Raw genomic sequence first — 144,179 nt, 5'->3', positions numbered from 1 at the left:
TGGACTTTAGATCAAATGGACCTAATAGACATTTATAGAACATTCTATTCAACAACTACAGAATATACCTTCTTCTCATTAGCACATGGAACATTCTCCAAGATAGATCATCTATGAGGCTGCAAAACATGTCTCAATGCATTTTTAAAAATCAAAAGCATACCAAGTATATTCTCAGACAATAGTGGAATAAAACTAGAAATCAATACCAAGAAGAACTCTTGAAAACTATAAAAATACATGAAATTAAGTGACATGCTCCTGAACAATCTTTAGGTCAATGATGAAAATTTTAAAAATTTTTGAAATGAATGAAAATGAAAACACAACATACCAAAAACTCTAGAATACAACAAAAGTAGTGCTAAGAGAGAAGTTTATAGCATTAAATGCCTATATCTGGGAAAAAAAAATGATCACAAATTAACAACCAAACATCACACCTCAAGGAACTAAAAAAAGAAGAATAAACCAAATCCCAAGTTAGCAGAAGAGAAATAAAGATCAGAGCAGAACTAAATGAAACTAAAACCAAAGCTGCTTCTTTGAAAAAATAAAATTAATAAATTTCTAGCTTGACTTACCAAGAGAGATGATTTTCTTAATATTTTCTTTTCTCTAGCTTACTTTTTTTTTTAAGAATACAGCATGTAACACATGTAACATACAAAATATGTGTTAATCCACTATTTATGTTATGCTAAAGCTTTGGTCAACGGTAGGCTATTAGTAGTTAAGTTTTGGGAGAGTCAAGTGTTACATGTAGATTGTCAACTGCATGGAGGCAGAGGGGTTAACACCTCTAATGCCCTGTTGTACAAGGTTAGCTGTCAACTGTATTTGATTACTATCCTTTGATGTCTGCAGGGTCTGTAGTGATAGCCCCTTGTTTCTTTCCTGACACTGCTAATTTGTGTCTTTCTTTTTTTTTTGGTGGGTCTTTCTAAAGGTTTATCACTTTCACTGATCTTTTCAAAGAACAATTTTTTTGTTTAATTTCTTTTTTATGTTTTCAGTTTTTTTCCCCACTTACTTTGGGTTTATTTTTTTCCCTTTTTCTACTTACTTTGGGTTTATTTATCTACTTTTTTTGGGTTTATTTTCTACTTACTTTGGGTTTATTTTGCTCTTCTTTTTGTAGATTCCTAAGAGCTTAGACTATGTGAGACATATTTTTTTTTCTAATGTAAGCATTTAGTGCTATAAACTTTCCTCTCAGCACTCTTTAGCTGTGTCTCATAAAGTTTGATATTTTGTATTTTCATGTCTATTTCATTCCGTGTATATTTTTATTTCCCTTGAGGTTTCTTTGACCTTTGGATTATTTAAACATATGACATTTATTTTCCAACAACTCCCTTGGTACAGATTTTCAGTACAGTACATTGGTTTACTATTTTTATTATATTCTTCTTTTCAGCCATTGATTTCGTGCTAGAAGATGTTATACTGGACCGAGCATAGAAAGTCAACACCAAGACAAAAGTATGCCAAATTGCAGGGTTTATTGCCCGTGACCACGGAGGACTCACGTCTCTCCAACCCATGGCAGAGAAACAAGGGTGACAAGACCTTTTTATACCCGTAAAACCACCTTGGGAGTGGGGGTAAGGAGCGGGGATGGGGATGAAAGGCTTCAGACATTTCGAGGGCTTAGTGAATTCTGTAAATCACCTTCTGGGCGGAGATGAGGGTGAGGGGATTCCGGACATTCCGAGGGCCAGGGAACTATTTGACATTCTGATTGTTACTTAAGTGGTTCACAAAAGCCAAGATTAGCATTCGTTTACACATTCTCTGGGTAGGGTGGCAATCACAGTCCTTAATTACTTATTCACATTTGGGTTATAGAGAGCAGTTTCAACAGAAAGCTGAGGTATGGTTGAGGTATGCAGTTTGATGGGCTTTTTACCATGTCACAAAGGAAAATCAAAACTTTGTTACTGAAAGAGCCTAGAATTTTGTCAGCCAAATTGTGTTGACATGAAAACATATAAGAAACCATACATACATACACACACACACACACCCCCATGATACGTTTACATCCACAACTAAGAGCAGAGCACAAATTCTCATTTTGAAAAAACAAGGCTGATGACAGACAGCATGGTAAACAGGAAACAGGAAAAGGAAGCTGTTTAGGAAGAAAAAATATCAGGTCAGCTGGCATCTTTAAAAGAATTAGGCCAAACCAGAAACCTGCAGCGGAAATATGAGAGACAGTATTTCAAGGTTTGGGTTGACTGTAGACAAACTGCGTTTATCATAAGTTGATGACACTTCCCCAGCTTGCCACCATCACTGCTCCATCATAACAACAAGGTCAATCAAACTAATTATCCTTTGAAACACTGAAAGTGAAAAAAAGACACTGCATTTAACATAACAATGGAATGGAAAGCCCAGAACTAAAGGTGTATCAAGAGTCAGAGAGAGAGAAGAAAGGGAAAAAGGAAAGAAAGAAATCCTCTACTTACTAGATGTCAGCAGCTGTCCCAAGTTGTGATAACCCAAAATGCTTTCAGACATCACAAAATTGCACCCAATAAGAGCCACTTGTATAGATGTGTGTGTCCTTATTTCCTGTTTTGCATGCTGTAACAAAGCCGTGATGCTTGGAGCCATAGCAGCTACCTTGTAATCATAGGGAATGATGCCACAGAGGTGCTGAGTCTGGTAGAATTTGCTGCATCAGCCCTAGAATTACCTTCCTAACAGAAGTTAGCAGCCTCCATTATGTAAGCCATTTTAGTCGTGTGCTCTGCTACTTACAGCCAAAAGCAGCCTAGTGAACTCACCAATGACCTTATTCCTCTGCTTAAAGTCTTTCACTATTTCTGCATTCAGCATTAATCTCAAACTCTATACCCTAACGAACAAGGACCTTTGTCTCCCTCCTCTGCCTCTCCCACCAACCATCTTAGCACACATTTTCCCCTCTTGAGCCAGAGTCCTTTGAACAAGACCTGAGATTTTCTGCCTCCTGAATTTCTCATTGGCCAGCCCCTCCACAGCATGTCCTCTTTCCTCTTCTCTCCCTGTTTTAACCGCTATGTACTTTTCAAAACTTAGCCATGCCACTTCTTCTAGGAAGTTTTCTCTAAATCTCCATGTGACCTTTTTGAAATGTAGTCCCCAACTTAGTTAACTGTCCTCCAGCTCAAAGTGATCACGTGTTTCCTGGGGCAGGAATTTGGGTCTCTGTGACCTTTCATAGCTCTGGTCACCAAAGCAGTGTATAACTGACTAATTCTGACTTATTCAAGAATACACAGGTGACCTTTGTGGTAAGAACGTGCTATGTATGGGTGACATGAGCTGGCCAGAACTGAAGGCACAGAGCCCAATTCAGCCCAACTCACCTCAACCCAACCAGTGAATGCTGCTCATCTTTCCAGCTTCAGACCTTGACGTTCCTGCCTCTTATACCATGCACTTCACCCACAACGAAGTTCTTGATGGCCCAGAATGTCCAATAGTGCATGAGTGTTCCCCTACATCTGGCATTCAGCTCCCTCTCCCTGGATAACTCCTTCTTGTTCTTCTGATCCCCCTTTGACATCACCACCTCCAGGAAGCATACCATGCCTCTTCAAAGATGGTGTAGTCAGCCTTCCCCTCACATAGAACTTACCATACTGCCTCCTAAACACCATTTCCATATCTATAACCTTACGAGTATCTTAAAGGCGGGGACCAAAAATGATGTATTCCTTTTTTTTTTTTCTTTATATAGCCCACAAGCCACAAAGTTCAGGGACAGTGGAATGCTGATGTATTCCTTTTGAACCCCCAGCACCTACAGGTATGCTAGGCCTATCTGTGAGAATCAATGTTCACAGCATGACTGTGCTAATGACCTGGCTGAATATGACATGCTCCTGTCCTCACTTCAGCAAACATGTATTGGGGTCTGACTCTGTACCACAGGTCCATAGTTTCCTCATTACACTACTGTCATCATTCAGGTTGCTGGGAAAATCAGCTATTGAGCACCCAACATCTGCATACTAAGTATCTAACTCATGTTAGTTTATTTAATCCTCACATCAACTCAGTATAGTGGCGCTATAATTATCTGCAATTCAGATAAGGAAACCGAGGTGCCAAAATTGCACAGGCACTGAATGCTAGAGTCTGGATTTAAACCCCTGAGGCCTAACTCCAGACACCACGGAGTTAACCTCTATACTGCCTGGCCTCCTTTTTCATAACTGCCTAGACACTTGTCACAAATGCAAAGGCATGGGCCCCATCCAAAGAGCTTCTGTTTCTATAGGTGCATGGGGGACCTGGGAACCTATATACACCATGAGCCTTATCTAGTGTGGTCTACACCAACTTCCCTCTAAGAAATGAGGGCTGTGCCCCAGAGCACCAAGGAGTGTATCTGAGGATCTACCTGGTCTGGCCCTGGTGAGCCTGCCTTGCTGCATCACAAGACACCTGTGCTTACTACCCTAGCTCCCTCTACCAGGAATGCTGTTGCTGGCCTCCCTCCCTCCACCCACCCATGTGTGCTTGGGCAGCAAAGGAGCGAGAAGAGGGAGTGAATATTTTCCTCAGATCTTCTGAGAATGAGTTAGCAAATGCCCCAGGGATATCCCCACATCACCTCTTTCAGAGGCCCTGGAACAGGCAAAGATGCCTCAGGCTTCTCAAATGCCTGTTTAGTCTTTGGTGCTACCAGAAATATCCAAAAGGCTCCGTCTATCACCCTACACACATTCAGAGCACACCCCGCATGGTTCAGTCCTCTAACTACTAACCTGGGTCACCCTCTGAACCTCCTCACAGCCCTGGTGATTCCAGCAGTAGTTTGCTCTGCTTGAAACAGATCTGACCCGGAGAACCAGGCAGCAGTGGACCTTGGGGGAGCCCGGGGCCAACACCTGCATTTCCCCAAGTCTAACTGGCAATGGGGTCTACTGAGCTGTGTGTTGGGTGAGAAAAGCAGACTTCAAAAACAGGGCCTCCCTACGCCCAGGAGTCAGTGAATTTTACTGTCACCTGACGTCATAGGGGTATCATCTGAGATTTGGCAGGTGGCCCAGAACAGCTCAGCTGTCGGAGCTTGTAAAGTGGGCAGGCTAGCATTTGGGGGATTCCCCAGCAGTGTGGCAAATGGAAGCTCAGCTAAGAGAAGGCACCCCTCTTAAAGCCACATCAAAGATTAAGTTGCTGGAAAGTTAGCAAGACTCCCACTGGTAACAGTCCCTAAGAGCAGCCTGAGAGTGTGGGATGGGTGAAGGAGGGGAGGAAAAGCAGGATGGGGATTTTCCCCTAATTAATATTACTTGTTTTGACTACTGCTACATAACAAAGTGCTTCAAAATGCAGAGGCTTAAAAGAAGCATCATTTGATTAGATCTCACAATTTTGTGACTCAGAAAGTTGAGTAGGGCTTGGCTGGGTAACTCTTTCATGCAGCATCAGTGGGGGTCCCTTGGTGCTGTTGAACTGGTGGATACCTGGGGCTGAACAGAGAAGGCTGGAGAGCTAGGCTCGGCTGGAACCATCTACCATTCCTGCATGTGGCCTCACCAGCATGGTGGCTTCATATGTCGTTCTTCAAAAGTGGTGGTTCAGAGCACCAAGCGAGAATGTTCCAAGAGACCCAGGTGAAAGCTGCAAGGCTTCTTACGAGTTAGAAGTCCCAGAATGTCACTCCAACCACATTCTATCAGTCAAGCACATCACCGAGGCCAGCTGAGATTTCAAGAGTGGAACTGAACTTCATCAATCAGTGGGAGGAGCAGTAAAGGATTTGCAGCCATATTTAATCTCCCACGATACAAGAGAGCTAGGAAAAACTTGCAAGGCTCATTTTGGGATTTTTTCCACTCCATACATGTTTGTTGAGTTCCTGGTATGTGCCAGCTACTGTCCTAGGCACTAGAGAGATAGAACAATGAACAACAGAGACATGATCCCTGCCCTTATGGAAACTGTCTAAAAGAGTCTAACGAATAATTCCTCAGTGCTTGGCACATGGTATGTGTTCAATCAATGTTGAATACTGGTATTATTATTGTTAAATAATCATTAGGGGCCAGACACATTGGCTCACACCTATAATCCCAGCACTTTAGGAGGCCAAGGTGGGAGGATCACTTGATGCCAGAAGTTTGAGACCGGGATGGGCAACATAGCAAGACTCTGTCTCTACTAAAATTAAAAGAAATTATCCTGGCATGGTAGCATCCACCTTTAGTCCCAGCTACTAGGGAGGTTGAGGTGGGATGATTGCTTGAGCCCAGGAAGAGGTCAAGGCTACAGTAAGTCATAATTGTATCACTGTACTCCAGCCTAGGTGGTAGAGTGAGGCCCTGTCTCAAATAATAACAAGCCATTGGGGAAAAGATTTGCCATGAACAGATAAACAACAGGGTGCAAAATAATACAATTAACAAAGAGGCTTACATGTTTAGGAGGTTAACATTTAAGCCAAGGATGAGAAGTAATGAACTAGGGGAAGGGGGACAGCGAGAGATTTTTTCAGGCAGAGGAAACAGTGTGTGCCCCACAGTGCAGTGGGCAAGGGCAGTGGGCATCGAGTTAGGCTGGGCAGGTGGCACAAGGACAGATTACCCAAGGCTCCGCCCATGGGTGTTCATATAGATCCACCTTCCACCATCTCCACTTGCCTTGTGCTTCTGATGGCTGATGTGTGTGAGCTGCGCCCACAGTCCCCTTTCTCCTGGTTGGCGACAGTGGAGACACAGCAGGAGTTTGGACAGGGGAACCTGGGGGCAGGGGGAGAAAGAGAGTGGAGTATTTGGAGTATTTATTTTTCTGGCTTCCTCCCTGCTGGACTGGGGTGAAAGTAATCATGTTCCTCTGCCCAAGGCTGTGTGCCCCGCCAAGCAGCCCTCTCCTAAGGCTGTAGGTCTCACTAGGCTCTCCAATGGCTCATTCTCCTGTGTGCTCAGGCTTAGGATTAGTAGCAGCTTCCCACTATTGTTAGGTCAGGGATACTTTACCATCCCTTCCTGCATTCCCTATACCCTGCCCACACCTTTGTAAAGGGTCTCTCTTCCTTGAATTGTCCTCAATTACCTTTTTGAGAGAGCCACTTGATTCCTACTGGGGCCCTGAATGACAGAGCTGTAGCAGCTAGGATAATAATCTGGAACTCTATCCCAGGAGCAATTCTAAGAAAATGATAACCTTCCATTCAGTGGTGTGAAGATTAACAACCAGAATGGCCTCCATCTCTTGACCTCGTGATCCACCTGCCTCGGCCTCCCAAAGTGCTGGGATTACAGGCTTGAGCCACCGCGCCCGGCCTGTCTAGCTAATTTTTCCCCGTCTCTACTAAAAATACAAAAAATTAGCTGGGCATGGTGGCGCGTGCCTGTAATCCCAGCTACTCAGGAGGCTGAGGCAGGAGAATTGCCTGAACCCAGGAGGCGGAGGTTGCGGTGAGCCGAGATCGCGCCATTGCACTCCAGCCTGGGTAACAAGAGCGGAACTCCGTCTCAAAAAAAAAAAAAAGATTAACAACCAGGTCTCCAAAGGGAAAAGCTCTGATTTTCAGTATTTGTCTTGAGGTGCAAATACTTGTACCGTGACTGATTTCAAGCTATCAGTATGACATCAACAAGCTAGCAGCATTCCTAAAAATAGAATACAAGCTGGTATGAACTGGCCCCTGCATACTTCCGCCCAGATCCAAAACCAGCTCAACTGTCCTGCACCACTAGAGCCACCCCAGCCCAGAGATGGCCAGGAGTTCCATCGGAGAGGACGGGCCCTCTGGATGCTGCCAACCTCCTTTCTGCTCCTTTCCACAAGGCCCTGTTGTCTCCTGGGGAAAAGAAGGGTCATGTTAGGCTTGAGAAGTCAGAATGGCCTAAGCTCCTGTTTTCTTGGAATTTCAAAAATGAACCTCAAGAGAGAATTAGATGTACAAGAGCTCTATTGGGGAAAACTCCCAAAAGAGTAACGGGAAAAGGAGCAGAAGTAGGCAGGGAGAACCTTTAGTCAGAGATGCAGATCCAACACCTATAAAAGAAGGAAAAAGGATCCAGGAGGTTGAATCTCAGACCACAGCATAGAAAGTTCTGAAAAAGTCTTGGCTAGGCCAATAGGGAGACCCAGGGCAAAAGTTGTCCTTAGAGGAGTTTTGCTTCAGGCAAGAATGGGAGGGCTCCAAGTTCGGTCAGCCAGAAGTAGTGGGGGGTGTTGGGGAGTGGCATGTGGCCTCAGTGTTCATGGTGGAAGTAGCTGAGGCCATCATTCCACCATGCATCCTGCAGCAGAGTCTCCTGAAGGAGAGCTAAGTGGGTGTGTCTATGACTGCTGCAGGAACTCACAGTCACTGTCCGTCTTGCTTCCAGGAGGCCTGCTTCTCCCTGAGGAGTTCAGAAACCATCTATTTCCTCCTGAACCCTAACCACTCACTGAAAAAGCCCAAAAGTCCCATAAGTGCCCTGGGCCCAATCCTACTGACTCAACAGCTTCTGTATGTAATGTGCATTTCCCAAATTAGCCTCTGGCTGAGACCTCCAAAAGCTTATGCCACTCCCTTCATGCTGCTTTGCCCCACAAAACCCTTCCCTTAGGGACTTCAGGGATTGACTCTATCCCAGAGAGGATACTTTCTATGCCAGACTCTCCAAATCCAGCTTTTTCCCTAGTGCTGAACCCAGCTGGGCCCCTGAATTCAAGCCCCCATTCCAATGGGTTACATTCACCTGGGTTTTCTCACTCACCATGCCCAGAAGCCCAGGAGGCCAGGGAAAGAAGCCCGGGCCCAGCACCCTCATGACTCATTCTGGCATCAGCTGCCTAACCCCCATTTTCTGTAGCTCTAAGTCCCATATTCCTTTCCCCTGGCAGGACCGCAGGCTCTGGCTTCACCGAGATATGGCTGTATCTTCTGATTTCAAGAGGACCACCCAAAGGAGTCCTTGGAAGCCACCATGCTCCACAGAGCTTCTCAACAAGGGAGCTGAGCAACGTCCCATAAGAGAGAAGGGAATGCAGGGGAATGTTCCACATGAATGTTCACCAAAGGGTGACTGCAGTAGAGAAGGCTTTTAATAATCAAGTGGTTTGGAAGATTCATTCTGTCAGTCAGTCAGCTTCCTTCTCCAGACAGTCCTGTCATCTCCCAACAGATTCATGGACAAAGTGGTCGTGGTGGCAGGAACTGAAGTTATGCGTGGGCTCAGCAACATGGACTACACTCACCGAGAGTGACCTGGCTGCAACCTCTGCTGAGCACCCAATCAGCCAGCAGCAGAGATCAGCACAGAGTCTCTGACAGGGACAATTCCTCGGAGTGATTGGCCAGCTTATTTAGTGTCAACTTGACTACACTGGACTGTTTCCATCATGGAAGACGCGGTGTTTTGTTCTTACTGGAATAGACAGTTAGTGTGAACACAGATGTGCAATGCTTCTGCAAAAAGCAAAATAAAAATAATAATAATAATACCATCTGTGGACTTGAAGACCACCTTTTCCACCATAATGGTATTCCCACATAACATTACTTCTGAGGAAGGAACTCACTTCACAGCAAACCAAGTGTCGCAGTGGGCTCATGCCTGTGCAGTTTACTGGACTCACCATATTCCCTACCATCCTGAAGCAGCAGGCTTGATAGGACAGCGGAATGGCCTTGTGAACACTCAATCATGGCGGCAGCCAGGTGGCAATACCTTGCAGGACTGGGGAGGCATCCTCCAGGAGGACGTATGCTGTAAATCAGCATCCAATATACACACTGTTTCTCCATAGCCAGGAGTCACGGATCCAGAAATCAGGGGATAGAAATGGGGGTGACACGAATCACTCACAGGTGATCCACTAGCAAAATGTTTGCTTCTGTTCCTGTGATCTTATCCTCTGCTGCTCTAGAAGTCTTAGTTACAAAGGAAGGACTGCTTCCATCAGGAGATTCAACAATGATTCCATTGAATTACAAGTTAAAACTGCCACCTGCCACTTTGGTCTCCTCTTACCTCTGAATTAACAGGCAAATAAGAGAGTGCTGTACTGGTTGGGATGACTGATCCTGATTGCCAAAGGGAAATTGGGCTGCTACTACACAACAGAAGACCACGTATATTTGGAATACAAGAGATTCCTTCGGGCACATGTTAGTACTACCATGTCCTCTGATTAAAGTCAATGGAGAACTACAGCCCAATTCAGGAAGAACTGCTAATGGCCCAGGTTTCAGAAATGAAGACTGGGGTCACCCACCAAGCAAAGAGCCATGGCCAGCCTAGGTGCTTGCTGAGGGTAAAAGGAATATGTCATAGGTGGTAGAAGAAAGTAGCTATAAACCAGCTATGACCATGTGACCAGATGCAGAAATGAGGACTATATATATATATATGAGTATTTTTTTCTGTTTTAAATGTTTGTACTGATAGACATGCATTAAGCAAATATTTTTGAGTTTTCCCCTCTTTATATTCTTATCATCTAACATAAGATGTATTCACAGTGATTGACTTTACATCCTAGTATTTAACTTACAAGGTATGTAGGTAAAGAGTGACTATCACTCAAGGACATTGCAGCCTGTTCCAGGGAAAGCATTAGCACATTTTCAGTTGTATCATGTTAGCAGAAAGGATGACTTTCTTGTTGTAAAGACATAGCTATACATGATAGCTATAGATATCCATCCTTCTGGTTCTGTTTCTCTGGTGGAACCTGTACTTACACACGCCTCAATAAAGGTGTATATACCAACATGAAAACCTCAGCAGAGACACTGGTTGAGTGTTCAGTCCTCAGCCAAGTGGAAGTGAAAAGTAGCCAGGCCCCCTTTCCTCTTTTTTGCTAAAAGGGAAAGTAGAATGTGTATGCTTCATGTTATATAGAAGCAAGAGTGAAAGTTTTTTTTTTTAACATTATTGTCACTGAAGCTAGAAATTGGGAACTAAGATTTTCTTTCTGAAGTCAACTAGCAAATTCAAATGTGCACAGGATGCAGTTTGTGGGACTGAACTCTGAGACCGTCTGTAAATAATGTGACTGACAGTGTAGGTACCTATTTTTCTTTCCAAGCAAAATGAACAACCAAGTGCAATACTCAACGTTCTGCCTACTGGGAGCATTTCTCCTCATCATCGTCCTTCAGGAATGGCCCAGAGAGCAGCTGTGCTGCGGCGACTGAACGTCTTGGTAACGCCTGCATGTTACGCACAACCATCTATAAGCAGACGTGAGTTTTTCTCTTCCTCATTCAACTAATCACAGAGAATTCGCCATGAGATCATAGGTGCAGGTTGGGACACAGAAGGCAGGGTCCCAGTGCCTTCAAGCTCTGCTCAGGCCTGTCTCATATTGACCATTTCCATTTGATGATGGAGTGCTGTTGTGCACACCCCACCTTAGGATTTGGTGGGTCAGACAGCAGTAGAAGGGCTGCTGGTGCTAGCAAAGACTCAGCAAAATTTAGGATATAATGTCCCCAGCTTCCTTGGGATCTTTTCATATGTCCCCATCCTGATTTTGAAGAGCCCTAATCAATGCCTTCGCTCTAACAGAAGACACCCTATGGCTGGGCATTGTGGCTCATACTTATAATCCCAGCACTTTGGGAGGCCGAGGCGGGTGGATCACTTGACCTCAGCAGTTCAAGACCAGCCAAGGCAATGTGGCGAAACCATGTTTCTACAAAAATACAAGAAAACTAGCTGGGCGTGGTGGCACACATCTGCCGTCCCAGCTCCTAGGGAGTATAGGAACTCAGGAAGCTGAGGTGGGAAAATCGTTTGAACCCAGGAGGTAGAAGCTGCAGTGAGCTGTGATCTCACCACTGCACTCCAGCCCAGGTGACAAAGTAAGACCTTGTCTAAAATAAAACAAAATCAGAAGACACCCTGCAAGGTTGTGAATTCTATTTGCATTGTAATCCAGCCACTTGCAGGATAAGACTCAGGATTTCATTTTCAGAAATTCCAGCCCTGCATCGACAGAGACAGGGTTTCTTTAAGGAAAGACACAGAAGCTTTTGGATCATGTATGTGGAGCTGAGCTGGCAATCTGAAGCCCTGAGCTCATCCTTTTCTTTCCCCACTTTCTCTAACATAGTGAGGAACAACCACACAATCTCACTATACACCCTATTTTGACTAAAATGCCCCAAAGGTATCAAATACATGATCACCAGAACCTTACCTTTAATAAGTATTTGATCAGGAACATCCAGTGGCAATATTTTGCCACCTCGTTCTATGCCCTCTTTACCAATGGAAATAGAGCCCTTACTGGCCTTCAATTGAATCATATGAGAGAATCAATCTAACTTTTGTTCTTTTAGAATCACTTCTATTACCTAATCCATACGAGTCAGGCTTTCACCGGAGAAACAGAACCAGTCAGATATCCAGTAGGATACAGGAGATAGGTAGAAGATAGATGATTAATAGATGATAGATACATAGATGATAGACAGGTGGATGGATAGACAGAGAGAGAGAGATGATAGATAGATAGATGATAGATAGATAGATAGATAGATGATAGATAGATAGATAGATAGATAGATAGATAGATAGATAGAGGATAATAGATACTAGATAGAGATGTATTGCAAGAAATTGCCTTATGCAGTTCTAAGGACTGATTAGGCAAATCCAAACTCTGCAGGGCAGGCGTCGGGAAGAGCAGTCTAGAATTCTCAGGTGAGAGCTCACTGCAATCCACAGGCAGAATTTCTTCTTCAGGAAAACCAGTTCTGCATTCCTACCTTTCAACTGTTTGTGTCAGGCCACCCAGAGTATTAGGAATAATCTCCTTTACATAAAGTAAACTAACTGAAGATGCCAATCACACCTACAACACCTAGAGTCATGTTTGATTGAGTAACTGTGGAATATAGCCCAGCCTAGGTGGCACATAAAACTGGCCATCACGAGGTATAATTAAAGTACAATAAGCTGCACATATTTATAGCGTACCTTCTGATTCATTTTAACACATGTGGAAACCCACGAAATTATCACCAAAATCAAAATACCACATTTTTCAGCACTCCCAACAGTTTCTTTGCTCCCCTTTGTAATCCATCTTTCCCTCATCTCAACCCCTAGGCAACCAGTGATCTGTTTCAGTCACTATAAATTAGCTGGCATTTTCTAGAACTTTACATAAATGGAATCAAGTCAGATGCAACAGCATATGCCTATGGTCCCAGCTACTTGGGTAACTAAAGCAGGAGGCTCTCTTGGGCTCAAGAATTTGAATCTAGCCTGGAAAACTTAGTGGGACTCACCTCTAAAAATTAACAACGGAAAACAATGGAATCAAACATTATGGACCCTTTCTTGCATCATTATTTGGAGGTCCATCCACATTGAAGGGGATGACTAATCTGTTTCTTTTTCATGCTGAGAGTATCTCACTGTATGGATATGTCACAGTTGATTTATCCCTTCACCTACTGATGGATACTTGCACTGCTTTAAGTTTTTCTTTATTACAAGTAAAGCTGCTATGGTCTTTTGTGAATAAATTTTTGTACGGACATTGTTTTTGGTGTTCTCTAGTAAATACCTAGAAGCGATGACTCATAGGTAAACAAACATGTGGGTGTTTGTTTAACGTTTAAAGAAACTGCCAGCCATGTGCAGGGACTCCATGCCTGTAACCCCATCACTTTGGGAAGCCAAGGTGGGCAGATAGCTTGAGCTCAGGAGTCAGAGACCAGCGTGGGCAAGATGGTGAAACCCCATCTCTACAAGAAAAAAATATATAATCACAAGATTTAAGCTATTCTACCTGTGGCTTTAAGTACATAATTAAAGTATATTCTTAGGGTCTCTGTTTCCAGAACTATTTTCAAATTTCCTCCTAAAACTTCATGTTACCAATTTCAACTTGCCATCTTAACAATGAATGCAATCAATTGCTAAGTTACGGTCTTAATATCATCAAAAATCCTTAAAGGAAAGAGCAATTTGAAGCAGTATTGCACTTCTCCATACCTAATGCTTTAGCACTGTTTACTAACAGGTCAGGTAAACAAAAAAAAAAAGCTGCAGTCTGGTAAAGACCACATAGTTCAATCACCCAATCTAAGTACTATCAGCCAAAGAGCTGAGATGAGAGCCCTGATTCTAGCATTTAAAACTTTTCCTGCTCAGCCTATAAATACAGTAAGTGACTCGGCATATTCAGTTTATTTGTTACAAAATCTTAAAACAGCTCTAATTAAGTTTAATCTCGAGCCTGCAGCTCACTGCCTGGCCTGTTGGCTTATGGCAATGAGCAAGCCAACTTACAAGTGATACCATTACTGCTTGACCAAGACAGACAGAAACAGAAAAAATTAAAAAGAGATAGTATAATAAGAAAAACAGAAAAGCAGAGAAAAAGAGGTAAGGAAGGTTGTAAAACTAAGTCAGAAAAGAGTTAAGGCAAGTTAAAGTTGTGAAAAATGTTATAGAAGGGAATTTATGCAAGTAAGTTGTATAAATTTTGTTTTGAATGTCTAAGCAAGTTTTAAAATGTTAATTGTAAAAGAAATTCCGTGTGTAAACATATTGGTTAAAAGTTAAAAAGTAGGGCTGGGCGCGGTGGCTCAAGCCTGTAATCCCAGCACTTTGGGAGGCCGAGGCAGGTGGATCACGAGGTCAACAGATCAAGACCATCCTGGTCAGCATGATGAAACCCCGTCTCTACTAAAAATACAAAAAATTAGCTGGGCATGGTGGCACGTGCCTGTAATCCCAGCTACTCAGGAGGCTGAGGCAGGAGAATTGCCTGAACCCAGGAGGCGGAGGAACAGTGAGCCGAGATCATGCCATTGTACTCCAGCCTGGGTAACGAGCGAAACTCCATCTCAAAAAAAAAAAAAACGTTAAAAAGTATCATCTAGTTTTTCTGTGAACACAGAAAGGTTTTTCTTAAAGCACTAACCTGCTCTTTATTACAAAGATTATTATAAGTCTCTTAGCACAGGCATAACCACTACAATTTCCAGTGCACTACCACCAGCAAAGAGACTGCATCCTCATCAAAGGATGGAAAGAAGAAAAAAACTCAAGCCAGCCTAAGAAAGACCCTGCAGGATGATGCAGCTTCCTCAGACCACATACGCCATGGACATCACCTGGAGAATGCTGAAGAAGACACCACAGAAGGCTAAGCAAATCCTGCTTAGGAATTGTTTCTTTTTTATTCTTTCACTTTACCTGCAACCTGTACCTGCTATACTCTATCAAGGCCATCTTCTAAGCTACTTTTTTCTGCCCTGTAAATTAAACTAACACCTGTTTCACAGCTTCTAACTGCCCAACTGCTTAATTAAAGAGAAATTAACATACCCCCAGTGAAGTTCCTCATTAATGGCATACAGTAAACCAAGAGGCCAAGTAACACTAAAAGTCAAACAAAAATTCATAATTACATTTACAGCCTATATAGTCTCAGCCATAGTCATCCTGGCAACTGACAGCGCTGCAGTGCCATCTCTCACTAAGTCAATACAAACAGCTGCTTTTGTAAATAATCTGGCCAAAAATGATGGAAAGGTGTACAAAATCATCTCTCCTGGCTAAACTCCCATTCCTCAGAGTTGCTCTTTGATTGGGAAAAAACTGTTGCTAACTGTACTCATAATCATCTTACATTATTTGTTAATCCTAGGATGCAAAGCTGGAATAAAAGCAAGGACCACCTCGCCTAGCAGAGCCATGGCTGAACCCATCAGTGGCCGACAGACAAAAAAGCCTAATTTTAATAACAAAAGAAGGTGGAGATGTTGGAATTAACTTGGAGTGGCTGGCAAAATATAAGAGAAATATTAGGAAAACCTTTTGGAAGGCCAAAAGGTTTTATTGGGGCAGGCTGAGGGCAACTGGCTCATTTACATTAGCATAGGAAAGAGATAGAGACAATAAGAGGCTTTCCCCGTTGAAGCCTGTTTATCCCACATCCCTTTATCTCGACTCATGTAATTTTTGTGCTGGATGGTCCTGGGGGGTGGAGGGGGAGATCAAAGGGTAATTACCTGTTAATAGTGTTTACTCTGAGCCCAGAACCTAAAGCTTTTATCATTGGTAAAACCACTCTTTTAACAATGTTAATTATCCACAAGTATGTTAACTTAGAACCCCTGTTGTAAAATCCTTGCCGAATAAATGTGTGGATGGAGAGTGGATGTCAATTGGCTGCAGTCACCTTCTAAAAGTAGCCAACAACCATCCCTAGCCCACTTGAATCACCATAATGGTGTGAGAGTGCATTCATTCAACCATTACTGAGTCAGGGTCTGTAGGCCAGGCCTCCACAGGTGGTGTAAATGCCTCAGTGAGGAATATGGTCATTGATCTTTCTGGCTACTTCATACTGAGGCGGGGCTTCATGGGTAGCGCCATACCATGAGTGACCTTGTGGCCATCCAGGAATCAAAGGTTAATATAATACAGAGTTTCCTTCTGAAACACAATCTTTCTCCAGACCCTCAGTTCCACAAAATACAAATCATAGCAGGACCAATTTACCAGCAAAATAAGCCTCAGTCCCTTCTAATTGGCCTGATTACCCACACAAAGTGCAACAAGAGTCATGGTCCACATAGGCTCTCCTAAACTGGCTTTGCTGGAACCTCTCACAAGGCCATTTCCATCAAAGCTGTGAGAAAATAACCAATTCCTCTAACTGTGTCCCATTATAAGAGAAAACAGCTTCTTATTGAACTTATACAAATAAATACATTGTCATGAATCAGGAATATTCACAAATAGTTTACAAATTCTGGAGAAATTAGGCAGAGAGAGAAAAATATGCTTCAAATTCTGTTTACAAAACTATACTCTGCTCAGTATACTTAAAGCATATTTAAAGGCTATAAATGACTCAAAAGAAAAAAAAAATTCTCCAGACTGAAAACAAACAAAAAAGAATCAGCAATATTTCGAGCAGAAAAAGCCATAAAAATTATTTTAGTCCTCCATTAGTTTGATCCATGCAGTCAACTCCTGCTCTGATTCACAATGGGCTAGTAAACTTTATGAACACATCAGCCTTTCAATTAGTGTCCTACAAATTTTCTCTCTAATCCAATGGCACAATCTCAAGTTATAAGAAATTGCATTCAAGAGTTCTTTTCATGAACTCTTCCAAAGAATCAAGCCCTAGACTATAGCTGATTATAAGTCACTTTTTGAGAAGCATCAAAACAAAATAACAATTATGGATGAAAAAGTCTTAGGACAGCCATAGTCAAAGACACAGTTGACAAGGCAATTTGGTTATTTCTGTAGCATACAGCAATTTAACATAATAATCATAATTATTACTGATAACATATGTTAAGACATATCGGAATTTCAGGAATATTATATAATCCTGGAACACACATTAACAACATATCTAACTATAACCCAGAGAAAGTTAAATACCACTTCACATTTGACAATGCTTGCTGTATAATTCTAGCATAAAAAATTAGCCTAATAAGCCTAACAGATCTCTCTGGAACTTCTGGGAATTTAATATCAAAAAAGTTAGCTTGAGATCAAAAAGACTGATTTTAGAACTTGACATTTTGCTATTGGAAAGTCCTGTCAAATATCAAAGGCTTATGACACTTAATATCACAAAATAGGATTACAAATTACTATAGTCATTTATTTAGCCAAAATTATAATACAAAGTGTTTACTCTTTGATAAAGAGGAGTCAGTTTCCTAAACAATAAGACCTAATAAAGACAGCATAAGGCCAAATAAACCTGTTTCCCTTCTTCTTTTTTTTCTTCAGTGGTTTTACTCAAAAGGTAAACAGAAATCTCTTATTATCTCTTACATGAAAATTTTGTTCAAAAGAGAAAACCATATTTTACCTTTGTATGGCATATTATTGTTAAAGCAGATTTTAATAAAACCTTAGAAACAAATCCAATTTTAATCAGTTTGACCATAAGCTAAGATTTTCACAAACTTTTTATAATCTTTTATAATTTTCTATTAAAAAGCAGATTAATGGTCCTAGAAAACCCTGTTATTTTGACACACTGGCCCAGACACTGCCCTTAAATAAGTGTGTTTTTGATATTGTTTAATTTATAGAAAACTCTATACTAATCTTATCCCAATATCATGCACCCACCTATTCTACAATAGTCCCTGGGCCTAGAGGGTTAGAATAGTTTTAATTTCTGGCTCTCTGTCTCACAAAAACTGTTCATTTTGATTGTCATCTTCTCCCAGGTCTGAAAACAAGGCTTCAAGTGGTGTTCATGCTCAAGATTTAGCAGGGTCGGTCCATTTTTAGACTCAGGCGTCAAAGGCCTATAACTTAACAGCACAAGGATTAATTAATAGAATATTTATACTACAGAAAGTCCTATCATTCTAACATGTCATAAATTAAAACACTGTGACTTGGTATTTAGGAGTTACCACCTGCAGTACTTCAAACCACTGGTTTAAAGTAGTTAGGTTTACACCTTGCATATGTCTAATTGCTAGCATTCTAGTGACAGAACTATGACTAAAAGCATTTTTAAAATGTGATAGGTCCTATGCCAAACTTATTAAAGCAAGATAATTAACTTTACTCTCCATCATTAAAGAAATGGTAAATGCAAATACCAGTTTTGGAAATTGAGTATGAGAATAAATATCTCCTTTCACTTAATACAATACAACAAAACAAGGACAAAGTAAAAAGAAGCACACAATAATTTCTATTCAGCTATTTAAAAGAGCATCACCACACGTTTCCAAAATTGGTTTCTAGATACAGTACTGACAGCTCATTAGGTAACTTCCCCCACCAAAATCTTCAAACCAGTGAAACACTTGCACATATTTTGTTTTCAAGTACACACAGGAAAATCCATGACTGGCTTTGGATCAAAGATCACTAGAAAGTCTCACTTTTTTTATACTACTTAATCCAAGTGAATATCACTTAATTTTAATTTAAGAAAAATTCCAATCCTTAAGGACAAGGCCACTCTTACCTTAGTATTAGAAGTTTATAGCCATATCATAGATTTCCCTCGTTACAGGAAAAGATTAAAACCAACTCAAATTGTTGCTTGAATTGAATTACCTTGGAAAATATTCTCACCTACTTTTTCCAGTAAAATAAATAGTATACTATTTCTACTTAGAACTTGTAAAAATAAAAGCCAGGCATTGTGGCTCACACCTATAATCCTAGCGCTTTGGAGGCCAAGGCAGGTAAATCACGAGGTCAAGAGATTAAGACCATCCTGGCAAACATGGTGAAACCCCATCTCTACTAAAAATACAAAAATAAGCTGGGCATGGTGGCACATGCCTGTAGTCTCACCTCATCAGGAGGCTGAGGCAGGAGAATTGCTTGAACCAGGGAGTTGGAGGTTGCAGTGAGCCAAGATCATGTCACTATACTCCAGCCTGGTGAAAGAGCAAGACTCCATCTCAAAAAAAATAAAATAAAGAAAAGAATAAGTCTTTTTTTTTTTTTTTTTTTTTTTTTTTGCCAGGATCCTTAAAGCTCTCATAGCTCTCAAGATCATCAGAGGTAAGCAAAACCAATCAAATTTTAAATGGCTGGTGTTTATCAATTTTTGGAGGCTTGACAAAGGAAGCCTAGGAATTCTAGATAAATAGAACAAATAATGACTCATTAGAAATGCATAGGAAACAAAATGACTATTCATAGAACCAAATTAAAGCCTTCACTTACAAACTAAAAAACATCAGAGTTTTATAGAGATGTACACATAAGTAAAACCCAAACAGCAAATAAATGAAAATTAAAAGCAAAAATAAACAGGAAACCAACCCCAAATTTTTCGCCTACTCAGTTTACTTTGGAGGCTAAATTGTTACCTAGAGGTCAAAAAAACAGACACACAACAAATATTTTGTTCCTGGTGCACACATTAATGTCTTTATGTCCACCAATGCCACTATACATTTTGTGAAATTAAGAAATCCACTGAGGTACACGACCTGTAAGTACTTAGCACAGTATTATCTATGCAAAACAGCAAATATACTGTGAAGCAATGCAAGCATGTCTGTGAAATTTGGCTCCATGCTAAATCTGGCTTCCTGGTTAACTGTATTAAAAAAGAATTGCCGGGGGAACGATCCAAGATGGCCGATCGCTAACATCCCGGGATTGCAGCTCTCAGGGAAGGCGCGGAGAACTAGAGGACGCCACACTTTCAGACAAAGTCTGGTCACTCACGGAGCAGAAGATCCCCCAGTGGAGGAAACACACGGGTCGCCAGCGCGACTCTCGTGGTCGGCGCAGCGGTTCCACCGGCACCTCGGCGCGGCAGCTCTCGGAGCAGAGTAAACGGGACCGCTTCCCCTTCTGACCAAGGTTTGGAGCCCCGGGAAGGCAGAGTCGCCTACTACGGACACAGAAGGAAGCCCGACAGGAGAATCCTGGGCGGAAAAGCACCAGCAGTTTTAACGCCGCTGCTCTGGCCCTGGGAACTAACAACCTGGACGCCCACTCAAGAGACCTAATCTGAAAGTTGGTAATTTCAAAGAGACAGGAGGATAAATTTACAATGACGGGAAGAAACCAGCGTAAAAAAGCTGAGAATACTCAAAGTCAGAACGCCTCTCCCTCTAAAGATGATCACAGTTCCACATCAACAAAGGAACAAGGCTTGATGGAGAACGAGCGCCTCCTGATGACAGAATCACTCTTCAAGGAATGGATAATAACAAACTTCGGTGAGTTAAAAGACCATGTTGTAGCCCAACGTAAAGAAACTAGGAACTTTGACAAAAGGCTTCATGAAATCCTATTGAGAATAGACAACTTAGAGAGGAGTATGAGTGAATTAATGGAACTGAAGAATACAATACAGGAACTCCGAGAAGTATGCACAGGTTTAAACACTCGAATTGTTCAAGCAGAAGAAGGGATATCAGAGGTCAAAGTCCAACTTAATGAAATAAAACGTGAAGAAAAGATTAGAGAAAAAAGGATAAAAAGGAATGAGCAAAGTCTCCAAGAAATGTGGGACTATGTGAAAAGACCAAATTTACGTTTGATAGGTGTACCTGAATGCAACGGAGAGAATGAATCCAAGCTGGAAAATACCCTTCAGGATATTATTCAGGAAAATTTTCCTAAACTAGCAAAGCAGGTCAACATTCAACCCCAGGTAATACAGAGAACACCACAAAGATATTCCTCAAGAAGACCAACCCCAAGGCACATAATCGTTAGATTCACCAGGGTTGAAACGAAGGAGAGGATACTAAGGGCAGCCAGAGAGAAAGGTCGGATAACCCACAAAGGCAAGCCTATCAGACTTACAGCAGATCTCTCGGCAGAAACTCTACAGGCCAGAAGAGAGTGGGAGCCAATATTCAACATCCTCAAAGAACAGAACCTTCAGCCCAGAATTTCATATCCAGCCAAACTAAGCTTCACAACTGAAGGAAAAATAAAATCTTTTATGAACAAGCAAAAACTCAGAGATTTTATTACCACCAGGCCTGCTTTACAAGAGCTTCTGAAAGAAGCATTACACACAGAAAGAAACAACCAGTATTAGCCTTTCTAAAAATACACCAAAAAGTAAAGAGCACCAACATAAAGAAGAATTTACACCAACAAATGGATAAAACAGCCAGTCAACATCAAATGGCAGTAACCCTAAATTTAAATTGACTGAATTCCCAATCAAAAGACACAGCCAAAACCCAACGGCATGTTACATCCAGACCTGTTTCACATGCAAGGATACACAAAGACTCAAAACAAAGGGATGGAGAAAGATTTACCAACCAAATGGAGAGCAAAAATAAATAATAAATAAATAAAAAGCAGGAGTTGCAATTCTCGTATCGGATAAAATAGATTTTAAAGCAACAAAGATATAGTGGTAAAAGGATCAATGCAACAACAAGAGCTAACGATCCGAACACCCAGATAGGAGACCTAGATTCAATGAGACAGAAAATTAATAAGGATATCAAGGACTCGAACTCAGATCCAGAACAAGTAAACTTAATAAATATTTATAGAGCTCTCCACTTCAAATACACAAAATATACATTCTTGTCAATACCACATCACACCTACCCATTAGTTTAAATGAAACATTGATTGACCATTATTAATACCCAATTTTTTTCAAAATAAAGCAATATTTCTATTTACTCTCCCTCTTTCTCTTCCTCTTTCTTCCTCTCCTTTACTTATTTTTTTTCTTTCCTTCTCTCAAAAAAAAAAAAAAAAGAATTGCCAAACTGCCAATATATTTCTTTATAATATTTATTTTATTTTTATCAAAACCAAGAGCTTTAACTATTAGCAATGTTAGTCAAATTTTTCCAATTTTCTATCAGTTTTTAAGGAATATTTTACTATCTAAACTTTTTCAACTTTCTATTTTCTCTGTATGTGCATAAAGATAGAAACACAGAGAACCAGTAAAAAGCCACATATGACCTACACAGACCAGCCATGACATGCTTGGATTTTCGATTTTGTCCTGAATTTTCTTTTCTTTTTTAAATAACCAGTCATTTTATTTTAGTACAGAAATTCGCCATACAAGATTCTTTCTAATACAATACTTTTCTCTTTTCTTTATAACCTTCCTTACCAAAAATACAATGACACATTCATAACTTTCCTCACGTCTCTCTCCCCTACTTACTGGTTCCTTTCTACCTTGTTTCATAAATAACATTTTCAAGTCCATAGTTTTAATTAACTTTTAAATAACTTCTGAATTAGACAAAATTATTCTTTTTCTTACTAAGGACACATCTTTTTAAGTACATTTTATATACAGAATTAATATAATTCTTATACTTAGTAACTCTAACTTTTAGTGAAATACTAGGAAGCAAGAAACCCTGAACTGCCTACCAGATATTAGTATTTTATAGGCAAGAACAATTCTATAATTTTTAGAAATATATTTCCCCATATTGTAACCCTTCCTTAATTGGAAATGACTCAAGCATCCAATAAACATCGAAAATAACTTCCAGGATTTTAAGTTACACAAAAAGTTCACCTATAGCATTTACTCATTCACATTTTTTATTTATTTTTAGCAGTTTATCTAGATTATTTATGCATTACTTATTTCCTTGTTAACCATTTTATAACCTGTGAATAGCAGGTTCACCTAAATAGGAATCTTAAAGTTAACTACAAGGGCATTTTCACCAATAACTCAGAAGATTCAGCTGTTTTCATTAAACCAAAAATATTAAATTAGTCTTATTTATTAAAAACATCCCCACAAAGACCATTTTGTTTTGCCTTGGTTTATAGCTTTATAACCTGTGCCAAACCCTGATTCCTCAAAATATCTAGCAGAGACAAATATAAAGCCCAACCAAAAATATATGCTGACAATCCTAAAGACATTTCTACTTCTATTTTATGAATAATTTTAAAGACAGCTTGTTTATTAAATGTTTACTTAAGTCATGTGAGCTTGAAAAATAGTTTAGACTTAATTCATGATCTTTGTTTACAAGCCAATTTGGTAGACAAAAAGGCATAACATAATAAATGTATATACATAAACACATCTAGACATGTACATGCACCCATACAAAGTCACTGGTTTACGTGGTCACACTTTATTTGCCACTATAGGTAATCCAACATAAGAGTGTGAACCAAAATTTTGGGTAAAGCAGTTTCCATGACAGTTTGCTTTTTAAAAGCCAAACCTCCCCAAACTCCAAGGAACACTGGGGCCGAATGGCATCACAGAAAACCACCTGGAACCTATTAACCAGGCCCAACCAGCTTAGAACAGCAATACAAAAGCCTGGATACAGGAAACTCCATCTCACTTTCTCATTCAACAGCAAACTCGAGATTCCAAACAATACTGGGGCCAAGCAGTATTACAAAAGAATATCAGTTTATGGAATTCCAATTTCCCATGATACACACACAATCGCCAAAACACAATCCAACTGCTGCAGCAATTAACAAGCCCGAGAGTGTTCAAACTGAAAGAGCCAGGGTGCTTCCTCTCTTCACGGATTGGGCTTAATCAACCTGCAAACAAACATTCCTTAGGAATTTCCCAAATTGACAGGGGCACAGCCTGCTGTCTGGCACCCACAAAAGACACTCACTTGCCCGCACACACACACACAGTTTCAAGCAAGCCCCCAACAGTATCCATAGTGAAACAGTCAGGGTGCTTCCCTCTCTCAGTTGGGTTTGTTCAACCTGCAAATGGAAATTCTTTTTAAAATATCCCAAATTGAGAGAGGCATCTCCTGCTGTCTGGGCCCACAAAGGACACTCAACTATCCGGATGCAGATGTTGTAAGGCCGGTTGCCTCGCCAAGAGGCTAGACACACCCACCTCTGCACTCAGCACCTGAGTCCGCACTCGGCACCTAGCTATGCCACATGCTCCCCTGGAAGGCTTCGGGCGGATGCAATCCTGGCCGGCTCTCGCACCGGAAAAACCGCCCAACAACCCGCCAACCAATGATGGCCCACCCCATCCGAATCCCACTCCCCTGGAGCCAATCAGAGCACCCAGCTGTTGCTGGTTCCTCATAGCCATAAAAACCCCACGCCCCAGGAAGTCGGTGCGACTTCTCTGGCCCCCTTTCCCAGGAGTAGAGAACCTCGCCAGAGAGCTGAATAAATTGGCATTTAATTTTCTTATACTGGCCTCAGTTTCCTCATTTTAAACTAGGCAATAACCCTTACAGATGTCAAATTTCAAAAACTGTTCTTCATAGGCAATCAGGAATACAGTTAAGGCCAGCTGCGGTGGGGCCAGAGACAGACTGAAACTTACCTCCAGCCAAAACTGAGCCGATCAGCTGCTTAGAAGGGCTTTTGAGACTCCTGGCCCACACCAGCTGAGCCATGAGCAATTGTGGCAACATTTTCCTGGTTAAGGAAACAAAATCTGTTACTGAAACACTAGGTCCTGTTGCTCGTGGCACAGAAAACCAATGACTGAGACAATTATTGCCAAGGAAGAAGGCTTTAATCACGTGCTACAGCTGAGGAGACCGGAGCTTAGCCTCAAATCCATCGCCCTGGCTGACTAAAAGGAGGTGTCTACACAGCAAGGAAGAAATTTAACAATGTGTAAGAAAACAGGAACTAGGGAGAGGCAAGGAAGCAATCATGATGAATGAGGAGTCTGGCAGCTCATCATACAGATGTGGTGATATGGTGAGTTTCTGGGGGTTCTTACTTTGTTTGAGAGGCCTCAAGATCTTTCCTGAAGAAGAAACTTAGGTAAAACAAATATAAGTTTCAATTAAAACCAGAAGCTTTTTTTTTTTTTTTGAGATAGAGCATCAGTCTGTCACCCAGGCTGGAGTGCATTGGTGCAATCTCCACTCACTGCAACCTCCACCTTCTGGGTTCAAGCAATTCTCCTGCCTCAGCCTCCTGAGTAGCTGGGACTACAGGTGTGCACCACCACACCCAGCGCCTGGCTAATTTTTGCATTTTTAGTAGAGACAGCGTTTCACCATGTTGCCCAGACTGGTCTTGAACTCCTGACCTCAGGTGATCTGCCCGCATTAGCCTCCCAAAGTGCTGGGACTGCAGGCATAAGCCACCATGCCCGGCCTAAAACCAGAAAAAAGAGAAGCTCTCTATGGGGCGATTGAGTCAGTTTCATTATGAGAAATTAGTCAGTGGTCTCATTAATGTGCTGAGTCTGTCCCACAGACTCTGGCTGAGCAACAGATGAAAGGACTACGCACATACAGGTATTTTGCCTGTGAGTGCAGATAGGGGACCACATGGCTTAGTACCACTGACCAGAAAGTGTGCCCCGATAAGCTGGAGAACCTTGGATTTATTTTAGTACAGATTTAATGACAAAGGCCTAGAGCAAACACCCTTTGTGGGTAATTAACATTGGCAACCCCCTGAGTAGGGGGTAGTCCTGAGCAGGGATGAACAAAGGTTGGTTTCTGGAAAAATAGGTAAATAAATTTATCTAGGTAAATTATTTTTGCACTCCCTTTTTATCTGCCATTTGCCATTTGCCTCACGGTAAGAACAGCCTCCTTCAGCTCATTCTTCCCCACCGCTTTGCAAAACCTCCCAGCCTTCCAAGAAGGTTTGCCTCTTTCCTGTAATTTTCCCCACAACCCTGACCAATATCCTACAACCATGTACATTATCATTATTCAGGTGGTATATATCATAACAGCCCTGACTTCACCATTACCCAATACATGCATGCAGCAACATTGTATTTGACCTCTACATTTATATGATTTTTTAAAGAAAACCTAAAACTAACATTCTTAAGGGTAAGAAACTGGATGCTTTTCCCCTAAAAATAGAAGCACATCAAGAATATCCCCTGTCACCATTCCTATTCAACATTGTACCAAACATCCAATTATTGCAATAAGACAAAAAAAAAGGAAATAAAAGATATAAAGATTGGGAAGGAAGACATAAAAATATCTTTGTTTACAGATGACATGATTCTCACAGTATAAAATCTCAAAGAGTGCATAAAAAGCTCCTGAAACTTTATAGCAAGACTGCAGAAGGCAACGCTAATATACAAAAGACCTTTGCTCTTCTAAATACCAGCAATGGCTAGGCATGGTGGCTCATGCCTGTAATCCCAGCACTTTGGAAAGCCGAGGTCGGCGGATCACCTGAGGTCAGGAGTTCGAGACCATCCTGACCAACATAGTAAAACCCTGTCTCTAGCCACACATGATGGCAGGCACCTGTAATCCCAGCTACTCGGGAGGCTGAGGCAGGAGAATCACTTGAACCCAGGAGGCAGAGGTTGCAGTGAGCCAAGATCATGCCACTGCACTCCAGCCTGAGTGACAGAGTGAGACTCCATCCCCCCCCAAAAAAATACCAGCAATGAACAATAGAAACTTGAAATTGAAAACAAGACTGTTTACGTCAGCACTAAATTTTAAATGCCTAGGCATTAGTTTAATAAAATATATGCAGAATTTATATAAGGAAAATTATAAAACTTTGTAAAAGAAATCAAAGAAGACCTAATTAAATGGGGTAATATTCCATGTTTAAAGATAAGAAGACTCAATATTGTCAAGATGCCAATTCTTAACTTGATCTATAGATAATGCAATCCCAATCAAAATCAGCAATTTATTTTGTGAATACCAACAAACTGATTCTAAAGCTAATTTGGAAAGACAAAAGACCTAGACCAACCAACAAAAAACTGAACAAGAAGAACAAAGTCAGGGGCCTACCACCACCAAACTTTAAGGCTTTTTTTTTTTAAAACAGAGTCTCTCTGTCGTCCAGGCTGGAGTGCAGTGGTGTGATCTCGACTCATTGCAACCTCTGTCTCCCAGGTTCAAGCAATTCTCCTGCCTCAGCCTCCTGAGTAGCAGGGATTACAGGCATGCACCACAATGCCCAGCTAATTTTTGTATTTTTAGTAGAGACGGGGTTTCACCATGTTGGTCAGGTTGGTCTCGAACTCCTGATCGAATGATCTACACGCCTCAGCTTCCCAAAGTACTGGGATTACAGGTGTGGGCCGCCACGCCCGGCTTCTTTAAGGCTTTATATAAAGTTACAGTAATTAAGATAGTGTGACACTGGTGAAAGAATACGCTAATTAACTAGCAGAACACAACAGAGAGCCCAGAAATAGACTTGCACTAATACAGTCAACTGATTTTTGTCGAAGGGATATAGGTAATTAAATCGATAAAGGATGTTTTCAACAATGGTGCTAGACCCATTATACATCTCCATGTAAAATAGGAATCTACACACAGATCTTACACCTTTGAAAAAACTCAAAATGCATCTTTAATCTAGATGCAAAATGCAAATGTACAAAATTTCTAGCAAGTAACATAGGAGAAAATCTAGATGACCTTGGATTTTTTTTATGTGTTTTTATTATTTTTGTTTTTCTTTAATTTTTGTCTTCTTTTTCTGATACCTAGGTAGGATCCAAAATCAGTAAGTTTTTAGATACAATACTATGAAAGAAAAAATTAATAAATTTGACTTTATTACAATTTAAAACTTTTGCACTGCAAAAAAAAAAAAAAAACCCTTGTTAAAAGAATGAACAGACAAGCCACATACTGGGAGAAAATATTTGAAAAAAAAATTGGATATAGGACTTACATCCAAAATAGGCAAAGAACTCTTAGAACTCAATGGTAAGGAAACAACCCAATTTAGAAAACGGACAAAAGATCTGCTGAGACCAGCTCAGTTGTGGAGACCCCAAGCCAGGCGGTGGTGAGGGAATTAGGAAACAGACACAAAGATAGAGTGCAAAAGTGGGATCAGAGTGGGATGTCAGGGGGCTGACAGTGTTTCCCAGCCCAGAGCAGACTCTGACCCACGTATTTATTCTTCGTGAACAAGTGATTATTTTTAATAAGCAGGTGCTCAGTGTTTCTTCATAGAGTAAAGATAGACTAAACATGCAGATAGTGCCTGTTCACTGCTAAAATAGAAATAAGCTAGAAAACACTGTGAGTCAGCAATGGGGACAAGGTCAAATATCCTCTGTTTGGAAGCTGATTTAACTAGTGCATGACCGGTACATACTGCTTACTATTCCAGCAGTTTTCTGCCTGGGGATGGCTCGGTGTTCCTTGCCGTCACCTCTCAGCAAACAACATATACTCCATCACACATGTCAAGACCTCCTCCAACAACAAACACTTCACCGCAGATGATAGACAGATGAAAAATAAGCATATGAAAAGATGCTCAACATCATATGTCATTATAGAATTACAAATCAAAATGGCAATGAAATATTCCTACACACATATTAAAAGGGGTGTTTTTTTTTTCTTTTTTGCATTTTAGGTTTTGGGGTACATGTGAAGAACATGCAAGATTGTTGCATAGGTACACACATGGCAGTGTGATTTGCTGCCTTCCTCCCCTTCACCTATATCTGGCATTTCTCCCCATGGTTTCTCTCCCCAACTCCCTACCCCCCGCTGTCCCTCCCCTATTTCCCTCCAACAGACCCCAGTGTGTGATGCTCCCCTCCCTGTGTCCATGTGTTCTCATTGTTCAACACCCGCCTATGAGTAAGAACATGCGGTGTTTGATTTTCTGTTCTTGTGTCAGTTTGATGAGAACGATAGTTTCCAGGTTCATCCATGTCCCTACAAAGAACCCGAATTCATCATTTTTCATAGCTACATAATATTCCATGCTGTATATGTGTCACATTTTCCCAGTCCAGTCTATCAGCGATGGGCATTTGGGTTGGTTCCAGGTCTTTGCTATTGTAAACTGTGCAGCAATGAACATTCAAGTGCATGTGTCCTTATAGTAGAATGATTTATAATCCTTTGGATATATAACCAGTAGTAGGATTGCTGGGTCAAATGGAATTTCTGTTTCTAGGTCCTTGAGGAATTGCCACACTGTCTTCCACAATGATTGAACTAATTTACACTCCCATCAGCAGTGTAAAAGTGTTCCTATTTCTCCACATCCTCTCCAGCATCTGTTGTCTCCAGATTTTTTAATGATTGCCATTCTGACTGGCATGAGATGGTATCTCAATGTAGTTTTGATTTGCATTTCTCTAAGATCAAGTAGGCTTCATCCCAGGTACGCAAGGCTCATTCAACATACGCAAGTCTATAAACATAATTCACCACATAAACAGAACCAAAGACAAAAACCACATGATTATCTCAATTGATGCAGAGAAGGCTTTGACAAAATTCAACAGCCCTTTATGCTAAAAACCCTCAATAAACTAGATATTGACAGAATGTATCTCAAAATAATAAAAGCTTTTTATGACAAACCAACAACCAATATCATACTGAATGGACAAAAAACTGGAAGCATTCCCTTTGAAATCTGGCACTAGACAAGGATGCCCTCTCTCACCACTCCTATTCAATATAGTACTGGAAATTCTAGCCAGAGCAATCAGGCAAGAAAAAGAAATAAAGGGTATTCAAATAGGAAAGGAGGAAGTGAAATTGTCTCTATTTGCAGACGACATGATTGTATATCTAGAAGACCCCATCATCTCAGCCCAAAAACTCCTGAACCTGATAAGCAACTTTAGCAAAGTCTCAGGATACAAAATCAATGTGCAAAAATCACAAGCATTCCTATACACCAATAACAGACTTAAAAAGAGTCAAATCAAGAACAAACTGCCATTCACAATTGCTACAAAGAGAATAAAATACCTAGGAATACAACTAACAAGGAACGTAAGGGACCTCTTCAAGGAGAACTACAAACCACTGCTCAAAAAAATAGGAGAGGACACAAACAGATGTAGAAACATTCCATGTTCATGGTTAGGAAGAATCAATATCATGAAAATGGCCATATTACCCAAAGTAATTTATAGATTCAGCACTATCCCCATCAAGCTACCAATGACCTTCTTCACAGAACTGGAAAAAAACACCTTAAACTTCATATGGAACCAAAAGGGCCCACATAGCCAAGTCAATTCTAAGCAAAAAGAACAAAGCGAGGGTTTCACACTACCGGACTTCAAACTGTACTACAAGGCTACAGTAATCAAAACAGCATGGTACCAAAACAGACATATAGACCAATGGAACAGAACAGTGGCCTCAGAGGCAACCCAACATATCTACAAGCATCTGATCTTTGACAAACCTGACAAAAACAAGCAATGGGGAAAGGAGTCCCTGTTTAATAAATGGTGTTGGGAAAACTGGCTAGCTATGTTCAGAAAGCAGAAACTGGACCCCTTCCTGACACTTTACACCAAAATTAACTCCAGGTGGATTAAAGACTTAAACATAAAACCTAACACCGTAAAAACCCTAGAAGAAAATCTAGGCAAAACCATTCAGGACACAGGCGTAGGCCAGGACTTCATGACCAAAACACCAAAAGCATTGGCAGCAAAAGCCGAAATAGACAAATGGGACCTAATCAAACTCCACAGCTTCTGTATGGCAAAAGAAAGTCATTAGAGTGAATCGGCAACCAACAGAATGGGAAAAAATTTTTGCAGTCTACCCATCTCCTTCTGGATATCCAGAATTTACAAAGAACTAAAAGAGATTTACAAGAAAACAACAAGCCCATTCAAAAGTGGGCGAAGGATATGAACAGACACTTTACAAAAGACCTACATGAGGCCAACAAACATATGATAGAATGGGTAAATTTTTTAGAAGCTGACATCAAGTGCTAATGAGGATGTGGGTATGTAGCAATGACAACATTCATTCATTGATGATGGAAATGCAAAATGATCCGGCCACTGTGGAAGACAGTTTTAAAGTTAATTACAAAGCTAAACATAGTCTTACTGTTACAAGATCTTTGGGGTATCTCTTTTCTGGCTGGAAACCCGTGACCAGTGGTGCCTTTGCCCAAGTTTTCCTCAGGCCCACTAGGCTCACTCTGCCCACTCAGCCTGGCAGGCTGCACTTGGTTCACACTATCAGCCTGTAACCCATGCCTCCAAGGGAGACTGTAAGTCAGGCATGAAGCAGCAAGGGATGTGTGAGCAAGTGTGGGGCCCAGCACTGCACAGTAAGACATGCCGGCTGCAGCTGTGGGGTGAGCAGCTCCAGGTGCTGGCCTGGGTGCTGGCTCTCTGTGAGACTGTAACTGAACCAGATGTACCACAAGAAGCTTCCCCAGCTTGCACAAGGGAATGCCGTGGTACACGGAAGCTTGGAGACCCAGGAATCACAAGGCCCCGAAGAAGTCACAGTCCTGGCTTGGGGAGCACCCTGGTCTGGGATCCCCAAAGGACCACAGCTTTTCTCTCCTTCTCTTTGCCCATGTAGCAAGCAAGGGGCATGTTTCAGCCCTGTTTGTGTTACAGTTCTTTTTAGCCTCACCATTTGGTGGGTCTCAAGTTCTTGTCTTGTGACTAGGAAGAATGAAGTATGCAGACAAGTAGAGATGACGAGGAGCTTTACTGAGCAATATGGAACAGCTCAGAGGAGAACGGCAGTGCCTAGCTCCTTTCTGCAGCCAGGGTGTCCCCTTGAGTGTTCAGCTCCTAGAAAAGAGAAGACCCTGGAGTGGGAAGCTCCTCTCTGCAGGCAGGTCATCCCATTGCCTCTGCAGCTCTCAGCAGAGAGGAGGCCCTAGAGAGGGTAGCCTCTCTTAGGCAGGTCACCCCCTCATCTCTTCATCATTTCTCCATCCTCTTCCCAAGTCTGGCCAAGTCCAGGATTTTTATGGGCAGCAGAGGGGAGAAAGTATGTGCTGATTGGTCTATGGGCAGTCATAGGCCCGCACAGGGAAAGGCACTAAAAGTCCCCCTCTGGTTCGTGGAACTGTCAGCCCAGCCACGCAGCTTCAGGCCTTCCCCAGCTTGAAGGTGGGGCTTCACCAGGGATCTGGCCCTTTCCACCCAGGAGCTTGTCTGCCTCCCACCACTATTTATGGCACCCAGGCTGTTCTTGCCAAGGGGTACCTGCAGGCCAGCCCTGAGCTGCCCTCAGTGCCCCCTCCTCAGCTTCCCTCCCATTCTCATCAGTGCCCAAAGTCCAGAGGGGGCCAAGGTGACAGGGCCTGGCATTTCAGCACTGCCCCAAGCATGCACACACCCAGCTGGGTTGCAACAGCGCCTGAGCTCGGCCCCAACCTTACTCTGAGACCAGAACATGAACTGACAGCAGGGAGAAGCCAACCAGCAGAAGCAGGCACTTCCAGGCCTGCGTTGGCAGGGGGTTCCTTCCCAGGCTCCTGAGAGTGCAGAGATGCCTGGATCTGCAGCCACAGTAGACTGCCTTTCAGGCTGTTCTTGATTCGAAGGAGTTCCACCAAGGATCCACCCTGCCTGTCTGCCTGTTTGGCTTCCTCTTTTCTCCTTTCTCATTACCTGTCTCCCTCTGGCTCCCTGGCTCCCTCTAAGACTCCTCCCATCTCCTTCTGGGTAAGGCAGTTGTTTCAATTTTAATAAGTGAAATATGAAACAGAGAAGCACCATTTCTGCCTCAAGACGCATGTAAAGAGGTGTAGATTCAGGTGAGTTCCTTTACAAACATTTAAAACTTATGTTTTCCTCTAATTTTAGTAGCCTATATCAGGAGTTCTTAAGCTTTGCTGCACATCAGAACCACCTACAGGGTCAGTAAATATGCATATTCCTGAGCTACCTCTGGAAGCTCTGATTCCTTTGCTGTGGGGATTTCCCAAGAAACTGCATTCCCTTCAGAAAAGCTGATCTGGGCTGGGCACAGTGGCTTATGCCTGTAATTCCAACACTTTGGGAGGCCAAGGCGGGCAGATTACTTGAATCTAGGAGCTCCAGACTAGTCTGGCAGATTTCTTGAGTCCAGGAGTTCCTCACCTAACATGGTGAGACCCCATGTCTACAAAAAATACCCAAGAAATTAGCTAGGTGTGGTAGCACATGTCTGTAGTACCAGCTACTCAGGAGGCTAAGATGAGAGGATCACTTGAGCTGAGGAGGTTGAGATGTTATCACGCCACTGCATTCCAGCATGGGTGACAGGGCAAGACCCTGTCTCAAAAAACAAAGAAAAATTCATCTGGGGACCATACTTTGAGTAGACCTGACATATAAATAATATTTTTCTTATGCTAAAGGAAGTAGAGAGGTTTATTCGGCTACACATCTTTATGTAATGCCTTGCTATTACTGGTGGCTGTGTAATTTAGAGCTGTCTTTCTCCATCTAAATTATGTTACAGTACATAAAGCTAAATTCACTCCCTTAGAGTTGAGGTGGGCCACGACGATGGGGGAGGGAGGAGACAACCAGCAAAAGGGAGCCAGGCCACCGAATGTAACTTGGAGAGGTTTGAGACGTGCCATCATTTTCCTTTTTATCCCCAAAGCCTTCCAGGTGCAGAACATGACTGCCTCTGAAATTTTTGAGTGAGTTAATAACCAGCAAAAAAATGATTTTTATAGATGCCCAATATCCCTTTTATTTCTAATTGCTGAAAATTTGTATGTTGAGCTTTGTCAAATGTTTTTCTACATTTATCAGAAAAGATTAGTTTTTGTTTGTATTCTATGAATATGATGACTTAAATTGATTGATATTCATGTATTAAAACAATCTCATATTTCTAGGATAAACTCAACTTTGTTATGTTATACTATTCTTTTAAAATGTATTGCTGGGTTTGATCTGCCAATATTTTGTTAAGAATTTTTCTGTCGGCTGGGCGTGGTGGCTCAAGCCTGTAATCCCAGTACTTTGGGAGGCCGAGACAGGCGGATCACAAGGTCAAGAGATCGAGACCATCCTGGCCAACATAGTGAAACCCCATCTCTACTAAAAATACAAAAAAATTAGCTGGGCATGGTGGTGCACGCCTGTAGTCCCAGCTACTCGGGAGGCTGAGGCAGGTGAATTGCTTGAACATGGGAGGCAGAGGTTGCAGTGAGCCGAGACTGCGCCACTGCACTCCAGCCTGGCACCTGTTGACAGAGCGAGACTCTGTCTCAAAAAGTATATATTAAAAAAAAAAAAAAAAAAAGAATTTTTCTGTCTTGGCCAGGCGTGGTGGCTCATGCCTGTAATCCCAGCACTTTGGGAGGCCGAGGTGGGTGGATGACAAGGTCAGGGGTTCGAGACCAGCCTGACCAACATGGTGAAACCCCGTCTCTACTACAAATACAAAAAAATTAGCTGGGCATTGTGGTGCACGCCTGTAATCCCAGCTACTCAAGAGAATCACTTGAACCTGGGAGGCAGAAGTTGCAGTGAGCCAAGATTTTGAGACTCTGTCTGAAAAAAAAAAAAAAAGAATTTTTCTGTCTTTTTTTAGGAGGAATATTATTCTGTAGTTTTCTCTTATTGTAATTTGTTGGTCTAATTTTGGTATGAGGGTTATTCTGGCCTCATAAAAAGAGTTAGAAAATATTCCATCCTTTATTTCTGTTAGTTTCTGTAAAACTGGTGTTATTTCTTCCCTAAATGTTTAAAAATGTTGCTAGAAAAGTCCTCTAGTTCTAAAGTTTTCTTTGTGGTAAGGATTTATATAGTTCATTCTATTTCTAGAACAAACGTAGGGCTATTCACATTTGCCATATCATCCTATATCAGTTTTGATATGTTGGATTTTAAAAGAAATTCATCCATTTAATTTAAGTCGTTGGATTTGTTAACATAAAATTGATCATAATATTGATTGGGTATTCCTGTAAAGTGTATAAGATCTGTAGCATATTCCCTCTCTTTGTTCTCAATCAATCTAGATAAGGTTTCAGCAGTTTTTTGGTGTTTGTGTCTTTGTTTCTTTGGTTGGTTTTTTCTTCTTTTTTTTCTTTTTTTTTTTTTTGAGACAGAGTCTCGCTCTTGTTGCCCAGGCTGGAGTGCAGTGGCATGATCTCAGCTCACTGCAACCTCCACCTCCCGAGTTCAAGCAATTCTCCTGCCTCAGCCTACTGAGTAGCTGGGATTACAGGCGCCTGCCATGAAACCTGGCTAATTTTTGTATTTTTAGTAGAGACAGGGTTTAGACATGTTGGCTGGGCTGGTCTTGAACTCCTGACCTCAGGCGATCCACCTGCCTTGGCCTCCCAAAGTGCTGGAATTACAGGCATGAGTCACTGCACCTGGCCTGTTTTTTTTCTTTTTTGAGACAGGGTTCTGCTCTAACACCCAGACTGGAACGCAGTGGTGCTATTATAGCTCACTGCAGCCCAAAACTTCTGGCCTCAAAAGATTCTCCTGCCTCAACCTTTCAAAGCACTGGAATTATAAGCAGGAGCCACATCTGTGGGCTGATTGTATCAATGTATTAAAATGTTGTCAAACAACCAATTTTGATCTTGTTTATTTTCTTTTTAAATTTTCTATGTTATTTCTTTTATTTTTATTAATGCTTTCTATTTACTTTGAGTTTAATTAGCTCTTCTATTTATAGCTTCTTAAGTCACTGATTTAAGTCTTAGATTTTAGATATTTATTCTTTCATATACAAACATTTAAAGCTAAGAATTTCTCTCCAAGAACTGCTTTAGTTGCATTCCATGAATTTTGGTATTTTCATTATTACCAGTTCAAAATATTTTCTACTTTGCCTTTTGAGTTCTTCTTTGACTCAGAGATTCTTTAGAAGTATGTCAGTTGGGTTTTTTTTAATAAAACACAATCACTTTATTGATTTCTTATAACCAAACACTGCCAACTAGCATTCTTTCCACTCACACATCATTAAAAACAAAGGACATTTCCTCCTTAGTATTTCAAATGATGCATTACACAATAAACAACGTTAGAACTTAAAATGCACCCTGATTATGTAAACCGGTAATCTGTTTAAAAAAGCATAACCAATAATTTGGCCCCTTTCTTCATAAGATGGAAATTTAAATATTTCTCCTGATAGTCCTGAGGTTATCATTATGGTAGTGCAAAGTGTGGCACATATAGTTTCATCTAGAAAGGTCTGTATTTTGCACACCTTATTTAAACGAACAAAATGTGCATTAACAAAATGCATACAGTCAACACACGAGAGAAAACATGTTTCAAATACAAGGCACACCCTTGGGCCACCACATTATTTAGGTTTTGCATTATCATTTATGGCATTATAGATTAATTACACATAACATACTTTTATGCATTTAACCCTAAAGATAAGAAAAATAATTGTTGCTTGAAAAAAATTATTCCAGGTAGCCATTCGGTTAGTATCAGAACAAACTAAACCTCCCTGAGTTTAGTGTCTGCCAAGTTGGAATCATTAGTTCAAGTCAGTGAATCAGATATTCCACACATTTCACAGTGACTGTTTCCCAAGTCCTGGTAATGCCTCTTCTCCCATTCTGCCAGATGATGAAGCATTTCCGGGATGCCCTTTCTATGTGATTTTCCTTTTTTTTTTTTTTGCTAGATTAACCATTACTGTATTATTTCCTCTTCTCCCCTCTTTTGTGGCCTTCCATTTTAATTGCTGATAAATCCTTTCAGAATTTCCTCAGGGAGCTCCATAAGGGGAAGTTCTGGAGATGTAAAATCCAAGGAAGAAAGACTGGGGATTGAAATGTCCTTGCCTTTCCCGGTATTTGCTGCAAACTTCTGCCAGGTTGAGGAGACTGTAGCCGTTTCTGAATGTGGCAGCAAGCTCCATGACTCCGACGTTTCAACAAACTCAGCATCTACATCCAGCTCCTTTTCTACTGGGCCTTTTAGAAGTCTGGCCTTTTCAGCCTCTACTCGTTTATTTTCGTTCCTTAATCTTGCCTTCTCAGCCACAACGAATTCCACATGCCTCTTCAAATCTGCAGTTTTGGTTGCCTACTCCTCTATAATTGTTTTATCATCTTTTGGGGCTTTGCTTCCAATACATGGCTCTGCTGACTCACTCTTTTGCTGAAGTAAATATAATAGTGTGTCTTGGATCCCTGTCAAAGATCCCCTGAATCTCAGGCATGTGTTTCTCTGTACTTCTGAGAAAGCGGGCTTTCTCAGAAAAGGGCTGTCCTTCTGAGAAAGGGGGCTCTGGCTCTCTGGATCCTCAGCAGAGGATTTGTGAGATGCCTGAAGATGGACAGCTACATCCCTGTCTGTGTTCTGCTAGGCTTTCAATCTTTCTTTACACTGGCCCCTTTTCCATCTCTCTTGGATGAGGAGGAGCTGTTTCATGTGGCTATCCCTTTGCAATTCCAGTGAAAGATGAGCCTGCTCAGATTGTGTTAGCTTCATGGCTTCAGAAAGATATGCCGCAGCCTTTTCGTGACAAGAAATAGCGTCTTCATATTTGCCTGCAGCTAATAAACGATCTGCTCGTCTGCTCTGTTGATGAGCCAGGTTGAGGGGTCCTTCCATTACTTCCATAGACCCCAGGGTAAGCAGCGGCCTCAGAAGGGGAGCTGTGGTGCTGGCGAACATGGACGGCACTGCAGGGGAACACAACGCAGCCACAGAGACTTCGGCCCCTCGCTGCACCCCAAGAACCAGCGGTGGGCGCAGAGAGAGCAGCAATCTCACCACTTCCTCCTCCGGCGCCTCGCGCGAACCCACCCCCTGCGCCGCAGCCGTGGCTACGTATGGCGCCATGACGTCACAAGCGCCCAGAGTTTTTTTATTATTTCCAAATTGTTGAAGTTTTTCTTGATATCTTGTTATTGATTTCTAATTCCTTTTGAGTCTTTTATGTAATTTTTTTCTCTGCTGAGATTTTCTATCTCTCCATTCATTATGAATATAGTTTCCTTGAGAACAGATACAATAGTTAGACTTCCATACGTATTTACAAATTCCCACATGTGGCTCCTCTCACAGACAGTTGCTTGTCTTTTCTCTTGAGTATGGGTCATGTTTTCCTGTTTCTTTACATGCTGAGTAATTTTGGATTGTGCCCAGAAGAACATTGTTATGTTGTGTAGACTCTAGATTTTGTTTCATTTTTCTGAAAAGTGTTGATTGGTTATTTGGTGTTTGTCTTAACAGGCATTTAAGTTGTATAAACAAAAAACATAATCCTAAGCCCCCCAGCTAACTGAATGGACTCCTCTTCTCAGCCAAGGCCATTCTAAAGTAAAACGAAAACACTAGTTCAGGCCGTGATGCGAATGGGCAGTCAGACATGCCTCATTATCCTCTCCTCCTTTTGTAATCTGGTACAGCTGACCAGCATTAACATTAAAGCAGCCCTTAAGCCTGATAAAATAGACTCTTTGTAGCAATAAGATACCAACCTGACAGATAGCAGGCCCTGAAAGAAGTATTTTACCCCAAAATAAATTTCCTTGATAGATTTTGAAATGGCCCTGCAATGCTATCTCTTGTGGGGAAAATACATTCTGTAGAGAATACCCTTTCCATTATAATTCTTTTCTCTGATCCAGAAGATAATTAAGAGTCCAGCTTTTTTTTTTCTTTTTGAAACAGGGTTTTTCTCTGTCACCTAGGTTGGAGTGCAGTGGCGTGATCATGGCTCTCTGCAGTCTTACCCTCCTGGAAGCAATCTTTCCCCACCTGCCACCACCCCACAGTTTCCTGAGCAGCTAGACTATAGGCATGTGCCACCACACCTGGGTAATTTTTTAATTTTTTGTAGAGACAGCGGTGTCACTATATTGCCCAGGTTGGTCTCAAACTCCTGGGCTCAAACAATCGTCTCCCTTTGGCTTTTCCAAAGTGCTGAGATTACAGGTGTTAGCCACTGTGCCCAGCCACCACACGACTTTAAACTCCATGTTTCTATCATTTCAGTTGCTCTAAACGTCCCTGCCATCTGGTCCAGATGGAGTCCTCAGGCAACCCAGAGAGCACCACCTTTTTTTACTATGACCTTCAGAGCCAGCTGTGTGAGAACCAGACCTGGGTCTTTGCTACATTCGCCACCACCATCCTATACTGCCTGGTGTTCCTCCTCAGCCTAGTGGGCAACAGCTTGGTGCTGTGGGTCCTGGTGAAGTATGAGAGCCTGGAGTCCCTCACCAACATCTTCATCCTCAACCTATGTCTCTCAGACCTGGTGTTCGCCTGCTTGTTGCCTGTGTGGATCTCCCCGTACTACTGGGGCTGGGTGCTGGGAGATTTCCTCTGCAAGCTCCTCAATATGATCTTCTCCATCAGCCTCTACAGCAGCATCTTCTTCCTGACCATCATGACCATCCACCGTTACCTGTCCGTGGTGAGCCCCCTCTCCACCCTGCGTGTCCCCTCCCTCCACTGCCGGGTGCTGGTGACCACAGCTGTGTGGGTAGCCAGTATCCTGTCCTCCATCCTGGACACCATCTTCCACAAGGTGCTTCCTTGGGGCTGTGATTATGCCGAACTCACGTGGTACCTCACCTCGGTCTACCAGCACAACCTCTTCTTCCTGCTGTCCCTGGGGATTATCCTGTTCTGCTACGTGGAGATCCTCAGGACCCTGTTCCGCTCGCGCTCCAAGCGGCGCCACCGCACGGTCAAGCTCATCTTCACCATCGTGGTGGCCTACTTCCTCAGCTGGGGTCCTTACAACCTCACCCTGTTTCTACAGACACTGCTTAAGACCAATGTCATCCGGAGCTGTGAGGCCATCCAGCAGCTGGAATACGCCCTGCTCATCTGCCGCAATCTCGCCTTCTCCCACTGCTGCTTCAACCCGGTGCTCTACGTCTTCGTGGGGGTCAAGTTCCGCACGCACCTGAAACATGTCCTCCGGCAGTTCGGGTTCTGCCGGCTGCAGGCACCCAGCCAACCCCCGGTGCCCGAGTCCCCTGGCGGGTCCTACAATGAGGGCGCCTCCTTCTACTGAGGGTCCTGTGGCGGTGCAGGCGCAGGTGGACAGGGGACTGGAATGGGGGTCACAGAGAAACGCGCCTGAAAGGAGCATTGCAGAGCACACAACAAACAGTGGGGACGCCACCTGCCGCTGCTGACTTGCGGTGAAGGTGATTCATAACGCCAGTGGGTCCCGCCAGCCTCTCGTCGGCAGGAAAGTGGCTTCCTACCTGGGAATTTTATACTGCCACCCGACAAACATTTCTTGAACTCTTGAGTTCATCATGCGAGCTCCTTCATTTGGACATGTGTTTCTAATCAGTGCTTGGTTCAGAAGGTTCTACAACATGAAAGGATTCTAGGAAAGGCGTTTCCTTGGAGAGTTTACAGGGCCTAAAGCTCAGTGTGTGTGATAACTGCGCAATGCTGACCGGAACAGGGTCTCCCTTTCCTGACTGTAGGGTTGTCCCAACTGGTTTATTCACTTTGGAGGCACTGGCTCCATATTCCTCAGATACTGCTGGATGAGGCTGCCGCAAGACAAGAGTCACCATACCCTGAGATAAGCACAGTCATGTTGAAATGTGGGTTCTAAAAATCCACAACTAGACTGGAGAAATGTTCTGCATCCTAGATCCAAGTCCCAGCCCATGAACTGGCCCTTAGAAATTCAGCTTATAAATATTTGATTGAAGGAATGAATGTAATAAACTTCCTTCTGCACTGTATTCAGAGAATACAGAGATGAATGACATACAGTTGCTACCCTCCAGGGGCCAACAGCTCAGCCCCAAAGTCTGACCCAGCTTGGTGAACACCCACTTTGGTGAAGGCATCTAGGGTGGACTCCTCCGACAGCTCACCTTTCCCAGGTGGGTAGTGAGCTGACTTCAGATTCGTCCCTTCGCACCTAAAGTGTCCTCCTCCTATTTGGTTGATAGTGCCAGCTTCCCCACACCCGCCCACACTCCAAACCTCAAGTTCTGTTGGAGGCCTGTATTTTCTTTCCCTAAATATTCACAGATAGGTCCAAATGACTATGCCTGTCTAGTGGCTTTCAGAGTTGATTCATTCTTGCCATTGCACGCACATGGTTTCATCTCTGAAACAGGGCCTCACTTTGTTCATGTCTCCCGGCTGCTCCTCCCTTTCCCCACCAGGCCTTGGTGTCTCCCCTCCACTCCTCCCTTTCCCCACCAGGCCTTGGTGTCTCCCCTCCACTCCTCCCTTTCCCCACCAGGCCTTGGTGTCTCCCCTACGCTCCTCCCTTTCCCCACCAGGCCTTGGTGTCTCCCCTACGCTCCTCCCTTTCCCCACCAGGCCTTGGTGTCTCCCCTACGCTCCTCCCTTTCCCCACCAGGCCTTGGTGTCTCCCATACACTCCTCCCTTTCCCCACCAGGCCATCCTCTGCCCTGACACCAGGTGCTTTGAAATCCTTAGTGGCTCCTCATTACTTACAAATAAAGTCCAAACACCTTAGCAAGGCTTTCAAGGCCTCCACAATCTGATGCTAGCCAACTTTTCCATTCTTATTCCACTCTAAGCCTCCTCCCTGCAAGAGCTTGGTGTCCAACCCCAAAACACCACTGGCCTTATCCTAGACACTCATCTCTCCAACATCCTACCTCTAGGCATCTGTCATGCTGTCACCTGGGCCTGTAACAGACAGGACAGCTTCTCCAGGAAGCCCTTCCCAATCTGCAAATTAAGAGAACACTCTCTGGATTGTTGTGGAATTCTGCTTGCCCCCTCTAAAATGGTACTTGTCATTCTCCACCTTGTGTTGTAGTTACACAGATGCAATGTCTTCCCTCCCTGCCCATCGGGCTGCAAGCTGCTTAAAGGCAGGGACCTGGTCTTGAACCACATGTTCTATCACTGTGTGCTCAGTGGGAGCAAAAAATCCACAGCTGTTATTATCCTTCAGATTTATGCCCTGCGGCACACTTTACCTTCTTTGTCCCAGGCTGCTTCTCTATAAATATTAACCTTTCTTTCCTAGTATACACTCTCGGAGAGTAGTAGAAAGGGTAGAGTAGTAGTAGAGAGATTGCTTATTTCTCTTTCTCTCTGTGGCAATGGCTATGCTTGATCTTGCCTTCTAGTTCATGGTACACATGCCTGCCTCTCACACTGGCCCATTGCTTCACACAAGGGCATAAATAAAAGCCACTCTAAACTTTGCCATCCACAAAGACCTAGGCCCAATCTGTGAACCTGATTTGGCTCTGGAGTGGGGATTTGGAAAAGCTTCCCATGTGATTCTGACATGCACCTCCATTAGGTACATTTGGCTGCAATTTTTTTTAAAAAATGAGGAGTCCAGAGTCTTCTACAGTCCCTTGAGCAGGGATTTGCACACAGAATACACTCAATATATTGTTATTGAATAAAGTGGATACCAGAATAGCCCTTAATAGCCCTATGGCCAACCTGGAGAGAACTTGTAAGGCACTACCCCTTCAGTTCCAGATGCAGCTTCAGTGATCTATTTGATCTGGAGGAGTTTGATCAGACTAGGGAAGAGCCAGGGTCTAACTTTCATGAGGCCAGTGGCACCTGCTGGAGAAGGCTGGGCGACACACCAATGAAGGAAAGGGGCTCCCATAGGCCTGCCAGCCTAGAGCTGGGGTCACTACTTACCACTGATGGAAGAAATGGCATAAGGAAGAGATAATGAGGTAGTTTGTGGAATCAGAGCTAAGCTTATGGGCTTCTCATCGGCCTAATCTTTCGAACACACTTCACACTGATTCTTAATGTATTGTTCAGCTTTTATTCACAGGCCAGGCTGAGCCAGGAAGCAGAAAGGCAAAGGACTCCTACTCACATACCCACTCGTCAAAACCAAAGCACCTTGGGCTTTGAACCCACCCTTCTTAGAAGGCAGGTTTGGGGACTGATGCCCCTTAAGAGGCTCACTCCACCCTCTCCCCGTGCCATCCCATTTCTACCCATCCCAAGATGCTTATCTGAGTATTTCTTTCAGTACATCCAGCCATCTTCCTGGGCGCATTTTATATCTGAGTCTTTACACTTCTGGTGATATTTTGGCATCCCTAATAGACGGACTCCCAGGGCAGTCTTTAATCAGGAGTCTTCCCCTAATCTAGCTCCTCAAGAATCCAAGGGAAGAGGCACAAAGAGAAGTATGAATGGGAAGACAGAAGGGCAACCCAGTCAGAAAGTGGTGGCTGATACTGTTGAGAAGGAGCTGGCAGAGAGCTGCACACCGGGAGCTATACTGTCTTTCCCTGACCACAACCTCCATTGGCCACCTCCTGCGCTTCTCCTCCCTCCACCCATGGAAACCACTGCTCAATCTCAGCTGGCCTCTTGCAGGCCTATCTCTCCCTCCAAACAAAGGTGTCCTGGACACAGGGCTGCAGACCTCTAGCCACTCCTGGAACACACACACACAAACCCACAGTGGTTCTATAGCATTTACACCTCCACATTCTTTTAGACAGAATCCAGAAGAGAGGAACCTTGCTATCTCTGAAGCAGAGCATGTCTCCAAGCTCAGGGCAGCCCCAGACCTCCAACGGCCTCAGGTGGAGTGGAAATCCCTCAAGGGCACAAAGCCAGTCCCTGCCACCTCACTCGGTATCTGGCAATGTTTGTGGTTGGATGAGTGGGTGAACAGGAGATCATCTTTTGGCTTTTTTCTACTTCCGTTTCCTGTTACCACACTTGCCCACATTGCATCTTCTTGTCAACACCAGGTACTCGGCCCATGAGCTTCTTGTGACCTTGGTCAACCCCAGGTACTCTCCCCATGAGCTTCTTGTGAACCTGTCTAGGGTCCACCAGCCCAAACATCATTTGTTTTGTTTGGAATTAAGCTTTGTTAAACCGTTCACAGCTTTCATTTCATTCTTGAACTTTCCCAGTGCAACTGCCTGTGATGGGACAAAGAAGTCCACAAACACGGAAACCTGGTCTAAAGAAGTCCAAAGTAAACCGTCTGTGGAGTCAAATTGCATTTGAGCCCTAGACCTCAACTCCAAATCCAAGCTCTTTCCCACCGTGACCTTAGGCCTCTCAAGGCTCAGTTTCCTCATCTATAAAGTGTAGGGAAGCCAGTAACAGACTCACCCACACTATGAGGGTGTGCATGAGGTCATGTAGTAAAAGAATTTACTTTGTAGATCATTCTGTCCCAGATGAGTGTGAATTACTATGCATCATTTCATTCAAAAAGAAAGCTTCATTGTATTATATGCACAAATAAAAGATTAACATATGTTGTCTTACCTTTGGCTGTCTACAGTCAGGCTGCTGTAACAAATACCATAAACTGGGTGGCAAACTCTCAGCCCATAGCACTGGTTATGTCCCCTCATTTCTACCAAGAGCATATAGGTTCATAAAAGTCTTCTATTGGCTGGGTGTCTGTAATCACAGTACTTTGGAAGGCGGAGGTGGGTGGATCATGAGGTCAGGAGTTCAAGACCAGCCTGGCCAAGATGATGAAACCCCATCTCTACTAAAAATACAAAAAAATTAGCCGGGCATGGTGGCATGTGCCTGTAATTCCAGTTACTCAGGAGGCTGAGGTGGAGAATAGCTTGAACCCGAGAGGCAGAGGTTGCAGTGAGCCGAGATCACACCACTGCACTCCAGCCTGGGTGACAGAGCAAGACTCTGTCTCAAAAAAAAAAAAAAAAAATCTTCTATTTATGGAGGCTCTGGGTTAGGGATTAGGGATTGGCAAACAAAGTGTGAAACAAGGACTGTGTGAGTCAGGGTAGTGGGAAACTGGGTCAATTTAGACCTTAGGTGAAATTGTCCAGGACACCAAATCTGTCTTGAATGTTCTGTGACTCAGTCTCCTGTCCCCATCTCTCTCCTGGCTTGATACCCAGGTCTTCTGTCTCCAAGTCCAGGGCTTTTTTTTCCCCTGTATTATAAAATATCTGGGCCTGAACAAGGACCTTTCAGAAATACAGTCCTACAGTCAGAAGAAATGATACTATTACTGGCTGGGAATTTCAGGCATGCTGAGAACTTGGTGTGAGATACTTGGGGTTTCAGGGAAGTTTGGGAAGGGTAAGAGGAATTATCCTGACTCTTCACAACTTATTCTGAGCATAGAGCTTTGCTCTCCACCTTGGGCCCAGCCCAGATCGTAGATGTGGGGTTGCTGCAACCCCTCCCACACCCCCCCCACCCGGCCCCTCCACAAAAGGAAGTGAGACCAGAGGGACCAAAGAGATACAAAGGAAGCTTGGCTCTTTCACTTTGACTGTGTCAGAAAATCAGCGTTGAGCATCATTTATGGTTAGAAAGAAGACATGGACAACAGTTGGATGGTTGCAGGATTGAGAGGGGAGGGAGAGGTATGAGAGAGTGGCATGCAAACCTCCAGGCAATCCCTGGCTGATTTTGTAGAGTACTTTCCCAATGCAAGGGCAGAGTAAAGCCCATGTTGTGGAGAGTGAGACCACAAAAATGAATTGGCCTCCCTCTCGAGTTCGCCACCCTCTAGTCATTTCCAGTTGAAGAAAAGTTTCCACAGGATTACTCCAGGCCCAAGAAATTACTGTCCCTTTTCCCAGCCCATCTTGCTGACCTCTCTTGACTGAAAGAAAATGACCTGGCTCGATTGTCCACACAACTGAGGATGCACACTTTAAATGTATTATAAAAGCTCTTCCAAGACACTTTGCAATGAACTGTGGGAGTGTGGGGTAGGAGGCACCCACCTTGACCTGCCCCCACCCTCAACTTTGGTTACAATTGGTTCAACAATATGCCAATATAAAGTTTCCCAATAGTAAGGATAAATTGGGGTCAGGGGGAGTGGAAAGAACCACTGAGCCCTACTATTTTATCAAAGAATCTTCTGTTTACTTCAAAATTAGAGAAAAAAAATTAGACCCACTTTTCGGGCTGAGTCTTCAGCGAGTCACTTCCCCTCCTTCGAAGCTTATTTCTTCATCTTAACTAGAGAGGTTTGCACGCAGAGCCCTTCTTATGCTTAAAAACAAAGTCCATGGGTCTAAAAAATGTCATGACTTACTTTTTCATGAAATTCTTCAGGGGATACAAATCTATAGCTTAGGGCAGGTTACAGGTTGAATTGTGTCATCCTCTGCCCCCAGATTCATATATTCAGCTCCTAGCCCACAGTCTCTCTGAATATGACCTTATTGGGCAATAGGATTATGGCAGATCATATAAAATGAGATTATGCTGAGGTAAGGTGACTTTATAATCCAATATGGCTGGTGTCCTTACAAAAAGGGTAAATTTGGACGCAGGCACAGACACAGGGAGAATGTCATGTGAAGACTAGAGTTATGCTGCCACAAGCCAAGAAACACCAAAGATTGCCAGCAAACAACCAGAAGCAAGGAGAAAGGGATGGAGCAGATTCTCCTTTACAGCCCCAGAAGGAAGCAATCATGCTGACACAGAGATCTCAGACTTCCCAGTCTCCAGAACTGTGAGACAGTACATTTCTCTCGTTTGAGCCACCCAGTCATGGACCTTGGTTAATGGCAGCCGGAGCAAACTAATACAGGACACAAATACAGGGTGGGAGGGGAATCCCAGTGCACCTCCAAACCTTCCATGATGTTCCAGTGTCTCCTGCATCACAAAAAAGGCTACACCTAACTGAAGACATGCACAGAAGATTGGAACTAGTGTTTACCTGTACCTACTGTGTTCTAGGTCCACACGTTTTCATAACTCACAGCTACCTTGCGGGGTTTCTGTTTTCTCTGGTTTGACTAAGGAGGACACTGGGGATCAGAATAGGATCCCACTCTAACATCCAGGGCTAAATGTCAGATCACACGGGGAGCTTAAAAAATGTCTGAGTTTCTCCCCCAAAGGTTCCGATGCAATTGTTCTAGGGTACAGCCTGGTCTGAAGATGGTTTTAAAGTCTCCCGGTGGCTCTTACATACAGCCAAGTTTGACAATCACTGATCCAGTATCTTTATGCATTCATTCACTCAATGAATATTTATGAGCACCTACTATGTGCTAGAAACTGTGCTATATGCCTTGCACACATTATGCCACATTCTCACAATTTTACAAGGTAGGCATTGTCTCTACCCAGGTGAGAAAAGCGGGGCTTGGAGAGATAAATGACTTTCTTAAGTTAAAGCCAAACTAGGGATTTTCAGCTCAGGTCTGTGTTGTACCCAAACACCTACTCTTCCCCTCACATCTTGCCAATTTCCCTAAAGATATTTTCATCAGGACTCTTAACCATAAGCAACAGAAATTGCCTCTAGTTGCCATGGCAGAAGAAAATGTATAGAAAAGATACTGGACACGATTTCATTGTAATTGCATCAGTGATGCATCAGGGTACAGTGTCATGATGTCTGCAACTATATCACAAATGATTTAGAAAAAAAGAAAAAAGAAAAATGTTTATAATTGTACATTAAAATTGGGGAGAAATGACATACAGAAGAGGTTATATGCAAAGAAAGAGAAAAGCTATTGTTGAGTAGCTTACAAAACTGGTGGGGAGGCAGGAGAAACAGGTAGGACAAAGGGAGGTGGTCTCTGGCACAACAACCCCAGAAGCCAAAGGATACAGTGATTCTAGAAAGACTTCTCCTGCCCCCATTACAAAAAACAGGCACACGAGGTTCGCAGAGTGAGTCAAGGCCACACGCCGACACTCTGGCCTCAAGGGAGCTGGGAAAGAGTGCCCAGGCTTCCTTAGCTCCTGTAGAAGTGGGCTCTGCCTCCCACCAAAATTCATGTGATGAGGAATCCCCACAAGCAGGGAGAAATCAACCACAGGATTAGCTAATGGCCACCACAAGTGTGAAAGAGGTTACTGAGGTTTTCTACTGCTCAGCCTTGCAGAGTCTAAGCCACTAAGATAGGAGGTCAGAGGTGTGACACCATTGGGGACACCCAAAAACACTTTAGGATAAGCCTTTGACAAGTGATATGATCAAACCCACCCCAAATTGCTCCCATCAGCAATACATCAGCAGAACTACTCAAGGGACAGTGATGCACTTGGAAAATGGTGTGCTCAATTTTCTACGATAGTGCTATTGAGAATTTCCTTCCTACCAGCCATTTACTTAAAGGTTATCTCTCGGTAGCAAAGCTGAGTTTTTCTAAAGAGGGTTTTTCAATTTCTTCTCATATCTTGGATGGAGTTAATTTCCTTTATTCTGAGTGTCGAGAGCCAGTTTGAAAATAAGAGAACTTGAGCTGGGCACGGTGGCTCACGCCTATAATCCCAGCCCTTTGGTAGGCTGAGGCAGGCAAATAACGAGGTCAAGAGTTCGAGACCAACCTGTTTAAAATAGTGAAGCCCCATCTCTATTAAGAATACAAAAATTAACCAGGCATGGCGGCTCATGCCTGTAATCCCAGCTACTCAGGAGAATCTCTTGAACCAAGGAGGTGGAGGTTGCAGTGAGCCTAGATCATGCCACTGCACTCCAGCCTGGGAAACAGAGCAAGACTTCACCTTGGGGGAAAAAAAGAAAGAAAAGAAAAGAAGGGAACTTTATTTTTCCACTCAGAAAAAAGAGAGAGACTTTGTTACACAGTCTTGGGCAAGGAAATATTTAAGTTTGTGTTGAGATGTGGAGGCTTCAGTAGTGGAAATGTCACTGAATTTGGAGTCTGAAGACCAAGATTGTAATCCCAGCTCTGCCAGTAGCTGGCTAGGGGCACTTTTGGAAACAGTAATGATGATGACAATCATTAACAGATCAGGAGACAGGCCAGGCGTGGTGGCTCAAGCCTGTAATCCCAGCACTTTGGGAGGCCGAGGCCGGTGGATCACAAGGTCAAGAGATCGAGACCATCCTGGTCAATGTGGTGAAACGCCACCTCTACTAAAAATACAAAAAATTAGCTGGGCGTGGTGGCATGTGCCTGTAATCCCAGCTACTCAGAAGGCTGAGTCAGGAGAATTGCCTGAACCCAGGAGGCGGAGGTTGTGGTGAGCCGAGATCATGCCATTGCACTCCAGCCTGGGTAACAAGAGCAAAACTCCATCTCAAAAAAAAAAAAAACAAAAAAAAACAGGAGACAATAGATGCTAGAGAGGATGTGGAGAAATAGGAACACTTTTACACTGTTGGTGGGAGTGTAAATTAGTTCAACCATTGTGGAAGATAGTGTGGCAATTCCTCAAGGATCTAGAAATAAAAATACCATTCGACCCAGCAATCCCATTACTAGGTATATACCCAAAGGATTATAAATCGGCCTATTATAAAGACATATGCACATGTATGTTCATTGCAGCACTGTTTACAGTAGCAAAGACCTGGAACCAATCTAAATGCCCATCGATGATAGACTGGATAAAGAAAATGTGGCACATATACACCATGGAACACTACGCAGCCATAAAAAAGGATGAGTTCATGTCCTTTGTAGGGACATGGATGAATCTGGAAACCATCATTCTCAGCAAACTGACACAAGAATGGAAAACCAAACACCACATGTTCTCACTCATAGGTGGGTGTTGAACAATGAGAACACATGGAGACAGGGAAGGAGCATCACACACTGGGGCCTACTGGGGGTTAGGGGAGGGACAGTGGAGGGTGGGGAGATTAGGGAGGGATAACATGGGGAGAAATGCCAGGTATAGGTGATGGGGGATGGAGGCAGCAAATCACACTGCCACGTATGTACCTATGCAACAATCCTGCGTGATCTGCACATGTACCTCAGAACCTAAAGTACAATAAAAAAAAAAGAAAATGGGATGATAGTGGTGGTGGTGATGGTGACAATAATGATGATGGTGATCATGACAGTGACAATCATGATGGTGGTGGCAATAATGCTGCTGCTGCTGCTACTGATGATGGTGAGACAATGTAGCCAGCAACTATTCAGCACTAACTTTACATCAGGCACCGTGGTAGAGAGCTTGGTTTGCCTTAGCTCATTTAACGCTCACAAAACCATTTGCAATTGCTGTTATTGCCCCTTCTCTAGATGAGGATGGTGACACATGGGGAGGCATTAAACAAATTATCCAAAGTCACATAGTCAGGACTCAAACCTAAACTTTCAGCTAGCACTGTGCCTCCTTTCATAAGCCTACTGACGTTTCTAGACCTTAGTTTCTTCATCTGTAATACAAGGATTTCGATCAGAGGGTTTTTACCAGGCATGCATGACAGAATCACCTGGAAAGGTACTTAAAACTGCAGATGTCCTGGCCCTGTCCTAGACCCACTGAATCAGAACCCTGAGGAGGGTAAGGCTCCAGGACATGTATTTTTTGTTAAGTCTGGATGGACCTGGACAGCTACATTTTTAAATACCCTCCCAAGCGATTCCAGTACCCCCAGTGAGAACCAGTGAACAAACATAGAGACACTGGTCCCTTATATCTCCTCTGGTTTTCATCTGCATGTGCTAGTGTGTTTCCTGGAACACTAATCCTTAACACGGCTCATGACCAGAGGTTCCTGGGGTGATTCAAGTGCAGATGGCGTTTCTATCAGCAGCAGCATTCAGTGGGTCTAGACAGGACCAGGGCATCTGCAGTTTTAAGTACCTTTCTAGGTGATTCTGTCATGCACTCCTGGTAAAAACCCTCTAATCTAATAGTTGCTGGCTACACTGTCATATCATCAGCAGCAGTAGCAACAGTACCATGAGAACAGTACTCTTTTCTCCATGAGAACGTGGATAAAAATGTTCTTTTCTCCATTGTGGAGACTTCCAGTGCTGTCCCGGCCACCCTGGCCTGAGGCTACTTCATGAGGAGGGGTGACCAAAGAATGGTGATGCCAAGTCCCACCTGCTGCTCCGTTTGACTCAGTCTCTCACAGAGATGCTGTCATTGTGAGCTGAGGACCACGGCTACTGAGCTCTTCCACCCAATCTTCTCATGAAGTCACCTCTCTGCTGTCCCTCTGCCAGGCCACTGCAATGAGTTTTCTCCAGTTTGTTCTTGCAACTCCAGCTTATGCTGCCTCCCTCAGGCCATTGCCTCCTTTCATCAGTCTGGCTTGGAGGGACCAGGACAAGAATGGAGGAGGAGGGACTCGTCCTTCTCATTGCCACTCTCTCCCAAGCCTGTCCTCTTAATTCTCACATTTTACTGAAGCATTTGGGAATAACCAAAGTAAAGAATCACTTAGAGAAGGCATCTGGTAGTGTCTAAGTCTAGACCCCAGACTGACTTTCAGGAACCTTTTTTTTTAAAACTGGAGACAGGGTCTCTAGCTAATTGTTTGTGGGTTTTGGTTGTTATTGTTGTTTTGGTAGAGATAGGGTTTCATCATGTTGTCCAGGCTGGTCTTGAACTACTAGGCTCAAGCAATTCACTGGCCTTAGGCTCCAAAAGAATTAGAATTACAGGATTATATGGCCCCTATGCTTGGTGGGGCTTAAAATTTTGTTTCTGGTTTACACATATGATCCAGCAATCCCACTCCTGAATATGTAACCAAAAAGATTCAAAGCAGATGATTCAAAAATGTCTCAAAAAGATATTTATACCTGTTTATCTTAGCATTATTCTCAATAGCCCAGAGGTGCAAGCAACCCAGATTTCTATCAATGGATGGAAGAAGAAAATGTGGCATATGCACATGAAGGAATATTATGCAGCCTTGAAAAAGAAGAAACTCTTGCCACACACTACATCTGAATGCACCTCAAGGACATTATGCTAAGAAAAATAAGCCATAGTCATAAAAGTTCAAATACTATGTGAATCTACTCATATCACAACAAAGCAGCTTAGCAGCTTAGCCTTAAACTGTTTTAAACCTTGTTTCTCCTTTCCTCTTTCCTTCTCCCCGACCAGTCTCAAGATGTAATTTTGAGACAAACTGAATATGTGTCTCCTTTCTTCTTGAAATACAGCCTTGGAATGTGCTGTGAATATCCATTACTTTTCTTTTCCCATGCTGTGCTCCCATGCCTTGTGCACATCTATTTGCCTAGATGCTTATTGCTTAACACCATACTCACACTGTACTCACTTATCTGTTCATACATTTCCTTAGAAAATTCAGAGGTCGGATCCTGATAGGGATTAGACATCTCCTGAATTCTCTTTCCAACAAAAGATTGCTTTAAGGCACCCACTCGCAGCTAAAAACGACTAAAAGATTGACAGCAGTTAATTTATAACCTGGTAAGATCCACGATGGCACCAGCTCTTTCGCCAAATGGAACAATAATTCAAGATGAGCCACTGGAGTAAGCTGCACCACCTGACACCTCCTAGCGCCTCTCCCACTTGCCTCTTCTGCATTCTAAACCCTTTCTTTAAAAACCCCTGCATTCCCTCAACGAACTGAAGAGTGAAATCACTTTCTGCTCTTCCCCTTGCTAGCACCAGTAATAAAAATCCTGCTCTCGCTCTATTTTTTTAATCACAACTTGTTATTATTTCAACTTCTTTCTGCAAGCGGTGAGCAGCTGAATTCTTTTACTGGTTACAATATGAGGTATACTGTGGGGACAATAGACTTTTGGCCCCTTAGGTGTTCACTAAAAATTACTGACATGAAGCACATTGATTAATAGGAGAAAAGCCATACAGATTTATTTAACATACATACACAGGAGCTTTAAGAATGAAGATTCAACTTCCTAATGAGTTACAGAAACTTATATACTATTTTTAAGGTTACAGAAAGAATGAGAGCGTAGGTTCTGGTAAAACAGGATATTGGAGGGAAAGAAGAGGCTTGGCTAGCAAAGGTGGCCTTGTTATGAAAGAACAGGAAGAATAGATGATGTATTAGTCTGTTCTCACTCTGCTATGAAAAACTACTGTAATTTCTAAAGTATAAATTATAATTTATGTAATTTATAAAGTAAAGAGGCTTAATTGACTCACAGTTCAGCATGATGGGGGAGGTCTCAGGAAATTTACAACATGGTGGAAGGCACCTCTTCACAGGGCAGCAGGATAGAGAATGAGTGCTAGCAGGAGAAATCAGATGCTTGTAAAACCATCAGCTCTCATGATAACTCACTCACTATCACAAGAACAGCATGAGGAAACTGCCCCCATGATTCAATTACCTCCAACCACGTCCCTCCCGTGACACATGGGGATTATGGGAACTACAATTCAAGATGAGATTTGGGTGGGGACACAGCCAAACCACTTCATTCCACCCTGGCCCCTCCAAAATCTCATGTTCTCATGTTTCAAAACACAATCATGCCTTTTCAACAGTCTGCCAAAGTCTTAGGTCATTCCAGTATTAACCCAAAAGTTCAACTCCAAAGTCTCATCTGAGACAAGATAAGTGCCTTCTGCCCATGGGCCTGTACAATTGAAAGCAAGTTCGCTGCTTCTTAGATACAATGGGGATACAGGTGTTGGGTAAATACACTCATTTGAAATGGAAAAAATTGGCAAAAACAAAGGGGCTACAGGCCCCATGCATGTCCAACATCCAATAGGGCAGCCATTAAACCTTAAAGTTCCAAAAGAATCTCCTTTGACTGCATGTCTCACATCCAGGTCATGCTGATGCAAGAGGTAGGCTCTGACGGCCTTGGGCAGTTCCACCCCTGTGGCTTGGCAGGGTACAGCCCCCCTCCCAGATGCTTTCACTGGCTGGTGTTGAGTGCCTGCAGCTTTTCTAGGTGCATGGTGCAAACTGTCAGTGGATCTACCATTCTGGGGTCTCGAGCTCTTCTCACAGCTCCACTAGGCAGTGCCCTAGTAGGGACTCTGTGTGGGGGCTCTAACCGCACGTTTCCTTTCCACACTGCCCTAGCAGAGATTCTCCATTAGGACTCTGCCTGTGCAGCAAACTTCTGCCTGGGCATACACATTTTTCCATACAGCCTCTGAAATCTAGGCAGAGGTTCCCAAACCTCAATTCTTGTCTTTTGTGCACCTTCAGGCCCAACACCACATGTAAACTGCCAAGGTTTGGGGCTTGCACCCTCTGAAGCAATGGCCTGAGCTGTATATTGATCTGTTTTAGCCATGGCTAGGATGCAGGGCACCTAGTTCCAAGACTGCACAAAGCAGCAAGGCCCTGGGGCTGGCCCATAGAATTATTTTTTCCTCCTAGGCCTTTAGGCATTTGATGGGAGGGGCTACCATGAAGACCTCTGACATACCCTAGAGACATTGTCTTGGCAAGTAACATTTGGCTACTCTTTACTTATGCAAATTTATGCAGCAGGCTTGAACTTCTCCACAGAAAATAGGTTTTTCTTTTTCATCACATCATCAGGCTGCAAATTTTCCAAACTTCCATGCTCTGCTTCCCTTTTAAATGTAAGTTCCAATTCTAAACCATGTATTTGTGAATACATAAAACTGAATGCTTTTAAAAGCACCCAAGTCACCTCTTGAATGCTTTGCTGCTTAGAAATTTCTTTTGCCAAATACCCTAAATCATCTCTCTCAAGTTTAAATTTTCACAGATCTCTAGGGCAGGGGCAAAATGTCACCAATCTCTTTGCTAAAGCATAGCCAGAGTCACCTTTATTCCAGTTTCCAACAAGTTCCTCATCTCCATCTGAGACCATTTTGACCTGGGCCTCATTGTTTGTATCACAATCAGCATTTTGGTCAAAGCCATTTAACAAGTCTCTAGGAAGTTCCAAACTTTCCCACATCTTCCTGTCTCCTGCGTCTTCCAAGTTTCTAGGAAGTTCCAAACTTTTCCACATTTTCCTGTCTTCTGAGCCCTCCAAACTGTTCCAACCTTTGCCTGTTACCTAGTTTCCAAAGTCACTTCCACATTTTCAGGTAACCTTATAGCAGTGCCCACTGCCTTGGTACCAATTTACTGTATGAGTCCATTCTCACACTCTATGAGGTAATACCCAAGACAGAGTAATTTATAAAGAAAAGAGGTTTAATTGACTCAGAGTTCAGCATGGCTGGGGAGGCCTCAGGAAACTTACAATCATGGCAGAAGGCACCTCTTCACAGGTGACAGGGGAGAGAATGAGTGCCAGTAGGGGAAATGCCAGACACTTATAAAACCATCAGATTTCATGAGAACTCACTCTCTATCATGAGAATAGCATGGGGGTAACTGCCCCTGTGATTCAGTTGCCTCCCAGTGAGTCCTTCCCATGACACATGGGAATTGTGGGAACTTCAATTCAAGATGAGATTTTGGTGTGGCACAGCCAAACCATATCAGATAATAAATGTTGTTTTCAGATTTTTAAAGGAATCAGATCTTTCCTGGATCTTGGGAAAGCCATAGAAAGGGGAAAAAGGGCATGGTTGGATTAAAGAAGATTCTCTACAGAGGCAAATTTTCCCCACTTAAGACAGCTTTACAAAGCCACTTCTGTCAAAATAGCCAAGTTACCACTTGAAACTTGAAATATATCTTTGGAGTAAAATTGTAACTGTCCAATGTGTTCTTCTTGCCTACTTCCCAGATAGAGCAAATTTATCAAGGTAAAAGAGTTGTAATAGAGAAAGAGCCAGCTAAGCAGGAGACCGGAGTTTTATTATTACTCAAATCAGCCTCTCTGCAAATTGAGAGGCGAGGGTTTTTAAAAGATAGTTTGGCAGGCAGGAGGATTATGAAGGGGGAATACTGATTGGTTGGGTCAGGGATAAAATCACAGGGAGTCAAAGCTTTCCTCTTGCACCAAGTCAGTTTCTGGATAAAGAACAGAAGACCAAGTGGGCCAGTTTACTGGTCTGGGTGGCCAGCTGATCCACTTGAATGTAGGGTCTGAAAGATACCTCAAACATCAATCTTAGGTTTTACAATAGTAATGTTATCCACATGAGCAATTGGGGATATTAGTGATCTTGTGGCCTCTGGCCATGTGATCCCTGAGCCATAGTTTCTAATCTTGTGGCTAATTTGTTAGTTTTTTTACAAAGGCAGTCTGATGCCCAGGCAAGGAGAAGGTTTGTTCCAGGGAGGAGCGGTTAACACCTTTGTTTCAAAGTGAAACTATAAACTAAATTCCTTCCAGATTTGGCTTGGCCTACGCCCAGGAATGAACGAGGGCAGCTCGGAGGTTAGAAGCAAGGCGGAGCCAGTTACGTCAGATCTCTCTCACCGTCAGGATTCTCTCAGTTATAATTTTTGCAAAGATGATTTCAAAATATTTTAATTTCCTTCATGATAAAGTAGTCAAAATCATAGAAACAGAAAGGAGGAAGGTGGTTACCAAGGGCTTGGGGGAGGGGGAGGTAGTGTCTGAGTACTGAGTTTCAGTACTGTGAGATGAAAAAATTCTAGAGATCTGTTGAACAATAATGTGAATATACTCGACATTATTGAACTGAACACTTAAAAGTGATGAAGACGATAAATTTATTTTGTTAGATAATAAATTTAATGTTGTATGTTTTTACTGTAATAAAAACAATTTCTAAAGGGATCTGAGATCAAACTGAAAGTCATTGCTTTAAACCAATTGTATGTTGATGACTCCCACCTTTATGTCTGCAGCAGCTCAAACCTCTCACCTGTGCGTGGCCTCATGCAGCTTGGTCAGAGGCATCCTAACCAGAGTGATTTCATCTTTCATAAAGCCCGAATAAAGCCAAACCAGCTAAGTAACATTCCCAGGGAGTTGGGCACTCTTGGTCACAGATGTGTATGGTTGAAGGAATGAGTTAATAGTGCTAACCAACTAAATAAAGACCCAGAACGTATGGAAATGTTCCAGTACTTTAAGAACGAAATGCATTTTTAGTTTAAGAACAGGTTCGCTTTAAAGATAATAGGAGCATAGAAAAGTGACAATACTAATAGACTGTCACAAGCTGATCACAGCCCTTCGTGATAGAGTACACTATTCTTAATAACTTATACAAGCCAGCCCTACGTCTAAGGCAGTGCATTCCTCCTCTTGCTTTCTGAGGACACCCTACTCTGTAATTGAGTAGCCTCTAATAAACTTAACTTCACTCTTCTCTGTGACTCGCCCTGAATTCTTTCCTGTGGAAGCTCCAAGAACCAATTCAAGGTCTGGGACAAGACCCCTTTTCCAGTGATAGCTTCTGCCTGCTAGACACCTCCACTTGGATGTCTAATCAGCTTCTGAAATCTATGTCTAAAACGCAGCCACTTGGACATCTAATCAGCATCTGAAATCTATGTCTAAAACCCAGCTCTTGACCTGCTCCCTACATACAACCCACATCTGCTTCTCCTACGGTCTTCACCATTTCTGCTTTTGCTAACTCAATTCTTCCATTGGCCAACAATCTAGGAATCATCTTTGGTTCCTTTCTTTCTCTCAGTGTTTGTGAGCAGTTCATGACCAAAGCGTCTCAGCTCTGCCTTTTAATCCAACCACTTCTCACCCCATCTCTTCTGTGACCAACCACATTGACTCCCCTGCACTCTCATAACTGGCTCCATGCTTCTTCCCTTGTCCTACAGTCTATTCTTGTCAGGCCACTCTGGCTTCTTTGTGGCTCCTCAAACTCACTAGGCACAGGTCTTGGCTCAGAGCCTTCGTGCTGGTTGTTCTTTTTGCCTAAAATTGTTTCTCCAGTTATCCCCAGGGCTCACTCCATGTCCACCTCACCATGTGGCCTTCATCATGGCATGAGTGCCTCAGGGTAGTCAGACTTCTTACATGAAAGCTCGAAGCTCCAACCACATCATCTGTCATGATTCAGCCTTGGAAGACACACAGTGTCACTTCTGCCACCCTGTATTGGCGGAAGCAGTCGCCAGCTACTCGGAATCAAGTTGAGGGGAATTAGACTCCACCTCTTGATGAGGGAATGGCAAGGTCACATTGTGGAAGAACACATGGGATGGGAAATAGTATTGTGACCATCTTTAGAAAATACAGTCTGACACAGTTCACTCCTCCCAGTCCGCTTTGGTAGCAGATTTCTGTTTTAGATACCATTTCAGCCTAACAAATCATCCTGAAATTTAGCAGCTTAAAGCCATCATTTTATTTCTTTATTACTCATGGATTTTGTGGGTCAGGACTATAGGAGGGGCTTAGCAGGGCACTTCTGATTTAGGAGCACTCACATGGTTGCAGTCAGATGTCAGCTGAAGCTGCCATCAGTTCATGGCTTGACTGGGCAGGACGTTCAAGATGGCACAATCACATGGCTAGCAGATGACACTGGTGTCAGCTGGGAGCTCCACTGGGCTATAGATGTGGACTCTTTAGCAGGGAGTTCAGTGAATCAGATTTCTTACATGGCATCTGGTTCCCACAGAGAACAATCCTAAGGGAACCAGGTGGAGTCTGGACTGTCTATTCCAACCTAGCCTCAGAAGTCCCGTAATGTCACTTTTGCTGCATTCTTTAGGTTACAAGCAATTCACAAAGGTCTGCTAAGATTCAAGGGGAGAAGACATGGAATCCCCCCACCCACCACCATCACCTTTGGGTAAGAGTAATGTCAAATACATGTTTGTGGACATGTTTTAAAACTGCCATATTCACCTCCTTCAAGTTGGCTAAAATGTCACCTTCTTTTTTTTTTAAATTTTTTAACAATTAAAAAAAAAGAGAGACAGGGTCTTGCTATGTTTCCAGACTGGTCTTGAACCCCTGAACTCAAATGATCCTCCTGCCTTGCACTCCCAAACTGCTGGGATTACAGGTGTGAGTCACCATGCCCAGCATGGTGAGAAAAAGAGACTTTTTCTTCCCACCCAACCCCCAATCCCAGTCTTGCAATTCCTTTCCTATGCTTTCTTTTTCCCCCATAGTATCTGTCACCTTCTAACTTAACATTTAAATTATCTCTCTAGCATGCTTATTGTCTGTCTCCCTCCTCTAAAATGTAAGCTCCATGAGAACAGAGATTTTTGTCTATTCAGTCCATTGCTGAAGCCCAGGCATGTAAGGCAGGAGTCAGCAAACTGCCATAAATTCGGTTTTGCCCACCCAACATGGGTATAAAGAAGAAATCAGTGGATGATACAAGGTGGGAGAGCTTCTGTAAGTCTGGTCAGTGCAATGAGTTTGCCGGCCGTAGTGGTTCACACCCGTAATCCCAGCACTTTGGGAGGCCTGGGTAGGCGGATCGCGAGGTCAGGAGCTCAAGATCAGCCTGGCCAACATGGTGAAACCCCGTCTCTACTAAAAATACAAATTAGATGTTGCTTTCAGGTGGCTGGGATAGGTATTTTAAGGATGGCCTGTATCCATTCTGGGGAGAGTGTATGTTCTCCAGGGGTCAGGATAATCCCCAGGTATTGGACCATTTGTCTTAGCAGATGTGCCTTAGCCTTGGACAACTTGCACCCTGTGTCTGCCAGTAAATTTAGTGTCTGGACTAGATGTTGGATTCCCAGCTGTCTTGCAGGGGTCATCCATGTGCCGTAGAAGCCATCTGCTCCCCTCAAGAGTCAGTTCCTGCAAATCTCTAGCCAAGGCTTGCCCAACAAACAGGGACTATCTGTAAAACCTTGTGGAAGCACTGTCCAGGTGAGCTGTTGACTCCTTGCTTTCTTATTCTTCTACTCAAATGCAAATAAAAATTGGGAGGCTGAATCTAGAGAGATACAAAAGAAAGTGTCCTTGAGGTCTAAGACTGAAAACCACTGAGCATCTGGAGGTACTTCTAGAATTATTAAGACATATGGGTTGGGGACCACTGGGATGGCTGCCTCATTTATGATTTGAAGGTCCTGGACTAGCCTGTATTTGTCATTGCTCTTTTTTTTTTTTTTGAGACAGAGTTTTGCTCTTGTTCCTCAGCCTGGAGTCCAATGGCGCAATCTCGGCTCACTGCAACCTCCACCTCCCAGGGTCAAGTGATTCTCCTGCCTCAGCCTCCTGAGTAGCTGGGATTATAGGCATGCACCACCCACACCCAGCTATATAGATATATATATTTTTTAATAGAGACATGGTTTCACCATGTTGGCCAAGCTGGTCTCAAACTCCTGACTTCAAGTGATCTGCCCACCTCAGCCTCCCAAAGGGTTAGGATTATAGGCGTGAGCCACCACACCTGGCCTCATTGCTCTTTTCAACAGGTAAGGTGCAGTGTTACAAGGCAAGTTACTGGGTATTCAAAATTCATGTTATAAAAATGTGTCAATCAGGGGCCAAAGTCCCTCTTTGGCCAGATGCCTTCTACAAGGATAGCAAGAAGGACACTTGAGGTGAATTACTACAGGCATTGCCTTTATGGCCTTTCCAGGTATTCCTGTGGCCCAGACCTCTGGATTAATGAAAAGGTCATTCAGCAGTTTGTATTTTTAGTAGAGATGGGGTTTCACCATGTTGTCCAGGATGGTTTTGATCTCTTGACCTCGTGATCCGCCTGCCTCGGCCTCCCAAAGTGCTGGGATTACAGACTTGAGCCACCGTGCCCGGCCATCAATCATTCTTATATCATGAAGCCTTCATAAAAACCCAAGCGGCCTGGGTTCAGAGTTTCCATACCACGCAGAAGTTCCTGGAGGGTGGCATGCCCGGGGAGAACATGGAAGCTCTGGAACCCCTCTCCCCGTACCTCGCTCTATGTATCATCTTTTCATCTGTATCCTTTGTAATATCCTTTTCATAAACCAGTAAATGTTGTTCCCTGAGTTCTGTGAGGCACTTCAGTAAACCAATCAAACCCAAAGAGGAGGTTGTGGGAACCCCAACTCAAAGCTAGTGAGTCAGAAGTTCTGGAGGCCCAGACTTGTGACTGGTGTTTAAGGAGAGAAGCATGAGTCTTGGGTTCTGGGCCCCAAAATGGCAGGATCTGTACACCATCTTCAGGCAGACAGTGTCGGAACTGAATTGGAGGACACCCAGTTGGTATCTGCTGCAGAAGTGATTGCTTGCTTCCTGGTGGAAAGAAATCCTCGGGAAATACAGAAATCTTTTGTGTTGACTGTTGTGGTGTGCGAACAGAGGAAAATCGGTTTGAGAGTTTTTCCCAAACAGTTACTAAATGTATTGAGAAAATGGGACACCACTGGGAATGAAGAGTGGAGACGTGAATATTCATGCTGGGATAACAGGACTCTTGGGTGAACCAGGAAGAACAGTTCCTTATTCTGTGGGAAATGCTATTTTCTCTTATTATTATCACTCAAAATGGAAGAAATCTGAATCTGTATTATCAAGGGCTTATTTTAAAATTTCAAAAGTTTTCAGTTGATGAAGGGTCGAGGAGAAAAGTCAACAGCAGAGTGATGAAGAACAAATTCTGGAAAATATACATGTCAGAATTCAAACCAAATTCCGGAACCCTGTGATCCACAACCTTCTGCACTGTCTGTGAGTCATTACTGAAAAGCTGAGTTCTGTAGGGGAAGATTAGCTCAACTGGCTTAGAGATGTTGATTCTGTAATCAACTTCTGATTCCTTCTGCGGGTCTTACACTCAAATTTTCCAGTGGAGAGACTGATTAACCAGTGACTATCAACAGGAGGATGACTCTTTTGAGCTGAGCTACCACCCCAGGCCACTGGCATGGCTGACGTCCACTTCTGGCCTGACCAGCATGGGCCACAATGGTAGGGTCCTTGGCAGAGCACATGGCTGCCGCACATAAGGAGTTGCCATCACAGTGGTTACAGTCCTAAACTTCAATCAGACGGACTTGGGCTCAAAATTTGTCTCTACCATTATAAGATTTTGACTTTAGGCAAATTAGCTAACTTCTTCTCTAAGGCTGTTTGCTTATCTGCTTAATCGGGATAATTATGTATCATGAGACTGATATAAGAATAAAACTAAACCATGTGTGGAATACACATATACAGGTATTTGTATGTACCTGGCACATACAAAGCCCTTAACAGTTACTCCAAGAGCCTCTTCCCTCATCAGGGCTGTGGATATGGTCCTTCCAGTGAGGAATAGTCTCTTCTTCTGCTACTTGTTAAGGCTGTAAGGAGAAAGGCGTGAGGTTTTGGTGATTTTGAATCTCATCTCAATGTGTATTCACATCAGAACACAAGAATATGCTGCAATTGTTTGCATGTTTGTTTGAAAGATTATAGTTTGAAATTCTCAGCTCTATAAAGGAAATCCAAGTTAAACTACCTGAGCAATAGTGATTTTGTTACCCTTCCCTGTATCTCTGACTGTGCTGGGTGACAGAAGACCCCTCAGGAACCCCCAGCTCTGCCCCAGCCTCCACCACTCTCCACCACTTATTAGGTGGGTGGACCAGGACAGTCATTTAATTTCTCTGAGCCTCATCTCCTGTCTTCAAAGTAGGACAATAAATACCAATTATGTCACAGAGTGGCTGTAAGTTTTAAATATAATGCTGTGTGGGTTTTTGTTATTGTTGTTTTCATTTCTTTCCTTTTTTTTTTTTTGGCTAGGGACTGGCATGTAGCTCCTCAATAAATATTAGGTTTACCTTCTTCTTCTTTTCAAATTCCTTTTGGGTCTAAGTTTCTGTGGTATTATGATGTCTTTTTTTTTGTAGCTTTGTTCTAAAAATGGGTATTAATAATGGCCGATCAATATTTTGTGTATTTAAAATGGAGAGCTCTATAAATATTTATTGAGTTTACTTGTTCTGGATCTGAGTTCAAGTCCTGGATATCCTTATTAATTTTCTGTCTTGTTGAGTCTAAATCTCTTTATGAGTCTTATGTATCTGGGTGTTAGGATCGTTAGCTCTTAATGTTGCATTGATCCTTTTACCACTATATCTTTGTTGCTTTGAAATCTATTTTATCAGATTTTATTTATTTATTTTTGCTCTCCATTTGGTTGGTAAATCTTTCTCCATCCCTTTGTTTTAAGTCTTTGTGTATCTTTGGATGTGAAATAGGTCTGGATGTAGCATATCGTTAGGTTTAGGCTGTATCTTTCGATTAGGGGATTTAGTCGTCTTAAATTTAGGGTTACTGTTATTTGATGTTGACTGGCTGTTTTATCCATTCGTTGATGTAAATTCTTCTTTATGTTAATACTCTTTACTTTTTGGTATATTTTCAGAAAGGCTAATACTGGTTGTTCCTTTCTATGTATAATGCTTCTTTCAGAAGCTCTTGTAAAGCCGGCCTGGTGGTAGTAAAATCTCTGAGTACTTGCTTGTTCATAAAAGATTTTATTTTTCCTTCAATTGTGAAGCTTAGTTTGGCTGGATATGAAATTCTGGGCTGAAAGTTCTGTTCTTTAAGGATGTTGAATATTGGCCCCCACTCTCTTCTGGCTTGTAGGGTTTCTGCTGAGAGATCTGCTGTAAGTCTAATAGGCTTCCCTTTGTGGGTCTATGATAGATAGACATTATGATGTCTATCTATCTATCTATCTATCTATCCATCCATCTATCTATGTATCTATCTATCTATCTTGATTTTCATCCATGGTTCCTGGCTCTTAACTCCCATAGCCCTTGTTACAGTCTTTTGTTATGTTGGGTGTGTTAGGCTTCAGGAAACCAAATCTCTCTGGCCTTCTGCCCTCCTTTCACCTGCTCTAAGGCAGGACTCTAATCTTCCCCCACCTTTCTGATTGTAGGACTTAAGACCCTCCCAAGAGAGGGTCCTGCCCTATGCCCTGGGGGAAGCAATGCTGACATCACAAAGCTTCCGTAAAAGTCCAAGAGGACTGGATTCAGGGGGCTTCGGGATAGTTGAACACGTGGAGGCTACTGAATAGTGGTGTACCCAGGGAGGGCATGGGAGGCCCATGCCCCTTCCCCCACACCTCATCCTATGTGTCTCTCTATCTCCATCCACTGCAGTATCCTTTATAATAGACCGGTAAATGTGTTTCTCTGAGTTCTATGAACCACTTTAGCAAATTAGCTGAACCCAAAGAGGGCATTGTGGGAACCCAACCTGAAGGCAGTCATTGAGAAGTTCTGGAGGCCCAGGCTTACAATGGTGTTTAAAGGTGAGGAGGCAGTCTTGGGGACTGAGCCCTCAATCTGTGGGATCTGATACTTCAGGTAGATAATGTTGGAATTGAATTGGAGGGCACCCAGGTACAGTCTGCTGCTCAGTGGGTGGGGAAAACCCCACACACATCTGGTCACCAAAGTATTCCCCTGTGTTGGTGATTGTTGTTGTGTGAGAGTAGAGGAAAAACAGGTTTGAGGGAGTTTTTTCCTATACAGTTTCAAACAAGGATATTGGACCACACGACCAACATTAAAATCTCTCCCATCCTTAATATTGCATGAAGCTGTTCAGACAGTGGTTGTAGCAATTACATCTCTTAGACTTCTCTGACTTTTCTCTGTCATCTTCTCACTCTCCCCTTTTTCTTTGTTTTCCTTTCTGTTAACAAGAGTGGAAATCACTTCTATTCATGTACCTCCTCCCAACCCCACCCCCAAACTATTCCATCCATCTGACTGACTTTTAGCTACATCTACTTTATAAAATTAGATGTCTAATGAGATGTCATAGCCTAAAATTACCTAATAAATCGATTTCCTTTCTGCATTATTCTACCCAGACAACACCCTGCTTTCTCAATTTGGAATGTTGGGCCACCACGGTTCCTAACTGGATACCACAAGCTAGGTCCTATGAGGGAGACAGGTGTTTCTGGCTTAAATCATGAGAATTAGGGTAGAGAGTAAAGGATAGCCAGCCACAGCTAAGGAATGCAGTCAGTCACAGGCCAAAGTCCCCATGTACCATTTATTTTTTCTACTGGCCCCATAGCAGACATTAATTGAATGTGTTTTGTTCTATCGTATTCCGTTTCAGTGCTTTGCAACACCCAACTTATAAACAGAAGTTGGGCTGGGGATGGGGCCAAAGTTAGGAGTGGTAGTTCATAAACACACAGTTTTTGAGTACTAATTTTAAGTAAGCCCCTGATATTAAGAAGGGGGATTAAAATATGGGAAATAAGGCCCGCCAATATGTTTTTCTATTTTCCAGTACATCAAAATATTATCATTTTAACATGCAATCACCAAAAATTAATGAGCTAGTTTACATTCTTTCTTTGGATTATTTAGCACGCAGGTGTATTTCACACTTAGAGCATGTGCACAGTCCAATTCGAACTAGCCACCTTTGGAATGCTCCTTAGCCACCCAAGAACAGCGTTGCTGTCAGGCGTCTGCCAGACATTTGATTTGTGGCCCTCCGGAATTGCAAGGGTTAACCTGGGGCCGGCTAGGGTCCGGGTGAGACAGGCAGTCTAGGGACTGGGCTGTAGGAATCGTTCTCCCCTGCCCTGCAGAGTCACATGGGAGTTGTAGGCCTCAGCCCCGGGGAGCACGCCGGGAGTTGTAGTCCGCACCCGCCAACCGCCGGGTGTGCGCGTCATGGCCGTCGGCACCGCGGTCCCGTCCGCTTCCGCTTGGCCCCAGAAAGTTTCGATTCTGCCCGGCGGTGGACCCAAGAGCGCGTAAGTGCCGCAGGAGACCAGCTGGACTCTGGGGGAACCTGGGTCGCTAACGACCCCGGAGCCGAGAGCTTCGCTTGGGGCGCGACTTGTCACCTGCTGTCCTTACCGTCCCCGCCCATCCCAGGTCTCCCTCAGACCCTGCCCGAGCCCCCGCGTCCTTGCCCAGCGGGCCGGGAAGCACCTCTGGCCGGTGGAAGCTGGTCCTGGCACTTAGCCTGCCTCTGTTGGTCGGTTAAAAAGGAAGACCCCAAACACCAGTTCCAAGACCCCGGACGGCCGAGGGGCCGCAAAGGAAAGGAGCCCACCTTGCGGCGTCTTAGAACAAGCCTGGGTCCCTTAGCACAGGATGGGGCAGGCCCCCGAGTTCCTGCCTGCGTGGTCTTTAGGAAGCTTAGTTTCTGGCCCAACTGGGCCGGGACAGCCCAGACCTTCACTTTGTAAGACTCCGCTGGTGCTCGGAACTCTCCTCTCTTCCCTTCCCAGGAGGTGACTCTTCGTTCTTCCCGGCCCATCCTTTGGCCAAAGTCCATTCACTATCCACCGCCCCTTGTGCCCATGTGCGAGGTCTCGAGATAGCCCCCGGTCCCTTTTTCTGAAACACCTGTTGTCTCTGATGTGGCGGCACTGCATTGGACTGGAGTCCGTGCTGTTGAAACCTGAGAAACCTGCGGTGGAGGCGGGGGCGGGACGGCGGAGAGGATGGTGGAATTTTATGTGTCGTAAGAAAAGCACCTGTGGTTGACACCTTAACCGCGTGGCTCTCTGTTAATGCACATGTATCCCCTGATGTCCCTGTCGGTTAAAAAGGAAGACCCCAAACACCAGTTCCAAGACCCCGGACGGCCGAGGGGCCGCAAAGGAAAGGAGCCCACCTTGCGGCGTCTTAGAACAAGCCTGGGTCCCTTAGCACAGGATGGGGCAGGCCATCTCTTCACTGTTCCCATTGGGTGTCCCTCTAGAAAAAAAAACAAAAATAAAAAATAGAGCACAGGTTGAAACTGCCTGTGTTGGCCACAGCCTCGCAGCCCCTATGCTTGTCTTACCACAGCAGTTTCCTTTCCCGACAGAGAAATGGGTCAGGGGCTTTTAGGGGGCAGAGGATCCAGGGCTTAATCTGCTCACTGCTTCTCCTGCCCCTGCAGGCCTTGTGGTCTCTGGCAGCAAGCTTAATTCTCCTGCCATCTGCCTAATGCAGCTAGAGGGTGTTGGGGGCTGGTGTGGGGGAGGGGTGGAGAGCTGGCGCTATCACGCCAAGGTTTTCTGTTTTCAGTACTTCCCACCTCCTGAAGCAGACCCCTGTTGAGTGGGCTCCACTTGACCCTCCCTTCTGTGACAACCACTGTTCTGAAAGCATTGAATGCCCCATACTAGTTGTGCACCATGGTTGTTATAACCCTGGCAATAGCTAATTGTCATAGTGATGGATCTCAGCCTTCTTTGATTAGTAGGATCTTTCCTAAAGGCTCTTGCTTAAGAAATAGAGTTTATCTGTTTATGTTTGAAGTGTCTATGTGTAGCACTTCATTTATTTTTAAAATTGTTTTTAACATTTTATTAGAAAAATAAACATATAGAATCACTGAAAGAATTGTACAGTGAATATCCATATAATCAATTATTAATATTTACTTTGTGGGTTTTTTTTTTTTTTTGTCATTGCTTTAGAGACTAGTAACAGTCTCCAGTAGTGTTTGGGTGACTTCTGCCCCTTGAGGCTGGGTTTGGAGCACCAGTATGATTTCAGGAGCCAAGTTGTTAACCTGATCCTTTTTGAGGGGATGGCTCCCACAGATGTTTGTGATAAGAGGAACCACCCGTGACAGAGCAAAATTGGAGCAGCTGGTAGCTTTGAACCATATTGGTCGCCAAGGCTGTGGGCTGCTGGCTCAAGAATACGAGTAGGTATGCAAGAAATGGCAGCTCCCAGGCCCTCACCCACACTGCTTCCCTTTAGGGGAGAAGTTTAGCTGATGGGTAACTTTTGTTTACTGAAGATTCCGAAGGCACAGCTTTGATGACTCAAGACCAGAATGCCTTTAAACATGAGGCAGAGGAATTATGTTGTCTAGCTGTGGTCTCATGGTGGAAACCACGTGTAGGCACCCAGAGTTAGGAGCCACATTCACTTCAAGCAGCCCTAGGCAGCAGGTAGGGGTCATTAACTGGTGCCTGTGATTACAGAGGCAACTTGTAAGCATGGATGAGTCCATTATGACCAGGGCAACATCTAACTGCTGTGTTCCTGTCTTAGTCAAAAGATAAACAGTATTTTGTTTGTGATCTCAATGCCAGTTTCCAGAAAATAAGAACTCTTGATTGGTAGAAGAGCCTCTATTTGAACAATTAAATAAATCAATAAGGTGGGAATTGGAATGCTTCTGAGGGTCTACCTATGGAAATATTGTTTACCTTCTTGTTGTTTATTGATACATTACTAAAAAAGGCTGAAATATCTGTACTAGCCCCATAACAAGAGCCATTGCCTCAGAGAAGACAGGCCCCATGGCTTTGAGAAGAGGAGGATGGCAGAAGCTGTGCTCAGTTGGGCAAGAGCAGTTTATCCCTTTCTTCTAACATTGGAGCCAGTCAGCCTGCTGGTTTCGGTAACTTCCAATAGTCCTTCCCGTTCACTTGGGTGTCTGTGGCATTTGAAAGACACCAAGGACTGGGTGTCTCATTAGGCCGGATGCCATTTGGAGGATGTGTACATCAGTGTGGTTCTGACAAAAGACTTAAGGAGAATCTGTGGTTTGGTTACAGTATTGTGGCCCTGTGGCTAGTTCTGGGGCCCAAGGACTGATCTGGCCAACCACCTTAGGATTCTGGAGTACTGTACCTTAGGCCAGTGCCAGGAAACTGAGTTAGGGGAAGTCCTTAGCATGCAAAAGAAAAGCTTGGACCAAAAAAAGCATTCCAGGAAAACCATTAGCATGCAGGAAGCAAGGCGGAGAGAAGAATCCCTATGTGAAGTCCAGGATAGGGCTGGTCAGCTGAACCAGAAGCGGTGGTTTAAAATGGAGCTGGAAGGAATTTCCTGAAGTTGAACCTGCAGATGCTTTTTCCAGGGTATCTGTAGACTTGGTCAGGAGCAAGAAGGGGACACTTAGAAGCCTTAGCCAAAGTTAGCCGCTGAGAATGTCTGTTATCCCCCTTTCCCAAGTCCTTTAAGAGTAGCGATTCTTAATTCATTGACATGAAGGAGGATTACCCCCCAACATTGCATCTGAAAAAAGAAAGGTAAGAAGAGGTCAAATGACTTCCCCAGGACAGACAGAGTGCCTAAAAATGGTTGAATAAGCTAAATATACCTTGGGTCTTGCCCAACCATGGCATGATCTTTGTTGCATTATTTGTTGTGTAAATACATAATGGAAAGTTCATGTAACTAGTCTGATTCCAAAATCTAAATAGGGTCCAAATTGACAAAACTTAGCTACCGCTGATAAGAGAGAAGAAAATATCTTGCTCGTTGCTCCAGCTCCAGCTTCCGAGCCATCCTGGGTCTTCCTTGTCCCTCTCATTTACAGTGTAGCCCCACCCCCTGCCCCTCTGCACCCAGGCTGGCACTGCTGTTGTCATGCTCCTCCCCAAAAAGTGTGGCAGAACCCAGGCCCACCAGCACTTCCCCTCCCCAGGTTGCCTGGTTGATAGTGTCAGATGCACACTTTCGGGAATGAAGAGAGAGGAGCCTTGGGAGGTGTATAGTGCTAGGGCTGCCATAACAAAATACCACGGACTGAGTGGCTTCAGCAACAGAAATGTACTTTCTCACAGTTCTGGAGGCTGGAAGTCCCAGATCAAGCCATTGGCAGGTTTGGCTTCTCCTGAGGCCTTTCTCGTTGGCTCTCAGACAGCCGCCTTCTTGCTGTGTCCTCACGGGCCTTTCCTCTGTGCCCATGCATCCCTGGTATCTCTTGTGTGTGTCCAGAATTCCCCTTATAAACTCACCAGTCTTTGGATTCGGGCCCACTCTCATTGCTTCATTGAATCTTCATTACCTCTTTAAAGGCCGACTTCAAATGCAGTCACATTCTCAGGTATAAGGGTTAGGGCTTCAGCATTGGAATTCGGTGGGGTGGAGTGCACAATTCAGCCCCTGACAGGAGGTGTGGGTTAGTGGGGTTGTTTGTGAGGGTGGCGGTGCTTTTCACTGTCCAGGATGGGGTGACGGAGGCTGTGGATAAGTCTTCCTTGGGAACCAAACTGGTTTACACTTCCTCCTGTCCGTACGAAACCCAGACATACTGAAGCCACTGGCCAGAGGAAGATGTAGGGAGCATGAGCCGGGCAGGGCATGACCTTGGCAGAGGGAGCAGAGCATCCAAACTCCAGAGGCAGGGCCTAGCCACAGAAGGGCAGTATAGGGAGGCCCAAACACGGCAGGAGGAGGGGAAGGAGGAGGGACAAGAGGACGGGCCTATCCCTATCAAGGTCAGGAAACCCATCTGTCAAGGGCCTCACAAGCTGGATTAAGAGATTTGTGCACATGTCTGACAGCAGTCACCTGAGCTCTCAGGACACCAGAGGTCTGTTTATAAATAGAAGTTAGGTAGGCAGTGTGGAGTAGACATACTTCATCCATCCCTGAATTATATTACTCTATTCACTCTTGGAATAATAGCTCACAGCATTTTTACAATAATTACAACATAATGTTCACAATTTGTACATGGTGTTTAAAGTGCATTATTTCGGCGAACATAAATATAATTTATGCTTAACAAAGGAAAATTGAAAAATCAGAGAAAGAATTTAAAAATGTGCTCATGTTGCCGCCATTGAAAGGTTAGTGGTATTTACATCTTGGTATGTTTCTATGCCTCAAAGTTTAGTTTGGTTTGTGGAGCAAGGATCTATGTGTTTTGTTTTGTCTAATTCATTCATTCATTCATTTATTCAGCAGTAATTTATTGAGGGCTTTTCATGTGCCAGAACTGTGCTAGGGGAAACAGCAATGGAGTTTACAGACAAGTGAAAAGAACAGAGATTCAACAAAAAATTACCATTACGGCAAATGGCCCTGGAAGCCACGGAAGTATAGCATGAGACTCTGCAGTAAGGGCTGAGAATCATGAGTGGAGTACAGTCTGGTACCTTGCATGTTCATTTGTTCTCATCAAAGCACTTACCAGGCCTCAATTGCTCTTTCTTACTTGGTTGTAAGTTTATTGGGGTATATGTTATCTGTTTCTCCCACTGAGCCTGAGTTCCTTTAAGGCCAGAGCTCCACCCACCGCCCCTTTTCACACCTGTATCCCCAGCTCTTGGTTCAGGCTTGCCTCTTCATAGTGCTGCCAAAAAATACCTTTTACCTGGCTGGCAGTTTGTTAGCACATAGAAGTTGCCTGCTGCTTTCTCAAGGCTGTGTTTTGTGGCTGTGTCATATTCCATCAGAGATTCACTTCTTAGTCCATAACTGGCTGGGTTGACCCCTTTGACACTTCAGTCAAGAGAAGTCTCAGAGCATATAAATTTGGAGATCTGTAGTTTTTCCCCATGTAGGTGGGGCCTGTATTCTTTGGGGCAGGAGTAGATGCATCAGTTGAGTTCTCAATTATTGATGCAGTTGTTCCAGAGACTGCCCAAATTCTCATGCCTGTCATTGTCACCTCCTGGATATTTTCTCAGCCCCACAGCCTCAAGTATAGAGGTGTGGCTCCTCCCTTGATCAGCCACCCACCTCACTAAAAAAAAAACACTTGGCTTCCCCCAGATTCAAAAGCAACCCCTCAGAGCCCTCGAAGCCCTGTTCTCTGGGGTCCATGGACTAGAATAGTGGCCGTTTTGTATGTGTTCTGGTGGAGCAACCAGGGAACCTGCTATTGTTGGTGGAACAGAGGGGACCAAGAGAAGTTTCAAGAAGCTATAATAAAGCCTCAAGTTCTCATTCCCTTTAAGAGAGAAGATGACAAGAAGGAGTGTTTGGGAAAGATGACCCAGGCATGCAGTGGCTTAACACTTTAATCACAGGTCCAAGGGGTTGGGTCACCTAATGAGTCTTTGTTCACGTGTGCTGAAATACCTGCCTCTGAGCTGGCCTCTGGCAAACTCCGGAGCACTCTCCTAGCCACCCTCTCGAAGCTCTGGGGAGGGCAGTCTGCCTGCCCACTGATTGTTCCAGCGCTGGGCCAGCAGGACCTCCGGGCCTTTGAAACTGCAGGTACCAGCCAAGTGCCTCCCTTTCTGTAGGTGGTAACTAGATATAGATGCCACTGGGTGTGCTGAACCAGGCCTAGGCAATGGACTCTTCCAGAAAGGCTTTTCTGCCTTTTTATCTGTCCTTGTCCTTAACATTCTTTCTTGGTCAGGGGAGAATTTACAACTGGTATGCTCCTCCTTATTTGGGACTGGGGGAGAAATACAACTGTAAGGAGCCCTCTCTAGGTCAGCCCTTAGCTATTGTGTTGGGAGCAAAATTTTGAAGGCGGAGAAAGGTTGACTTCCACGCCTCCAACCTCCTCCTCCCCCGATGATTCTTCTTTCCTTGTGTGGCAACTCAGATGTTATTATTGTTGCTGTCTGAGCCAGTTTCTGGGCAATATTATGAGTATTAGTCACTTGCACTGTAGTGCAAATAAGTTTACATGAGTCAGTCAGCATCTCTGTGTCTTTGACTACACCGCTGTTGCTATTGTTTAAGGCATTGAGGGCATCTGGGCAGATATTTTTAAAACTTGGAGGTCAGAGAACATCGTTTACCTCTAAAATGATACCTAGGTCATGACTAAGAACTCATACACTGGTACCAAGTGAAAAATAAGAATTTTTTAAAATGCAGTGAGTCCCTTTTCCTCTTTATTAGAAAATTGGATGTTTTCAGACATTTTGGATAGACTTAAACGTAATTTTGAGTTGTTGGCAAGGAAATCCAGTACTTCCAAAGATTGTATAAAACGGATTTCTCTGCTGTTTAGAAGAGCCTGTCAGAGACAATGATGAAGGTTTTTACATGTTGTGCAACAAGGACTGGGTTTATGAGGTGATTGACACACTGCGGGGTCCTGTGAGGTGTGTGAGTCCCAGAGTCCTTACCCTGGTGCTGAAGCAGCCATGGGAGTGTGTACAGAGCTTTGAGTGTCTCCTGAGTTGGGAGAGCTGTTTGCCAATGGATTATAGATGTCAGGATCAGGCTGGTTCAGGCCAGGAGTCTATGATCCCTCAATGAAAGGGCAAGCTTACCTAGAGACACAAGAAAGTTGATCATGTTTGGAGAGAGATCATGCCGATTCTTTGCCTTTTGTTGTGGTTAATAATGACCTCAGACCAAGACTGAGGAGCAAGGGAAGCAAGCTGCTGAGTCCATGAAAATAGCATCCCCATGGTGACTATGTTCTCTATGGAAGCTCTGATTTACTTCCTGAATCCCTGTGAGGTGGGGAAGAGTCAGAGTGGGGAAGCCCACCACGCCCCACAGGCCTGGCATGCAATTTCTTAGGGCCCATGACCCTGGTGGTGACACAGCCTCTTTGGAAAGTCAGCTTGTGTAATCAGCGGCTGGGAACAGCTCACCCCATGACCTGGGAACTTGACACCAGTGGAGAGCACACTCGGAAGATCAGACTGACAAGGCCTCCTGCTTTGGGCTGACACAGGGGCAGTGTCACGAAAGCACCAAGAATTCTTAAAGGAGCATATTGCTGTCTGTGTTCAGGCTCATGATGCCAAGATACTGGTTTGGGTTTGCAGACATTGTTTCCCTTGTGCCAGACTCCAGTTAAGTCTGGTTTCCAGAAAATCCAGCTGGTTGTGTGGTTCCTCCCTTGTCCTGGCCGCAGCCTGGAAGAGCTACTCAGGATCTGTTGTTGCTCTCACCTCCTTCCCAGCCTCCACCCTCTCCACAGACATGGTCTAGAAGTGTACACACAGACCTGGTGGGCTGCATCTGAAGGCTCACAGGGCATCACTCCAGTCATCTTCCTCCAGGATTATTTCTCTCAGAAACCGCAAGCTCCTCTGTGTTGGCAGTAGTCAAATAAGAGTAATGCAGCTAAAGAAACAGCCTTTACTCTTGTGTGCCTCCGCCCCGGTATCCTTTCCTTCTTGGCTCTCTCCAGTGACCTCCTGTTCATTTTTTTTTTTTCTTTGAGACGGAGTTTCGCTCCTGCTACCCAGGCTGGAATGCAATGGTGCCATCTCAGCTCACCGCGAACTCCGCCTCCTGGGTTCAGGCAATTCTCCTGCCCCAGCCTCCCGAGTAGCTGGGACTACAGGCACACACCACCATGCCCAGCTAATTTTTTGTATTTTTAGTAGAGACGGGGTTTCACCAAGTTGACCAGGATGGTCTCGATCTCTTGACCTCGTGATCCACCTGCCTCGGCCTCCCAAAGTACTGGGATTACAGGTGTGAGCCACCGCCTCCTGTTCATTTTTTAGGCCTGGCCATCACAGAATGTCCACCACTTCTCCCTTCCTCAAGGAGAACTTAATTTTCCCTTCCTCAGATCCCATTGGATTTTTTTACAAATTCATCACAATGCTGCTTTTTTATGAGATATAATTTACAGTTATATGAGTTGTGACAAGTATATGTTTGTCAAATACATGTAGTCACGTAACCATCACCGTAATCAAGGCACCAAACAGAATTGCCTCCCAAATTTCCCTGTGCTCCTTTGTAGTCAGACCCTCCCTTCTCCCCTAGGCTCTGGAGCCACTGATGTGATTTCTCTCCTAATAATTTGCCTTTGCCAGAATCGCATATAAATGGGATTGCACAGTTGTCATGGTTTGAGAATCTTTCTTAACTCAGCACAGGGCATTTCAGATTCCTCCATGTCATTTTGTATACCCATAGTTCCTATCTTCTCAGAGCTGAGTACCCATGACTTTTTATCTGTATCTCTATGGGGGCCTCTTCCACTGTATCTGGATATGTGATATTTTTCCATCTGTCTCCTTGATGGGTAGCCAGGTTCCTCCATGGCTGGAATGTGTTTTGTGTGCCTCTGTATCCCCAGCCTGCACATAGTAGGCACTTGATGGAATGTGCTGGAGCAGCTGCGTGTTGATCATGGAGGTCCTTATCCTCTCTGGCTCTCTCTAGGGTCCCAGCTGGTCCCTGCTCAGGCCCTGTGTTCAGCAGGTGACCTGGAGAGACACCCAGGGATAGGCAGGCAGGCTTCTCATAAAGCACTCCTACCCTCAGTTTGGTGTCCCTGATGGGTGGGTGCCAACATTTGTTGGGAGGTTCAGGGGGTTGTCTGTGGATCCCCTGAAGCTCTTGTCTCTGGCACTCATGAATTCCTAGGACTGCAGTACAGGCATGTGTCTGACTGCTTCCTTCCTCCAAAGCCAGAGAAGCCCTCTTTGGGCCTTGTTTGCACTGAGTCACAGCTACCCTGGCTAGTTAGTTAAAAATAGGTTCTCATTATCTCTGCCCTGTGATAGGCCCTTCTCTCCTCGGACAGAGGCAGGAATCCTTATGTAAATATTTGGAGGAGCTTGTGCCTGGGTTGATTTTCATGCCAGGATCTGCTTGCCTGGACTCCTGGAGCTGTGAGGGTAAGGTGGCAGTGGGAGAAAGGTGGCATATGTTAGAACACTTAGGGTGTTCACATTACTTGGAAGACCCTGGACTTCATGGTGGTACCTCAAGCCAGTGGAAGTGGTTGGTCATTTGCAGTAGTGACAATGCCTTAGTCTTAAAAAGTCAGTATTGGAAAAACCATCAGATTCGAAATCAGACTGACCACAATTCAAACCTGTGATTGCTCGTCTTACTCGCCTGTGGCCTTAAAGAAGTTACATGACTCCTCTGAGCATCAGTTTCTCCTTTGTAAACAGGGACGATGTTATCTACTCCACCAGAGTGATTTTAAGAATTAAAAGCGATCATGTGTGTAAAGCACGTAACAGCCCTACACACAGTAGGCCCTCATTTAGTACTGGCTGCCGCCACAGCCATCTCTAGTCTTGCTGTCTACTTGGCCAGCAAACACTACAACTTTGCACTGGATAACTAAGGGAAGAATTAAAGGTTCTGAAAGGATGTAGAAATGTCCAGATGTCTTTCCAGACCTCTTTCCAACGTGCTTACATCGCTTTAACTTCTGTTGGCCTTCAGCCCTACAGTTAAACCACTTCAACAGCTGCCCAAGTAGGGCTGATAACTCAGGAGTCACCAGCTGGGAGAGGACTGTAACTGAGCTTAAAAATAGAGCTGCGTCCTTTGCCTGGTATGGGGGCTGTGCAGGCCTCTGGAGAAAAGGCCAGGCAGCATCTGCATACCCAGGCTGAGCTGGACTCTGGGGAGCTGGAGGCTGCAAACCTCCCAGGACCCTGCCAGGCAAGCCTGAATCCTTGGTCCAGAAGCCCTGAGGGTATGTGTCAGCCTTTCCCCCCAGCACTGCCTGGCTAGAGACTAACCGTTCTTTAGAGAAAGAAAGGCTGGAGTGGACGTGGGGCCGGCTGTCAGGGAGATGGGGATCCTGAGGCTTAGTGGAGCTGTCTGAAGCTGAGCTGCACTTGTTCTATCTAGGGAATGGAGGGAGCTACTGGGTAGCTTTTTAAAGGAAAGTAAGACAGTCCTATCTATGGTGAATGGAAAGTGAGCTCAGAAAGGATAGGTGGCAATATAATTGATTTAATTTCTTGTTAAGCCCCAAACAAGGTCACTGTGTCTGAATATAAGTGTGTCAGAAACAAACCCGAGAGTGCCCATGGAGCAAAGGCCCACACAGAAAGGTCAAGCCTCTTGTTGAGGGAATACACCCAGATAGGGCGGCCTTTGTGCTCAAAGCAGAGTTCCTCTAATATTGTCTTTAAATTGTGTTTGTGTCTGCTTCCTCCGTGGCTTACTCTTCCCCCGTGCAGGTGCCACCATGGAGTCTAACCACTGCTGAGCAGACAGCCACAGGAGGGCCGAAGTTCTGAGCCTTCCTCTGGACCCAGGCAGGAGACACACAGCCAAGAAAGGCAAACTCACCATGGCTTCCACCAATGCAGAGAGCCAGCTCCAAAGAATCATCCGAGACTTGCAAGGTATGGTAGGTTGCTAAGCAGACTGAGTTTGGTCTTAAGGGACTTGTGGCTGTGCTTTTTGCTGTTGCCAGTTGAAATTCAACTCTTTCATTTTTGTTCACGCCAGGAGTAATTGGAGTCTTCAGCTCACATCATACTGAAATAGTTGGGGCTCACATTATCCACTTTGTGTAAGGCTTGGAAAGCTTGCCTGCTTTCCTTTCAGAGGACTGTACAGCCAGTTTGTAAACAAAATCATACACCCTGCTCCAGGACTGGGTCTGATTTCCATTAGTGCACATATGTGTGTTTTCAAGCTGCCAGTTAAGTCTTTGGCTAAATCCCAAACTTCTGGGCTCTGATGAAGTCAGTTCCTTTGGGAAAAATTGTTGTTTCTCCCACTGAGCAGGAAGAACACAGACCTACCTGTCTTGTTTTGCTGCCCCACCAGGTCCTGGCTGGTGGACGGCACATTGCCTGGGATTTACTGTAGGTCCAGGCTTGCTGCCTCCCGGACTTCCCTGAGCTCAGCATTGTTCACTAAGAGAGGCTATGACTTGTATTCCTCATCTCACTGGAAAAAGCAAGGCAGAGGAAGGTGCAGATAAAGCTTCATAGACTTAGAAGAAACGGACTAATTTGTTTTTGGCTGCAAATTCCAGGTTTCACCCTTTCAAATGCTGTCTCAGGGGTCAGAATTTTTATGTTTTCCGTCCTAACTCATCACCAGTGCTGATCTTTAAGCTCTTCAGAGCTCTAGCACACTTGATACTACACAGTCTGAAGCTGACCACTTCCTCCATGCCTGCAGAGTCTGCTGTGACACTTTCCTGACATACTAAAGACCCAGGCTCCTAACTGCTTGGACACCATGAGCAGTTATCTCCTGTACCAGGAGCCATTGGCCTACCACAGACACAATGCAGTCCTCATTCTGAAGTTTCAAAGTCAACAAGATAAAAGACACTTTCTCAGGCTTTTGATCTTGCATCTGCTCTGCCTTGGGCCTCTGATAGCTAGCAATTACATGGCATTTCCTGTGCACCCAGGACTCTTCTGCACATGTCTTACAGATAATAACTCATTGAGTCCTCATGTTTGATCCTATGAGCAAGACACCATTATGATTCCCATTTTGCAGTTGAGGAAACAGGCATAGGGAGATTAAGTAACTTGCCTAAGGTCACACAGCCAGTCAAGAACAGAGCTTGGGTTTCTGTACCGCTAGCCTGGCACCAGTCTATGCTCTTTTTTTTTTTTTCTTGAGACAGAGTTTTGCTTTTTGTTGCCCAGGCTGGAGTGCAGTGGCACCATCTCAACTCACTGCAACATCTGCCTCCTGGGTTCAAGCAATTCTCCTGCTCAGCCTCCCTAGTAGTTGGGATTACAGGTGCCTGCCACCATGCCCAGCGAATTTTTTGTATTTTTAATAGAGACAGGGTTTCACTATGTTGGCCAGACTGGTCTTGAGCTCCTGACCTCAGGCAATCCACCTGCCTCAGCCTCCCAAAGTGCTGTGATTACAGGCATGAGCCACTGTGCCTGGCTCCAGTCTATGTTCTTAACCACTCTAGTCTACTTTTAGCTACGATGTTAGATGCTTTTTAAAATCTACACAGAGAGGCAGAGAAAGTAAAATGCCAGTCTCTGCAAATCTGAGTTTGCCATTGGCCTTAAGAAGTCTCTCCATTTCTATGTTTCAGTATCTGGTTCTTGAGGATAACTTTGAGACCTGGAGGTCCTTATTGGGAGGGAAGAAGGTGAAAAGGGGACTCTCAGGTAGAACTTCTGATCTAGACCATTGTCTATCCCATTCACTGGCTGAGTCTGGCCACCTCCAACATCCTGGGCTGGTTTCCATGTTCTTTACATAGAGCACTTTGGTGGGAATTCTTGAAAGGTGCTACTTTCTCAATACCCTCCACTTTTATCGGTTGGTAAATGTCTTTTTCGGTTTTTTTGAGACAGAGTCTTGCTCTGTCCCTCAGGCTAGAGTGCAGTGGCATGATCTCGGCTTGCTGCAACCTCTGCCTCCTGGGTTCAAGTCATTCTCTTGCCTCAACCTCCTGAGTAGCTGGTATTACAGGCACCTGCCACCGTGCCTGGCTAATTTTTGTATTTTTTTTTTTTTTTAGTAGAGACGGGGTTTCACCATCTTTTCAGGCTGGTCTCGAACTCCTGACCTTGTGATCCACCCGCCTCAGCATCCCAAAGTCCTGAGATTACAGGCATGAGCCACTGCACCTGGCCAGTAAATGTCTTAATAAGCATACAAATTTCTGGCATCTACCATGAGAGTGGTATGTCCTTAATTCAGGCGCCTTTGTGTGGTACACAGCCTTTAATCCTCTGTAGGGCAGCCCACTCGTCCTCTTGGTAACAGCGGTTTCAAGGACTTTGGAGTCAGGGGTGTCCTCAGCTTCTGGCTTCTCTTTTAACCTTTAAAAATGTTGGACAAGTCCCCTCACCTTTTCAGTGCACAGTTGCTTCCTTCATGTGCCAGGTGGGTTTGATGATAACACCCACTTCTCAAGATTATTGAAAGAATCAAATAGTAATTCCTGTAAAGCTAACATTATTTAAAGTATCAGAGATTAGAGCTGAAAATTTCATGTTTCGTGTCCAGAGTCTCCTCCTTCAAAGTTTCAGAAGTTCCCAAATCAGGTTGCAAGTGTTTACTTGGGCTGAGGAGGAAGGAGGGTGGAGGAGGAAGGCCCTGTGTCTCTCCCAGGCCGCTGGCTCACTGGTCATCAGTGCCAGCCATTGCAGACACTTCTAGGAAGGTACACCTGGGCAATCCCTGCCTCTCAATGCCATGTTAAATGAAAGAAATACATGTAAAGGCCTAGCCCCTCAAGGACACTCAGTTAGCAAACGCAGATGTGGTTGTCGTTGTTGGAATTGTGATTTTTATTACTATTATTTGCACATACTGGCTATTCTGATCCTGCACTTACCTATACTGAGCAGTAGGGTTATAGTGAAGGTACACCATTCACTTGTAAGCATCAGTCCAAAGAACCTGTCTCCACCATTTGCTAAGCATTGCCTGAGAGGCCAGTGTTGATTACATTTTCAGCCATCTTAGGCTCTTCGGTTCTGGACAGGTCTGCTTCAAACCATTGTTCTTGGGAGCAAGGGTTAGGAATCTAAGAATTGCCAGAGGAGCAGATAGTTTTTTCAAGCACATCCCAACCATCTCAACTAGGGAAATGTTTCCCAGGGTCTAAACCAAATCCAGTTTTTTGATAGTCCCTCTGTCTCACAGCAGAGGCAGTGAGTGAGAGTCAAAGGTGGGTTTCCCTCTTTTCTGCACAGGGAAGTCAATTCTCTTAGAAGTTAAGGGGTGGGATCTGGAGTTAGAAATCCCTTGAGAAAACCAGGGTTCTTAATTTAGCTCTACTGTTTGCCATCCATGATCTTTGGCCAAGTGCTCTGATTTCTCTGTGCACTCATTATCTGCAAAATGGGAATAATCATAACAGACTTCATAGATTCTAGATTGTACTTTTTTTTCACATTTTAACAGCTCTGAAACCAGAATGTGTCTTATAATCAGTTGCATCTTAGTTTCATTGAAATAAGAATCCCTGCCTCTCAATGCCATGTTAAATGAAAGAAATACATGTAAAGGCCTAGCCCCTCAAGGGCACTCAGTTAGCAAAAGCAGATGTGGTTGTCATTGCTGGAATTGTGATTATTATTACTATTATTTGCACATACTGGCTATTCTGATCCTGCACTTACCTATACTGAGCAGTAGGGTTATAGTGAGGAACAAGAAATATGGCTAGAATAAAGGTTAAAGCTTTCTGCAAGCCAGTATTTGGGGACTGAATGATTCATTCACACAGCAGACATTTGTTGACCAACTACTATATGCAGATTACCAGCCCTGGGTGGTGGACAGACAAGGGTGAACAAGAAATGTACCCAGTCAACAAGCATTATAAAGTATCTCTGGGCTCTCAGGACATTTCAACACTCCTGACTTGGAGTTATATCTCATGGATATGTTTCAGAGGTGCTTTGTATCACTGACCACTTATTTATCATGCTTCCTGAGTTATTCCTGCTTCTCTTTCTGAGTTTAGTCACTATCTGGTTACATGTTCCTGTTTGTTGTCTTAAAGATGCTGTGACAGAACTAAGCAAAGAATTTCAGGAAGCAGGGGAACCCATCACGGATGATAGCACGAGCTTGCATAAATTTTCTTATAAACTTGAGTATCTTCTGCAAGTAAGTGAGGCCTGTAATATGTTGATTTTTGCACTGCTGTCTTCTTTTCTCCCTCTTTGGGTGACTCATCAGCATTCAAGATACGGTTCAGAAAGCCCAAGGAGCCAGTAAGCCTTCGTGGTTAGATGGAAGGTCAGAGCAGTCCCCGGTACGAGCTCAGTCTTCCAAGTGTGATTCTCTGGGGAATTGCAATGTTGCCCCTCAGATGGCTTTGAGAATCAAGAATCTTTAGAGATTTAGGTCATTATAAGGTAGGTCAGAAGGTTATAGTATGGCAAGGATCTTAATTTCGGGGCAGTTACATACCCCTTTGGGAGTTTAGTGAAAGCTATGGAGTCTTCCCAAAAAGACATTTGTGTATATATATATATATGTGTATATATATATATGTACACTCAATCATGCATTTTTGCAGGCAGAGTCTAAGACTCTGTGGACCCTCTAAAGATTATCCGTGGGCTTCTGTTTTAGAGTTTTGCCACTCAATGTGCAGTCCATGGACCGGCAGCATCAAGCTCCTCTGGGAGCTTCTTAGTATTACATTCTTGGCTCCCACCCCAACCCTACTGAATCAGGATCTCTGGGGTCACCCCAGGATGTTTTCTTTTAACGTATAAATGGTATACCTCTTATCCCTGCTTAGCTCAAAAAGCGCGGATGTGGAGAACACTGCAGATGTGGAAAAATGCATGCAACTAAAATAGGCAGGAAGAAAATGCTCTAGAAGTTATTTTAGGGTAGTGGTATTAGGTGTTAAAAATTTTTTCTATTTTTTTGTTTGGTTTTATCTAGTTGTCCTAATAACATATGCATGTCTTGCTTCTGTAATCAGAAAACATACTATAAAATATTGCAGAAAGATATACTATATCACTGTGGACACCGTTATTTTGCAGCGTCACATCCCACCAAAGCATGTAGTATGTGGGCCCACTAGAGGAAAGGCCCCTAACATGCTGAAGGCCTTGCCTCTCTCATGCCATTTTAACTGGTTCTTTAACATCGTAAAAATGTTTTTGAGCCTTTCTTTTTTTCAATTAAGCCCATTCTGGTTTTGGATTTGAAATGACTCAGAGCTGACATTAATTTAAATGTATTGTAGGTATTTGAAAAGGTATTGAAACTTACGAGTTGAGTAATTGGGATAAAGTGTCATTATCTTATTTCCCTAAGTCAAAGCATAGTGAACACTCTTCATATTGCCCTTAAGACTCTTTTCTTGTACTTATTTCTCATCTGTTAATAACAACTTTGGTGGTGTTCCACCTAACTGTATGAACAGGCAGACCTTGATTTGCCAATAAATAAAAATAATGCCAATAAAGGGTCTCACCCAGTGCTGGTGCCAAGAAGCTATTGTTATTATTTATCATTTGAATGCTGGGATAAAGAGCAGTGGGTTTGGACCTCCTTTCCCTGTCTCTTTCCCCACTCAGTTTGATCAGAAAGAGAAGGCCACCCTCCTGGGCAACAAAAAGGACTACTGGGATTACTTCTGTGCCTGCCTGGCCAAGGTGAAAGGAGCCAATGATGGGATCCGATTTGTCAAGTCTATCTCTGAGGTAAGCTGAGTGGAGCAGCCAGCAACTTTGTGTCTTCCTTTTGCCTGCTTGAAGCAGCTCTTGCCGGGACCTTTGCCACGGACAGCTAAATGAGGAAGTGGGAGTTTATGAGGGGTAAAGAAATCTAGTCAAGGTATACTCAACGCCCATTGTTGCAGTGGCTCAAGCTTGGGGAAACCACTTCAGGGAGTGTTTACCAAGAGGAAGAATGCTGAGTCCTGAATGTACCTTAGGCCACAACCTACATGTTACCTAACAGGGTGGCCTGTTCACATTGTAAGTCTGCTAATGGCAGCCTTTGAGGTGTGCAGCATAGGATAGCTCCATCTTTTTAAAAAAACTCATTTTCTTAGATAAATTTTTAGAGTTTGCTAGGCTGCTCTCCCTACAGTTTGCCCAGGAAACTTAGATTTGAAATGAGAATGATGTGGGATCTCAAGAGACGTTTCTTAAAATAGTGATGAAAGTTTCTTAAAACTTTCAACAAATACAAACACATACTTCACGTACACACTCACACTCTCCTCTCTGCTTATTTTCCACCCTCAACCCCCAGAGAGTCTTTCTTCTCTCTCATCAGCCTTGTCCATCCAAGAGTGAAGAACTTTGCCTATCAGGGAGCAGGTAAACCCCTAGATTTAGGACAGGAAGTTTGTACATTTCATCTTTCTTTTCAGTATCTCTTCAGTAAGTATGAAGTCACTTTAAAGTCAACACACCTGCTGCTTGGCTGGCTGCCCACAAATGCCACAGCCTTAGGTATTCTGGGAAGGGCTCCTGACCAACCACACCAGCTGTAGCTGGATGACTTTCTTCTTATAGAGGGCGATGGTGTTAGATATGCTGTTATCAGTGGCTGGACATTTCCCACCATCTGCACCCTCTGACATCTGAGAAGATGAGGAAGGATCCTGGCTCTAAAGGGCTGGTTCTGCGAGTTTCTTTAATGTCCATGTTAGTGTGGGTGGGCCTTGTGAGGTCTTGCCCGGTGGGATACTTGGGTCCATGAGGTAGAGCAGTATTTTAATTTTAATGCATTATAAATGTGGAAGGGGTTCTCTTTGTCACTGTCCTCTCTCCATTCCTCAGCCACCGCATCAGAGCAACTAAAGCCTTTGACTTTATGACTTTGGACAGCTGAAGTCTGGAAATAAATTTGGTTTTAATCCCCATTCCCCAGGATTACGGAATGCTTGCTAAAACATACCTACTTTTTGGCTAGTTTCTTCTGCTTTTCTCACAATGCAGACAGATCTTTAGACAGTTTGAAACCATGGAAACTGACTTTCTAGAAGCAAAAAGCATTCCTTGCTTGCATGAATGTTGTTGTTTTAGTGGCTGGCATGGGCTCTGCTCCCCATAGGATCCAGTTGTTTGCTCTCTGATGAAGACTGCTCTCTGGGGCATCTTAGGTTGGAATGGCTTGGAAGATCCCTAGGCTAAGCGAGTGGCTAGATACTTGGTTAATTTTAATAGTCAAGTCGCCCTCTGGGTCTTTAAGTGAGAGGGTAAGAGTTAATGGATAAGCAGCATTTGTAGGCCCCCTCAGACCTCTTTGAGGTAGGAGGAAGCTATTTAGGCTAAAATATGCGAAGGTTCTAAGAAGCCATTTCTGGAGGTTCAGTAGGGGCTCAGCTTGGACTGTGTTTCACTGCGATGAGGGGGTAGTTCGGCATCGGGCTCGTGGCACAGTGGCCTGGTTTAAAGTAGAATCAGCTCTCATGTACCCTGCAGATTTTCTGTCCTTTGCTGCCATTGTATTGCTTCTCAGGATAGTGTATGTGGGTTCTGATTAGAAGCTAAAAAAAATTAAGGAATTAGGTAATGAAAGTGGAACCATAATCTGAAAAATAAAAAGGCCACACAGCATTTTATTTTGCAGTACAAAGGAACTATTGTTCCCTTCCCCAAAGATGTTTAAAAATACCTTTAAAATAAATAGCACCCGGGCCGGGCGTGGTGGTTCACGCCTGTAATCCCAGCACTTTGGGAGTCCGAGGCGGGTGGATCACGAGGTCAAGAGATAGAGACCATCCTGGTCAACATGGTGAAACCCCTTCTCTACTAAAGATAGAAAAAATTAGCTGGGCGTGGTGGCACGTGCTTGTAATCCCAGCTACTCAGAAGGCTGAGGCAGGAGAATTGCCTGAACCCAGGAGGCGGAGGTTGTGGTGAGCCGAGATCGCGCCATTACACTCCAGCCTGGGTAACAAGAGCGAAACTCCATCTCAAAAAAATAAAATAAAATAAATAGCTCCCTTTATAATCAATTTGGTGAATGGGCCTTTTAATGAATAAAAGTATAGCCTCAACTGTTTGCCATTAAAGAAGTTTTGATGTTCTAAAGGCCAATATAATGGTAAGTTTGCCAAAAATAAGGATAAGCTCCTGTCTTTGGGAGCTTACAGACCTGCGCTGTTATGTCAGGGTCTTATGAAATTCTGCAGGGTGTGTGTGTTTGCACAGTTGACATACTTCATTTCATAATGCCTTGCTCAGCTCTTCCCAACTGCCTCAGTTTCCTGGTGATCACCACTGAACACTTTGTTCTTACCTCAGTCATCAGTAGAAAACTGATTTAGGCAGGATATACCATTGAGATTCTCCCCTGCACATCTGCCAAGATTGGCTGTCTGCAGAAATGTCATGGTAGTTTTTGTAAAGCCAGCAAGTCAGGCTGCTGCCTGTCCTCACTTCCAGGTATCCTGGCTGTACCCAAAACCCACAAAACACACATGGGGAAATGTCTTAAAGCTTCTGTAGTTCAAGAGATTTAACAACTCTTACTTTTTTCTTTTCCTTTCTTTTTTTTGAGACAGAGTCTTGCTCTGTTGCCAAGCTTGAGTGCAGTGGCACAATCTCAGCATACTGCAACCTCTGCCATCCAGGTTCAAACAGTTCCCTGCCTCAGCCTCCCAAGTAGCAGGGACTACAGGTACCTGCCACCACTCCCGGCTAATTTTTTTTTTTTTTTTTTTGTATTTTTGTAGAGACAGGGGTTTTACCATGTTGGCTAGGACTTGATCTCTCAACCTCGTGATCCACCTGCCTCGGCCTCCCAAAGTGCTGGGATTGCAGGCGTGAGCCACCACACCCGGCTAGTACCTTTTTATTTTTAAAAACCACGTCCTATGGTATCATTTCCTTGAGTCAGCAGTAAGAAGACATACAGCTCTGAGCTAAAAGGCGCTATACACCAGGATGTTTACCCCATTGTGTTGGGAAATATTTAGCTCTGAGCTAAAAGGTGCTGTACACCAGGATGTTTACACCATTGAGTATTTCCTGATGCAGTATAGTGTCAGAATTACAATCTGAATAGTATGGAGTATTGGAACCCTCTTTGGCAAACCACTGCTATCCCTTCCCATAACACATACTTTAAATATTTCTGACTTTTGAAGGGATGGGGAGGGTACTGGTCCCAGCTCACCCTTCCCAGAGCCAGATGTGATAGAGCAGGTGCATGTGGTAGGTCAGGAGGTTTTGAATTCCTGCCTGCTTTCTTGAGCTTCTGGGCTAATCTATCAGGAATGTGAATCCTAATTTGCAAGCTTGTCCAAGTGTCTTCTGTGGCTGTCCCCTTTATCTATCTGTCTTGGCCACTGTATACTCCCAGCTGGCAGAGCCCTGCTTTGCAGACTCATGGCAGAGTCTCTGACCAACATATCCCATCTCCATCACAACAAGCTTTTAAATGGTGAATTTAAGCCTCAAAACAGTTCCAGTCACATCTTCTCTTCCGAATTGGTTTTTAGGTATAGGCTCTTGGGGAGAGGTTTTGAAGGCAGGCCTGCACCTGGGCCTTCCTATGCCATCCATGCCAAACTTGTGAGACAGACCTATATCCACCTTGTCCTTAGCACAGTATGACTGGGCTGCCTAGAGACACCCCTGGTCTCACCCTGGGCTCCTTCTGACTCCACGTAGTGATTTGGCATATCTGGAAAAGAATGGGAAATCCAACCAGGAAAGCATTGGCAGGCTTGTGGATGTTACTGATGGTTTCACGGAACACAGATGAGGCAGCTACACGGCCAGCAAGACTTTTTACTGGTCCCCCACACGCACGCACGTACCCACCCACCTTCTGCACATGCATCTGCCAAGCCCTTTAGGCCCTTACCCTGCACCTGTTTCCCCAATACCTTAAAAACAAACCAGCATTAGCTGAGCTGAGACCATCTCTTCCTCCTCAAGCTAACTTCTGATGTGAGAAGCCCTTCATTTACTGACCTCCAGGTTTAACTCTAAAATAAAACTTTTACTTGGTTTTCTATCTGACTCCAAACCCGGAGATTCTGATAGAGCAGAGGAGAGAAAGTGACATTCCAATAAAATCCATATATGTTTCCAAGCCTCTTGTTAATATATCTTCCTTGATAAGTTTGCTGGAGTCTGCAGATTATTCTTAGATGAAGGCCTGCAAGTAGTTCAAGCCACTTCAAGCCTTTCTCTCGATACTAGCATTTGATTGAGGGTATCAAATGTGTTGTGGCCTTTGAAGGACAATGTATAGGGTAGAATTGGGCGACATTTTCTGCACTGTATCTGTTTTCACAAGCCCTCTATGAGACCAGGTCTGTATTTGGAGTTAGGATAACAGCTCTTTGGCTCTATGTGATCTGCTTTTTCCAGCTCCGAACATCCTTGGGAAAAGGAAGAGCATTTATTCGCTACTCCTTGGTGCACCAGAGGTTGGCAGACACCTTACAGCAGTGCTTCATGAACACCAAAGTGACCAGGTAAATACAGGACAGGGCTGAGGTTTAGCACCATCCCATGCAGAAATGAACTAAAGTTCATTAATAATAATGACAATAATTATTCAATAATAAGACTGTAACAGCAGTGCTCATTTGTGTCCCCTGTGACACCTGCGGGCTCCTTCCACATCTGTCATTGTCTTCCACCCCTCTTCCCAAAGTCCTTGACACATGTGGGCAGGTAGCAATGAGTTTTTATAGGTAAGTGAGGCTCGACTTAATGGGGCTTAATGCTTTTCTCTAGGCCTCACTCATTGCTCTCTTAAACCCTGATACCAGGCATTTTCCCTGGCAGATGGCATGTCCTTGGTGTCAGCACTACTGGACAGGTAGGTTACAGCCTTGGCCTCTCAGCAGAATCACCTGTGGGGTTTTTAACACTACTGTGCCTGAGTCCTCACCTGGTATACTGAGTGAACACCCACTGGGGTATCTGTACTCCCTGGAGACTGTGGTGGGCAGCCAGAACTGGGAGCCGCTGCTGCAGAGCACAGGTCAGGTGGATGGTCAGCCTTTGGGCAGGTAGTGCTGAAGCCTCAGCAGGGAAGGTAGAAGGAAGGAAAGAGGCAGGGATTGAGTCTATAAAGGGGAGAATGGGTGTCAGCTTAGAAGCTGCAAATCAGGTACCCGTCAACTAAACTTCTTTGGGTTTTCCAGCATCTCTTGACTGGCCTCTTTCCCTTGGGAGTATTCAAAGAAATCACTTTTGAATCTAAAAAAACTACAAAGGGAAAACCTTTTGTTTCAGTATGTCACCTTAAAGATTGATTTGCACAGAGATGTACTCGTATTTCTCATGCGTGTGACAGGACTTGTGATTTGACATGAGTTGAAAAAGTTTACATATTTGATTTGAAGGTTATTTTGTTTTAGGTGTGTTCGGTGAAGATGCATAAACAACTTGACTTAATCACAGTTCACAGACAATAATGTCTCACTTTTTTGCCCAGGTGAGAGTGCAGTGGCACTATCATAGCACACTGTAACCTCAAGCTGCTGGGCTCAAGTGATCTTACCTCAGCCTCCGAGTAGCTGGGACCATAGGCATTCACCACTGTGCCTGGCTAACTTTTTACTTCTTGTAGAGACAAGGTCTCACTATGAGACCTTGCCTGGTCTCAAAATTCCTGGGCTCAAATGAGCTCCCTGCCCAGGCCTCCCAAAGTGCTAGGATTATAGGTGTGAGCCACTATACCCAGCCATCTTTTTCATTTTGGGGGGTGGGTGGCTGGTAGGGGGAAGAGGGTCTTACCCTATCACACAGACTGGAGTACAGAGGCATGATTATGGCTCACTGTACCCTCTACCTCCTAGGATCAAGCAATCCCCCTGGCTCAGGCTCTTGAGCAGCTGGGACTACAGGTGCATGCCACGATGCTCAGCTATTTTTTTATTTTTGTGATAGAGATGGGATCTGTTGCCCACCCTGGCCTTGAACTCCTAGGCTCAAGCTGTCCTCCTGCCTCAGCTTCCCAAGGATGTTGGGATTACAGGCATGAGCAACCGTGCTCAGACCCATATTTTTAAAATTCTTGTTACTTTACCTGAAATGAAACAACCGCTACCTCAAAATGCAGATAACATTTATTTTATTTTTTTCTCACCCTGTCTTATGATGCTGAAACATTTTTGAATAGTTTGTTCCTTGGCTCTTAAATTGGTATCTGGACAGAAAGTAGCAGTGACTTTCATGTCCCATATTTAGTTCTGAAAATGGGATAGAAAGTAATTTTTCCAAAAGGAAGTTTTCTTTCTCCTACAATTTCCCTTTCTTGGCAAGTAATTAACATTTAAGATTTCCCATATCCTTTCTGAGAAGTAGATATGATACATATAATAAGTGAATAAGCATCCAGATCATTGCAGTAATTTCTTTGAAGAAGAGCAAGCTTATTTGAGAGTTATGTGCTTCTACTGTGAAAATGAAATTGCTTTGTGTGCCTGTGTCTTTTAATTAAGTAACCTGAGTTGGAATTCGATGAGGCAGAGCCACACTGGGAGGACTGATTAAATCCACTCTTTCTTTATTGTTATTACTCTTATAATTGACATGTCTTATGTTTTTCTGCAGTGACTGGTACTATGCAAGAAGCCCCTTTCTGCAGCCAAAGCTGAGCTCGGACATTGTGGGTCAACTGTATGAGCTGACTGAGGTTCAATTTGACCTGGCATCGAGGGGCTATGACTTGGATGCCGCCTGGCCAACATTTGCCAGGTACTTTGAAGGATTGCTTGGTTTAAAAGACAGGAAAAGAGACATTTGAAGTTTTGAAGATTGCCATCGGTCTACTCAAAGCAATTTTGCTTACTCAGTAGATTACATAAAACTGTTCAACTCTTATACCAGCTCCTTTTACAGACTTTTTTGAATCATGGCTAATAATAACATCTGAAAGCTCCAACCTTAAACCAGTCTGATGGGCCAGGGCATGAGTCAGTGGAGATGCATATTGCAAAACCCAAGGCTTTAAAATTTGTTTAAGGCACTTGTTGTTATGGGCATTCGGGGAGGAGTGGCCTTTTCCCCCTACCTATTCTTACTGAGTATTACAGAAGCCTCCTAAGCAGTAGGAGAGGGAGTGGAAGCCTCAGCTTGTCCACATAAGTGTTGCAGGAAAGCTTACTGCATTTTTGTTTGTTCTTTTTTGAGACCATCAAACCAGCCTTATCTTACACCAATGTGGCACTCACATATCACCATCACCAGAGTCCTTACATCACCTCCGGGAAGGAGGTGTGAGGAATAGGCTCAGAGGATCAGGGGACTTGACAGAGTCACCCAGCTGGTGGGACACCTGACTTGGGTTGAACTCAAGTCCAGCATTCTTTGTTTTGTTTTGTTTTCTGTTAAGGCTTTTAAAATTTAACATTTATATTTTTTATTAGGCAACACTTCACATGTAGAGACAAGTAGTGAATATGTTAGTCACATGAAAACCACCAGGATTTAATAGCTTACGTTTTGCGTATTCAGATGTCCTTTTTTTATTTTTTGTAGAGATAGTCTTGCCATTCTTCCCAGGCTGGTTTGAATTCCTGGGCCCAAGCAATCCTATCTTGGCCTTCCAAACTGCTGGGGTTACAGGTGTGAGCCATCATGCCTGACCCAGATATTCTTTTTAAAACTTTTACATTATGAAATCATTTCAGAATTATAGAAAAGTTGCAAAAATAGTACAAGATACTCATCTGTCCTTCACCCTGATTCTGTAGTTATTGATATTTTACTATAATTCTTTATCTTTTTTCTATTTACCAGTTGATTTATTTCCTAAGCCTTTTGAGAGTAAATTACAGACTTTATCCTCTTTTCTCTTAAGTACTTAATTGTGTATTTCCTAAAATCAAGGGACATCCTCTTATATAACTCAGTACAGTTATTAAAATCAGAAAATTAATGTTGATACACTACTGCTATCTAATCTACAGACCTCATTCAAATTTTACAAATTATCTCAATAACGTCTCTCATAATCTAAGATCTAATCTCAGATCACATGTTAACTGTTAATTCATTAATTGCTAAGCCTCTTTAGTCCCCTTTAATTTGGAATGATTTTTCAGTCTTTGTCTTTCATAACGTTCCCATTTTTGAAAAATACAGGCCAGTTACTTTGTAAAATGTTCCTTAGTTTGAGTTTGTCTGATGTTTCCTCATTGTTGGATTTAGGTTAAGCATTTTTGGCAGGGATACCTCAGATGCTGTGTCCTTACCAGCATGCTATATCTGGAGGCACACAATGTTGATTTGTTTTGTCGCCAATGAGGTTAACCATAGTCATCTGGGTAAGGTGGGACTTGGCAGGTTTCTCCAAAAGTTACTATTTCTCCCTTTGTAATGAGTATGTATCTTATGGGAAGACACACTGAAATTACATTATTATCCTTTTTTCTCTTTAATCTCTCATGTATTAGTTTTAATACTACTTGATAATTCTTGCCTGAAGAAGTTATTACCATCATCGTTACCAGAGCGATTTTCTAACTCCATTGTTCCTTTTACATTGTTAGTTGGCATTCTACTGTGAGGAATATCTTTTCCTTTTCCCCATTTATCCACATTCCCCATTTATTTACACCAGTATTGACTCATGGATTCTTATTTTATTCAATACAGTCAAGTACATTCTGTTACTGACATTATTTGTTTTGAAGCTTAAATTATCCCATTTATCCAGTTATCCCAGTGGGAGCCCCTTCAGGCTGGCTCTTGTGGGGAGGTTTGGTTGTCTGATACTTTTTTTAAGAAATAAAATATTTTCGATCAGTTGCCATCCTTTCTCCTTTATTTCCCTTTCAGAGGTAATCATGGCCCTGTAATCAGTGGCCCTGTAATCATTCCCAAATCTTACGCATTCACTATTACTTGGGTATCTGTAAATACTGTGTGTGTGTGTGTGTGTGTGTGTGTGTGTGTGTGTATATAATTTTACACATGTTGAATCATGTGATATCTATTCTTTTGCAACCTGCTGTTTTCATTCTGCATTGTTTTTGAGATTTTGTATCTGTTTATGCATGGAGTTCTATAGGTATAGAATTGGGTTGGCAAACCACAGCCCACAGGGCCATGTGGAACACAGCTTTGCCCATTTATTCACCTATTGTCCATGGCTTATTTTATACTAGCAGTGCCAGCTGAGTGATAGAGACCATATAGCCCACAAGACCAAAAGATTTACTATCTGGCCCTTTTTTTAAAAAAGAATGCCAACCCATGGTGTAGAGAATTCTGCTGGGTGAATAAACCACATTATATCTCAGTCCCTAGCAATGTAGAGTTGGTTTGGTTTCCCTTTTTCCAGTTACAGTGCTGCCAAGAGCATCCCCACCATCTCCTTATGTACATATGTGACTGTCTTCAGGGAAGATACTACAAACGGCAATTGCTGGGTTGTGGAGATGAAGTTTGAAAACACAATAGTTTAAGATTTAGGAGATGATTCTGATGAAGTAAAAATGTGTTTAGTTTCCAGTGTTTTTGCTAAATGAGAGTTATCACACAAGCCTTTGTATTTCTAAACCAATGCCATCCAAAGGAACTTTCTGCAATGAGGGAAATGCTCTGTCTCTGCACTGTCCGGCCTGGTTATGTGACCTAGAAGCAGGCCTCCCGCTGTTGCTGTGTCATACAGAGCGGCAGCTGGCCCCCCAAGCACACTGTGACTCTTATTTAGCAAGCTGACTGCTAATTGTTCCTCATTGGCAGACAGACTGAGGGAGGCACCAAAAGCTCAAGGAAAATTTAAACGAAAAATTGGAAAATACATGTTCTCTTAATTCTTTTTTGACAGTGGGAAGAAAGCCATGATAGTAAAACTCTAGCCATGGAATTCGTCTGTTACAGACCAGTGTAGCTGTGCTCAATGGTGCAATCTGTTGGGTTTGACTTCCTTACATTCTACCTGGGAAGGCAGTCCCCTACCAACACCTGGTTGCCTAGTGACCAGCAAGGCCTCGATGTATGTGTTTCCTGCTCTGAATACAGGTATATCTGTTTTGTGGCCCCACAGGAGGACGCTAGCCACTGGCTCTTCTGCTTACCTATGGAAACCCCCTAGCCGCAGCTCCAGCATGAGCAGTTTGATGAGCACCTACCTGCAGGTAAGGCCAGGAAGGCTGGGAAATACCTTACTGTAGCTTCTACCAGGGTATGTCCTTGCTCCTAGCAACTCAAGGGTGATGCTCTCAGAAACCTGTTGCTCCAGCCACAGCAATAGAACCACTCAGTGGTTATATAATAGTTATAGCCACTATTCCCTGGAATCTGGGTTTTTCAACCAAATAGAATCTAGGCTCTCTTAAAATTAAATTCTCTCAAATTATTTTAAAGTATTTTTTAAAAAAGCAGTTTAGCACCAAAGTGATAGAGTCAAATCTTGACTCTCACCTACCAGCGATGACCAAGGGGAAATTACTTAACCTTCAGCTCTCTCATCCACAGGATGGTGATAATAAAAATCGTTCTAGCTCATAAATGAGGGAATGTGTGTATAGTTCTTAAGCATATGTTAATTGCTTAAGGGCCTGACATGTGAGGGCTCAGTCAATGTTAGTAGGTAGAGACACTTTGTTAATTTTTTTAGAAATGTGAATTTATCACAGCTGTATATAGTTCTCTGGAAACTGATCAGCAATAAAAAAAATTAAAACGATCAATATAAGGAACAGTAAGAGTAGATAATAGATTAATCTTTTACCTTATTTTGTGGCTTAATCATGCCAGGAGTTACAGGTATGGGTATGGCACAATGAATGAACAACAGCTTCGATATAATTGAATTTATCTCGGAGACAATGTCCATTAAGTTCATCAAGTTGAAGGAGGCTGGATGGGAAATGCAAGTCTGTATCTTAGTGGAGCTCACATGGGTGACTTCATGTCTTTGCAGTGTGCTGCTAAATGTGTGGCAGATGCTTTGAGTGAAGGGATTCTTCTAGTCTTTTGAATAGTTCTTTAGACTAACTTACAGCAGCTGATGCCTGTATTTTTACCTCTATTCTCATTAAACTCTAAAGCTTTTCTGAGTAACCATGTAGCTTCAGCCATACTTGTCTTTTGTGTTTTTTGTCCCAGACTCAAGAGATGGCATCCAATTTTGACCTTAACAGTCCCCTAAACAATGAGGCATTGGAGGGCTTTGATGAGATGCGACTAGAGCTGGACCAGTTGGAGGTGCGAGAAAAGCAGCTGCAGGAGCGCATGCAGCAGCTGGACAGAGAGAACCAGGAGCTGAGGGCAGCTGTCAGCCTGCAAGGGGAGCAACTGCAGACAGAGAGGGAGAGGGGGCGCACTGCAGCAGAGGACAACATTCGCCTCACTTGCTTGGTGGCTGAGCTCCAGAAGCAGAGGGAGGTCACCCAGGCCACCCAGAACACTGTGAAGGAGCTGCAGACGTGCCTGCAGGCCCTGGAGCTAGGAGCAGCAGAAAAGGAGGAGGACTACCACACAGCCCTGCGGCAGCTGGAGTCCCTGCTGCAGCCCTTGGCACAGGAACTTGAGGCCACACGGGAGTCACTGGGCAAGAGGAACCAGCATTTAGCCAGCATCCCAGACTGGCTGGCTATGGCTCAGCAGAAGGCTGATGCGGCACCAGACACAAAGGGCCAGCAAGAACACATTCCCAGCAATGCGGCTCGGGAGATCCAGGAGCTACAAGAGAAGCTTCGAGCCCTGGAAAGGGAGAGAACCAAGGTTGAGGAGGTCAACAGGCAGCAGAGCGCCCAGCTGGAGCAGCTGGCCAAGGAGCTGCAGCTGAAGGAGGACGCCCAGGCCAACCTGGAGCACCTGGTGAAGGAGGTGGCTCCACTCCAGGAGGAGTTGTCTGGAAAGGGGCAGGAGGCAGACCAGCTCTGGCGACGGCTACAGGAGTTGCTGGCCCACTCGAGCTCCCAGGAGGAGGAGCTAGCAGAGTTGAGACGGGAGAAGAAACAGCAACAGGAGGAGAAGGAGCTGCTGGAGCAGGAGGTAACATCTCTGACCCGGCAGCTGCAGTTCCTGGAGACCCAGCTGGCACAGGTGAACCAACATGTGAGTGACCTGGAGGAACAGAAGAAGCAGCTCATCCAGGACAAAGACCACCTCAGCCAGAAGGTGGGTGCGCTGGAGCGGTTTGCTGGGCAGCCCGGCCCAGAACTGCCAGTGGCAGATGAGAAGAATGAGAACCTGGTCCCTGTGAACTCCCCTCTGCAAGTGGCCTGTGGGAAGCCAGAGGAGGAGCAGAGGAGCCTGCCGGGGGCGCAGTTAGACGATACCAAGGGGCAGGAGGGCAGCCAGGAGGAAGAGCTCCGGCAGGCCAATAGGGAGCTGGAGAAGGAGCTACAGAATGTGGTTGGGCGTAACCAGCTCCTGGAGGGCAAGCTGCAGGCCCTGCAGGCCGATTACCAGGCTTTGCAGCAGCGGGAAGCAGCCATCCAGGGCTCCTTGGCCTCCCTGGAGGCGGAGCAGGCCAGCATCCGGCACTTGGGCGAGCAGATGGAGGCGAGCTTGCTGGCTGTAACTAAGGCCAAGAAGGCCATGAAAGCCCAGGTGGCAGAGAAGGAAGCCACTCTGCAGAGCAAGGAGGGTGAGTGCCAGCAGCTGCGGGAGGAGGTGGAGCAGTGCCGGCAACTGGCAGAGGCCCGGCACAGAGAGCTTAGGGCTCTCGAGAGCCAGTGCCACCAGCAGACCCAGCTGATCGAGGTCCTTACAGCAGAGAAAGGCCAACAGGGAGTTAGCCCACGCCCCGACAGTGAAGCTCGTGAGCTGGCTGCGCAGCTGGCTGTGTCTCAGGCGCAGCTGGAAGTCCATCAGGAGGAGGCCCAGCGGCTGCAGGCTCAGGTGGTGGACCTGCAGGCTAAGATGCGGGCAGCTCTGGATGACCGGGACAAGGTGCAGAGCCAGCTGAGCATGGCTGAGTCAGTCCTGAGCGAGCACAAGACCCTTGTGCAGCAGCTAAAGGAACAGAATGAAGCCCTCAACAGGGCCCATGTCCAGGAGCTGCTGCAGTGCTCAGAGCGTGAAGGGATGCTGCAGGAGGAGAGGGCCGGTGAGGCCCAGCAGAGGGAGGAGGAGCTGCGGGCCCTGCAGCAGGAGCTGTCCCAGGCCAAATGCAGCTCCGAGGAAGCACAGCTGGAGCATGCTGAGCTCCAGGAGCAGCTGCACCGGGCCAACACAGACACAGCCGAGCTGGGCATCCAGGTTTGTGCACTGACCATGGAAAAGGAGCGGGTGGAGGAGGCGCTGGCCAGTGCTGTCCAGGAGCTCCGGGACTCCAAAGAGGCAGCCTCAAGGGAGCGAGAGGGCCTGGAGCACCAAGTAGCTGGGCTGCAGCAAGAGAAGGAGAGCTTGCAGGAGAAGCTGAAGGCGGCCAAGACAGCAGCCAGCTTACTGCCTGGCCTGCAGGCCCAGCTCGCCCAGGCCGAGCAGCGGGCCCAGAGCCTCCAGGAGGCTGCACACCAGGAGCTCGACACCCTCAAGTTCCAGCTGAGTGCTGAAATCATGGACTACCAGAGCAGACTTAAGGTAATACTAGCTTCAACCACTTGAGCTCTACCCATCTCTCTGGGCAGGCCTGGTGGGTCCATGGAAGGATGCACCTTCAGCCATGAGGCAGGTGCTGGCTGGAGAATGTACTGTGGGTACAGGCATACACCTCATGGTCCTGTCCTGCTATCACAACTCACAGTAGCATCTTTTTCTCTGCGGAAACACGTTAGGGCAGAACATTGGGAGTGATGCCTTAGCCCGGAAGTCTAAACTCAAGACCATTGCAAACAAAATTAGCCCCCACAGTTTTTAAAATTAGTAGCCAACATTGAAAGAGCAGGGTATTTACAAATACAGTTTGAGGACTTCTTTTGAAACCTCAGAAGATCTGAAAGCCTGCGTCCTCACCCCACCCCCTCCCTGTGGCAGCTGAAGGTAGTCAGCAGGAGCCTGAGGGTGGCTGCCCACTTTAAAGGAGGCACACATCCTCTGGACTGTTCCTTACATTCGTTTCTGTACTTGCCCAGCCCCCCTGGGCATGTGAGTGAGAGCCCTGACTTAGCCTCCAAATCCCCTGCAGTGGGCCAGCAGTTCACAGCTGCTCACGTCCTGTCTCTGGGTTCTTAGTGAATAACCAACCCCATCAGGTGCTCTCCTGACAGCAGATGCATGGTAGGGAACCAACTCACTTAGTTTTACAAGGCCCTTGGAACAGTCAAGTTGGTGAGATGAGCACTTACTGTGTGCCTTTGATAGTGCACAAAGATGAGGGGTTAAAGATGGTTAAGAGTGAAGACAGGCAGAATGCCCTGGGGCTTTGATTTCCAGGGCTTGCCACTGATCTGTCTGCATCAAGGTCTGTGTACTCTCAGGCTACTCCTAATCCTCCTCTCTGAGGCAGCTCCACCACACCACCATAGAAGTGCCTCCACACCCAGTGCCACCCTAGCCCGTGAAACTCCTTGTGGCTCATAGCCAACTTTTTCCCTTGCAGAAATTAAGTTCTAAATTTGGGGACCCGGCTAAGTCTCTTGTCCTAGTAAGCTTGAAAGTGTTTTGCTATTAATAAGCCCAAGGCTCATTGAGGAGCCAGTTTGCAGGGAAAAAGAGAAAGGTAGCTTGGTTTTATCTGTTTGGGTGATGGGGCTGAGGGATCCTCAGAGCAAAGACCCTACCGTTAAGATCTCTTTCTTGTCCTCTCTAGAATGCTGGCGAAGAGTGCAGGAACCTCAGAGGCCAGCTTGAGGAGCAAGGCCGGCAACTGCAGGCTGCCGAGGAAGCTGTGGGGAAGCTGAAGGTAGGCCTTGGTGGTGTGGACCTGTCAGGGAGAGGACATCTGGTGTGGTTTTGACTGGACCATTTAAGAGGGCTCCATGCATGCCTCCAAATTCTTAGGCTGAAGCCATCCTCAGTTCACCTTTGTAGACACCCTCAGTTTGTACCCTGACCCCCTCCATTCCCTGGACACCTGGCTGGAGCTGCCAAATGCAGAAAGGAAATAAGTTGTCCTCTTTGGCTATCTCTGTGGGTGATCACCAGCCAGTGATTCTAAACTGGGCGGGCTCAGGGGTGGCACTGGTCCCACAGTCTTCAGAGCAGTGACTTGTTCGAATGAATCTTGCTCCCTGCCACCCCTGCTTTTAACATTACCCTGGAAATTCTGGTACCTGCCACCTGCCAACCACCACAACTAGTTGCAGTTGAGACCCCACAAATATAGAGCAGAGGTTCTTGGCCTCTTGAACTTAATAGAAAACAACCTTCCATTTAGAAGTGACCCAGCCAGATGGGGTGGATGGCACACCAGTCACTTTATGGTACGTTGCATGGGCTTCTGCAGGCTGAGTGTTTCCTCCCTGTTGTCCTGTGCCAGGCCACCCAAGCAGACATGGGAGAGAAGCTGAGCTGCACCAGCAACCACCTTGCACAGTGCCAGGCGGCCATGCTGAGGAAGGACCAGGAGGGGGCTGCCCTGCGTGAAGACCTAGAAAGGTTAGTCACAATCCACCTATGCGGCTGTCGGTGGCCTTCAGGGAAGGAGTGTTTGGTCCCATCATTTAGAAAGTCAGTCACTCATAGTAGGTTTAGGAAGTCCTTTTGCAAGAAAAGCCACAAACTCAGAAAGTGCTTATGCTCAGAAAGCGCATGCTATAAGGAACCTGGCTGCCTGCCCATCACAACCTGTACACGGCTAAGGCAGCTTTCTCCTAATGCGATTGTCTTCTGTCCGGCATATTGCAATGCATACTTCAGTAATGGCAAGCTTTGGAAAAACTAAAATGAAATGAAAGTTAGATCATAAAAATGTAATTAGTAACAGCGTGTATTTAAATAATGCTGAAAATGTGGCAGGCTCTGTTTTAAATACTTTGCATACAGTTGATCCTCCTAACAGTCCTATGAGGGAAGAAGTATTATCATTTATCCCCATTTTATGGATGAGGAAGATGAGTGTGCCAAGGACCAGGATCAGCCTGTCTTTGTGCACTCTCTGATGCCATATCTGTGGAGAGCAAATCACTCTGCCACCCCAAGGTCCCCTTGACCCCCTCATCTTGAGGCTTGGGGCCACATGGAATTATGAGCCTAAGTCCACTATGTGGTTAGGGGACCCAGCTAGTTGAGCCAGGACCTGATTAAAAAAAGGTTTAGCAGGGAGGAGTTGTTGGAATTGAATTGCATGTGTGCTACCAGTAAAGATAAGCACACTAATCTCTAAGTCTCTAACTTTTCTATTTATCTATTACCTCTTCCCACCGCCTGCCTTCTAGAACTGGGCTCTGGCTCAACGGGAGATCCAGGATCCTGGATATACATTTCTTTTCATCTTACCCTTCCAGTGTTAAGATCCTATAGGGCACTGGCTGCCTCTTAGCTAAGTCATATTCATATGACAGTTTAAACAGAGCCTGAGTCAGTGGCATGAAAACATGCTATAACAGTGTTTCGTTTGTTTATTTTTGGTTTGGTTTTTGTTTTGTTTTTTTGAGAAGGTTCACTCTTGTTGCCCAGACTGGAGTGCAGTGGCATGATCTTGGCTCACTGCAACCTCTGCCTCCCGGGTTCAAGCAATTCTTCTGCCTCAGCCTCCCGAGTAGCTGGGATTACAGGCATGTGCCACCATGCCCAGCTAATTTTGTATTTTTAGTACATGTTGGTCAGGCTGGTCTCAAACTCCTGACATCAGGTGATCTGCCTGCCTTGGCCTCCCAAAGTGCTGGGATTATAGGTGTGAGCCATCACACTCAGCCAGAACAGTGGTTATTTGTAAGATCTCAGAGCATTTGTTTCAGCTGCTCAAAGCTGCACAATCTATCTGCCAACTTATTTTATTCAGTGTGTGTGTGTGTGTGTGGTATGTGGTGTGGGTGTGGGTGCACCTATAAGGTCATTTTGGTGGACAGGGTCTAGTAAACAACTTCCTGGCAACTTTATACTAGATGTGGAAGGGCTGCATTAGGTATAAATTAATCAGTCTCTCTGCAGAGCCCTTTGTTTAGTGGAGCTTTTATTATGTCCCACTGGACCATCCTTGGAAAATCACTGCCTTAGTGGATAGCTGAGTTGAAAATGGAGTAGGTGGGGTCAGGAAGACAGCGAGATTCAGCCAGCTTCTTCTGCTGTAAACCAAGACATCCTGTAGCACCCAAAATGGAATTCCTTGGGCCTCAGGGGCTATCAGGTAGAATACTGGCAGTGCAGATTGAGACTGAGTGCTGCTGTGGGCCCAGCACCCATGCCCCATGTTAGAGTCCCAAGGACATGTGGAAGGCAGGCCCTCCTCCGTGTGGCCACCTCCAGGAAACTGCACCTCTGTCCTGCCTGTCCTGACTCCTTTCTCATCCTGCCCATCCTCCCCATCACCAGCCCATGAGCCTTGCCTACCAGGCTCCTCTCACAAGCTCAGCCCCTGTCCAGGAGCAAAGAAGTGCAGAGTTCTATTCACTTAGGGTGCTTCTGGCAACCTGGGATCAGCCTGTCCTCCCTCCCAGAATGCCCCTTTGTATGTGGGGGTGTAAAGAGAGTCTCAAAAGTTAGAGACTGTATAACCTGTGAACAGATAGTACTAAGGGGCTCCCCCACAGAGAGGGCAGTAGCACGCCTCATGAGAGTCCTGGGTGAGCCTAGAAGCCCTGGGGAAGCTGGAAGTCCTGAGTAATCAAGAAAACTTATCTCTCCTCCCCCAGGACCCAGAAGGAACTCAAAAAAGCTTCAATAAAAATACAAGAGTATTACAACAAACTCTGCCAGGAGGTGACAGACCGCGAGAGGAATGACCAGAAGATGCTCGCTGACCTGGATGACCTCAACAGAACCAAGAAGTATCTCGAGGAGCGGCTGATAGAGTTGCTCAGGTGAATGTTAGCTCAAACCAGCAGCTGGGGTTTTCCCCACACGTGGGTTTTCTCTAAAGAAATGCAGCTATTCTTGAAAGCACACTCGAGAAATTTCATTTTCTTGCCCTCTCTCAGGAGCCCCTCTCTCCTCCTCCATCTCACTTTCCCAAGTACTAGGAGTCCCAGACTCTAGTGCCTGCAGGTACCAGGCAGCTGATGTAAGTTTGCCCTGGGTCAGGAGGGGACAGTGAGAAACTGGAGACACAACTGGGCTCTGCTTCTGCCACATCCGTCGTGGCTCAAAACTGCCAGACCACCTTACTTCTCAAGAGAAGGTGGAAACCTGGATTTTCATGTGAAATGTCCTGATTTGGTAATGCTGGCAAGTCATTCAAAACTTCTTTTAACTTTTCTTTATGGAGATTTTCAAATATGCAAAAATGGAATCATGTAATACACCCCTAGGTACCTGTCACCCAGCTTCAATAGTGTTCAGCTCAGGGCCAGTCTTGCTTCATCTGTAGACCCACCTGCTTTTTCACCTTCCAAGATTATTTCAAAGCAAATCCCAGACACATCACTTCATCCGTAAATATTTCAGTATGTATCTCTCCAAGGCAAGGACTCTTTTATTTTATTTTACTTTATTTATTTCAAGACAGAGTCTCACTCTGTTTCCCAGGCTTGAGTGCAGTAGCATGATCTAGGCTCACTGCAACCTCTTCCTCCTGGGTTCAAGCGATTCTTGTGCCTCAGCCACCTGAGTAGCTGCAATTACAGGTGTGCACCACCACCGGCTAATTTTTGTATTTTTATTAGAGACAGAATTTCACCATGTTGGCCAGTCTGGTCCTGAATTCCTGGCCTCAAGTGATTTGCCTGTGTTAGCCTCCCAAGTGCTGGGATTACAGGCATGAGCCACCATGCCTGGCCCAGAACTCTCCATTTTAAACAACCACAGTGTCCTTATGACACCTTAAAAAATGAAGTATAATTTCTTAATATCATCAAGTATCTAGTCAGTTTCAAATTTTTCCCAGTGCCTTAGAATTTTTTCAGGTCATTCTAATCAGGATCTAAATTAGATCATCTATTGCAATTGATATGTCTCTTACATCCCGTTTAGTCTATGGGTTTCCCTACCATCTCTCTACTTTTGCTGATTGCATCCTTGTGGTGTCATTTAACATGATCATCCATCCCTTGCATTTCCTGTGAGTCTATAGTTACAGCTATTGCAGTGGTTCTCAATCCTGGCTACATATTAGAATCCCTAGGGAAGTCATTTAAAAATGCGCATGTCCACGCCCCACCCCAGCTAACTGAATTGGAATTTCTGGGAGTGGGACTCAGACACCAGTGAGCCAGAGTTGAGAACCATCATTCTACTAGCATCTTGCTTAGATTAAGTTTCAAAATTTTGGCAAGAAAACTTCATAGACTTGGTTTGTAGTTTTGTGTCTTTCCTTCAAGAGGCACATACAATCTGATTAGCCCTCTTTTTGTGCTGTTAGCAGCACCATGGATCAGCAAAGCCTAGATCTGCTAATTCATTAAGTTTTGCAAAACAGTGATATTAAAATTACAACCAAGTTGAAGGTTTAAAAACTCAGCCTTCTTATCATCATTACACAGAGTTATAACCCAAGGTATTTGTGACCTGAGGACTGTGGTGGAAAACCCCCAGCTCCTGGAGGCATTCCACATTCCCAAAGTGTGGGTGGATCAGCCTAGAGAATGAGGCTGCTTCAGAGAATGAGTCTTCCTGCTTCCTGACGGTTTCAACCGTCCTTGAAAAAGCCATTCAAGCCCATGTTCAAGCTTATTTATTTAAGGCAAACAATCTGTGGTTGCTTGGGAGTTCCTGGTCACTCAGGACTTGAGTGGCTCAGGTGTCACATTATCAGTGGCCACAGTGCTGCTAGGGCCACATTAGCCCTCAGGTTGCCAGCTGGGGCTCCATATGAGAAAAAAACTAAACGTCAGAAACCATCAACCTTGAAAATGCTCATTAATTTCCCTGAGGAAACCTCTGTTCACATCCTCCTGCTCCAGGGCATCAGGCACATTCTGACACTGTCAGACCTTTCTGGAAAGCCTCACACTTCTTTCCTTCTGGCTTCCTAGAATGACCTTACCGTCTCTCTGAGGGGCAGAGGAGGCTAACATCTGATCAGATTTTCAAGCTAGGAAATCTTTGATCTTCTCCACTGATTAACTATTACTTGGACCAACCGTAGAAACATAAAGGACCCCAAGCACGTTAAGATTTGGGTGGGGAGTACATTCATGGTCCTTGGGCTTACTGCACGCAGAGTCAGCATGACAGTGTGTTTTAGCCTAAACTCCCAGTGGTCCTCAGCACTGTTGTTTAGATGCCTGAGTGGTGGCCCTTGTTGGTGCTGGCAGCTCTTTGCAGTTGACAGTGCCTTCTGTGTACATCTTTTGCCTCCCCTGTGTTCTCATTCAAGTGGTGTCACTTAAGTCTGCATGTTGGGGGGACGGAGGAGAACTAGCGTAGGCTGGGGCATATTTGCAAGGTGAAAGTGAATTTTCTTTCTATGATTTAGGAAATGTCTTTTGAAATGAAACAAGGATCATCCTATTGGTTTCATGGATTCTCTCTTCTTTTCTTCCAATGGGGTTTTGTCCCAGGGACAAGGATGCTCTCTGGCAGAAGTCAGATGCCCTGGAATTCCAGCAGAAGCTCAGTGCTGAGGAGAGGTGGCTCGGGGACACAGAGGCAAACCACTGCCTCGACTGCAAGCGGGAGTTCAGCTGGATGGTGCGGCGGCACCACTGTAGGTCAGCAGGGGGCTCATGGGCTGGCACCAAAACCCTGGCGGGGCCCAGGACCAGAGCAGACAGCTCTGAAAGAGGACTCTGTGATAGGTGTTGGCACTCTATAATAGGTGTTGGCACCATGGCTGGTATTTAGGAAGAGCACATTGCATTTTGGCTTTAAGGGAACCAGGTGAGGAAGGTGTATTAGTAGGGATCCTAGCAGAACAATCAGGGCTCCCTGAAAGGAAGGAACTAAATACAGAGATGTGGATGGAGTTAGTGGGGCCCACAGGGATGGGGCTTACCCAGAGACTAGCAGTTCTTTTACCATTCCTCAGCCTATAGGGACCAGAGAGGAGCAGCGTTACTGGAAGCCAACAAGAGCTGGCCTGAGGCTTCACTAGAGGAACACAGGCAGTGCCAGGGGCACAAAAGCCAGAGAAGGGTGGGTAAAGATGAATCTTTGGCTGGGCTAGGGGCAGGTGCAAAATAATTAGCATAGCTGTGGAGGTCTGTGGTCTCTTAGAGTCTTAGCCCCTGAGATATGGGAGGCATACCTTCAACTTGGTGCCAGGGAAGGTGGGCTCAACCACACTTTATCTCCTGCCTCCCAAGACCTCAGGAAGAAGAACATTTTTTCACCAAGCTGACAAGAGGGCTTTGTTGGAATCTGATGAAAAGAGCTCGTGGCCACATCCTAAAGTAGGGGCAGAGCCGAGTCTGATGAGGGTCACATGGCATCCAGAGTGCAGTTTGGGTACTGAGCATATCACACAAGATCATAGTGTATCATCCTCACAGCCTGGGCTTGTTTTGTTCCCAGGATATGTGGCCGCATCTTCTGTTACTACTGCTGCAACAACTACGTCCTGACCAAGCACAGTGGCAAAAAGGAGCGCTGCTGCCGAGCCTGTTTCCAGAAGCTCAGTGAAGACCCTGGCTCCCCTGATAGCACTGGCTCAGGCACTAGCCAGGGAGAGCCCAGCCCTGCACTATCACCAACCTCAGCTGGGCCCCAGGCCACAGGGCACCAAGGTCAGGCTCCTGTTACTGCCTACTATGTTCTCTAGGTGCCACCCCTACCACGTTGTGGCGAGTTAGTGCTCAAAAGCTGAATTCAGTGTTTTCTAAACTTACATAGTAAAGAGGTGCTAAAATATATTACCAACAACTTGACACTTTCATTTTGATGTGCTTAGGATTGAAAGAGAATTGAAAAGGGAATAACTTTCTCCTGGTAAGATTCAGTGTGGTTTTTTGAAAAGGGAATAACTCTCTCCTGATAAGATTCAGTGTGGTTTTATTTATTTATTTTTTTGAGATGGAGTCTCGCTCTGTCACCCAGGCTAGAGTGTGGTGGTGTGATCTCGACTCACTGCAACCTCCACCTCCCTACTTCAAGCAATTCCCCTGCCTCAGCCTCCCGAGTCAGCTGGGATTACAGGCACATGTCACCATGCCTGGCTTTTTTTTTTTTTTTTTTTTTTTTTGCATTTTTAGTAGAGACGGGGTTTCACCATGTTGGTCAGGCTGGTCTCAAACTCCTGACCTCGTGATCCACCTACCTCGGCCTCCCAAAGTGCTGGGATTACAGACATGAGCCACCATGCCCGGCCTCAGTGTGGTTTAACATGAAGTCTATGTACAGGTTAATGTACATCTGTGAAATACATCCCACACTTTGGAAAATGCTATCTACCAGGGCCTTAGCCCTGGCATCCGGAGTAACACAAGGCTAGGAGTTGTATCTGGAATCATCCACATCCTTCACTCTCTTCCTGAAGCTTGCTCTTCCTTCATGTCCGAGGAGGATGTAATCTCCTTTGTGTCCTCTCACTCAGCCCAGTAAAGGAAGTAGAGTTTGGGTTCTGCTGCTTCTGCTTTGAGCACACGCTAACAGATAGACCTGGGCTGCCCTCCAGGGCACTGGACTTCGGATGTGTAGCACAGGGAGGCAGAGCTGAGGCACAGGCAGAAGTGGTCTCAGCTTGTCTCTGCTCTAGCATCATTGCCGTTGCAGTTGGTCCCTGTGAACTCCTCCTTGGCCTCTACGTGGATGCAGGCCAGTCAGCCTTTAGAAATGCTGTCCATTCCTCTTTTGTTTGAGTGGATTACCAAGTGGTTGGCAGGCCCCATTATGTTGTTAGGTATAAAGAACTGGTCAGGACAGAGAGTGTACTTTGCACAGCATTAGTTTATCTTCTTCAAATCTTTTGCCCGTTTTTAAATATTTTTTAATTATTGAATTTTGAGAGTCCTCTATATATTCTCTATGCAAGTTCTTTTTCAGATATGTACTTTTTTCCCAATCTATAGCTCGTCTTTATATTTCCTTTCAAAGAGCAAAAAAGTCTTCAAAGAGCAGAAGTTTATCATTTTAAGGAGGTCCAGTTCATCAGTTTTTTTTCTGTTATGGATAAATGTTTTTCTTTTTGTTGTCATATCTAGCTCAAAGACCTTCTGTTGTCTGTTAGAAGTTTTATAGTTTTAGTTGATACGTTTAGGTCTATGATTCATTTTCAGTTATCTTTGTGTATGGTGAAAGGTATGAATAGAGATTCATCTTTTTGTATATAGTTATCCAGTTATTTCAACACCATTGATTGAAAGACTATTCTCTCTTCCCATAGAATTGCCTTTGTACTTTTGTCAAAAGTTGACCTTATTTTTTTTTTTTATGCTGCCATGAGAAAGTAGGCCATTGACCTTATATATGTGGATTTATATCTGGACTTTTATTCTATTCCATTTATCTATGTGCCTATTCTTTCGCCAATACCCAACTGTTAGGATTACCGTAGCTTTATAAAGGATCTTAAAATTAGCTAGAGTGATTCCAGTTTTGTTCTTTATCAAAGTATTGGCTATTATAAGTTTTTGGTTGTTTTTTTCTATATAAGTTTTAGTAATCAGTTTGTCAATTTCTACAAAAACTCTGGGTGATAATTAAATTGGAATTGCATTGAATCTCTAGTTCAGTTTGGGGAGAATTGACTTCTCAATAAAATTGACTCAGTTCATGAACGTGGTATAATTTTCTATTTATTCAGGGCTTTGGTTTCTGTCAGTGGACATCATTTTAGATCCCTGTTGTCTATTTTTCCCTTCCCTCTGCCAGCCTTACAAGGCAGGTTCAGGAATGTGGCTGGGTCTATGGAAAAAAAACAATCCCTGGCCCCCTTTTTTAGCATATGCCTCAAGCTCTCTGTTATACAAACTTGAGACAAGAAGAACTTTCCTTCTAAAGCAGGGCCTATCTTAGTGGTCATGTGGCAGGTCCAGCTAAGAACTTTAAGTTAGCAGGAACCATTTTTCTTGCTAACTACTCCGGGAACTATGCATGGGCTTGCCCTGACTCATTAGTGACCACAGAGTGCTAAGGTTACTTGCTTTGATTTTTGACATTTCCCATCTGCTCATTTTATTTATTTATTTATTTTGAAACAAAGTCTCGCTCTGTTTCTCAGGCTGGAGTGCAGTGGAACAATCTCTGCTCACTGTAACCTCTGCCTCCTGGGTTTATGTGATTCTTGTACCTCAGCCTCCCAAGTAGCTGGGATTACAGGTACCCACCACCACACTCGGCTAATTTTTGAATTTTTATTAGAGATAGGGTTTCACCATTTTGCCTCAAGTGATCCACCAGCCTTGGCCTCCCAAAGTGCTGGGATTACAGGCGTGAGTCACCACACCCAGTCTTTTTTTTTCTCTCTCTTTTTTGCCTCAAATATGCCCTCACATTTTTCCATGACATGTGCTGGAGTGTTTGTGGGCAGATGACTGGTACAGGAACATTCCTATGGTGGCCTTCCTGGCCTACACAGTCAGACACAAGGCGCCTGGTTGGAAACCCAATGGCTGCTGCAAATCCTTGAGCACAGGGAGGTTCTTTTCCACCTATCAGTGGATTAATGGAAAACGCAAGTCAGATGGACTTCTGCTTTCAAAAATATGAGTAAGTACTGCCTGTGTCTTATGGAGCAAGGATTGAGTGGCATAGAAGTATGTTTTCTGTTATTTGGTTCTTTCCTAATAAGGTTTTTCTTTCAAATAAGGGACCTCAGAGAATACACAAGAGGCTGAAACATCTCTAAGGCCCTGACTTTGAGAAGTCTCTTAGGTTGTACATACCATTTCATCTGTCAGCCTTCCTCTACATTTTTGGAATGTCCCAGCAACTGTTTCTCTCAACTCTGGACAGAACAGCTGTCAGTTGAGTGACTAATTAAACTGTGCCTCAGCAGCTTGTTCTGCATAGCTGCACTCTCACTTTCCTGAGGGCCCTTACCCAGCCTGTGCATAACAGTGTGTTGTGTCTCTTCTCTTCCGATCTGCCTCTGCTGCCCAGGAGCAAACACAGACTACAGGCCACCGGACGATGCTGTGTTTGATATCATCACAGATGAGGAATTGTGCCAGATACAGGAGTCCGGCTCCTCCTTGCCTGAGACACCCACTGAAACTGATTCTCTTGACCCAAATGTGGCTGAACAGTGAGTAGACGTCACATCCGTTTCCTGAGTACTCATTGCAAGCCTGACTGTTGTGCTTTCTTATCAAAGAATGAGTGAAGTGAGACGTTGGAAGCAGGATTGACTGTCTTTGCCTAAGGGAAGGTACCTGAGAACAGTGCTTTGTGATGACCTGGAAGAGCACCAGCGCTTGGGGAGTGGTCAGTGTTGAGCCTTGCAGGGAGTTCCTGGGAGATGTCAATGGCCTCTGGTTTCAGCATCACCATTAAGGCCTGTCTTTCTTGGCTTGAGCACTTGTATTAGTTTGCTTGGGTGCTATATAAAATACCACAGACTGGGTGACTTAAATAACAGAAATTTACCTTCTGACAGCTCTGGAGGCTGGAAATGCATGGTCAGGTGCTGGCAGGTTTGGTTTCCTGTGAGGTGCCGCTCCTTGGCTTGCAGATGTCTGCCCCCTTACCGCTTCTTCATGTGGCTATCCCCTGGTGTGTCTCCATGTCTCTCAATCTCTTCTTATAGACAATGGTCAGATTGGATCGGGGCCCACCCTAATGACATCATCTTAACTTAATCATTCGTCTACATGCCTAATCTCCAAATGCAGCCACAGTCTGAGGTACTGGTGCTTAGGGCTTCAGCATGTGAATAATTTGGGGTATGGGGAGACAATTCGGCCTATAACAGCAACCCTTGCTGGGCCGCCCTTGACAGTTGATCAGAGCAACATGCTGCAGCGTGCTAAGGGAATGGAACATGCCCTGGGAACCACTGGAATGTGGGGGTTGGGAGAACACTGCAGGCTAATACAGTCAGGAAATGCATCAGAGCAGGGGTGTCCAATCTTTTGGCTTCCCTGGGCCACATTGGAAGAAGAAGAATTGCTTCAGGCCACACATAAATAGACTGACACTAACGATAGCTAATAAGCTTAGAAAAAATCACCATCCCCCCCAAAAAAAATGTCATAGTGTTTCAAGAAAGTTCATGGATTTGTATGGGCCACGTTTAAAGTCCTGGGCTGCATGCAGCCTATGGGCTGCGGGTTGGGCACCTTGCTTCAGAGGAAGGTATTCCAGGAAGGAAGGGAAAGGCCCAAAGTCACGGAGGCCACAGTGAGTAGGGGCTGTCTTGGCTCTTGAGTTTGGTGATGGATTAGCTTCATCCGTGAGGCTCCAGCACGGTGAGTTTAGTTCATCTTTTGGAAACACTAATCAGGCTTGGTAAGGATGCCGTGAGAAAGGAAGCTTGGAGTTAGTTGAAGTTGTCTCTGATAGATGTGTCCTCTCAGAGGTCACTTTAGCTGCACATAAACCCACCCAAAGCCTCAAAGTTTTAGCAGTAAGAAAAATATGGACGGGTCTGTTTGTTACTTGGTGCCCTGTGGAACCCAAGGGACTTTCCACTCATCTAGGCTGCACTTTGCCCTAGCACTGGTATTTTATGCTTCTCTTAATGAGCAACCTGGCTTCACCGAACCTTCCTGACTGCTGCAAGAATGCTGCAGCTTACAGTCAGCCTGTTATGTATAAGAGCAGGCTTCAGAAGGACAAAACAGCCACTGCAACGATGGTCTTAGTGCTTATTCTCCCTTGGCCCTCTCCTTTCTCTAGTATAGCTATTTTCCAACAAGCTTTTCCAGGAGAGTTTTACAAGGGCCAATTTTTAAAAACGTGAATTGTATAAAGTGCCACCATATTAAAATGCCAAGAGTTCATGACATAGGACCCATAGAAAAGGAGGTCCTTGCTTGATGTTTCTCAGCCCCTGTTGTCCAACTTTAATGCAGTTTCTACAAACAAAGAACTTTCTTAAGTTCAGAAACTCAAGAAAGAATGTATGTGGTTCCCAGGTCCCAGATGTTTCTCGACCCATTTTCTCTAGTTAAGGACTTTTATGATGCTCCTGCCTCAACATTGAGATCTGCCCCTCTTTTCCTGCCCAGAATTCAGAGGACTGATCTGTCAGATTGATCATTCAGGATTTCTCCTGCCTGTATTTAATCTTCATGAGGCTGCCAGTGCAAGGGACTTCAGGCCTATGAATATCTACACAACCCCTCTGTTCCCTGACTAGAGAGTGACTGAACTCACCATGTTGTAGATTCATGGATAAAGCTAGCCTGATCACCAAGCTCACTAGACCCAAGATTGCCTCTACTACTGTCATTTCTGTGACTTTGGGCTTTTCTTTCCTCCCTGGGATACTCCTCCAGCCCCTGACCATGGAAGCCTGCAGTGTTCTCCCAACGCCTATGGCCCAGGGGTCCCTGGGGCATGGTCCATTCCATTCCTCCACCACATGGAAAGCTTGGTGGGTAGATGGTAGGTGGTAAAGTGAGCAGGACCAGGAACCTGCGGGCCTGGGAGGACACTCTGGCTTGAAAGTGTCTTGCTGCCTCCTCTAGTCTGCATGAGAAAGTGACTATCCTACAGCTGGCTCTCTCCTTGCCCCTCACCTTCCCCTGCCGAGTAGGAACAAAAACAGAAGGCATTCCGACTGCTGACAAATATGTGTGGTTTGGTCTTGGGAAATCAGGAACTGTTCCAGGGGAAGGAAACTGCCAGCGTGCTGGTCCATGACCACCAAGACGGATTTGGTACTAACTGACGGGAACCTGCAATCCCTGCACTTCTGTTTGGGTGAAGAGCCACTCTTCCAAGTCAGTTAAAGGCTGCATTGTCAGTCACCTTTTTGTGCATTAGCTGGAGATAAACACAAGTATTTCTAGTAATGTTTTCCTACATTCTTTTTCTTCTTAACTTTTAAGACCTAAATAAAAAACACCAAGAGTCTGAGAAAGTGTGGGAAATCTGAAGCCCTAGATTTGTGTAAGCATCCCTGGCAAGAAACTTCAAGAAAAAATAAGCAAGTCCCAAATAAGAAGGGATCTGGGAGACCTTAAACACTAAGTCTAAATTCATGAGGAATATCAGGCCACTTGGAAGTAGTGTTGTTGAAAGTGACTCTATTATGCGCCTTTCTTGCACCAGCTGCTCTTACTCATGACCTCGCTAGTCCCTGTGCTGCCCACCAGGGAGTGAAAATTATCATCTCATTTTATAGCCAAAGAAGCTGAAGCCTCAGGAAGCTGGATCATTTGTAGTGCTGGAGGTGCCAGAACTAGGCCTTGGACTCCTCCCTCCAGTCATTCGGAAGAGTTCAGCTCTCTTCTCCCCGTCGCATGTCCTCATTTTGCCCATCTTCCCGCCTCCATGTTCACTCTTTCGCACAAGTACACATTCTTGGGGCTAAGGAATTTGTTTGCGCTGCCCCTCCTCCTGGCAGAGATGGGTCAGGAAGAGGTCCCAAAGTCCAGCCTGCCAGGGAGACCTGGCTGGATGCTGGGACTGGCTAAGCAACCTCTCAGTGGTCCCTGTGCATGGCTCAGAGCTAGAATGGTGGTGAGAGCAGGAGCACAGCCCCTGACTTCTGCAGAAAAGATTGTGTTCATCAGAGACCTCCAGACACACCTGTACACCCCCCTTTTCGGTCATTTAGGCCTATCCTCTGCCATCTCCACTGACCAAGTGCCCAGCTGTTCTCCAGACTGAGGCAGAGAAGGAAACCAAGCACTTGGCAGCTGGTGAACCAGGCCTGTGGAGTAAGAGCTGGCAGGAGCACTGGGCTGTGGCTCCCTCAGCCTTTGCTCAGCCTCTACCCAGTCACGGCCTCCTTGAGGCCCAGCCTCCCCCTCTGGCTACCAGATGAACAGACAGTATGGTGGTGAAGAACTCAAGCTCCAGAGTCAAACACGCCTGGTGTGCCACCTCCAGGCTCCATGGCTCTAGGCAGGGCAGTCCCCATGGCTCTAGGCAGGGCAGTCCCCGAACTCAGTTTCCTTTCCTATACAGAAGAGACTAGAACAGCACCCACCTCTAGGGGTATTAGGAAGATTACATGAGAACTGTGTGTGTGGAGCACTGAGCCCAGCCCAGTGCCTCATGCCTGGGAAGACTTCCATGGAGGTGTGTTGCTTTCCTGATGTGCCATCAGGGCCTGAACTGCGCATGTACTGCTGCCCTCACAGTACCTTGCACTACGCAGTCTCACTGTTTGCTCCAAGGAAGGTCCTTCAGATAGCTGGATGACACTAATTGAGCTTAAACTCTCCCACAGAAACAAACCCTGAACCCTCGGAGCGTCTTTGCCAGTAATTGCTTCAGAAGTGGTGCTTTGTGTTTGAGTGTCTAGGGGTGCTGGGGTAGATTTGTCACCGACCAGGAGATCTGATGCTTGTTATCTCAGAAACAAAATGAGAACAGGATATGGTGAATGGTTAAGGTTACAAAGCCACCTTGCACGCGGGTTAACCCAAGATCACTACCTTCAGCTGAACACAGAGGTGACAGGTACCCTGTGGCTTGTCAGTGGCAGGAAACCTTTCTGCAGCCAACATTCTGGGCAAAGAAAGAAGCTGTTTACTGAAGTGGTAGTCCTAGCTCTGTTGTCTGAGCTTTGTCAGGCATTAATCTCTCTGAACTAGTTTTCTCATCTGAAAATGGGGATGATAGTGCCAGGCCTCCTACACAATGGCATTAGTTACCAGGGACCAGCAGGGACTGGGCAGCTGGAAGAGGGTGCTGCTTTGAGAGCCCCTTGGAGGAGGAGGCCAGAGTGACGGCCCTAACCACCTTCCTGACCACTTCCTGATCACTCTTTGCCCTGCCTCCACCCCTGCAGTAGGGGTAGCTCTCCGCTTTTCTCTTCTGTGGCACCATCTCCTCCATCCAGAATATCCACGGAGGACACACCTGGGCTCCTAGCTCCCAGGTAGCCCCTAGAGCCAGTGTCATCTTGTGTTCCCCACATCTCAGATGATATGGCCATTCGTGGCCTCTGCCATATCTCTAATGGGATTGGAGCGCATAAGTACTGCAGCTACCCCAGGTTTGGGAACTTGGTAGGGAAAGAGCATGTCCTTTACTCTCCAACCTTGAGGCCACACCAAGGCGATGTGGACTCAAGTACAGCCCACACTCAGCCTGATCCCCTCTCCCCAGGCCTCTGATGCCACATGCTGGTGTGACTGAACGGAGGGGAGAGCCAAGTGGAAGGAAGAAGGGTGAGCCTGAGGTTGGGAACTAGCCCTTCCCTGCACATGACCACACTCTCCTCTGTGGAATGGAGCCGGTACCAGCGGCATCTTCTGCTTCCTGGGCTGTGGATGGATTGAGATAAGGCATGAAGGGCTTCTGTAATCTGCACGTGTTGTGCCAGTGTTTATTCCCCTACCCAGGGGAAGGGGTTGGAAAACTGACATCTACCCCAAAGAGTGGCAGGTAAGGGCCCAGAGGCATATAATCAATGAGTGGCTGAGGTGTCAGAGAAGGCAAAGAAAGATTTTGCTGCTGTGCTGTTCCTGGGGCCAGGCAGGCAGGGCTTTCCTAAGCTACAAAAGGTCAGTACAGAGACCCTGGGAGGGGGCAGGCACCTGGTCAGGGAAATCCCCTTGGTCCCAGGTGCTGCTTTTCTGTTGCTGTGACCAGGCAGGCCCAAGCATGGCACTTGCAGTGTGCTGGCCGTACTCACGAGCACCCTGGGAGGGAAGGCTGTCATGAGCTAGTGGTGTAGGTGGTGAACCAGGGCTTAGGTTGAGAGTGCTGAATCACCTATCTAGAGATACATAGTGGTGGAGCTGTCACGGAACCTCCGAGTTAGCCCAGAACCCTGCATTCTCATCACACCATGCTGCATCTCACCATGGGGACTCATGGAGATGCTGCAGGACTCTGCTTCTGCCTCTGTCCCTTGGGCCGGGACGCTGTCAGGGAAACCGGAGACTGGTGGCCCCTCTGTCAGAAGTACTCCATATTAACATGAGTGCACAAAGGGGGAATGACAGAAACTCTCTTTGAAAGCCAATTAAAAGATAAATGTCAGCCTTGTCACCCTAAAAGGGCAGAATTTGTTGCACTTGGAGATCCATCTGGTCTGCGTGTAGTAAAACTCTGCTTTGCATTTAGGTATGTTTATGAAACAGTAGGTTTCCTGTGGGCCCTGAAAGCGGTGTGCCACACACCTGGAAGGCACAGTAAAAACCCTCCCTCCCCTTGCTAACCCATGGGCTGACATGGAGGGCTTCTATTTTGTGTCACCAGTTCTTGTAAGAAATAATAATTACTAGTATTTTTTGGACCTTTTCTCCACAAATGCAAACTGTGCCAAGTGTTTCACATGCAGCAAGTATTCACACCAGTCCTTAGAGGTGGGTGCTGTTATGATCCATGTTTCACTAAAAAGAAAGGAAACAGGTGCTCGGAGGCTAAGAGATTTGCCCAAGGTTTTACTAACTGGTGAGTGGCAGGGATTCAGCTGTGGTCTCTCCAACCCCCAAAATCACGCCGTTAAGTCAGTTCTGGCCTGTCTCTCTGTGCAGTCTCCTTAGCTGTTGTCAGTTGGTTCTCCATATTTTGGTGAGTGATTTTGGAATACACGAGCCCAAAAACATCCTTAAGCCTATTGAACAGATAGCCAGGATTTAATAAACATGCATAAAACCTGACATTTGAAACTCTGGCTCATCCTGTGACCATGTTCTGGAAGTTAAACAAATCTGCCCCGCACTTTGGACAGGAGGTTAGAGACCACAGTGAAAGAGCAGGGCTCTTGTCACTGGTATATTCCATTTCCTTGATAGAACACCGCCCTGAAAGTTTACAACTTATTTTCCGTGTTCTGAGCCCAGAGGTAACTTTTTTGTATATTCCAGGCATACCATGTTAAAATAGAATGTACTGAAGTATGAAAGTTTAGAGACTTTAAAGGTTTTATTTCTTAGTTATGAAACTCATATGCTATTAATATGTAACATGTGTGTATATACATTTATACATATTGGTATGGCAGACATTAGAAAATTTCATTTTTAAATGAGCAAAGCCACCAAAGGGTTCCCTTCAAAACTGCGGCTTAGATTCGTTACAGTCTTAAACAATGTTTTGCACATTTTTCAAGCATTCCACATTCCATGGACCACTTGAATTCTCAGCCTATTATCATTTCGTTTTGCCCGTTGTTGGAAAACTGACATCTACTCCAAAGAGTGGCAGGTAAGGGCCATTCTTGGTTTTGCCCATTCATAGCCCCTGGTGCTAGTTATTCTGGATTAATCAAAGCAACCTGAACATCTACCTATACAAAAGTCAAACCCCAAAGTGAGGCAGAACCTGATCTCATTTCTGTTAGGTGCCCTGGTGGTTGAGGTGTGAGCCTGATAAGCCAGCATTTGTTTTCTCAGCTGCTCTTACCTTCACTGTTTGTTCAGTAGTCAGGAGAGCCTTCTGAGCTTGGGCACCCAGTGTGCCACCTACCGTCAACAGCTTTGTTGGCTGTGCTCACCTCTTCAACCTTCAGCCCCAGTGCCAATCAAGGAGAACCTGACAGCATAGGAGTCGCATGTCATCCCTCTTGGTTTCAGCCTTCTTGGGGATAGAGGAAGGAAAGTCCTTAAAAATTTTAGACCCCCTACTTGTGCTTTCAGCATGAGTGTTCAAGAAGAGAACAGTACATATTCACACTTGAGAGGAAGCATTCCAAACCAGCCAGAGTGTCTGATAACTTCTCCATGAGAAGGCGCAAGCTATAAACAAAGCCTGCCTCACCAATCCAGAGGACACAGCCATGCCTTACAAATTCCAGAGTAGCTATTCAAAACCTTGACAAGGCCTATAGCTGGAATATGCTGGTGGCCTCCACATTGTGGGAGGCAGAACAAGTCTTAGAATTGTCCTCAGAAGACTTCCATTGATGTGAGACCCCAAGATAAGGGAGGCAGCCAATGTCCTTCACAAGTTTCCAGAAGTTCTTTCGAAACTTCAGGCTGACAAAGGCATAGAGCACAGGGTTAAGGCAGGCACGCAGGTATGCGATAGCCTCTGTCACTACGATGGCGTACTGAAAGCTGGTCATGGCATCATACTCCCACTGTGTGCTGCGGATGAGCTTCACAAGGTTGAAGGGCGTCTGGGTTACCAGGAACACAGCCATCACCAGGAAGATGATCTTTAGAGATCTGTGCTTCTGGAAGCCTCGAGCATGAAGCAGTGTTTTGATTATGACTGAATAGCAGACAATCATGGCGAGCAGTGGCAGGAAGAACCCCAGTGTCATCTGGGTGGCAAGAACCACAGTCGAAATCTCCTCATTATGGTAACCACATATGAGCTTGTCGAGATTGAAGACATTGCCATAGATGATTTGGGGCAAGGAAACCAGCAGGGATATCACCCAGATGAGCAAGGAGGTGACCTTGCCCCAGGTCATCCTCTTGGCTTGCTGGTTGTAGGCCTTGGTGGCCTTAACCACTGCAGTGAAACGATCCACAGTGATGCAGGTGAGGATGAGCATGGATGTGTAGAAGTTTATAGTGTAGATGCCTAGTAGGGTCTTGCACATGGCCTTGCCAAAGACCCACTCACGGATGCCTGCATAGGCCCAGAAGGGCAGAGTGCAGACAAACACCAGGTCAGCCAGGGGCAGGTTCACCAGGAACACATCCGTCAGGCTCTGCAGCCTATGGTAGAAGATGGATATGACCAGCACGAGGGAGTTCCCTACGAGGCCGCCGATGAATACCACCAGGTACGTGCAGGGCAGAAAGACCTTCTTGAACTGCAGGAATTGTTGATGCTCCTCCCGGCTGCTCTCGTAGGAACTGTTATAGTCTTCGTAGTTGTACTCTGCCATGGTGTCTGTTCTAATGAACACCTATGAGTAAGAACCCAGGAATTATATTTGGGGCTGAGGATGCCATTCTCTGTCTTTCTGCTGTCCCATTGACCACATTTAGGGGGGAAATAGTCGTCCCCTAAACCCACCCACTGGGATGTGTAGGAACAACACAGCAACAATATTGAAAATAGCCAATTCTGAGGGGAAATTGCTCAGGCAGGACAAGGACTCTCTATTAGCCTGAAAATTCTCAGGATCTCACCCATCCAGGAGACAACTCATAACTGACCCCTACGTACATTCCATAAAATCCTGTGCTCAAGTATTTTGAGAGCAAAAGTCACCCTGCTGCCAGGTGGGCATAGTGCTCTTTGGAAAAGCAGCATGAGAATGGGTGGTTGAGCTCAGATTATCACTGGTAATCTGAGCTCATCAATGGGAAGCACCTGTTTTCATCTCCCCCTGCCTCACCACAGTTACCCATCCTGAGCCCCATTTCCTAATAAATTGTGAAAGCTAAAGCCAGTGCCCCTACCAGGGGGCTCTACTATCAAGGAGACTCCTGGAGACCACACATGTTTGGGGATGACAAGACTGCTCTGCTGGTAGGCAGTCCTTCCTGCCTTTACTTCCCCTCAATTGCATAGATTTTCAAAGGCTACTAATGGGGAACCAAGGCACAGAAAAGCCCATGGCTGCCCAGCACTTTGGCTGAGCTGGCTTCATGAATAAAGTATTGGGTAGTTCTCCTCACTTCCCAAATAAACCTTCCCCTTCATCATCTAACATAGTTTATGGCATTCCACCATCAGAGCCTCATTTCCTGAAGACTTCTGAGCAAGAAGTCTCTTAAAAGGTAGATTTCTGAGGGGAACGATCCAAGATGGCCGATCGCTAACATCTCAGGATTGCAGCTCTCAGTGAAAGCGCAGAGAACTAGAGGACGCCACACTTTCCGACAAATTCTGGTTGCTGACGGAGCAGAAGATCCCCAGTGGAGGAGTCACACGGGTCGCCAGCCCGACTCTTATGGTCGGCACAGTGGTTTCGCGGGCACCTCGGCGTGGCAGCTCTCGGAGCAGAGTAAATAGGGCTGGCTCCCCTTCTGACCGAGGTTTGGAGGACCCACACGGGTCGCCAGCATGACTCCTGAGGCCAGTGCAGCGGCTGTGACGGCACCTTGGCGCGGCAGCTCTCGCCGCAGAGTAAACGAGACTGGTTCCCCTTCTGACCGAGGTTTGGAGCGCCAGGAAGGCAGAGTCGCCTATTACGGACACAAGAAGGAAGCCAGACAGGAGAATCCTGGGCAGAAAAGCACCATCAGTCTTAACGCCACTGTTCTGGCCCTGAGAACTAACAACTTGGATGTCCAATCAAGAGACCTAATCTGAAAGTTGGTAATTTCAAAGACGACAGGAGGATAAATTTACAATGATGGGAAGAAACCAGCATAAAAAGGCTGAGAATACTCAAAATCAGAACGCCTGTCCCTCTAAAGATGATCACAGTTCCACAACAACAATGGAACAAGGCTTGATGGAGAACGAGTGCATCCCAATAACAGAATCACGCTTCAGGGAATGGATAATAACAAACTTCTGTGAGTTAAAAGAACATGTTGTAGCCCAACATAAAGAAACTAAGAACTTTGAAAAAAGGTTTGATGAAATCCTAATAAGAATAGACAACTTAGAGAGGAATATAAGTGAATTAATGGAACTGAAGAATACAATACAGGAACTCCGAGAAGTATGCACAGGTTTAAACACTCGAATTGTTGAAGTAGAAGAAAGGATATCAGAGGTCAAAGTCCAACTTAATGAAATAAAACAAGAAGACAAGATTAGAGAAAAAAGGATAAAAAAGAATGAGCAAAACTCTCCAAGAAATGTGGGACTATGTGAAAAGACCAAATTTACGTTTGATAGGTGTACCTGAATGCGACGGAGAGAATGAATCCAAGCTGGAAAATACCCTTCAGGATATTATTCAGGAAAATTTTCCTAAACTAGCAAAGCAGGACAATATTCACCCCAGGTAATACAGAGAACACCACAAAGATATTCCTCAAGAAGAGCAACCCCAAGGCACATAATCGTTAGATTCACCAGGGTTGAAACGAAGGAGAAAATACTAAGGGCAGCCAGAGAGAAAGGTCAGGTTACCCACAAAGGCAAGCCTATCAGACTTACAGCAGATCTCTCAGCAGAAACTCTACAAGCCAAAAGAGAGTGGGGGCCAATATTCAACATCCTCAAAGAACAGAACCTTCAGCCCAGAATTTCATATCCAGCCAAACTAAGCTTCGCAACTGAAGGAAAAACAAAATTTTTTATGGACAAGCAAGAACTCAGAGATTTTATTACCACCAGGCCTGCTTTACAAGAGCTTCTGAAAGAAGCATTATACATAGAAAGAAACAACCAGTATTACCCTTTCTAAAAATATACCAAAAAGTAAAGAGCACCAACATAAAGAAGAATTTACATCAACAAATGGATAAAACAGCCAGTTAACATCAAATGGCAGTAACCCTAAATTTAAATCAACTAAATCCCCCAATCAAAAGACACAGCCAAAACACAACGGCATGTTACATCCAGACCTGTTTCACATGCAAGGATACACAAAGACTCAAAGGGATGGAGAAAGATTTACCAACCAAATGGAGAGCAAAAATAAATAAATAAATAAATAAATAAAAAGCAGGAGTTGCAATTCTTGTATCGGATAAAACAGATTTTAAAGCAACAAAGATATAGTGGTAAAAGGATCAATGCAACAACAAGAGCTAACGATCCTAACACCCAGATACATAGAGACTTAGAGTCAATGAGACAGAAAATTAATAAGGATATCAAGGACTCGAACTCAGATCCGGAACAAGTAAACTTAATAAATATTCATAGAGCTCTCCACTTCAAATACACAAAATATACATTCTTGTCAATACCACATCACACTTACTCATAGGTTTAAATGAAACATTGATTGGCCATTATTAATACCCTTTTTTTTTTTTTTTTTCAGAATAAAGCAATATTTCCGTTCACCCTCCCTCTTTCTCTTCCTCTTTCTTCCTCTCCTTTACTCATTTTCTTTTTCTTTCCTTCTCTCAAAAAAAAGAAAAAAAAAAAAAAAAGAAATCAACTTGTAAACCTCTAGATCCAGGTCAGCAATGTCTCTCTCATTGCTTGATTTCCTTCCTTCCCTTCCCTCCCTCCCTCCCTTCCTCCCTCCCCCTTCCTCCCTTCCTTCCTTCCTCCCTCCCTTCTTCCTTCCCTCCCTTCCTGCCTTCCTCCCTTACTCCCAAAAAATAAATAAATAAATTAATTAATTAATAAAAATAAAAAAGGTAGATTTCCCCAAAGGGGAGCCTTGTCTTAGCTTCTGTGATTGGCAGGTTAGGACTTAGGGGACTCCTTTAACAAGCAGAAGACCCAACTGAAATGGGGTACCAGATGGGCTGCATTTCTTACCCAGGGATGTCACTTCTGTCTGACCCTTCCCTCTGCCCTGTGACCCTGCCAAAGACCACGGACAGGACAACGGGTCATGTAACCTATGGTGTGGGAGCAGGAGCAGCTGCAGGAACATCAGCCCATGAGTGCCAGCTTTGCCCTTGCTACTGACCTGCAGATACTCAACATGCAGCAGCTCAGTTCTGGTGACCTGTAGCCATGTCTGGCCAGCACCTCAAGAAGGTGTATGAAGAAGAGCAGGTGTTTGGATAGAATCTCTGCCACGTTTAACAAAGTCAAAATATTGCCTGACCAGACAAGGACATATAAACAGTGAGGTTACCTCTCCTAATCCACTCAAAAACACTTCTGTCCCTGATACTGAGTCCTGACTGGGAGCAGTGTCTCTGATGCTGCTGCTTGCCTCTGTCTTTCCAGGGGCCAAAGTGCCCTTTCTCTCTAGCAAGAAGGATGCTGCCTTTGGGCTAAGACTGCTTAATAAATCATCCTTGCCCTTAGACCACAGTTGTTAGATCTCTAAGGGAGATAAGTCAGCCAGTAGACATCCTGCCCCCCCACAAGCTTTCTGGGGTACTATATTGAGTTATTCAGTAGGTAAGATATTGTGTATGTGTTATTAATTCACACAGGCAAAAACATAGATTTTCATCATTTGAAATATGAAACAGGTGGCTTTGCTCTTAAGAATAATGTCCAGCTCCCCATTATTGCTTGACTTGCTCTTGCCTTTTTTTGATATCCTCCTGTTCCACTTTTGCTGGTCCCTTATGCTGCTATGACACATTTCCTCAAAGGACCTATGCAAATTCATGTGTAAGGATTGGTAAACTTTGTTGTGTAGTAATTGGTAAACAGATTGGGCCTGGACAGTGCTGTGCAAATAGAGTATTAAAAATTACTTTCCCTTCTAGAAGAGGCCAAAAACATTCATTTATTTATCTTCTATAATCAAAATCCTATTTTGATTTCTGCAAATTAAAAAAATACATATACAACTTTGGAAATAGTGTAAAAGTCTGAAAATAAATGAAGCAAATTATAATTCAGACATAGAATATGACTTAAATGTTTAGGAAGTATTTTTAATGATTTTGGGAAATGTAATACAGTTAAATTGCTAAAAACTATAAACACAAAGCAAATATGCAAAGTGTTAGCTATTACTGTTACAACAAAGAGATGTCAAACACACACACACACACGCACACACACACACACACACACACTCCCCTCTGCAATTCTGGGAGTCCATGAACCCCCTGAATCCCTCTGCCATGTATTCAGAACTCATTTTAGAGTTCATGATAAACTATATGATTTTTGACTGTACTTTTAAAAACCTAGAAAAATGATTGCATTTAATTAGCAGTTGGCCTCTAGCTGAGGGAATTATGGGTGACCTATTTCTTCCTTTTTTTTAATAGTTCCCAAAGTTTCTATAGTAGTACATTGATTTATAATGAAAAAAGAACATAAATGATAATCTGAGAAAACAGCCTGTCTTAGGCAAAAGAAATGAAAACAGAAATTATTCGTTGAGCAAATATAGACACTAACTAGATTCTCCTTATCTCCCCAGGTGTATCTGACTGTGCCATTACTAGTAGTACCATCAGCCCACAGGCACTAACCATGTGCCCAGAAACATGTTCACTGTTTCTCCAATTTAACCCATATGGTAGCAAATGGCAGTGATGGAATTCGAACTAAAAGCAGTTGAGCTCCATAGCCTGGCATTTTACACTGTGCCCCACTACAGACAGGAATCTGAAAATACCAACAATACCTGGAGTTAGTCCTCCCTGTCTTCTTTTAAGTATAAAGAGTAAGACAAATGACTCACCAGCAGAAATGCTTGGACAGTTTGTTCCACAGATGAGCTTGCTCACGAAGCAAGGTCTGCCTCTACTTCTGTGATGTGGTTCATGTTTCCGCTGAACCTTTTTTAAGAGCCCTCAGCTGGTTATATACGAGACCCATCCCTACTCCTGTCCTTTAGTTTCAAATCCACATGACCAGCCCTCCCCTGTGTAATGTGTGGGTCAGTCAGAGATGGATGGGTGACTGATACCCCATACCCCCTTCATTCTGCCTCGGGGCTGATTCTTCTGTCAGAGTATGACAGGGGTTTTATTTTTAAATTAAAGGGGAACAATAAGGAAGTTTGGCTCTGGCCATCCACTGAAGATGGTAGCATTGGTACCTTAAAATTACTTCATTCATTAGTCAGACATCTTTTTGGAACAGTTGAGGTCTGGGCCAATGCTGAGTCCATGGCTGGGTTCTGCGTGCACTTGCAGCTCCAGCATATGTGATAGCTGTCTTGCCCCATAGCAGCCCTGCAGTGGATATTATCCCTCTTTTATAGATGAGAACACTGAGGACCGTAGCCAAAATAACAGCCCCAGTCCACACAGCTAGAAACTGGCAAATTGAAGATACACACTTAGGTCTGTGTCATTACCAGACCAATGAACAGGATGATGATGGGTCTGCCAGAGGTCCTGGTGCAGCCCCACCTCCTAAGCCCACACCACTCAGGCCCCTCAGCAGGCAGTGCTCACCCACCTTGCCTAGCCTGGCTGGAATCATCTGGTTTCCTTGGTCTGCCCTCTCTACTGGAATTCCCCAGATGTTGACGACTTTTATCTCAGTACAGTTCTAGTTGTCAGCCTCCGTGATCTAACATTACTGACCCTTCTGGGAAACAACGCTGGAAGGCAGGAATTGGAGACATGTCTGCTTTCCCAGAAGCAGCTGACCTCTTGTGGAGGTGCCTGGTCTCCCTTCTCTGACTATGCACTGCCATTCAGGCTGCTTCTCCCCAGTGCTGTTGCTCTCTCTACCACCTGCTAGGCAGACCTTCTCATGTGGCTCTTCCTAAGGGCAAATGTCAAGCATTGGGAGCAAGGACCAGGAGCAGCCTCAGGATCCAGAGACTAACACTCAGCTCTACTGCAAGCTTGGCCCTATGCTGGATGCTTCTGTGTACAGCCATCTAATCCTAATCACTTACAGACAGGCAAACAGAAGATTAGAGAGATTAGCCCACTTGCCCAAGAAACACATCCCCAGTGGTCACCTAGGACTGTCCGGCTGTAAAGCCAATGCTTCCTGTTCTGCTCTGTGTATGGAGCTGTGATAATAGATGTGAAGACCTCTAGTAGGTTTGCAGGCATTTTTTGAATGAATTAGGTCAGACTATCCTTTCTACCAAACTAGTACAAATGAGTGAGGTATTCCTTATGGGCATGAACCATGAGGCTGCCTAGACTGCATACCAATGGACAGATGGATGCAGGGAGTGGTGAATGAATGAAAAAGGAATAGACTAAGCCAAATAGAGCCCTGCCTTTCTGAAAGAGACCTTTCAAGGCAGGATGGCAATTTAAAGTAACCCTGCCTAATATTTAGGAATCTTTAAGCTTTGAGGGCTGAGTTTTACCCGGGTACAAGTCAACCATGCCATTCAAGACAGGTCTATAGAGCAGAATTAGAATGGCCTGAGCCTCGTCAGATGCCCTTGGCCATGCTATTCTTAGCAAGCTTTTCTACTCCATGGGGAAAACAGGCTGGCACCTAGAGCCCTCCATGACTGTGTATACATGTGAATATGGAAATATGTGTGTTTGAGAAAGGATGGCTTGTTTATCATGGCCATTCTTTAATGGAAACTTCCCTGTAGTACAAAAGACTAGCAAATCAATTTGAGGAGCTCAGCTACTCACAGGTTTGGGGCTAAAATTTTATTTTACAAAATGTCTTTTATTTACTTTACAAAATGCCTTTTATTGTCTGCCAGTTTGTAGTGTTAATTGTTTAAAGGTCATTACTTTTATTTGAAACAAAACTTTAAACTTTTTAAGGGTCAGTACCCAATCATATGTGTCTTAGATTTCCCCAGAAATACCTAAACATTTTCTAAATAAAATTGGGGGAAGAATAAAAGGGAAGCACAGACATACCTGCTGCAGATTTATCCTGGAGGTCAGGCTGTTGGCCTGCTCTCCTTTCCCGAACATTGCCGAGCTGCTAAGTTATCTGTTCCAGGATTCAGACGAGACATTTACTGCTCTGGCGGGAGCAGAGCTACTATGGCTGAGAGGTATTATTGTGGGGGTTGTCAATAAGCAGGAGACTAGGAGAAGGAATCCGCGTATAGAGGTTGACCACCTCCAGCGGAAGAAGGTGAGGTGTAGAAGTGTCTTACCACTAGGAATTACGTATCTGAGTCACGGGCACCAAAGTATGTTAGCAGCAGCAAATCCATGCGGGTCTGCAGCAACTTGAGTCTTGCCTCCTTGGAGGAAAGAATTTGGCCAAGGGGCAAAAGTAAGTTTAAAGCAGAGGGAGAGACTGAGGCAAGTTTTAGAGCAGGAACAAATGGAAGTAAAGTATACTTGGAAGAGGGCGAAGCCGGTGACCTGAGAGATCCAAGTGCCCGGTCCAGCCCTTGAGTTGAGGTTCTTGTACACTGGCATGGTTCCATGCTAGGCTTGTGTTTCTTCTCCTTCGACCCTTCCCTTGGAGCGAGCTCTCTGCAGCCTGGTGGCTTGCCAGCACTAGGGGCTGCATGCTTAGTGTGTTTACTGGAGTTGTATGCATGCTCACCTGAGGTGCTTTTCCCTTATCAGTTGAATGTTTCTAGAGGACTGGTTAAACTCTGCCATTTTGCCTGTTGGGGTTCATGCTTGTGCCCACCTGGCCAGCTCCTGAGATCTTACTAGCAAGCTGCTGATTACCAACTTCAGATGTTTTCTATCTATTGGAAGACTCTTTCTCTGGCTCTGGCTGCAACCAGTTATTTTAGAGACAGTTTAACAATTGCCCGACCATTACTTGATGGTCACCTGACATTCCTGGGGGAGGGAGGCCCTCTCTTGCCCTGCTCATGTCTGCCTAGCTATCTACTCTTAACACTAGGAATTTATAAGCAATGGATTAGCAAAGTAGAATCAAGTTAATACAATAATAATAAATCGATAGCAAAATTAAAAGATGCCCCCAGATCACAGAGTGAATGTGATGTGTGTGGTATGGTTCAGCCCAACCTTCCAAACCTTCTCTGGTGAGTGGAGCCTTCTGCTGTGAGAGGCCCGTGCTGTACCCACACTGACCACAGTGGCGACCAGTCCAGATTGATAACTGAGCACTTGAAATGTGGCTAGTGCAACCAAGGAGCCAAATGTTTAGTTTAATACATGAATTTAAGTTTATATAACCACATATGGCTAGTGGCTATTGTATTGAAGAGTAGTTCTAAACTGAAGTCACCTCCACTTCACGGGAGACTGTTCACAGATGGAGGCTGACCAGAGGGACAAGAGGAGCCCACATAATCAGAAAAAGCAACACTCCTCACTCTGCCGGGCTTAGCAAGGCTGAGGGGAGATGGCGCCCTCTGGGGAAGATTGGCAGCAAGGCACCTTGGGCCCTAGGGGTTTTCCAGGCATCCGTTCCTCCCTCTTCTAGTTTCTAAATAAGCAGAAGATCTGTACCGCAGGCAGTCTGCAGGATTAAAGTTGTGTGGTAATCACATAACAAGCAGGCTGAGGCCATTTGGTTTGTGACAGGGAAGGACTATAGACTCCATTTGTAGAGACCAAGCTGGAGAGGCTCCACTCACACAGAGAGGTGTGGACTCTAGGACTGCAGTGCCGGGGACTGCCTGGTTTGTGCTCAACACTTTATCCTGACTCGCTCCTAATGCGGAAGCCTTGGGTATGTCCTCCTTTGGGAGCATTAGGGACAGAAGAAAACCTTACTCTGAGACAAATAATGTAGACATTCACTAGGCGTGGCCTGTGTGCACAGCAAGCTGCCCGGGCGTTCCTGGGTTTAAGTTGACAGACTGGAATATGTGCTCGAGAGATATTCAGCTCCACTGACCACAGCTCCTGGCAGAAACTGAGAAGGAAAGGGTGGCATGCCATCAGCCAAGCTAGCAGTAGGCTGCCATGACCAGAGCAAGGGGAGGAGGAAGGCTGCGTGGGCAGTGAGTATCTGTTATCTTTGCTGATTCTGCCTAGATAGCAGGGAGAGGAAGCAGCTCTAGTAGGAGGTGGGGCGCCCTCTAGTGATCATGCTTTGGTTGCCATCCTTCTCAAGCTCTTAAATCCCTTGGCATTCTCTGAGTTGCTGGAACATTTTCTAGGGCGTCTCACAGTAAGAAATACATCTTACGTGGCTACCTAGTGTGCATGTGTGTACACATTCGGTCAAAGCAGGCCTCATAAGTACTTACCCTCGTAACATGCAATATACTATCGTATTTTCTATTTTATTCTAAATGTTGGTCATAACCTACTAAATTGATTCACGGCCCAATAAATGGATCGTGACCTGCAGTTTGAAACCCTATTGAGAAGAAAGCCCTCTGCCCTAATTGTTACCTTTGAGACTGCATCACCCACCCATCTCACTCCCACATCACTCATGTAGCGCGTCCGCCAGGGCCAGCAAAGGACTGGGAAACCTGCTCTGTGAATCATCTTACTTGTCCGTCATCCCTGTGGTCAGGGAGGAGAGTGATGGATGAAGAGAGAGGATCATATGTTAGGATATCTTTTATCCTGAATGCAGGAAAATTGGGAGAACCAACTACAGCTTTCAGTCTCTCTCATCCTACATTATTGCTTTATCTCGTTTATGGTATTTGCCTTGGACAAGGATGAAAGCAGGCCTGAGTGACCCTGGCCTGTCTGCTCTGGACCTCTGCTTCCCTGTTATCGAGTGGGTGGTTGCACTGATGTTCCCTGTTTCTGTTCGTCCCAGGGTGAGGGTGGGGGCCTGGAAACCAGTAGCTGGAAAAGCAAAAAGAAGGAGGTGTGAGGCAAGGAGGAGGACAGAGAGGGGGGCTGGGGCCAGGGAGAAAAAGAAACACCAAAGTAACAAAGCATGCCCCCGGTGGCAGCAGGTGCTGCAGCCCGTGTTCTTCCTGCACCTTCCCTGAGAAGAGCACCGGAGGCTGCAGGCAGGAAGCTGCTTACCAGAGCAAGCCCACCTCTTTCTCAGTCAGTGGGCTCCATAAAATGCTACCTCGGAGTCCTTTAAAACGTACAGCCTTTTCAAGACATCAGAACCCAGAGTCTATCTAGTTCCATCTCCTTCCATTTAGAGAAGGGAAACTGGGGTCTCAGGAGGAAAGCGCTCACCATGAGTCACAGTTAATCACAGTGCTGAAGCTGAAACCATGATGGACCCCACCACAGTCATACCACCTTCCCTGCCCTCGGGGGCCACAGAGACCTCCAGCTAGACAGAGCCCCCCCCACTGCTCAGGGCTAGTGGCATTCAGCTCCTGGAAGAACATGGATTGTTTCAGCATTTTGAAAAGAAGCCACACTGAGTGGGAGATCTTCCTCATTAATGCTGGCACAGGAGGGCGAGCCTTTGTTTTGGAACTAGGTTTCCTCTTTGTCAGAACTGGGGAGTGGAGCTGGTTGGGCCCTGAGGCACCTGGGACTGTATAAGCCCCTGGCTGAGCTGAGCCTGGGGTCCCACAGGGAGAGCACTAAGTTGCTGTCAGGGTCTAGTTCTGGCTCCAGCCCTGCCTCTGAGGAACTGCCTGGGCATCTGTGTCCCCATCAGTAAAGTGCAGGGACTGCAATCTGCCAATATGTTCTAAGGATCAGTAATTGAGACAGTGTTAAAAACCTCCCCTGGGTGCCTGTTCTTGTGCCTCAGGGATGGGCCAGAGGCTTTTCAATGGGAAGGCAGGACCCAGTGGTGCTGCTACCTTGGCCCCGTGGCAATAGCTCTGCTGGCGTGGGCTAGGAGAGTGGCTGATTTGTGTTTCCACTCACCCTCTCTACAGCAGGAAGTCTCTTCCCCACAGCTGCTCCAGGGAAACTGCTGTAGCCCTATTGTCTTCTCACTGTCCGCTTGCTTGGCCCTGGCCCCTGCGGCCCTCCCTCTACTCACAAAATCTGCTGGGGCCTCTGTCAGGGCCTCTGCGACTAAAGGATTCTCCATGCATCTGGATTTGGCTACATGACTCCAAGGCTCTGGACCCCAGGATGTGAGACCCTTTGTGTTGATAGCTAAATGTCTGTGTTCTCATTTGTGGCATTTCAGGGACACTACATCAACCTCGCTAACTCCTGAGGACACTGAAGACATGCCCGTGGGGCAGGATGCGGAAATCTGCCTGCTGAAGTCCGGAGAACTAATGTAAGTGGCAGGTGCTGCCTGGGCCCTCCCACATTGGCGTTGGAGGAGCACTGGCCTCTCCAGTGCCAGCACTGGGGACCACCTCGGGGGCTCTGACTTGGACCAGTGGGGCTTCAGTTTATTCTTTTTCTTCAGGTATAGCGTATATACATTAAGATTCAAGCAAGTATACAGTGCCTGAATTTTGATGAATGATACAGTGTAATCACTACCACAGTTAAGATATAGAACAGTTCCCTCACCCTGGAAAGTTCCCCATGCCCCTTTGTAATTATTCCTCCCACACCCCATGTTCTTTTTTCAAAATAACTTTGTTAATTTTCTTATTGTATGAGCAAAACACTTACATTGTAAAAAATGAGGAAAATAGAGATAAGCAAAACATTTTGGCATATAGCCTTCCAGTCTTTTTTATACACATGCATACATATAATTTTTAACACAAAACAAATATTCTAAATCTTATTTTGTAGTCTCTTAAAATTTGCTATAGCGTATTTTTCCCTGTCATCGAGTTCTTTAGTGTTATGTCCACTGGCTGCATAATTGTCATTGAATAGATTCAATCATTCATTCACAGATACTTATTCATTAGCTATGATGTACCAGGTACTGTTTTAAGTGCTTAGAGTATGTCAGTAAACAAAACCAACAAAGACCCACCCCTAACCCTCATCGAGCTTACATTCCAGCAAGAGTTGACAGACGATAAACTATACACGTAATTAAGTAAGTCAATATTGTATCATTGTTACAAGGTGGTGCTTGCTAGGAAAAAGGTAAAGTAGGATGACAGGGAAGGGGAATTTGCCATTTTAAATAGAGTGACACTGAGAAGATAAGACTTGAAGGAGGCGAAGGAGTTGCCAGGCATATATCTGAGGGAATAGCATTTCAGGCAGAGGGAACAGGCAGCACAAAGGCCCTGACATGGTGCTTGGCATCTGGCATGTTCAGGGACTGAGAAAAGGGCCAGTGTGCCTGCAGCAGAGAGAAGCAGGAGGCGGATTCAGAGTGGGAATGAGGGTCTCAGCACACAGGGCCTTGTTGGCCATTGTAAGGACTTTGACTTTGAATCAGAGGGAAATGGGACCCCCCAAATGAGGTTTGTAGCATTAAGAGTGATTCAGCCTAATTTATGTATGAAAAAGGATCATTCTGGTTACCATGTGGAGAATAGATGATGGAGGGGCAAGAGCAGAAGAGGGGAGAACAGTTGGGAGGGTATTAGAGGAATCCTTGTTCCTTGGACCAAGTGTTGGCAGAGAGGACAAGGGCAAATTCTGGGCCTATTTTGAAGGTGGTGCAGACAGAATTTCCTGAAGGGTTTGATGTGGTTGTGAGAGAATAGATAACGCATTCCAGCAGTTCTCAGGTGACCCTGGACCACACTCGGACAGATGCTATGTTGAATTATGGGGTAGACCGAGCAGGAAGAATTAAGTAGCCCCCTCACAAGCCTTTGATTCTGGGGAGTATGAAGTGTCAGGGCCACCCTTTCTGGAGAGCATCTTGGCTGCAGGATGTACCAAAAGTTCAAGAATTGCATTTTCTCTGTGATGTAATAAGCCTACATCTGGGAAATAATGACTAGATGTGCAAAGATAAAGCTACCAAAATGTCCCTTGCATGCTATTCACAGCAGTGACAATTAGAAATAGTGAAAGAGAACTTGAATGGTTGTGAATGGCCGTTGAATTTTGTCAGATTTTTTCTGTGTCAGTTGATAAGATCATAGACTTTTTCTTCCTTAGCTTGTTGATATGATGGATTGCATTGATTGACTTTCAGATATTGAACCAGCCTGCGTACCTGGGGTAAATCCCACTGGCCGTGGTGTATAATTCTTTTCACACACTGCTGGATTTGACAAAATGTCTAAAGGATGTTTTGCCAGATACAGAATTCACAGTTGACAGTTCTTTTCTTTCAGCGTTTGAAATATATGTGCCGCTACCTCCTCTGGCCTCCATGGTTTTAAATGAGAAGTCCCCTGTCACTCAAATTGCTATTCCCCCATAGATAATGTTATTTCTCTCTACCTGCTTTCAAGCTTTTTGTTTGTCTTTTTAATTTTTTTTAACTTTTTAATTGTTTATTATTTTATTATACTTTAAGTCCTGGGGTACATGTGCAGAATGTGCAGGTTTGTTACATAGGTATACACGTGCCATGGTGGTTTGCTGCATCCATCACCCCATCATCTACATTAGGTATTTCTCCTAATGCTATCCTAACTCCCCACTCCCTTCCAACCCTCCCTTAGCCCCCCACTCCCCCCGACAGGCCCCAGTGTGTGATGTTCCCCTCCCTGTGTCCATGTGTTCTCATTGTTCAACACCCACTTATGAGTGAGAACATGCGATGTTTGGTTTTCTGTTCTTGTGTCAGTTTGCTGAGAACGATGGTTTCCAGCTTTATCCATGTCCCTGCAAAGGACATTTGGGCAAAGAGTTCATGACTAAAACACTAAAAGCAATGGCAACAAAAGTCAAAATAGACAAATGGGATCTAATTAAACTAAAGAGCTTCTGCACAGCAAAAGAAACTATCATTGGAGTGAACTGGCAACCAACAGAATGGGAAAAAAATTTTGCGATCTACCCGTCTGACAAAGGGGTAACATCTAGAATCTACAAAGGACTTAAATAAATTTACAAGAAAAAAAACCTCATCAAAAAGTGGGTGAAGGATATGAATAGACACTTTTCAAAAGAAGACATACATGAGGCCAACAACCATATGAAAAAAAGCTCATCATCACTGGTCATTATAGAAATGCAAATCAAAACTACATTGAGATACCATCTCACGCCAGTTAGAATGGCGACCATTAGAAAATCTGGAGACAACAGATGCTGGAAAGGATGTGGAGAAATGGGAACACTTTTACACTCTTGGTGGGAGTGTAAATTAGTTCAACCATTGTGGAAGACAGTGTGGCGATTCCTCAAGGACCTAGAAATAGAAATACTATTTGACCCGGCAGTCCCATTACTGGGTATAATAAACCCAAAGGGTTATAAATCATTCTATTATTAAGGCACATGCACACGTATGTTCTTTGTCTTTTGTTCTTAGAAGCTTAATTATGATGGGGCTTGGTGTGAATTTCTTTGGGTTTTCCCTATTTGGGGTACACTCAGCTCTCGAATCTCTAGGCTTATGCCTGTTGCCATATTTGGAAAATATTTTTGAATATTTCGAATAGTTTTCAGATGCACTCTATTTTCCCTCTCCATTTGGGGCGCCAGTGACACAAATGTGAGATCTTTCGTCCTTGTCTCGCAGGTCTCTGAGACTCTGTTCTTTTTCCTGGCACCCCGCCTCCCAATTCACTTTTTCCTGTGTTGTTCAGATTGAGGAATTTCTGTTTTTCTCTCTTCAAGTATAACTGTCATCTTCATTCAGCTATTGAGTATCCAGTGATTTTTTTAACTTTAGTTATAATTATTTAGTTCTAAAATTTCCATTTGGTTCTTTTTTATATCTTCTGTTTCTTTCGTGTGGTTTTTCTACTTTTTTTATTGTTTCAAGAACATTTAAAATTGTTGTTGAAGCATTTTATCATGGCTGCTTTAAAAGCCTTGACAGATAAATCCAGCATCTGATTGACGTCAGTCTCGGCTTCTGTCGATTGTCCTTCCTCATGTACGCTGTGATTTTCCTGGCTCTTAGGATAACGAGTGTCTTCTTGTGATGTGTAGGTGAGGGGCTCAGAGATGCTAAGCTGTTGTGATTTTCCTCGTGTTCTGGGGGTCCTCAGTCACTCCGCCTTCCTTCTCCTGCCCTTCACTTTTACTGCAACTGCTGAATCAGTATTTTCAGGTTTTTAGTGGCAGTTAATGGGAAAGAACAGGGAGATGTTTGAAATCATGTATAATAAAACTTTTTAAAAACCTGCCCTCAAGTAAAGGGATGAGGAAAGTTAGGAGAGTTAGAATAATTAGAACACATCCCACCTGATTTTGGTAAGCAAAAAAAAAAAAAAAAAAGGAAATTACAAAAAGGAATAATTAGAACACACAGATCCAAGGCAAATCCTTTTCACATTTGTGACATGAGCCTTATGGACAATAGGCGTCTTAAGATTACATTATATTGGAGCAAACCCTTGATTTGTTTTTGTTAAGCTCTCCTTTGGAGAGGCTGAGTATTGTCCTTGTCACTGAATAGATGATGTCTAGAATACATGATTGGGGTACAATCCAAATACCTGGATGCCAGGGGAAAATTCTGGAGCATAAAATTGTAAAATGCTCTAGCATCAATGGGGCATGATATCAAGTAAATGACTTTTTTTGTGGTAATATGGTAAGATTTCCACATTATGAGAAAGGTGTCTTTTCCAGAATGGACCCCCACGCCCGCCCTCAGATTCTTGAAAATTGTAAATATTGGTCGAGGGCTCTTAATCAGAAATAAAACCTAGCACACAGAGACGTATTATGTTGAATTGAATTGTCCCAAAGGTGAGTATTGGAGCTGTTCTTTAAAGATTCTGGTTTTGAAATCGTTTCTTGCCCTTCTCATTAGCTTTGGGGAGTCTGTCCATTCATCTCCACAGCTCTGGAGGCAGATGAGCCCTCAGCACCACCACTTGCTGTACAGTCTTGGGCAAGTTCCCTAACCTCTTTGAACTTGAGTTCCCGCCCCTGTGTCAAAGGGGACAGTAATACATTTTCTCCACAAAGGCAGTTGGTATGGTAGAAAGATGATGGCTTTGGCTCAGACCTGTGTGAACCTGGACTGAATTTCTTAATCTGTTTGCATCTTAGTTTCCTCTTCTGTAGAATGGCAACAGTGATGCCTTCCTCACGGAGCCAGTGCAGTAACACGTGAAATTGTTGAGCATAGGGCATGGCCTATGGTGGCTGCCACCTTCCCATTTCACAGTTGAGAAACTGAGGCTCAGAATGAGTTGACTCACCCAAGGCCACACCGCTCCTAAGTTGCAGTTCTGCCCTGGAGGCCCTGTCTCCATGATTGGTAACTAACCTACCTGCCTTGGGAGTTGCACAGTGTAGAAGGGGTACCACTCTGTCTGGAAGGGGCCCCGAGGAGCAAGCTCCCTGGGTTCATCTTATAATCTAGGCCTGCAGCAGTCTTGAGGCAGGCCTGGTTGTCCTGTTTGGCAGATGAGGAAACTGAGGCTTATGAAAGGGTACGCCCTGCAGCAGGGATGCAGTTTGGCCACTCACCTCACATTCCTCATGTCATACTCTGGGTCCAGCAGAGAGGAACTCACTGTCAGTGAACCCTGTAAACTTCTTGAAGAAGCTTTTATCTACCCAGGGAGAGTAAGAACAAGCTTCTCTTCCCAAAATCATTGTATCACTTCCACCACCCCTGCATTATAAAGAGTATGGGATGTTGGCATTTGAGGAAAGGTCAGGGTGCCCATGTGGAATCTTACAATGGATGCGAGATGCACCTGAGAAGAGGGACTATATCTAAAGGGCAGGAGGCTTGTGCTGATGAGGTGAAAAGGGTGAGGCAGGGAATTGGAAGGAGAAATGACAGAGAGAAAACAGACAGCTGAGCAGCAGGGCACCTTCAAGAGAGCAGCAGAAAGCTGCACCTCGGCACTCGCTTCCTGTCCACGAGGGACGTGGAGCGGGTCAGGCTATCCTCAATTCCTTAGTTCCCGTGGGCTTTCAGCTCCACACAGGCAAGGATATCATCTCTATTTTTTACTGCTGTGTCCTCAGTGCCTAGAACTATGCCAGGCGTGTAGTAAGCACTCGGGAAACATTTGTTGGAGTGAGCTGCCTGTCCCATACTTAAGCATGTGGCCAGGGTTACCCGGCGCTTGTCCTCTCAAGAGCCTCTGAAGTCTCCAGCCACCTCTGAGCCACAGATGACCTGGCCAGTGGACACAAACACTTTGCCCAGTCAATCAGGTCCTTCTCTGTATTTTTATTTTAGGATCAAGGTACCCCTCACAGTGGAAGAGATCGCGAGCTTCGGGGAGGGCAGCAGGGAGCTGTTTGTGAGGTCCAGCACCTACAGCCTGATCCCCATCACTGTGACCGAGGCAGGCCTCACCATCAGCTGGGTCTTCTCCTCCGACCCCAAGAGCATCTCCTTCAGCGTGGTCTTCCAGGAGGCCGAGGACACACCACTGGATGAGTGTAAGGTATGGCTGGGCTCCCTGCCTGTGGGTTCCTTCACACATCTGGGTACTTGGGCAGGCCTTTTCCAAAGCAGGGCAGTGGCCATCCTACCCTCTCCTGGGCAGGCCTCACCTGGAATGTTCTGGGCCGTGTCATGCAGAGAAGGTAGAGAACCTGGGCCTTGTCCAGTTTGGGGAGAAAAAGACCCAGAGGTTCTGGAGAGCTGTTTTCAAATGTCTGAAGGTCACACTGTCAGACACAGGTAGTCTACCCTTGGGATAGACGGGTAGGTGAAAGAGGAATACAGACATATGACTCAATTTAAGGATCATTTTCTAATAGAACTGTGCAAAGCAGGAATGGGTCACCATCTCTCTTCCTCTGGTTTTTAGCTTAGGGTGTTCAGCATCTCACCTGGAAGGGTATCAGCAGAGACAACTCCAGTGTCACTTGGGTGGTCGAGCTTGAAATCTTGGTGGCAGGTATCAATTCACAAATTCCTAAGACATTCTAGGCATGGAGTGTTGACAGTACCAGGACTGTAGTTCTCAACCTTGGCTGCAAATTAGAAACACCTAGAGAGCTTTTAAAAACTCTACTCCTGAGGCCACACCCTGACCACTAAGTTAGAGTCTCTAGGGGTGGGATCCAGGCATCTCCAAGTGATTCCAATGAGCGGCCCAAGTTGAGAACCACTGGTGTAGATTAGGGGTTGAAGCCAGAGTAGAAAGGATGGAATCCAGACCACAGGGACAGAGGTTGGGCAGGGCTCCATGGGTGGCTGATTCAGTACGAGGCAAGGAGGAGGGAGGCCCATGCCTGGGGTCTGAATTCCATGCCTGCATCTCTACAGAGAAAGGGTGTAGAGCAATATTGGAAGGAGAGCCAGTTTGGATGGGAACAAAAGTTCCACTTGAATTATTCTGAGTGGAAGGAATGGTAAAAGCAGTTGGGCCTGCTGGACTGGAGCTGAAAGGGAAGCCTAGCCTGGGAATACGACTGCAGAAATCTCCATTTCACAAGAATTGCAAGGATCAAGATAGAGAAAAGTAAGCTGAAGTCATGTGAAACGAGATCTGTGAAGTCTTTGCAGAACATCTGTTCGTCCCTTGTGTGTTTGGTCTACTGGGTGAGGCTGAGGGATGAGGAAGGCCCAGAGCAGGAGAGCCCAGCTAGGAGGCACAGTGGGCCACACAGCAGTTCCTTCTCTGGTGCTGGCATCCCGTAGAGGAACAAGTACCCATTTGGGTTTGCTCTCCTGCCATCCCGCCCTGTTGGAATCTGCCCATTGCAAGGATCACTTTTGTTATTTCTCTGCTTTTCAGACTCACTCTCAAAATGTAACTCTACTCCCTTGGGTTGGCCTTGCTTATTGGAGTCTTGTGTTCTCTCATTTAAAACTGCTCTGCCCATCTTATCCTTTTGGGACTTACAGCCAGCTCCCCATACCTGCCTCCGGAGCCCTTCCTTCTTGAGTGATTCTGAGCCTCCATCAGGAGGAGGTCCTGGCGCAGCCAGCATGCCTGTCAGCTCCACACTGACAAACGGCAGCGCTGCCAAGAGCTGCCCTTGCCTCTCACCCTCACGTTCCTCAGCCCTGCCGTGCCCCCAGCCCTGAGTCCACCCAGATCAGACACCGTGAGTGTTTGTGCAGGGAGGGAAGGGACAAAATCAGGGATCCAGGCCTTTGCTGTTCTGCCTGCCCACGTGTGGGTGGGCTGTGGGCCTCTCCCCTTGCTCAGTCCCTACCCACCAATTCTTCAGCAGCCTGGGGTTCCTGTGTGGGTCTACCAGGAAACAGGAGCTTGGGGACCTACTGAGCCTTCCTCATCTCTAGCTTCCAGGGGGCCCCACTGCCTTTCCCCACAGTGACGCCAGGGGGCAGAAGGGGCCCCTGTACAGGGTGCTCAGGTGCTTCTCTGCCTTCACAGGCCACTGTCACCAGCCACAGATGGGGGTGGCTGTTTTCTCTGCCTGAGGTCCCCAAAGAAACCAAGGCCAGAGAAGCCTGTTTCCAGACATGTGCCCTCAATATCTATCCCAGGGACCCTCCAGGTGCTCTCCTGACCAGCCTGGGGCGTATAGGAAATGACAGGTGCAGTGCAAATTGCAGCACTCAGGCTTCATGACTATGGAGGTACAGACACAAGGAACTGTGCTGTGTGTTTGTAAACTATTGATAACCATGTATTGGGTGTCTGCTGTATACTGGACTCTGTAGGCCCCACAGGGGATAGAGAGAGATGAAGGAAGTGAGATACCATCTCAAAAAAAAAAGGAAAAAAATGTTGGTTGGTTGGCTGGTTGGCTCTGCCTTATCTCTTAGCATATTTTCAGTTTTAAAATGAGGCCTGTATATTAGCTTGCAAGCAGATTGAAGAGCCTGCCCTCGTGGGGAAGAAGTGAGCCATTCAAAGACCTCCCCCACCAACCCTGGCCCTGTCCAGCACATACCATTTGTACAGATTTTCTCTCTGACAGTGAGGCCCTTCAAAAATGAACTGGAAAAAAAGTCAGTATCAATGTCTCCTGGGACTAATTTCTCATTTTCAGGGAAGGCAGAGAGTGAACAGGAGGCTGAGGCTCAGGCATGGGACGATGAAAGGGTGCTGGAGCGCATGGACCAACCAGGGCACAGCTAGCAGAGAGGCCTAGGTGGAGCCAGGGGTGTTGAGCCTAGAGGAGAGTGGGCCTAGCAGCTTTGTGCCTGGAAGGTTGTCAACTGGAAGGAGGACTCAGCCTGTGCTGTGAGACCCAAGGGCAGCACCAAGACCAACAGGAGACAGCCGGACAGATGGATCTTACCTAGACTAAGCTTCACATCCTGAAGCCAGAAAGGGGCCTCTCCTTTATAGTCCATGGAATGTTCTAGCATCTTCTCTGTTCAAGGCTAGGGGATCACTCCTTAAGTGTGCTGACCAGGTCATGATTCTGGATGAAACTTACAGCCACGAGTCATCATCAGACTCAGGGTGTGGGATGGCACTGGCCACTACTGGGGGCTGGTCCTAGCTCCAGCCCTGCTTGGCTGTGACCTCAGGGAACACACTCAGCCTCCTCCCCCAAAATAAAGGGTCTGCCCTGAGGATGCCGAGGGCCCTCTCAGTCTCTGATGTTTTGCATATCTGCTTTCCTTCCCAGGTCCTCATTCCTACGACCCGATGCAACTCCCACAAGGAGAACATCCAGGGCCAGCTCAAGGTTCGCACGCCTGGTATCTACATGCTCATCTTTGACAACACCTTCTCAAGGTAGGGCCACCTCAGGCATCAGCTCCATGTCTCCAGGCCTCTCTGCCACCTCTTCTCAAGAGCAGAGGTGGACACTCAAAACCAATTATTTGTCGATGACTTAATATTCATCATTCTTTGACTGTTGACTCCTCTCCCATGGTGTTGCATGTTGGTTAAGAGATTTTGTTGCACACAGGCTCATGCTTGCGGAGTCTCAGCCATGTCACTGCTGAGGGTCAGAGGTGTGACACTCCTAAGTCACACAGCTAGGGCTGGAGCCGAATCTGAACCAGGTGGCCCAGCCAGTCTGAACTCTTTAATAACCAAGGTGTCCTTTCCCTCTCTCTGATGTTGATTCCCACTGCCCTGCCACTGCCTTGCCCAAAGAAGGGGCTTAGAAAATACGGTGAAGGACTGAATGAATGAATGAATGAATGAGAAAGGGAGAAATGAAAGAAGGAAGGACAGAGCTTGAGATAAGCAGAGACTGCCTAAGACTGCACGGCAAAGGCCCTAGCAGTGTGGCGGGAGCGGCAGGTGCCATCTCTGGGAAGCACTCTGAGGACCAGCTAAGGTCCAGGAGTGAATAGTTTAGGGGATAGCGGAGAGGCTGGGCAGGAGAATGGGAATAGAGGGTGTTGAGTCCAGAGAGACAGCTGGGAGGGGAGCGGAGAGAGGACCGACATTAACTGAGCATCTGCCAAGTGCGTGGACAAGGGTGGTTAGGATTGCTGGGCACCTGCCCCTGTTTATGTCTTCTGCTTCAGCACAGACCCCTTAAGTGGAGCCGGCTCTTTAGAGAGACCTGCCTCATCTGTTTCCAGCCACATCCTCTCTGAGCAGGACCCTGGGCTACAGGTCACATCCCAAGCATGGGTACTTGGCTCTCAGCAGAATAACCGAGGAAAACTGTGTCATCCCCTCACCACCTCCAGGCTTTGAACTACCAGGGCTTGTGGCCGAGAGCGCCCACCTCAGGAGGGGATGGAAGATGAACTTCCCACCTTACCCCCTCCTGCTCCTGCCTACACTCCCCAGTGGAAATGAAAGCACCCCTGGAGTTAGCAGGACCTCATGGCATAGGTCTAGCATGGCCAGAGAGCTCTCTTTGGAGCCACTCCCCACCCCAAGAGTGGACATGAACCCCAGCCCCTCCTGAACAGGATAGGGCAGTGGTTGGGGAACACCAGGCCCAAGCTCTGCTCTTCCGCCAGTGGCCCTTAGTTGAGTCTCCATTTCCTCCTCTGCAGTGGCAGCCACACCACGCATTGATGGAGAGATGGAGGAGAGGTGTGATGAGGGCAGAGCACCATCCCAAGCCCAAGCAGGCTCCCAGTTACCCCTGGAGGTGGCCATGGTGCTGTGACAAACTCTGAACTTGGCCCACTGAGGTCATCTCAGGGGTCTACTTGAGATTTCCAAGCTATGGATGTCAGAACTGAGTTAGCTGCCAAGTCGGAAAAAATCTATGCTGGCCTCCGCCATGTGCCTCCTCCCATTGCCTGCTCTTTATACCCCAGTACACACACTGTGCAGTCCCCACCTCTAGCTGCTTCAGAGCAGTCAGGTGAGGGAGGTGGCATTCACAGCCTGCGACCAAAAGAGCATTTCTGCACCCAAGCCTCAGGAGAGTCCATGGTGATGTCCTGAGACCCTCTGACCCTCACAGGGAGAGATCCCCACTAGACAGACAGGAAACAGGGCACGTAGTTCCAGCACCCACACAACCAGGTCACTTCAGTGACTGCAGAGGCCTCAGCAGCAGCTGCCACCCCTTGGACTTTCAGCTCTCAAGTAACGCCCTCCCTTTCCATTTCTGTTTCCTTAGGTTTGTCTCTAAAAAGGTATTGTATCACTTGACGGTTGATCGGCCTGTGATCTACGATGGAAGTGATTTCCTGTAGCTTCAGCACCTCAGTAGCTTCACTTCTTCCACAGGAAACACTACTCTTCCTCACCTGTCACATAAAGCATTTTTTTACAAAGTCAGCTGCTCCAAACTCATCAACTCTGCCCCTCTGGAAGAGAGGCCCCTGGGCTGCCCCTCAGAGGTGGTGTCTGGGGAGCACTTTGTGCTCAGCACGATGCACCAGTCACTCTTAGCCCCCGATGCTTTGAAGGGCTCAGGCAGTGTTTCCGTTAAGTAGTAGATCTCTATCCAGCTGTTCTCATGAACATCCAAAGGGATGCTCTGCCAAAGGCTTAAATACCCAGGAGACCATCGGCCTCTCCTGGGAGCACAGTTGGCTCCAGGCCTCCTGTGGAGGGTTTCACAGGCAGAAGTGATCCCAACTTCTGCCTGTGGAGAGACTTTCTACCCTGCCCCACCAGGGCCCTGCATCTTGGAGACCTGAGCTCGTTGCCCTGACCATGCCCTGTGAGTCCTCAGGCTATGAGGCCCTCAGGTACTCCCAGGAAAAGGAAACACACGCCATCATGCAAGTCAGGGTGCCAGGGCACTCTCCTGAGATCTGGACCAGCCTCCTCTGGTCACGCTCCTGTCCCTCAGTGCCCCAGTAAGCTGGGGGCTGCTCCAGAACTCAGCAGTGTTGAAAGGGCCTCTAAGCTGCACTCTCTTCCTGGCCCTTTTGTCTGGGTGATTCTGTCCTCAAGTAAAGCCCTTCACTCAGCCAGGCCTCTCCACAGCTCAAAACACTGCCCTAAGAATCAGAAGTAAAGATAATCCAAGAACAAAACCCACCATACTGAGGGTCTGCAGTGGCTGTGTGTTCACTACGTCTAATGTCCGAATGCCAGCCAGTGTGGATGCCGTGATCACAGAGCAGAATCGTGCATTGGCTTTAGGGCTGCTCCTCAGCTGATGGCCCACTTTTGTTTATATAAATAAGAGCTTTGGCCAGGTGCGGTGGCTCATGCTCGTAATCCCAGCACTTTGGGAGGCCAAGGTGGGTGGATCACGAGGTCAGGAGTTCGAGACCTCAGACAGCCTGACCATCATGGCAAAACCCCGTCTCTACTAAAATTACAAAAATTAGCCGATGTGGTGGTGGGCACCTGTAATCCCAGCTACTCAGGAGGCTGAGGCAAGAGAATCATTTGAACCTGGGAGGTGGAGGTTGCAGTGAGCCAAGATCATGCCAATGCACTCCAGCTTGGGTGACAAGAGCGACTCCATCTCAAAAAATAAATTAAAAATAAGTAAGAGCTTCTGCCCCACCTGCAGACGTGTTTACTAATAATCATAGCCAGGGTTAGAACCACTGTCAAACATTAGGGCCTTCTTAACAAAAGTCTTTGGTAACTTAAGAACCAAAGTAACAGAGTAAGCAGAGGCATGATGCATCCCTAGCCCCACTCCCCACCTGACAGGTTCCCCTACAGCCTATTTGCCCACTTCCTGCTGCTCAGCTCACACCTGATCTCCAGGACACATCCCCGCTTGAAGCAGAGGGATCCCTGTTCCCGCACAAGAATTAGTTAATCTTCCTGTTCTCTGTGGTCCTTTTCTTCCCCCATGACAGAGAGCTCACCTTGGACAGCTCTTCATTCCCTGTTCACAGAACCAGCTACCTGCAGTCAGGCCCCAGGTTCTTCCACGGGTAATCAGAGCATCTGACAAAAGGTCCCACTTTGGCCAGGGGTGAGGGAGAGAACACTGAACAGGCTATCTGAGAATCTGGGAGCTGGGCCCAGCAATTCCTCCCGCTAGCCTTGTGACCCAAGTACAGTCACACACTTCCTACAAACTTTGTCATAACCCTGGTCTGGCTGGTTTTGAGGGCTTGAGAATGGGTCAGGGACTCCAGGTGAAGTCCAGCAGAGACCCCAAACCCACCGCACACCAGCAGCCACAGCCTCACCACCAGCAAAGAGGACTCTTGTGGGGCCACAAGTAAGAGGTAATTTCTGGAATGGACTCAGACCTTTAAACAGGAGAGTTGGGCACTTCCAGTCAGTTTAAGCAGGTCATGGGGAATGGAGAATAGAACCTTTCAAAGAGGTTGCCTAGAGAAGAGCTGGGCCTCTTGCATTTGGCTTCCTTGGAACAGCCTCTTCTGGCAGAAAGCCTTCAGGTGCTCAATCATCTTCCCCTGACCAAGGCTTTGACCATACTCAGTATTGGAATAAAAATGGCCGGGTCCCCAGCGACTCTTCTTGGCCTCACATTTGTTCTCATAGACATGACACATGGCCTGAGATAATTCATAGTGAATTGTGCTAACTTTGAATTCATCCAGCCTCTTGCAAAGGATAATCAGAAGTCAGCTCGTTCACTGTAAGAAAGAAACTAACGAAAGAGAACCCAGAGCAATCTAGAATCTTTGAGTGCTTAGCTTTCTGAGAATACTGCGGAGATTCTGGCCAAGCTGATAACCTTCTGAAGTGTCACTGGCACCATATGCAACAAGAACCACCATTCATTGAGTAGCTAATGGGTTTGGGGCCCGGGACGTTCCATCTGAGGTCCTTTCCGAATATCTGTCACTCATCACAGCAGAGGACCAGTTGCAGCTTACCTAGACCACTCCTCCAGGAGAGCTGGGCCTCTTGTGCACACCACCTCCAGTGCTGACTGCTGTTGTTCAAAAAAAGCCTTTGCTGCATTCGGAGGACTGCCCCGTGCCCCGAGGTGACTTCTTAACTATGTGGTTTCATTAGCAAATTTATGTTTTGTGCTGGGTGGACATTTGTATTTTATTAGGTTGCTATTCAAGCTCAAGTTTGCTGTGCTCTCTGCAGCTACAGAACATCTTGGCATATTTAAGAGTGGCTTTTATAAATAGCTTTATTCTGATTTTAATCAGGTTCCCAGCTTTACTAAGGATTAAGGACTGGGGTACTTTGTTAAAAAATGCAAATAACAATTGAAGAACCACTGCTGCAGGTGGTAGCCCTGGCTAGACTGAATTACACTAGAAATCGGCAAGAAGGAAGCATCCTTGGGATCCCAGATCACTCTTAAAAAAAAAAAAAGGCAGCCTCCTGATGGCCCATCTCTCTGAATAACAGTCACATCTTAGTGTCGATACCAGATGCCTTCTTCATCACTGCCACTGAAGCCACCTTCAAGAACATGCCAGCTTCTGTTAGACACACTTATCCACAAACAAGGAAGCACGTTTGGCACAAAGCATTGTCTTCCAGGTCCAAGTGGACTCTACATAGTGCTTCTGACTTCAGCACACTGGACTCCAGGTGGACTGGACCAAGAGCAGGCAAAGACACTGGAACCGAAAAACTCCACAGGATTTGGAAGATAGAAATGAAAAGCCAAATCATCTAACTCAAGAATAAGTGGTGTTTTAGAAATTTTAAAATTACCATCTAAGGTGGTGAAACTATTCCAGGCCCAAATGAAAGGAATCCCCATTTGAGGATAAAGTCACAGAGCCTGTGTTTTATGATATGGTTGGATGTCCACTGATAAAATTTTAAAGGAGTTTCATATTTTAACGTGCACCTTGGTGATTCTACATGTGAGAATTCTTTAGACCAAGAAACTGTCCATGGCTTAGAGGTGTTGGGAATTAAAGCAGAGAGAAGGCGTGCTTAGAACCAAGGATGGTCATGTACACAAAGACAGCCATTCGTGTTTACAAAACATTGACCGAGAAAGCACTTTGCAGGGGAACCCTGTAAGTTCTTCTCATTTCATTACATTTCTTCCAAGGAAACAGGAGAGACCGAATTAATAATTCTCTCTTTGCTCTTAAGCACTTTTTAAATAATAAAGTATATCTTGAACTTTTAGGAGGCATCTCTGATTTAAAAAAACGGCTGCTTGACATATGTTATCCAGAGACACTCTGCCTCCGGTGGCTGCACAGCAACACCCAAGCCTTATTTGAAAGGCTTAACATTTGGAATTGCACTTTAATTGATTAATCCTCAATTCATGTGGCCTTACAGGATGGCGGGTCTGGGACCCCAATTCATTCTTATCTGCCAAAGAATTTATCTAGAAGCACATCAAGTACCAGCACCCCACCTGCACAGTGGGGGTGGAAAACTTTTGTATCCCCAAGCATATTATTTTATAGTGTTTGCCATGCCATGTGGAAATAATATATTTTTTAACCTCAGGATTTAAATAAAGTAAACACTATGACATTTAGACATTTGTCTCTCATTTCTTTGGGACATAAACTGTATGACGAAGTTACCCAGAGCTGAGTAGGAGTCGAGCTGTGCTGCTGGGAGATAGAGCATCTTTTACGGTGGCTTTTCAGGAGGACTTGAGCCAGCAGATGTTCTGGGAAGTTTCCAGTTGGCCTGGCATCTGGATACTCCCAAACCTACTGTGACGCTCGTGTTTAGACCTGCCTGAGCCGTCCTGTTCTTCAGTCCATGCTGCTGTACCCTATGGGCTACTAGCCTCGGCTCAAATGTCCAGCTCTCCCAGGGCACCCACAGAGCATTTTGAGCGTAGAGCAGACTTCTGAATTTACCAGAACAATGGGCTGTTGAGAAGCACTGTGGATGACCTAAAACCACGATTAGTCAATGTGAGGTACAAAGCTGGGCAAGACTGCCAGGCCAAGATGGCTGGCAGAGGAAGAAGTCAGCCCTCCCACCCCAGCATACCCTGCTCTGGCCAGGTCAGCAAAGAGCCTGGACAGAGGCCCAGAGGGGTGTGCCCTGGTCACTCCTGGATGTCGGACTGAGCTCAGGCTGAGGAGCCCACCCACACTCACCTCACACTCCCACTCCAGGGATGACCAGGCCTCCGTCCCTGGAGTGCTCTGCACCCCAAAAGAACACCTCCCCACACCACTCCTTCACTGCCCTTCCTCCTCCAGTCCTCCCCTGCTGCCAGACTTTCATTTGGCCTCTTTTTTAAATCTGTTATTCCATTGAAGAAGTCACATTTTCTGTAACTCTGGTTCTCTCCCAAGGGCAAGGGACACTGTCGCCTTCATCTTTATCTTCATCCCCCTCCTCCCTTTCCTCCCCACCACAGCATCGAGCAACATGTCAGACGGGAAAGGACTCAAAAAATGCTGAATTGACCTCACAGGTCAGTTGACCTCAGGCACCTCACAGTGCCCTGGGTCAGCCAAAAAGTCATCAGCATTCCCATTGGCAACCAATTCTGCTGGGAACAGAGGCTCCTGAAATACTTCA

At 45.1% G+C, this 144,179-nt stretch overlaps 3 protein-coding genes and 1 pseudogene across 8 annotated transcripts; 2 read left to right on the top strand and 2 right to left on the bottom strand.

Moving 5' to 3' along the window:
- Positions 1-35,966: 35,966 nt before the first annotated feature.
- Positions 35,967-37,906, bottom strand: LOC100397698 (nuclear receptor-binding factor 2 pseudogene; annotated as a pseudogene).
- Positions 37,907-38,995: 1,089 nt separating this feature from the next.
- Positions 38,996-41,843, top strand: XCR1 (X-C motif chemokine receptor 1). The gene has a single exon (XM_008981532.5). It carries the CDS (start codon positions 39,134-39,136, stop codon positions 40,133-40,135), a length of 1,002 nt encoding a protein of 333 aa, XP_008979780.1. The 5' UTR covers positions 38,996-39,133; the 3' UTR covers positions 40,136-41,843.
- A 23,366-nt stretch (positions 41,844-65,209) lies between these two features.
- FYCO1 (FYVE and coiled-coil domain autophagy adaptor 1) lies at positions 65,210-143,169 on the top strand. 6 transcript variants are annotated; one of them, XM_002758275.7, is made up of 18 exons: positions 65,210-65,326; positions 76,142-76,309; positions 80,422-80,528; positions 81,965-82,090; positions 86,729-86,835; positions 88,928-89,071; positions 92,370-92,460; positions 93,434-95,860; positions 97,029-97,121; positions 97,698-97,816; positions 100,012-100,179; positions 102,817-102,966; positions 103,769-103,980; positions 107,294-107,438; positions 127,649-127,744; positions 133,673-133,883; positions 137,002-137,111; positions 138,922-143,169. In XM_002758275.7, the coding sequence occupies exons 2-18, from the start codon at positions 76,255-76,257 to the stop codon at positions 138,995-138,997; spliced, it is 4,437 nt and encodes a 1,478-aa protein (XP_002758321.5). In that variant the 5' UTR covers positions 65,210-65,326; positions 76,142-76,254; the 3' UTR covers positions 138,998-143,169. The 6 variants fall into 6 exon arrangements, with proteins under 6 accessions (XP_002758321.5, XP_008979778.4, XP_035130951.3 ...); XM_008981529.5 differs by lacking the exon at positions 65,210-65,326 and adding an exon at positions 75,507-75,648; XM_008981530.5 differs by lacking the exon at positions 80,422-80,528.
- CXCR6 (C-X-C motif chemokine receptor 6) lies at positions 114,963-121,508 on the bottom strand. Its single transcript, XM_008981526.5, has 2 exons — positions 121,416-121,508; positions 114,963-116,126 (listed from the first exon to the last, which is right to left on the bottom strand). Exon 2 carries the CDS (start codon positions 116,103-116,105, stop codon positions 115,086-115,088), a length of 1,020 nt encoding a protein of 339 aa, XP_008979774.1. The 5' UTR covers positions 116,106-116,126; positions 121,416-121,508; the 3' UTR covers positions 114,963-115,085.
- Positions 143,170-144,179: the final 1,010 nt, after the last annotated feature.

Source organism: Callithrix jacchus, chromosome 15, assembly GCF_049354715.1.
Source record: "Callithrix jacchus isolate 240 chromosome 15, calJac240_pri, whole genome shotgun sequence".
NCBI classification, from domain to species: Eukaryota; Metazoa; Chordata; class Mammalia; order Primates; family Cebidae; genus Callithrix; species Callithrix jacchus.
Note: the sequence above shows the minus strand (reverse complement) of the source record. Positions and strands in the feature narration are given on the sequence as shown.

Coding starts and splice junctions, on each gene's coding strand:
- XCR1 (XM_008981532.5), top strand. CDS start 39,134: ATGGAGTCCTCAGGCAACCCAGAGAGCACCACCTTTTTTTACTATGAC.
- CXCR6 (XM_008981526.5), bottom strand. CDS start 116,105: ATGGCAGAGTACAACTACGAAGACTATAACAGTTCCTACGAGAGCAGC.
- FYCO1 (XM_002758275.7), top strand. CDS start 76,255: ATGGCTTCCACCAATGCAGAGAGCCAGCTCCAAAGAATCATCCGAGAC. Junction 89,072..92,369: donor GCCTGGCCAACATTTGCCAG/GTACTTTGAAGG, acceptor GTGGCCCCACAG/GAGGACGCTAGCCACTGGCT. Junction 100,180..102,816: donor CGGCTGATAGAGTTGCTCAG/GTGAATGTTAGC, acceptor GTTTTGTCCCAG/GGACAAGGATGCTCTCTGGC.